The sequence below is a fragment of the Arachis hypogaea genome, chromosome 3, assembly GCF_003086295.3.
Source record: "Arachis hypogaea cultivar Tifrunner chromosome 3, arahy.Tifrunner.gnm2.J5K5, whole genome shotgun sequence".
In the NCBI taxonomy this organism is placed as follows: domain Eukaryota; kingdom Viridiplantae; phylum Streptophyta; class Magnoliopsida; order Fabales; family Fabaceae; genus Arachis; species Arachis hypogaea.
The window spans coordinates 11,639,326-11,766,269 of record NC_092038.1 but is presented as its reverse complement, the minus strand read 5'-3'; the positions used below and the strand labels follow the sequence as shown (position 1 = coordinate 11,766,269).

Below are 126,944 nucleotides of genomic sequence, written 5' to 3'. Positions count from 1 at the left end.
ATGCAACAACCCATTGGCCAGCGGCAAACCCTTAAATGGAGTTCAGTACTGCGGCGGATTAGTCCTTGGCCTGCCGGGCTGAGGGATACCGTGGAAAACCAAAAAAAAAAAATTGTTTTATTCCTTAATTTCATGAAGAACGTATTTTTTGCAGGGATTAGTAGAAGTTGATATTCAACATTATATTAATATTTCAAAGCGTTGATAGTATGTCTTGTGTGATTATTTTGTTTGTTTTTTTAATTATTTTACATATATTCATAAGCTCATTTGTGTGATTATTTTGTTTGTTTTTTTTTTATTATTTTACATATATTCATAAGCTCATTTTTTCTAATATGGTATGTTGGTATTTTGAATAGAAATGAACGTTTTTTGTGTATTTGCATGTGGGTGGACATATTAGATGTGCAACATCAATATGTGGGGGGTGTGCTGACGCAGCACGGGGAGGGCGAGCTGACAACACGTGGGGGACATGTTGCTGACGTGGCAATGTGTGATTTGAGGGAATCTTCAACACGTGGGAGCGTGTTGCTTACATGTCGTTCTGTGATTTGATGGTGATGCAATACATGGTGTACATGTTGAGTGCTCTGCCTATATAAGGCCAAGTTTGATACCATTCCATTGCGAAGAAAAGAGTTGTTTGAGTGTGTTTTTGGTGTGATAGAAGGTACTGCAAATTTAGTAGTGTACCGCAACAGTGAGATTATACGGAATACTCACGAGGGAGTGAGGTTCGTGTGTCAGAATGAGTTTTCGTTTGTGGTTCCATGCACCATAACGTTCATGGAGCTTCAGAACGGTCTCATTCCGTTATAGTTTTTGGTGGTCTAATATAGTTTGATATTATGCCGATCATTGATAAAGAAAGTATGCAGAATATGGTCCAACTTCACCGACAGACTCAGGTGCGACAACCACAGATTGAACTGTATGTTGAGTTTGAAAACGTAGAGGCAGGTGAGATTTAAAATGATTCAGATATAGAGAATGATAGAGCTACAGTGTACGAAAGACTGAACACTGACAGCAAAAACGACTTCAAAACTACTTATGAAGCCGGCGACGAAGACGAAGATGTAATGTAGGAGTTGAGGCAGCAATGGAGAATGTAATGGTTCCTCCTGCAGTTAGTCAACCGATGGACGTTCCACCCTTTATGCGTAACTTGGATCTTGACGTAATGCATGCATCGGAATTCCCGAAATACGCAAATATAGGTACGTGATTAGTGAATAATACGTTTTTCTTAATTTATATTTTGGATGGATTAATGAATGATGATTTCTGCTTTCTGTAGGTGTTACTGATCCTGAGGACGGAGTTCAGGATTGGAATGGAATATAATTTTAGAAAGTCAATCGTTGCAGTAATTAAAAGTTACACTATCTGTAGAGGAGTCAATTACAATTTGTATGAGTCTGAGCCACAGACGTTATATGAAAAATTCAAGACGTATGGGCATGGGTGCGATTGGCTTATCCGAGCCAGCTTAATACAGAAAAAAGGTTGTTGGGAGATACGCAAATACAACGATAAGCATATGTGCATCATAGGAACGATTTCACAAGATCATTCCAAGTTAGACTTGGATACAGTTGCTGAGGCTATAAGGCCATTGGTTAAGACCGACCCGTCCATCAATGTGAAATCTATAATTGCGAAAGTCCAGTCAATGTTCAGCTACACCATTTGCTACCGAAAGGCTTAGTTGATAAAGTAGAAGTCCATAACCAAAATTTTCGGTGGTTGAAAAGATTCTTATCAAGCTTTGCCAACGGGAGTAAGGAGGCGAATAGTGTCAGGATACTTCATCGCGTATTTTGGAGTTTCAACCCATGCATTTGAGCGTTCAAGCATTGCAAGCCTCTGGTTCAGGTTGACGGCACACACCTTTACAAAAAATACAAAGGTGTACTTTTGGTTGCTGTTCAACAAGATGGTAACTAGAACATTGTGCCTATCGCTTTTGTCCTAGTGGAGGGAGAGACCGCTGATGCGTGACAATTTTTTCTCAGTAATTTACGAAGGCATGTTGTTAGAAGAGACAGTGTGAGTATAGTCTCAAACCGACATGAGTCAATCCGAGTAGCAGTAAATCGTTTCGGAGGTGATTGGCAACCTCCAAGAGCATGGTGGGTGTTTTGTATTAGGCACATCGGTGGCAACTTCTTAAGGGCATTCAAAGTTCCGCACTTGCAAAAATTTTTGGTCAACATTAGGTATTCAAGGACGGTGGAGGAGTACAACATCAACTATAAGAGGTTGCAAGAGCGAGGTGAGGTATATGCCTGGTGGTGTGATGCCATTGGACTTAAACACTGGGTATTGGCATTTGACGAGGGACATCGATGGGGCCACATGATGACAAACCTTGTCGAGTGCATTAATTCTGTGCTAAAGGGTGCCTGAAACCTCCTTGTGTTGCCGCTCGTCCGAGCAACATATTATCGGTTAAACGAGCTATTTACGCGGAAGAGTGCCGAGGTTCACGATCGCAAACAGGCTAGATTTACTTTTTCTGCCTTTGCACAACAGCGGATAGAAGCAAATATGCAAGGTGCTGGAAATATAGTTGTACACCGGTTTGATAGACGAAACGAGGTGTTTGAGGTGTGTGAAACGCCTAATTGAAAGGAGTTGGCAGTTGATCTTGCGCAGCAAACGTGTGACTGTGGGCACTTTCCGGTGGAATGACTACAATGTCAATATGTTATTGCTTGTTGTGCCAACCAATGACTCGACTGGTAGTTGTATGTGAATGAGGTGTACAAGATGACAGAGGTTCGTAAGGTCTACAGATTTGAGTTCGTACCACTAGGCAATCCAGAGACATGGCCTGCTTATCCAGGACCGACATTGGTTGCTAACTCCGTCTTGCGATGAACGTCAAAATGTAGCCCCAAATTGACCCAATACCTCGATGAAATGGATTCACGAGAAATGTGTAGTCCTCGAATATGCCGTCTCTGTGGTAGACAGCGTCATAGTTGAAATCGATGTCCTCAGCATGCTTGATCGAGTGGAATTAGGGATGATGCTGGACCGAGTGGCATTGGTGATGATGTTGGACCCTAGATCTTTGTTGGTCATTGTGTTGTAGGTTTAGGGTTAATTTTATCAGTTAATGGTTTTTAGGTTCATCGTGTTCGTATTTTTAAGTTACTTTTATCAGTTAATGTCTGTATGCGTCGTCGTGTTTGTATTATTAAGTTGTATTATTAAGTTACATGATAACTTCTGTGAGTTATTACATTTGACAGTTTCTGAGATGATAATTTTCGATTTCATACAATGGTCTTACAAAAAGTTAATTAAAAATTACATTAACTTAATTCTGAAACTATAATTTAAAGTTCGATAAGGTAAACTTACAAAACATTAAGTAGATTCCTATCAAGTAGATTCCTTTCTGTCCGTAGGTTATACGAATGATCCTGAATTGACTCACCGACATCTTGGGTAGCCGATCCACCTGCCTCTGCCAGAGCAGATGTACCGGGGTATTTAGTAGACTGAGACGAGCTGAGTCAAAAACAATATCCGGAGCAAAGAAACCACTCTGTCAGGAATCACATGACAACCGCCCTGAAGTGTGACCAGAAGCAGACCCTTGTCGACCAGACTCTGCTGGTGTAGGGATAGTGCTGAAATGACCATAATCTGCAAAATGACTGACACCAGTGTCGACCCACTGCTGTATATGATGATCCCCATCCCCATCAACGAGAATCAGCGATAGGATTTGCGGAAAGCCAACCCATTGCTGTCCGGGCGGAATGTGCTATATGGGATGAATGTGGTGGCTGGACTAACTCTGGTGGCTATGCTGGCTAGGCTTGTCGTGGTCACTGGACTGGCCGACGTGACTATGCTGACAGTGTCGGCTGCGACGACTGGGCTTGGCGTGGTCGTTGGACTGGTCGTGCTGACTGTGTTGACCTTGATCTAGTTGCTGTGGGAGATAATAGAAAAATGGTTCAAACACTGCATACTAAGGTGGTCCCTGAGGTATTGGTGGCTAAGGTACTGGTGGCTGAGGTGGATGCTGAGGAACTTGCCCCGACAACATCAGCAGATTCCCGTGCAACCCACACGTACCAATCATAGTACTCAGTCGACGGTCTAAAGTCCCAAGTTGGAAGGGGATGCCCATCCCGCAACCGAGTGTTACGATGGATGTCCCATTTCGCTATCCACCCTGCATGTAAAACGCTTCAGTCATAAAGCTGCACTGCGCGAAGAGTCATACAATGCTCTTCTAATGGAATGACTCTTGCTACTTCTGGGGCGGGTTGTCCATACCCGAACTAATGCATCACTCAGTTCGTAAGGTGCCATTCGACACACTCGAACGACAATAACGGAACAACGGTGTCACACACTTCAAGGTGTCCATGTAGCTCGTCGGGTATGATCACTTCTTCGTATGGCTGCCACACAAATTGCAACATGTTATTAGAAAAATAGAACCCTGATATTAATGTTGGATATTAACACACACAAAGCAAAAACATTTACCTCTTTTTATGTAGTCTATTTCCTACCTAAGTGTCGCCGCGGTCTTCGATAACCACGCGACGGTTCGTTTGAAATGACTCCACTTGAAACATGTAATATTAAAAAGAATTAAAAATTATACCGTCAAACAAATATGCATCGTCAATAGAATACACAACTAAAATAGGAACTGTTACCTCCGAACAACTGATACGTCAGCCGCTGAAAAGTACTATCTTGATACGAACACAATACAAGACATTCACTCCCACACTCAAACTTAACGTTAATATATTATTATTTCTTGAACTGCACCCTTTAATAATTTAATTTAATTTGTGCTAGTAAATTTTGGGATAACTCTGGATAGTTTATGCCTAAGGACTTTAAAATTATCCAAATATAAAAGAATATTTTTATCATGTAAATGGGATTTTTTTATTTTTTCTTATGCAAGTTAAGCCTTTTAGTCTTTTTTCAAGATTAACTTTGAATTTTTGAATTGAAATTTGGATTGTGTGCTGTTTATAGAGTTGGGTTTTTTCTTTCAAATTGAACTATAATTATTGAGCATTTCTGAAACTGTACAAAAAGATTATTACCTTCTCAAGTAAGAACTTGTTTTATGCAGAAATAAATTTAACAAGACAACACAACTCAATAAATCTTAAGAATTTGTTCAGTGTGTTTCAAGTCAATTAACATTTAACTAAGATGCAAAAAAATATATTATGATACTCCAACTGACTTGACTTGTGTGTGACACCTAATTATGCAACCACTGTATTTAAGATCTAAGAAAATATTATTTCAGTAACACTTTTTATAGGTACAAAATAAAAACTCAAACTATTTTAACGGTGATATACTCAAATATTTTTGTATTTTTCTGTGATGTTTTTTATTTGTTATATACCCAAATGGTTTTTTTAATAAAATTTATATAAAAGTACAAACATATTATAGCATCTTTTAAATTTGAGTATTTTAATTTTTTAAATTTTTTGAAAAAATATTGGGACAAAATATATTTTTTTCTTCTAAAATTTAATCAAGCTGTGCGCTTCTGAATATTAAATATATCATTTTTAAAAATAAATTTACTATTAAAAATAAAAAAAATTATAATATTTGAAAAGGTTTTTTAAAAAACTATTTTTATTAAAAATGCATAATCACAATTTAAAAAAAAAAAAAGAATGATTGAACATGTAACCTTAATTTAAGTTTATACCAGTTTCTAGGGCTGGAACGGGGGAAGTGGAGGTGCAGCATAAGGCATGATAAGAATAGAGTTGTGAGGACCGAAGAAGAGAGGGAAAAGCAGTTGATCGAAGGAAATGGAAGACATTGAAGATTTGCTCATTGGAACCGCAACCGGAACTCCACCGGGATTCCGGTTGCCGCTGGCTGCTTCTGTTGCAACAAAGACCAACTCCAATAGAAGGAATCCGAATCAGAAGCAAAGGACGCAACTCGCTACTGCAACTCCGTCTCCAATCCCTGGCACTCAGGTAGCTCACTTCTTCCCTCTTTTCTTTGATTTGGCTTGGTTTCTGTAACTAACTGCCGTTGCAACTTGCTTCCTCAGACTATCTACATCAAGACCTTCGGATGCTCCCACAACCAGGCATCTCTCTCTCTCTTTCTCTCTGCTTTATCAGTGATATGAATTACTTACTAATTGGTGCGTGTTTGCACAGAGCGACAGTGAATACATGGCTGGTCAGCTATCTGCTTTTGGCTATTCCTTCTCTGATAATCCCGATCAAGCAGATCTCTGGCTCATCAACACGTGCGTCTTTCCCTCCTCTCTATGCATTGCCTTTGCTATTATTATGCAAATAACATCAGTTCATGGTTAAATAAATATTTATTAATTCCGGAAGCAGTTGTACGGTAAAGTCTCCAAGCCAATCTGCTATGGATACCATTATAGCCAAAGGAAAATCTTCAAACAAGCCGCTTGTTGTTGCGGGATGTGTCCCTCAGGGAAGTCGAGGCTTGAAAGAGCTTGAGGGGATCAGCATTGTCGGGGTCCAGCAAATTGATCGCGTCGTTGAAGTTGTGGAGGAGACCTTAAAAGGTCATGAAGTCAGGCTCTTGACCCGCAAGACTTTGCCAGCACTTGACCTCCCTAAGGTCTCCTTCCAATTCCAACTTCGTTTATTTATTTTTATAATAATGCCTCTTTACTTTGCATCAAAGTTTATTCACTTTATTTTTTATAACAGGTTAGAAAGAACAAGTTTGTTGAGATTCTTCCTATTAATGTTGGTTGTTTAGGTGCTTGCACTTATTGCAAGACAAAGCATGCTCGGGGTCACCTAGGTAGTTACACTATAGACAGCCTTGTAAGTACTATTAACTGAATTATGTTATGCTTCAGTTTTGAAAATATCTTGGGATTCTTATGCATAATTGTACTACTAAACTAATGCAGGTAGGGCGTGTAAAATCCGTCATAGCTGATGGAGTTCGAGAGATCTGGTTGAGCAGTGAAGACACTGGAGCATATGGTAATTTCTAAAAACTGGGAGATGTTTGCTGAACTGATAATATGAAATTTGTATTTTAACTGATGGATACACCTCAGGCCAAACTTGTTCACGATAGACTGTTATTGAGGTTGGGCTTTATAGCAACGGTTTCTTAGGTCATGATGTTTTACAGGTCGTGACATCGGTGTCAATCTTCCAACTTTATTGAATGCTTTAGTAGCAGAACTCCCACCTGACGCAAGCACAATGTTACGTATTGGAATGACCAATCCACCCTTTATCCTTGAGCACTTGAAAGAGATAGCAGAAACTTTGCGGCATCCATGTGTGTACTCATTTTTGCATGTACCAGTTCAGTCTGGAAGTGATGCTGTTCTGACGGTAAGTCATCAAAATTGTTGCAACAATATGTTAGACAATTTATTGACTACACTAAATGTCTCAGGCAATGAATCGAGAATATACTGTGGGTGAGTTCAGGACTGTTGTAGATACCTTAATGGAGTTGGTGCCAGGGATGCAGATTGCCACTGACATAATATGTGGATTTCCTGGTTAGTGGATGGTCTCTGTTACATGTTCTATTATACACTTAACCTCACCTGGATAATTTTATTCGTGGTAAAATTTGGAGTAAATAACTTACAAGTTGTGAATGATTTTCTTTGAAAAGATGTGACATGGAAGTTGTACTACTAAGATTCTTGTTCACTACTTTAATCACAAAACCCACAACAAGTCTTTGCCAACTAGATGGGATCAGCTAAATAGATCAATGCTGTTGTGGCATATTGTAGAATACACTTGAGATTCTTGTACATTGATTTATTCATGAAGTTATTGATAGAACATTATAGTTAGATCTGATTTCTCCATGGGAAATTATGAAATGATGTCCTAATCTCAAAACTTATAGTGCAAATGATTGAAATGATTTGCCAATTCTTTTTACTAATATAGGCTATATTATTGTTATGAAAGGGGAACCTTAAGTGCATGGGTCTAAAACAAAAATGCTATCTGTATACCAAAATCAGCCACTATATTTGTATATAAATACATGTATAGTTTAACTCATTTTTAATGTGTATTTTGTATTCCAATGTGTGTTCTACTCTGGTGGCTGATTTTGGTATATACTTAACATAGTTGATCTAAAATATAACCCCTTGGGATTTTTTCAGGTGAAACTGATGAAGATTTTGAACAAACTGTTAACCTTGTTAAAGAGTACAAATTCTCTCAAGTTCATATTTCACAATTTTATCCTCGACCAGGTATGTCATTTGGCATATTTATATGCCGCTTTATGATATGCACTTAAGTTAATAGGCCCATTTGTCTGGCATATTTCACACTTTCACACCCATTATAAAGGGCAACACAATGTCACATTGCCCTCATCCTTTTTGGAATGTTACTAAGAAATGGTTACTTGAACTACTGGTTTTTTATTTCCAAAGAATGCTGTCATATTCATATTTTTCTTTTGGTGAATTGTTATGAGCAAACAAAGAAAATGCAGAGATGGATGCTTATAAGCAATACAAAAATCGTGGTCTGTTTATTTCTGTTGGTGAATTGTATATTAGGTGGTTCTTTTTGTTCACTTATGACAAGTTATCATAAGCAACAAACCCTGGCATGTACCCCGAGGCAAACTTATATATAAACATAAAAATTATTGGGAGGGGTTGGGGCTGTTGGAAATTTCATTTACCAATCTGAAGTTGGGTAGTTAGAAAATTAGCTCATCCAGGTTACCTTCCACCCAAAAGCCTGATGATATTAATAATGGATAGTGCTTGTGACTGGGAATCTCCTAATTTCATTTTCTGTTTTCCCCCCTTACCCGTGCCTAATGGTAATAATAAAATAAATAGGGACCCCGGCTGCAAGGATGAAAAAGGTTCCAAGTAATGTGGTGAAGAGTAGAAGCCGTGAACTTACAAATGTCTTTGAAGCCTTCACACCATATACCGGGATGGAAGGCAAAGTGGAGAGAATTTGGATTTCTGACATTGCATCAGATGGAGTTCACTTGGTAAGGCAATGCAAATGATCTTGAATCACGCTTTGATATTTGTTGCCTTTTTTCCCGCATTGAAGTATGCCATTTGTTGCAATCAATTCTAATAGGTATAAGTATGTATGGCTTAAAACCCTTTGATATCTGGCATTATGATGCTTTGTCCCAATGAACCCTCAAAGTACCAAAACAAAGAAGTCCAGGGAGAAGTTCTGTTTCTTTTCTTCTTTTTATCTCATTTCACTTATCAAGATAACATTGAAAAACACAGTGGTCAACGGGAGGAAGAAACATCTGGTTATTCTAGCAAAATTACAATGGTTAAATCTGAGTTCTTTGTAGCTGTGAACTGACTCCTTATGTTGTGCTTGTAACTTGTATAAATCATTTATTTATATTTATGTAGATTAATTTATTCTTGAATGCCCTAGGTTGGTCATACGAAGGGATATATACAAGTTCTTGTAATTGCTCCAGACCATATGCTAGGTACTTCAGCTATTGTTAAGATAACATCCTGTGGAAGGTGGTCAGTTTTTGGGGAAGTAATCGACACGCTCAACCTCAACCAAGTGAGGACTAATAAAGCTTCAAGCAAGGAGACTCCTAATCAAGATGCGCCTTCTCTATGCTGTAGCCCAGCCAGTGTTGGATCCTCCTTGCAAGAACCAGAATCTTGTGCTTGTGGAAACGATAGCTGCTGTGCTAAGAGTACTCACGCGAATAGTGATAACACGAGTAGCGATGTAGTGCCACAAAATCAGAACGGTAGAAATTTCATTGGGTGGGTACTGAGGAAGCGGAAGTATTTGCTCCACAAAAAGTTTGACAGCAGTGAGTTAGGTTCTGTTAAAAAGGAACATGGAAGCTCGAGGAAGTGGGACTTTATTGATAAGGCTCTTTTGGGTGGAATATCGTTTAGCATCTTCATTATTGCTGTAGTAGTAGTTGCCCTTAGTTTTAGGATATGGTCCCAATAAAATTAGTGTTAATTCCCCCTTAATTGAATGTTATTCCAAAATTTTGACTTAAATTGGTCATAGCCTTTTGTATCTGCGGTTCTGCACATGTATGATGTATTCTTCTTTCTTTCAATTTTGCTGCAGTTTTATGATGTGATTCATAGAAAAATCGTTAGTGAGCATCTCTCGAATATGACTTGACTATGCTTATTTTAACTAATTGATACAGCGATACACCATCCTTTTTGTGCAGCTGGCAAAAATAGTAACAGGTACGGCATGCCATAAGCAATTACGCATGGGAGAAAAGTTTTATTTGCATTGCTGAAACTAACAGTTTCGAATATACAACATAAACATAATGAAATGGTTATTCTGCTACCAAAACGGATTGGGGCAGAGCGCATCGGCTTCTTCCCCTTGTTTCCTTTGCTGTTTATTCATATTCATAAAGATATATATAAATATATTTGTGCATAATAATTCAATAATCCCCCATCAAAAGGGGGTAAAAAAGAAATGGAACAGAAAATCAGTATAGCATCATATCTGATTTGGAAGGTAGTCTCTTGAAGAAATTAACAGGAACGGATGGCATCTTGCTCCTAAAGCGTGGATGGCGCAGCATGTAGAGGCCAACAAGAATTGCCACCACTTGGAATGGAGTTACGTAGATGAAAACAGCCCAGATTAGGGAGAAGATTATGAAGATAGCGGTTGCCCTCGAGTCTCGCCAGCTCAAGATTGCCTGCGCTCTTTCCCCCTGAGTGGCCAAATCTCCAACCACAGTCTGCACTCTCCCCGCCACACTCCGCAGCCTGTCATACCTCATTCTCACAATATCTGCAGGCTTTGAGGTTGGGAATGTGTCGAACTCCTCGTCTAGTTCGTCTGGGTGGGCAGTCTCCGCCTGCGAAAGCCTTGCATCCATGTGGGGAGGATGCCTTGGCCTGAACCGGTAATTCCAAATCCCAATCACAAATAGGTAGAGAAATATGGTTGGCAATATCAACTCTGGGTAGCAAACCAGGATCAAGAACAATACATGCACAAGGCAAGTTGTCACTGGGTTTCTCCAAGTGCAGATATCATCAAGCCATTTACACACGGCGGTAACACCCGAGAGGAGTGACATTATGCGGAAAAAATTTGCTTTACTTCTCCTGAGACTCCACATATGGTAATCCACGTCGAGCATGTACTCGACTGCTTCCCGTCTGAGCGGTGGCTCCGCTCTGCTAAGCCGTGCCGCCACAATCTGCATGGCCTGGTGGCGGAGCCAATCAATGTGCCTAACAGGTATCGGTTGGACATAATGCATTTTAGGAAGTAAAGGCCTTCCATATTGGGCTACCATGTTAACCCATGCTGTGCAGGTGAACCTAACTGCCAAGTGAAGCTCTCCATTCTTCTTCAGGCCATTAGGTTGCAGAACCAGCAGAGGGTAATAGTGTGTGTAGACTCTATCAGTTTCTAAGGTTGATAACCGGATTCTTACCTTCCCAATCCTCTGGTCTCTGGCGTCGCCACCACCATTAATATGCCAATTGTCAAAAACCCCTACTGTGATCACAGTGCAGGGATCATATACTTCCCATGTATACTGCTCATTCCATCGAGGGGATAGAGTATCGAGCAGCGTTCTGGTTCGAACCCATTTGTTGCCATACTTAGCCACGCAATAAGCGTCAGTAGTCCTACCCTCCTTGGCCTTCATAGGATGCAAATTCCGGGCACTCAGTATTCCAAGTTCAAGAATTCCAATGTTCTTCTTCCTTAAATGCTTAGAGGATGGCTGAAGGTCGCTGCTGAAAGGTGTGGACTCATCAAGCACATGGTAACCGGCCTCAAGGCACATCCGGAGATGAATCTTGCTGGAAAACTTCTCCTTCTTCTTCTCAGTCTCTTCCTCACCAACAAGAGAAGGCCTATGCAGATTGTGCCAGCGGGAATCCGGGAGCTTGCTAGTCTCGTTCCGAGGCGGAACACTCCTCACTGATATAATCTCCCTACCCAATATTTCCATACTGTTTGGACCTACCCTGTCTTCAACCGTGACAATGATGAAATCCTCAAAAGGCTCTGCTGCCACAAACATAAGCTCATCATTCCAAATTGGGTTAATCCCTCTTGGACCAGTCCTTGTGGCTCTCATCTGATTCCCAAGTTGTACCCTCACAACAGCCTCCGGAGCTCTTCCTTTATCATGAGGCACAAGATCCTGAGCCTCAATTACTTGAAGTCTAAGGTAGTAAAGCTTGGGCGAGAAGTAAACCTTGGAACGCGTGTTGGCAAGGTTCGAGTGGCTTACATTGTGAGCATCAGAGTGCCAGGCCTCCGGAAAAGACTCATCAGCCTGAGTTCCCATCCAAACCGCGAGCATGATCTCGCCATTGTTCACTTTATACCCTTTCTTGTCTTCCAATCTGTACCACTGAGGAGCAAGCGGGCTATCCGGTGGCACCCGAAGAGGAACCTCGGTCAGATCAAACAAAACTCTACCAACAAAATCATCCTTTGCAATATCCTTATCCTTCACAGTCACTTCCAACAAGTTTGATTGCAGTCTTTCCTTGGAGAACGCAAAAATCTGCTTCCAAACAGGGTGCTGGTTCTTCTCCAAATGCTTTGTAACACCTTTGTAGTTTCCAAGCTTGACTTCTACATAAGGATCAAGGCTTCCGGTGATATCCATCACAGGAAGATCTCTCGCCTTAACCACATTGACATACAAATAATGCATCGGTTCCACCAGATCATAGGTGGTTGATATTTTATCACCTACTTTGTACCGCAATCGCGCTGCCAGAGGAGGACTTGTTTCCACCAAGGAATATTCCGGGTTCTGCTTTGGGATCTGCATCAGCATCACGTTCGGTGGACCTGATTTTGCAAAGTCCGCCCTCACCGCCACTCCTGGTGACGGCTGAGGAGGAGGAGCCGGAGCCGGAGCAGCTGTAGGTGTAGGTTTCTCAGCTCCTATGGAGTGAAAAGTCCTCACTTCCTTCTCTTTTTTCTTCTTACTGTTCTTCTTCTTGTCGGCATCACCCGCCATAATTTCCTCGTCCAGTGTATTGGTGTTTATTTCCTGCAACGGAGTCCCTTCATCTGCTTCAGCTTCAAAACCACCACCTCCGTGTTGTTGCGGTTGCGGTTGCGGTTGCGGGGCAGGTGGAGGAGGAGGAGAGGGATCATGAATTGCATAAATTCTAAGAGCGATCTCTCCTTTGATATTGGAGAAGATGCCGCGCTTGTCGAGCGGGTAGCGCTGTACGCCGGCCTCAGACTCCGATAACGGAACAGTGTCGCCGGAAATTCTCACCCTTCCGAGGAACTTCTTGTGGTGGCCGGCTTTCTGATCATTGTAAACGACGGCTTCAATGGTCTTGTTAGGGAGATCTCTTGGATCATTGATATTGAAGAGAAGCTTCTCATTCCATTGAGGATTGAGGTCCTTGTGCTTGGTTTGAGTTTTCTGGTGTTGGTCATCAAAGGATATTTCCACAAAAGGGCTTGCTGAGCCTTCTCCATCTTTGGGCTTAAGGTCACTGGCATCAAGTACTTCCACCACCAGCTTCTCCATCATGTGCGTTTATTATTATGATTATGATATGATAGCAGCAAAGTAGTTGTAATGATAATAATTAACAATGAATTAAAGGAGCTTCTTTTTGAAGCTCAAATGGCTGATGGAAAAGAGTGAAGACTCAATTACGGTGTCCCATAAAGAAAGAAAGGTAAGGGATGATGATGAGCAGGAGTAGACAGGAGTGGGAGTAGGCGGTGGTGGTGGTGAGATGCTTGTTTGGAGTAAGAAAATAGAAACATTTGTTGGAGAGAAAGAGAAAGAGAAAAGGAGAGAGAGAGGATATGCACATAACATACTGTTTGGTGGGTGAGTTGTGAGGTGGCCCCTTTGATTCATTCATATGGCTTTGCTTTCATAGGGAGATAGAGATATTCTAGTGGGTGCTACTCTCTTTTTGCATAGTTGTGGTGGCCCTTACACACACACAGGTTAAAAAAAAAAAAGAGGAGGGGACAAAGTTACATACACTAATTTACTGTTTTACTTACTAATCACTAATTCATTCTTTAATTATTTCATTAAAACTCATTTTTATTAAAATTTAATTTTGATGGATTTATAACATAAAAAAATTATATGCGATTATTCAACAAATAATAAAGTTTTTATTATAAAATAAAATTTTATATATAATTGTTTTTTTATGAAATTAATAATTAAAATCGTTAAATAATTTAATATATTTAATTAAATTATTATATAATAATTTTTAATTATCATTTTATAGGGAGGTAACTGCTTGTCACTTTATTATAACAATTAATGTTCTTACTTATTTTTTGTTATTGAGGGTGTTTTACTGTTTATAGATTTAATTGTGGATTAAGTGGTTGTTTGTTTTCAATTATGGTGATGTGGGGTTGAAGTTAGGGATAATGTTTAGTTGGATGAAACATAAAAAATAATAAATTGCTGAGTAGTGGCGGGCCAGATGGGGACTACGAAAACAATACATGCACTGTTTATTTTATTTGTTTAATTAATAAATATAAAATTGTGAAAGTAAAAAGCAGATTTCACTTTTGATATAGGATCTCTCCCTTTCAAAGGAATTAAAGCAATTCCATTTTTTTTTAAACTGATCTAATCTCACCATACACCATAGTCATTTGTCACCAACACGACATTTTAGCTTTTGCTAAATAATAATATCAGAAACTCTAGGAGTTAGCCATTTTTAATAATTTTAATTATTATTTATTCAATATAAATATCAAATTATTTTTAAAAAATAAATTTTATTACTTTATATATAAATTTTAATAAATATAAATATAAATTATATATTTTTAATGTATAAATATTTATAATATAAATATAAATTATTATTAATTTAAAATAATAATATTTGTTAATTACGTAAAATTTTAAAATAAATAAATGAATAAAATTTAATAATATTAAATAGACAAAAAATAGTTAAAATTTATTTTATTTAATATTTATTAATTATCGTAATAATTAATAAATATTAAATAAAATAAATTATGAGTATTTTTAATTAATTTTTTTAATTACCGAAAATTTTTGACATAATTAATATTGCCGTTTATTTAGATTTTTATCTTCCAAATTGATGATAAATGTTAACATATAAAAACAAAGTATGACGAGAAATAGAAATTGGGGGAAGATTGAGTTGAATTAGAGTCAAAGTCTGATAAGTCATCTGTGTTCTGCGGGGTTTGCGTGCAGCTAAACTTCAATTCTTCGTTGGCTTTGTTGTAGTTGGAAATGGACCCAATCTCGGTTTTCTACTATTCAACTTGGAAAGGTTCTTGTCGGTTTCGCATTTACGGCCTCTGCTTCCCTCATTTTTCTTCCCAAACTTCAGTACTTCTTCTTCTCTTCCCTCACATGTCACTTTGGATCGGTTTAAAAAAGATTCCTGTTTGCCCAATTTTTTATTTCTTCAATTTATTTTTCTCCCTTTGTAAGTATCTTCTGTCTAGTTAAAAATAAGTATATGCGGTTTCTTTTATAATACACAAAAAACTATTAACAGCAACCGCCAACAATATATATCCTATAATATGAGAAAGTATCAACAAAACTACAAGAAGAACAGTATATTATTATGTTATAAAACTACTTTTTAATTGTCTTATTTATTAAAAGAAAAAGTCTAGAGGCCAGTAATTTTATTATATTTTGGCCAGCATATAACCAGTAGAAAAAGGTGAGCCATTAGATAAAATCTTACACTTATCTCACACCATCAAATCATTATTGATGACTAGTTGATGGCTACCAATTACAAATGTTGTTGGCCTCCTAATATTGCTCTTATTAAAATAATTGTTACGAACACATTCGGCAATACCTTATTGGAAAGAAAATTGTTTAGTGAACTATTAAAGTGGTAAGTAAAGGGCTAAAGGCATACTATAATTTTACAAAGAACTCAAATTTTATTCATAAAAGAGAATACTAATTTAGAGGATATACTATTAAAAATTGGACTACTTTACCCTCATGTCAAAATAAAATAAAATAAAGAGTGTGAGCAGTTTTCTTCATAGCTAAGGTAGGTTTGCACGTACATGTCCAATCCAAAGGAAAGGTAGCAATGAACATTCTGTTGCTTCTCTATGTGCCTTCATGTCTTTCTACTTTCTTTCTCCCATTCCCTTAGATTGTTTGTTGCAATGCGTTACTACTTATTAGGAAATTGTATTTGAATTACTAAGATATTCCAAATCGGGCATGGTGACCTTTCGAGCCCAGTGAAAATGGAACTATCCTGACACATGCAATATATGCCATGTGATATTGCGGCATTCACTCTGTGGCTACCAATATATACACAAAGCTTTTTTCTAAAAAAAAAAAAAACTTTTCTTAACAAACAATTTAGGAAATAAAATAATAAATAAATAAAAATTAAAGAAAAAAAAAGAAAAAAAGAAAATAATGATTATTGGTTCAAAAATTTAATTATCAATATTTTCTCACATATAACACACGTGTGTGTCTGGGCATGTGCGTATATGTCCCTGTGCGTGTGCTTTTTTTTTTTAATTTTTTTTTCAGTATTCACTTGTAAATACTCCCAAGAAAGTTGCTCACATTATTTCTCCTCTTTTGGTAAGAATCTGTCTATTTCAAGTTTTTTCAACTACTGTTTTTTTTTTTTTTGTCTTCAAGTTTTTCAACTTAAAATAAACGAGATGACCTAATAAAAATATAAGGATGTTCGGTTTTTGGTTTTGGTCATGAATAAGGATGTTTTATAGATATAAAAAATTATCCTCTCACTGTTTGTTTTTTTGAAAAGGGTGGATTTCATTAAATATGGGTTGTACCCAATATATTCAAAAGGGCCCAATTTGTAACATCCGTTAGAGCCTCTTTTAACCATATCTTGTTTGGTTGGGTTAGTGGCTTAATTTGGCTAAACTATAAAAATCATAGAGTATCCTCCCACTAGTTATTCTTATAAAATACAAACTTTATATAATGACTAAATAATATAATAAAATAGATTTATATTTATAATAAAAATACAAATAAAACTTAAATTAATGACTATTTAATTTTCTGAGTTCATGTTTGATTATAAGAGAAATTAATTATTCTTTTACAAATAATTTGATTATTTTATTATAAAAATTTTTATTATTTAATAATTAATTATTCAATTTCTTTAAAAATGTAAAAAACGGCTATAAATATATAATGTTTGTAAGAGATTTTTAACAAACAAATTAACAAAAAGTTAGTTTGACCTTATCATATCTAAACCAAAATAGTTACAAGAAATTATGTTCTTGTAAATTATAATTTGTGTTCGGTAGCTCGTAGTTTGAAAGGGTCGGATACGGACAGTGACGGACCCAGAAAATTTATGGTAAGGGGGCAAAAATAATTCACATTATTATCAAAAGATATATTAATTTAAATTTAAAAAGAGCTCTTTTATAAAAGCATTACTACTCGCACTATCAGATTTCATAAGATAATAATAGAGATAAAAAACAGCATCTTATGAAATACTATATTCCAATTAATTGCTAAATTCATCAAACCAATCAGCATTAAATTTACCAAAAAAAGTCCCAAAATATGTTTGTAGAAAATTATATTCTCTTGGTTGACAATGATCTTTTCACAAATAAATTTGTCTAATTTCATCTCTGTCATTTATATCATAATTTAAAATTTTGGGTCGTTGTTCAGGATCAACTATGAAACTTTTTACATTGAATTTTAAAAACTTTTTTTTATTAGAAGAGACTAATGAAGTGACTTCAGATTCTAGTGGTAGCTTTCTTTTAAAATATTTTTCCATTATTATTTCTAAAAATAAAAAATATATATTCTAAATTAGTAAATTGATCGATTCACTTTAGAAATTTATATGCAACATAATTATATATAATAGAATAGAATGAAAGATAAACAAATAAATAATAAGGATCACTAAATCAAAAATAAAATAAAATATATAAATTCATGAAGAGAATATAAAAATAGATTAATACCTAAACTATAATTGTTTGAATTAAAATTTGCAATCGAAAATATGAAAAGAGAAACAATAAAATTGAAAAAAAACATAAAATCATAGAGAGCTGTATAAAACAAAATAGAGAATTTAAAATTTACCTGTTGATGAAGACAAGATGACCACTAAACAAGGAATAGAAAAAAAATGTTGAAAATATGAAACTAAGAAGAGAGTTTAAGAGAATAAATGAGTGACGACTAGGATTTGAGAATGAGAGAAGACTAAATTTAATTAGGTTAACTCATAATCAAAATGATAGCAAGATAAAATGGATTCAAGGTTTTAAATAATTAGTTTAATTTATTTGTAATGGGATCATTTAAAATTTAAAATGGGGGCATATTATATATGTATATATTTTTTTTTGTTTAAAAAAATTAAATGAGAGTGGGGGCAAGTGCCCCCCCATGGTTCCATGTAGGTCCGTGCCTGGATACGGAGTTCACCGGGATAGAGAGGTTGCGGAGACTGGTCTTGGATGGATTTTGGTATAGGAGCTCTTCCGGGTCACCGAGTTGAGGAAGTGGTGGGACCACCTGAAAGGACTTCAACGCTCAAGTCAGTGTCCATACAAGAGGCGGCTATTAGGATTAGGTTAGGTGACGTACCTCTAGGGAAGGACTTATAGTCCGTACTCGAGTGAGCTCCTTGCGGCCAGGCCCACTTTTTTGAAAGTTTCTGCTAGCTGTCCAGGTTCCACGTGGATGGGAAAGGGACAGTAGATCCCCTCCTAGCTTGGATCGCGTGACTCGTCGGGTCAGCCGATCGGGCATGGACTTGGGTCGTTGTTGGGCCGGGCCGGGCCAGAACCATTTGCATAAAAAAATTTAAAATTTACTTTAAAAATTAAAAATTAATTTCAAATAAAAGTTAAAAAATAAAAATTGAACAATCATACATTCATACTATATATATGTCAAATTTGATATACATATGCCGTTGTTCTTATATTTGTGTGTTAATGATTTATGATTCTTGTTTGGAGAAAATCGGATGGACAAACATATTGGTGCAGTCATCCAATCCGGAAAGCAACTTTTATATGAGAATGCGAGGTTCATAAAATGTTCAATAGAGTTTTAGGTTACGAAACTCAAACAAACGTGTTACAAATTCATATTTACATTAAATTTCTTTAGATGCATGTGTATGCTGCTGAGGTTGTATATGCAGCAATAAGTAAAATCGGGAAAACGATGTATGGCGTCCCATCGATCGTACCGATTTTGTTTGTTAAAGATTAGCCAACCATGTTGGCAGGGCAATTCCTCAACAATCCATATGCAATGCAAGTGCCTAAAAAGCACATGCCACGTGGGGCACCTTTTTAGTTTCTTCTCCTCATGGCTCATATTTATAGGATATCAAAAATCGATTTACTCTGTTCTGAATTACTTAGTGCCTGTTGTCCCTATGAATAGCACCATTCAACTTCATATGTATAATAGCCCTCTTCTTGTTGATCCTTTCATTTATCAGCTCTTTGTTGGTCATTTGATTTGTAAAAGAATTATTAGAATCAATTAGTATCATTTATATTTATATAGTATATCTGTATATTAATTGTAAAATTTTATACTTTTATTATTTTGATTCTTCTAACAGCTATATATATTCCTTCTATATTGTACTTTTAATACAACTCTGAATTATACACAATTCTTTTTTCCAATTTAGCCTCTTGTTTCTAACATGGTATCAAGAGCATATATTTTTTTTTTAGAAATTCGTCTATAGGCCTTTTGTTTTTTCTATTCCAATAGTATTCTTTGTCCTTGATTTTCGTTTCTTTCTGACGCTTTGGTTCATCACCACCCACACCATCGTCTTCGTCTCATCGTCACGAGTTCAATGAGTTCTAAAACGTCACCGGAAGAATCCTCACGCGCCGCCACGCGCCGTTGGAAGTCCCTGCCGTCACCAGCTTCTTCTCCTCTCCAGATTCATTTCACGCCGTCAGATTGGGCACTTGATCAACGGCCCAGACGCTCCCACGTGTCGCACCTCCACTTGTCCACTCGCGACCGCATCTGCTCCGACCCACTAGACCCACGCAAAGACCCGACCCGATTTGTTAGTTGATCCGTCCGTCCTGTCAGTGCTGACGTAGTTCCTTCCTCAATTCAGGCGTTGCCACGTGGCACCCATTTGCTAACGTGGTAGACACTGGGACCCTTTCTAAGGTTTTTTGGTGAGATCATTTCGATTCTACATTTTCTATTTCACAATTGCATTTTTCTCTCCTCTCTTTGATCTCTATGTCTACTATTATCGAAACATCAGATGTTTTTGCTGTCGCAGATAGAAAGGATAAATTCTGTCGAAATTGTAACTGCTCCAGGAACCTCTTCTCCAATTGTTCTTCTGTTGAATGTCGCACATGCCACCAAAAAGGTCACATTAGCTACCATTATTCACAGCTGTTCTGCCATTATTGCAAGCTTTCGGGACATTTAATTACTGCCTGTCCTACTCGCCCACCACGTCCTGATCAACTCAAGTATCATTCTCATCCCAACTTCTTTAAGAATGTGTTTGCTTCTGCTGTTGATGCTACTACTGAATCTACCTCTGCTCCTCTCAACCCGTCTCCTATCTCTCTATCTGATATTGCGTCTCTTCTTCAGCATTTTCTCTCTCTTTCTGGTAATACCCCTGCTGTTTTTTTTACTCCTCCGGGTAATTCTAAATGGTACTTTGACTCGGGTTGTTTTAATCACATGTCTCCGCTGTGTAATCTCTTCTCATCTTTGTTTACCACTACAATACACCTTCTGTCAATACTGCTAATGGTTTCCTCTTGCACGGACTGATAAACCACTATTTTATGGTTTATATTGTATTTAGTTGAGTGGTTTTATCAAGCTTTTCACCCACTTATTCATATGATTTGCATGATTTTACAATTCCTTCCCAGTTTAGCTCTATGATTGAAAACATGCTTCTTTAGTCTTAATTTAGCTAATCTTAATCCTCTCTTATTACCATTCGATGCCTTGATCTGTGCGTTAAGTGTTTCAGGCTTTATAGGGCAGGAATGGCTTAGAGAATGAAGAGGAAGCATGCAAAAATGGAAGGAATACAAGGAATTGAGGAGACGACCAGCGAGAAGTCACGCGGTCGCATGGCTCACGCGACTGCGCGAAATGGAAGAAATCAGAGTGACGCGTTCGCGTGCCTGACGCGACCGTGCGAATTGGAAGCTGCACGAATGACGCGAAAGCGTGGACGACGCGCACGTGTGGTACGAGAAATGCTAAGTGACGCGAACGCGTGGACGACGTGGACGCATGACGTGCGCGATCTGCAGAATTATAAAAGTCGCTGGCAGAGATTCTGGGCCACATTTCAACCAAGTTTTCGGCCCAGAAACACAGATTAAAGTCAGGGAACATGCAGAGATTCAAGATGCTTTCATAATTTACTTTTCATAGTTTTAGATGTAGTTTTTAGTGAGAGAGGCTCTCTCCTCTCTCTTAGGATTATGATTAGGATTAGAATTTAATTTATAATTAGGATTTTTAGAAATTAGGATTTATCTCATCTTCATATCACGTTCAATATTCCTTTATTTTGACTTCTCTTCTACTTTGAGATACTTTAATGCTTTTACTTGTATTTGATTTATGTTGCCCAATTGGCTTATGAACTTTTCCATGTTAGATTTTACTGCTTTGAATGAATGTTACTTGAGGTATTCCAGGTATTTATGATTTCAATTTAGCTTTCCACATTATTGGCTTTAATTGATTAACTGGAAGCTCTTGAGTTATCAACTATTCATGATTGATTGTATGTCGGCTAATTAACTGGAATTCCACTAACTCTAGTCTTTCCTTAGGATTTGGCTAGGACTTGGAAAATCTAACCAATTGGTTCACTTGACTTTCCCTTGCTTACGCAAAGGTTAACTAAGTGGGATTAACTTCCATTCTCATAGGAGTAACTAGGATAGGACTTCCGAATTTTCATATCTTGCCAAGAGTTTATTTTATAATTAATTATTTATTTTATTTGTCATTTAATTTACTTGTTCCTCACTTTCAAAACCCCAATTTACAAAATCCATAACCAATAATAAGAACATACCTCCCTACAATTCCTTGAGAAGACGACCCGAGGTTTGAATACTCGGTTATCAATTTTAAAAGAGTTTGTTACTTGTGACAACCAAAACGTTTGTAAGAAAGGTTGATTGCTTGGTTTAGTAACTATACTTACAACGAGAGTTTACTATAACTTCTAAACCATCAATCTTCAGTTCTTCAAAATGGCGCCGTTGCCGGGGACTTGCATACGTGTGCCTTATTATTGGTTATTGTAAATATTTTTCTTTTACTTGTTTATTTGTTCCTTCTCTTCCCTCTTATTTCTGATAGCTACTATGAATTCTCACCCCTCTCGCTTTGAGTTTGGTTCTAATTTTGTTGCAAGGAATGGAAGCTATAACAGAACTATGCATCAAGGTCTAAACAATCAAAGATGGATGGAGCCACAAGGATCTGATCACCCCTTTAGGCAACAACATCATCCTAGATATCATGGACAGAGACCATTCTACAATGCATACCAAGCTGATAGATATGGTGGACCGCCTTGTAACTACCAACAAGCCCCACCCTGTGCTCAGAGACCATTCTTTCAACGCAACCTCAATCCACTATACTCACAAGCTCTTGTTCACTATTCGCCACCATATGATCCTTATCCACCCCAACACCAATCCAACTATTCCCCAAAACCACCACCTCAATATACACCATCTCCATATCCTTATCAAGAGAAACCACTTCTGTGTTATGAACCTTTTCTCCCAACAAATGAACCCTCTTATCCACCCCAAACCTCCGTGGAAAGCAAACTTGCCTCTATCATTAGTCTCACCTCTACTCTTCAAGCACTTATATCCCGCATGGGCCAACCCTCTACACCCAATATTCAACCCTCAAGCTCCACTACACTTCCATCTCAACCATAATGATCCACCCATCCCATCACCACCATCCATGGAAGAGCACCAACATCCATCAACCCAAGAGCAACATGATCCCAATGATACTATTGACATGGAACAAGAGAGAAAGGATCATCTTCGCGAATCTATACTTCATAAGGAGCTAGAAGAGGCACTAAAGGTAAAGGTAGTAGAGACCTTTGCAGATGAATGAGTAGTTGAAGGGAGTTATCATAGAAAATAAGCCATCAAGGAGGATTTTGTACTTGAAGGTGAAGAAATAGTTGAACAGGAAATCATCAAGGATGAATATGATTTCATACTTAAATACCTGGATCAAGCAAGAAATCGATTATCTTCCAGACGTTCAGATACTCAACAGACTCTCATGGCTTCATGTAGAGAATCTAATGAAGAACGTAGTGCGAAGAAGACATTAGAAACTCCAGTAGATAGCATAGAGCATAACTTCGTACTAGAACAAATAGAGGACGTTGTCATTGTAGAAGAAGAAGTGTTGGTTGAAGATTTAGGAGATGATGAACCTCCACGGGATTATAGAGCCATGGAAGACCCCATCAAGGATGTTACAACTGACGCTAAAGAGGATGTTGTACAGCCTCCAATGCAGATATCTTATGAAGAACTGGACGGAATCACCCAAGACGCATATTTCCTTGATGATGATAGTCACCAGTCAGGTCCTCCGAGTGATGAACTTGCATCCGCAAGTGAATTCTTTGAGACAGGAGAATCTTCCCCAAGTGAATATGAAGATAATGCAGAGGTCAACTTTTCTCAACCTCCTAATTATGACTCAAGTGATGAGGAAGATATGGAAGACTTTGACCAGGACATGGCTGGAATGGAAAAGGTTTGCAAAGAAGTGGAGGAATTCACTGAAGAACACAAGGGAGTAGAGCTTGCAGAACCACTAAAAACACCGATCTCAAGGCCACTACCAACCAACACAGACTTCAAGTGGGTAAAATCCTTGACTCTTATCTTTATTTTTCCACTTGAATATGGTTTACTTGAAACAGATGGACAACTTAGAGTTCTCTGCGGCTTTAAGAGTAAAAGGGAAATGACTCGCACTCAGAGATGGTATGCAAGATTCAATGAGGTTTCACACTTCAATTTGAGGTGCAAGGATTGGTATCAAGCTCAATTGAAAGGATCTCGAAAGTTGTTTGGTCACTGCAGTGAGAATTCAAATTACTTGTCACCCGACTGGAAAAATGTAGATCAAGATAAAAATGGGTGTAAAAGTAGAGTTTGGGATCCTGGAATCTATCCCGACATTCAACACTTTGGGAGCCTTGAAGCCTTTTTGAACTCACGTAAGGGCTTTGCTTACCTTGTTTGGGACCCTGGAGGCTGTTGAAATTTCAAACATTGGTGGAGATTCCTGGATCAGTACAAGCATAAGTCATCATGACAGGAAGCTCATCAAATATCCAACTTAAGGACTTTAACTAAAAGTGCAAGGTGGGAGACAACCCACCATGGTATGATCGTTCTTTCTCCATTCTACTTTATTTTTGAATTTTGTTTGAACCTGGAATTTTCACATGACATTCATTGCATTTCGCATTCTGCATACTGCATAAAATAAAATCGCACCCAACGCGACAGCGTCGCCGACGCGTCCGTGTCATAGGTGCGTTGGGAAGAAAACAAATTGAACAGAGAGTCACGCGAGAGCGTGGCTGGAGGCGTGCCTTCGGCACAAATTGATCAACTCGACCGCGTAATATGGGAAAAATGTCTCCCACGCATCCGCGTCACCCACGCGAACGCGTGCCTCAAATTCGACGTAAAAAAGTGTGTATGGCCGAAAGTTGCACTAGAATTGGGCTGGACTCATGCTAGCAGCACAAGCCCTGCCATGCGAACGCGTGCCCCACGCGTCCACGTCAATCCCCATAATATGGCCTATCACGCGATCGCGTCACCCACGCGGCCGCGTCACCCAAAATCTTGGCAAAATGAGTTTCAAACAGAAAGTTGCGCGAGCGCGCGGCTGCCCTCGCGCTAGTAGCACAAACTCACTCACGCGACCGCGTGCCCCACGCGGCCGCGTCACTTGACAATAGCGCCAACCGCGCGAACGCGTCACTCACGTGTTCGCGTCGCCCGCGCCGCACAGCTTATCCAGATCTGCCAATATATCTTCTCTTTTCTTCCCCAAATCTAAATCTTTTCTTTCCCTTCTTATTTCTTTCTTCCTTCCTTTCTTTTTCTTTCTTTTTTTTTTCTTTTAATTGGTGTTGGAAATTTATTTGGGTTATTATTTCCCATATTTTGCTTATGGATTATTTGGAATTTGTTTAAACAATTATATATTATTATAAGGGTGCTTGCATGTTCTAATTAATATTTTCCATACCTTATTTACTATGCATGCTTTGTGTTTGTGAAAATGCCCATATGACATTTTGCACTATTTTTAGATTTCTTTTAAATCTACTACTCTAAATGCCTGCTTTTCACATAACCCCTTCTCTATTTTATTATTTAAATATAATTATTTTTACAAACATATTATTAATTTGAGAGACTTGGTAATCTAATTTGGACATTGAATGCTTGACCTATGCTACTCATGCCCTTTGCCGGCATGCCAATAAACACCTTGCATTCAATTTTCCTCACATGCACTTGCTATATTTCTATTGTTGATTTGCCACATGTAGTCATGACCATGTGTTCACATCATTATCCATACCTGTGCATTGATTACCACATGTCCTATTCTTTTCCTTGCTATAACCCTTGAATGCTAATGTCTTTCCTCGTTTTCTTTCAGGATGGCCACCAAGAAAGGTAAAGAGAAAGCTACTTCTATACCACTGGCAAGGAAAGGAACAAAAGAGTACTAGCTGAGGAACCACAACCCCCGCCACTTGCACATCTTTGCATGCACCGAGGACGGTGCAATATTTAAGTGTGTGAAGGTCGATACCGATCTCCACGGGTTAGTTAGTCCCTTCTCAATACCAATTTTTGTTTTTCATTGTTGCATTTGTATGTTTGATTGTATGTTTGTTTTTTTGTGTGCATATTTTACCACTTGGTTAAAGTAATATTTTCTTTTTCAAGAAATTTTTATAGTATTTCACTAATTTGAATAAAACTTTTTGAAAAACTTGTTTGAAGAAATCTTATTTTGGAACATGGTTTAAAGCCCGAACACACAAAACCAGCGAGATTTTGAGCCTATTTGATTGGTTGTATTTTATCAACTAATATTTTATTTTTGGTGTGTTTTTCTCTCTAAAATTGTGATCTTTATCTTGCTTAATTCTATATTTCTATTGTTTGATGTATGCATGCACTGATATGATTGAGGCCTTTGTTTCACTAAGCTTACATACCCATATGGCCTTACCCCTTTCATTATCCTTTGCAAACCAATTTGAGCCTAATATACCCATTTGTTCTTTACTTTAGCACATTACTAACTCTAAGCGAAAAATAATAATATCCTTAATTTGAATCCTTGGTTAGCTTAGACTAGTAAAAGTGCTCATGATTTAAGTGTGGAGAAGTTGGGTCTGAAAATATTTGGTTTGAATAATTGGGTGTTGTATATTTTAGTGAAAATGTACAAAATAATAGTTGAGCACATATTATTGCATTCAATACTTGAATCATATGCATTAAAAAAAAGTGAAAAAGAAAAAGAAAAGAGCAAATAATTAAAAGGGGACAAAATGCCCCAAAGTAAGTGTTGGTATCAATGCATATGTTCTGAACTCAAATTTTGGAATGCATAAATATGTAGTAAACACAGTTAATGGGAAGTTAGATTTTGTATTTTAATTAAATGGATTGTCTTAAGTTAGGTGGAAAGTTTATGTTAATTAAGGATTTAGATTTTAGTCCACTTGGCCAAATACAATCCTACCTTGACCCTAACCCCATTACAACCCTTAAAAGACCTCTTGATTTGTGTATTGGTGCATTAAATTTGTGTTGATTGTTAGATGAAGAGCAAGCTATAGAAAGCAAGATTAGTAGATAATTGAGAGAATTGACCCTAGACACTTGAGAGTTAGAGTGATATGCACTACCAGTAAGGGTTCAGCGCTCAATTTTATGTTCCCTGCTTTCATGAGCTATCTTCTTCTTGCAAGTTATTCATATTGTATTTTGTGATTTGAATTAGGGAAATCCAGTTCATTTTTGTTCTTGAAAGATTTATTTACTTTTTCACCAAGTAGGTAGAATCATCTTTGTATGTAGTTGCATTCACATTCATAGGTTGCATTGCATGAGTCTTGCCTTTCCCTACTTATTTATTTAGTCTCCTTGAGTTTAGCATGAGGACATTCTAATGTTTAAGTGTGGGGAGGTTGATAAACCACTATTTTATGGTTTATATTGTATTTAATTGAGTGGTTTTATCAAGCTTTTCACCCACTTATTCATATGATTTGCATGATTTTACAATTCCTTCCTAATTTAGTTCTATGATTGAAAACACGCTTCTTTGGTCTTAATTTAGCTAATCTTAATCCCCTCTTATTACCATTCGATGCCTTGATCTGTGCGTTAAGTGTTTCAGGCTTCATAGGGCAGGAATGGCTTAGAGAATGAAGAGGAAGCATGCAAAAATGGAAGGAATACAAGGAATTGAGGAAACGACCAGCGAGAAGTCACGTGGTCGCATGGCTCACGCGACCGCGCGAAATGGAAGAAATCAGAGTGACGCGTTCGCGTGCCTGACGCGACCGTGCGGATTGGAAGTTGCACGAACGACGTGAAAGCGTGGACGACGCGTACGCGTGGTACGAGAAATGCTAAGTGAAGTGAATGCGTGGACGACGCGGACGCGTGACCTGCGCGATCTGCAGAATTAAAAAAGTCGCTGGCAGAGATTCTGGGCCGCATTTTAACCCAGTTTTTGGCCCAGAAACACAGATTAAAGTCAAAGAACATGCAGAGATTCAAGATGCTTTCATAATTCACTTTTCATAGTTTTAGATGTAGTTTTTAGTGAGAGAGGCTCTCTCCTCTCTCTTAGGATTAGGATTAGGATTAGAATTTAATTTAGGATTAGGATTTTTAGAAATTAGGATTTATCTCATCTTCATATCAGGTTCAATATTCCTTTATTTTGACTTCTCTTCTACTTTGAGATACTTTAATGCTTTTACTTGTATTTGATTTATGTTGCCCAATTGGCTTATGAACTTTTCCATGTTAGATTTTACTGCTTTGAATGAATATTACTTGAGGTATTCCAGATATTTATGATTTCAATTTAGCTTTCCACATTATTGGCTTTAATTGATTAACTGGAAGCTCTTGAGTTATCAACTATTCATGATTGATTGTTATGTCAGCTAATTAACTGAAATTCCACTAACTCTAGTCTTTCCTTAGGATTTGGCTAGGACTTGGGAAATCTAACCAATTGGTTCACTTGACTTTCCCTTGCTTACGCAAAGGTTAACTAAGTGGGATTAACTTCCATTCTCATAGGAGTAACTGGGATAGGACTTCCGAATTTTCATATCTTGCCAAGAGTTTATTTTATTTGTCATTTAATTTACTTGTTCCTCACTTTCAAAATCCCAATTTACAAAACCCATAACCAATAATAAGAACATACCTCCCTGCGATTCCTTGAGAAGACGACCCGAGGTTTGAATACTCGGTTATCAATTTTAAAAGGGTTTGTTACTTGTGACAACCAAAACGTTTGTAAGAAAGGTTGATTGCTTGGTTTAGTAACTATACTTACAACGAGAGTTTACTATAACTTCTAAACCATCAATCTTCAGTTCTTTAGCGACACACAAGGATTCTATCTCGCAGTCAACTCTTAATCTCCCAGATACTTATTATATTCCCTAATTGAACTTTAATCTTATTTATGTTGGTCAACTTGTTGATCTAGGTTTTGATGTCACCTTTTCTATTTCTGGTTGTCGTGTACAAGATCGTCGAACGGGACAAATCATTGGGACTGGACGTAAGGTCATAAGGTTGTTTGAACTCGAGAATCTTCATATTCCTCCTGTGCCAAATCTTTGTGCTGCTTTTTCACCATCTACCCTTTACTTATGGCATCAACGTCTTGCCCACAGCTCCTTAGAAAAATTGCATTCTCTTGTGTCTCAAGTGTTTTAGGTCAGGTTCCTAATGAGTCTTTTGATTGCATTTCTTGTCAAACTGCCAAACAACCTGCTTTATATTTTCACAATAATTCCTCTCTTGCTTGCTCACCTTTTGATTTTATCCACTCTGATGTTTAGGGCCTCGCTCCCACCGCTTCTATGGGAGGAGTTTGATACTTTGTCATTTTCATTGATGATTATTCACGCTTTACTTGGGTTTATTTGATGGCTAATTGCCATGAGTTATCTCAGATTTATATTAACTGTTCCACTATGATTAAAACTCAATTTTCCAAGGTCATTAAGGTTTTTCGATGCGATAATGCTATGAAATACCATGATTCCAAACTTTTAATCTTTCTTGCAGAACAGGGTTCTTTGTCTGAGTTTTCTTGTCCTGGTACATCTCAACAAAATGGCCGAGCTGACCGCAAACACCGTCACATTCTTGACTCTATTCATGCAATGCTTCTTTCTTCTTTGTGTCCTGAGCATACTTGGGGTGAAACTGTTCTTACTGTTGTTCATGTTATCAATAGACTTCCTTCTTTTATTCTTGGTAACGCTATTCCCTTTGAGTGTCTTTATCATACCTCTCTAGATTACAGTTCTCTTTGAGTTTTTAGTTGTGTCTGTTTCGTTCTTCTTCAGCCTCATGAACATAGTAAACTTGAACCTCGAGCTCGCATGTGTTGTTTTCTTGGTTATGGCACTGAACACAAGGGTTATCGTTGTTGGGATCCTCTCTCTAAACGTATTCGTATATCTCGACATGTTGGCTTCTGGGAGATGTTTTCTCGATTTTTCTCCTTTAAGTCCATTCCTCCTACCCAGTCACCTTTCTTCACTAACCCAAATATTGACCTTTTTTCAAGTGATGATTCTATAGGTTCTGTCTCGAGTCACTCTCTACAGCCTCATGCTCTTCCTCTTTCACCATCTCCCAATGATTCCAAACTGGGCAATGATCCTACTCCTACCGTCATGCCTCCTCCTTCCGCTCGTTCTTCTAGGATAAGAAATCCACCTCCTCATCTTCTTGATTATCATTGCTTTTCTACTATTCTTCATCAACATGAACCTAAATCATTCAGAGAAGTCTCCACAAATTCAAATTGGCCACAAGCAATGCAGGAAGAAATACAAGCACTTGAAAAAGCACACACTTGGGATTTGGTTGATCCTCCTTCTAATAAGGAAGTTGTGGACAGTAGATGAGTATACAAGATCAAGACTTGCTCTGATGGCTCTATTGACCATTATAAGGCACGTTTAGTTGCTCAAGATTGTACGCAAGAGTATGGTATTGACTATGAAAAGACTTTTGCTCCTGTTGCTCATCTCACATCTGTTCGAGCTCTTCTTGCCATTGCTACAGTAAAAAAATGGTCTCTCAGTCAGATGGACGTGAAGAATGCATTTCTTAATGGAGATTTGAAAAAGAAGGTCTATATGAAACTACCTTCAGGTTATCCTTGTCCTTCTAGCAAAGTTTGTCTCCTTTGCAAGGCACTTTATGGTCTTAAGCAAGCTCCTCGTGAATGGTTTGACAAGTTCAGCACAACTATCTGCAATCTTGGTTTCACTTGCAGCCCTCATGAGAATGCACTTTTTATTCATAAAAGTGAACGTGGAGTTATTCTTCTGCTTTTGTATGTTGATGACATGATTATTACTGAAGATGATGTTGATATTATCTCTAATCTCAAAGCCTCCCTTCACCGTACCTTTGAGATGAAAGATCTTGGTTCTCTCAGCTATTTTCTTGGTCTTGAGGTCATATCCACAGATAATGGCATCTATCTCTCTCAGGCTAAGTATGCTTTAGATCTTCTTGCTTGTGCCGGGATTACTGATAGTCGCACTGAGTCTACTCCTCTTGAGCCTAATGTTCGATTCACCCCTATGAATGGCACTGTTTTGGATAATCTTACTCTCTATCGACAGCTAGTTGGAGGTCTCGTCTACTTAACTGTTACCGACCAGAAATTGCCTATCCAGTTCATGTACTTAGCCAGTTCTTGTCAGCTCTTCGTACTACTCACTATGCGGCAATTCTTTGCCTTGTTCGCTACATCAAAGGCACCCTATTTCATGGCCTTTGTTTTTCAGCCCTTTCATCTTTGTCCCTTCAGACATACTCCGATGCTGATTGGGCTGGTGATCCCACTAATTGTCATTCTACTACTGGTTACTATTTATTTCTTGGCGACACTCTCATTTCTTGGCATGCTAAGAAGCAAACGTTCACTGCTCTATCAAGTACAGAAGCTGAGTTCCGTGCTCTCGCTGACACCACTGCTGAGGTTGTCTCGATTCGTTGGCTTCTCAAAGATTTGGGTGCTCCTCAGTCATTCCCTACTGATATTTTTTGTGACAACCATAATACTATTCAAATTGTCCATAATGATGTGTTTCATGAATGCACCAAACACATTGAGATTGGTTGTCACTTTGTTCGGCAACGTATCCTTATTGATGTTATTCGTCTCATCGCTATTGGAACACTGGATCAGACTGCTGATATCTTCACGAAAGCTCATCATCCGACTCGTTTCTGAACTCTATTATACAAACTCAAGATGGTATCTTTAGCTCCCACTTGAGTTTGAGGGGGGATGTTAAAGAATCATTATAATCAATTAGTATCATTTATATTTATATAGCATATTTGTATATTAATTGTAGAATTCTATACTTTTATCACTTTGATTATTTTAATGACTATATATACCCCTTGTACATTGTACTTTCAATACAACTCTGAATTATACACAATATTTTTCTCCAATTTAGTCTCTTATTTCTAACATAATTTACTTCACAATTACTCACTCGGATATTATCAATGTGACACAATAGCTCACCTAATTTATGGTACCCCACTCAAGCTCACTATAAAGATGCTATTCGGGAGCTCAGATGTCTCAAGTAGATCTCAAGAACATCTAAGCAGGGGTCTTTTCTTCCCCAAAAATTTTGCACTTCAAATTAGCGGCTTTCGTGACTCTGATTGGACGAGATATTTAGATATTCATCATTATGGCTTGTTTGTTTACAAGGAGAGGACACTAAGACATGGATATAGAAATACAAAATTGTGTTTGACATATGAAATAGACAAAAATATTGTGTCTTAAGATACTAAATTAATATATTTTGTATTCTTTCTGTTTAGAATTTAGGATTTAGGACATAGAGATTCTGTGCGAAAATAACTTATTTTTTATTTTTTTTATTATCACTATTAAATCTTTTATAATTATATTGTTTATTATTTTATTTTTATTCTAAATTTTGTATAAAGAAAAAATAAGGTAAATTAGTTTTTTTATTGTTTATTCCTTCTTATATTTAGCATATCATCAAACAAAATATAAAAATATTAATTTTTCTTTTTTTACTCTTTGTATCATATTTTCAATGTTTTGTCTTATCCTATTCTCAAAACTAAACTTAGCCTATGGGAATTCTTTGGTATCTTGAAGGTTTCATTACTTTGTTGGTCCTTATAGTTTTGCAAGATTTTTAATTGGGTTTCTATACATTTTTTCTTTTAATTGAGTCCTTGCACCAATTTTTTTTAATTGAGTTCCTACACTTTTTTTTTCTTTTATTTGAGTCCCTATACCAATTTTGTTTAGTTGGGTCCCTATACAATTAAACCAATTACTACCAAGAGGGACCTAATTGAAAAAAATTGGTGCAGGGACCCAATTAAAAGAAAAAAAATAGGGACCTAATTGAAAATTTTGCGAAACTATAAGGACCCATAGTGTAAACCCCGTTAAATTAGTAGATAATTAGTCAATAAATTAGTTTTTAATAAAGAAGATTATAAATGCAAATATAATATTAAATTAGGATAGAGCTCATCGAAACGAGAATTTTGACACCAATTTCGAAGAAAACGCTCCAAGATTGGACCGGACAGAACGAACCGGTTGACCAAGTCCAAACCAAACCGTGGGCCCAACCGGACCAGCCTTTTAAAATGAACCCACATGCTCTTCTTCTTCATTTTCAGCAAAATGCTGACGGCTACGTACAGGGAGAAGAAAAAGGGTCTGAACCCTCGTTCCACATTCAAGTGTCGTAACTTTTCGATTCGGGCTCCGATTGCTGCACCATTTACGGTCACGCGACCACCTTGTCGAGCTCTACGTTTCTACCGGAACAATTTCATAGGTAACTCATTTTTTTGTTCTCAGCCTCTTCTTCCCCAATTTTTGGGAATTTGAGTGGAGGTATTGAATTTCTTTGTTCTTTGATGTTTTAGGATCCAATTAGCTTGAGAAAAACGTTCACTCTTGCTTATATGAAACTTTGGTAAGGTGAGGATACCATAATTCTATTTTAATTTCATTCAATTTGAGTATTAAATTGGGTATATATGTGTTATAAATGTGTATTAGGTAGAGAATAAATAATTAGAGCTTGAAATTGGGAATACTGGAACTTGGAGGAAGCTGTGTAGTTGAGATTTTAGGGCTGTGTTTGATTTTAATTAAATTATCTTCATTATTACGTGGGAATCGGTCAAGATATGGCTTAGGTTTCTTGCATTTAATATGTAAGGTTCTGTGAAAACTTAGGCTAGATGACTATAGGATAAGCTGGAATGCAGGTGTATATTTAATGTTTAGTAATTTAATTGATGAACATGCTTGGTTTGGTTTGGTAATTTGATTATGAGGTAGAGTTTTTTACTAAATGGATTTTTGAAGGAATATATGGTTGATTTATTGATAATATAATTATAAGTAATTTGTAGGAAAGTACGATGGATTTGTTGGGATATGGAATTGTGTAATATCATTGATTGGTGATTAATGAAATGATATAAAGCTTGTTTAGTATTATTGTTGGCATTTGGAGTTGGTGTTGATAGGTTTGGAAATGAATGGAATGGAAATCTTGAATGAAAAATGAGGTTTTGAAGAATTTGTTAAAGTTGGTTTTTGGCCAAATTTTGACGGGTTATAACTTGGCTTCCAGATTCCCAAATTGTTTCCAACTTATTTTAAATGAAAATTAGGTTTGTGAATTTTATGCCGTTCGAAGAATGGAAGAAAAATAATTTTAAACGGTTAAGTTATGCCCGTCGAAAGTTAGGATGTAAGATATGTAATGTTGCAGCTGAATGTTATGCATTTGCAACTCTTTGGTTGATCTGCTCTTTTTTTAGAAAACCGTTCGTCCACGCGTGCGCGTGGGTTGGATTTTTGGTTGCAAATGCGAGTAGCCCTATGCGTACGCGTGATATGAGGTACCCACCTACGCGTACACGTGACGAGAAAACACGCGCGCGAGCTGCTTTTGTACATTCCCACGCGTACGCGTGAGCCACGCGTACGCGTGAACTCTGTTCCAGCAAACATAATTTTTGAGTTTTAAAACCTTATTTTAAATCTCTAAACCTCTATTTTCATTCCTTTAGTCATAAATAGTCGTGTTAAGCCTGACAGTCAGATGAAGCTAGGAAATGGGGATAACTTGGAGGTGAAGTAAAGCCAAAAAAAATGATGAATTGATTATGAAATGTTACGTATGATTATGAATGATTCTTGGCTTGATAATTAAATGAATGATCATATATGATACTTGGCTTGAATGATTAAATGATCTGAGATACGAGATTCCCTGGATAAAGTATCGTGGCTTGCCACCACGTGTACTAGGTTAAAAACTCGATACTCTGTTGACCCTACGACATAAGGGTGACCGGGCACTATAAATTACCGGAAATGTTACCCCATTGAGCAATATTGATTATTTGACAAAAAGCTATACATAGACTCTTGGGGATGCACGTCGAGGGACAGTCTAAGGTTTTTGGACTTGTCGGGTTGGCTGGATAACCGACAGATGAGCCTCATTAGCCATAGGACAGGCATGCATCATATGCATACTGCTTGAATTACTTGTTTGTGCATTAACTGGGTGTGCTTAAGTGTATTTTCCATGTTAAATGTATACTTGTTACCTGCAGTATTTGTAACCTTCTTGTTCTTGCCTTTATCTGTTTATTTGTATGTGAAATACTGACGAAGTTAGAGGTATGGAGGAATGGTAGTATTGAATTTAGATTTAAGTTTAAGTTAAGGTAGGTTTAGATACTCTTAGAAAACCACCTTTTATTACTTCTGTTTAATACTTTAAGCTCTGTAATCTGAGTGTCGGCGTTCTAGGATTGCCTCTGGCATTCACAGGACCTTATCTCTTATGTGTGTGACACCTTTACCATACTGAGAACCTCCGGTTCTCATTCTATACTATGTTGTTATTTTTCAGATGCAGGTTGAGAGGTGTTTCGTTAGGCGTCTGAGCTCCTGAAGCGAAGTGGTGACTGGGTTATTTTGTTGTTCAGTGATGTATATATATGTACTTAGCTTTCTCTCCGCATAACTTATTCTTTTTAATCCTCTTAGAGGTTTATGGAGAGACATGATTTTGTTTATGTACATTTAGGTTGTGGATATACGTGTGTGTGTGTGTAAATAATCTCTCCGCCTAGTCTTGACTTCGCGAGCTGAGTTAGGAGCTTGTTATTTTGTATCATTGGCTCTCTATTCCTACTTTTATCATCTCATGTTTGATAGTTATAGTTTTCTTCACACGCAAGTTATTCCGTTTTCGAAGCGTTGCGCTTATTATTTCGCGATTTTTATTCCCTCCATTCTTCAAGGCTCCTAGCATATTATAATCATTCTGCTATTATATTTACACATTTTATTTTAGAGATCGTAATACCTCGCCACCTCTATTTTACATCCTAGGTGTAAACCTCTGTGTAGTAGGGTATTACACACAGAATAATTAAACCTATCTTAAAAGGCTAAAAAGCAAACTATTATAGCTCATTTTTTTACTGAAGTCGAATATTGCGCTCTTGCTAATACTACCGAAGAGCTCTTATGGATCTTGAACATTTGTAGTTCCTTCATGCGTCCGATGATCGACACTCTTGTTTTGTTATCAAAGTGCGCTGCATATCGCTACCAATCTTGTTTATCATGAGTGCATTAATTATTTAAAGATTGATTGTCACTTTCTACAACAAAAAATTCCATATAGGATAATAAAATTACTTCGAGCCAATTCAATAATTACCAAGACATATTTATCAAGCCTCTTCTTAACTCAATCTTTCTATAACAACTTGTCCAAGCTAAAGATTCTTCACATATACCATCCTTTAATTTACAGTGAACCAACCATCTTTATTGGCTTAAAAAAATCAAATAACAAACAAGTCCACACAAGCAACATTCTTTTTTTTTCTATTCATTTCTTTTGTTATTTTTATCACATTTTATTTTATAATTATTTAAAAGATAAATAATAGAAAACCAATTTTTTTTAATCAAAATCAACCAAGTCAAATTTATATACACGCTTACGTTTTTGTTTTTATTCTCATTCTCGTTCTCTTTTTTATTCTTCTTCTTCTTCTCTCTCCTCCTCTTCCACCACGTCCTCCTTCTCCTCTAATCTTCTTCCTCTTCTTCCTTCTTCCTCTTTTTTCTCTTCCTCTTTCTTCACCATTTTTTTCTTTTCTTATTTGATTTTTTCTCTTTCTTCTTTTTTCTCTTCTACCTCTTTCATTATCATCATTATCACCATCATCTTTATCATCATTTTTATTATCATAATCTTTTTTTAGTTTAACATCACAATTAATTTAATAATAATAAAAATAACACATATTTTAGGTTAATGGCACAAAAAAATTGTTAAAAATAACACCAAAATTTTTAATAAATGACATAAAAAATTTAAAAAAAAATCACAAATCTAAAATCTTAACTCACCCAACTGATACAATACATTTAAATGTGTTTTGAAAAAAAATGAAATTTGTTATAGATGATAAAAAAATGATTCTTAATGATTCTTATGTATGAGTTTAATACCACTCAATTAGTTCAATAATAAGAAAAATTGGTTAAAAAATTGTGTCACAGTTAAAAAATTTTAGTGTCAAAATTAAGAAAACTTTACTTGTCTCAGTTAAAATATTTCAGTGCTATTTTTTTAATAAATTTTACATAATTCAAAACTCTCATTCCTCTTCCTCTTCTTCGTCATCGTCGTCTTTTTCTTCTTCTTTTTTTCTTATTTCACATTCTTATAATTTTTCTTATTTCACCCTCTTAACAAGAACCTCCGTCACGGTTAAAAAATTTTGGTGCTATTTATAATAAATTCTAATTTCATCATCATCATCTAGTTTCACACTCTCATAACGTTTCTTATTTTACTCTCAACAAGAACCACACAGTTAAGAAATTTTGGTGTCAAAATTAAAAAATTTCTTTTGTCATGATAAAAAAATTTCGATATTTTTTTGAATAAATTCATTACAATTCAAAACTCTCCATCCTCCTTTTCATCATCATCATCATCATCATCATCATCATCATCATCATCATCATCATCATCATCATCATCATAATGTTTTTTATTTCACTCTCTTAACAAGAATCATACGGTTAAGAAATTTCAGTGCCCAAATTAAAAAAAAAAGTTGTGTCATAGTTAAAAAACTTTTGGTGCTATTTTTTTGGATAAATTATATATATATAATTCAAAACTCCCCATCCTCTCTTCGTCGTCATCTTTTTCTTGTTTTTTTTTCTTCTTCATTTTCTTCTTCTTATTTTACCTACGAATAAATTTTTTTTTACTCTCTTAACAAGAATAAAAATAAAAAAGTCAAATAAAAAAATAAAGAAATAAAAATACTGCAACAACCAGAAAGAAGAGAAAAAAAATACATGAAAAAAAACACAAAAAAATACATCATTAAATACACGTCATATAAATTATTTTTATTAAATTTGGACCAACTTCATTAAAATGTTGACGCAAACGTTTGAATATGTAGTAAAACCATTTTTAAAATTATTGACTCATTATGTAAATATCATTCTGTTAGAATTTTTATATTTTAAAATATTTGATATACATAATGAGCTGTAGGTAAATTTTTTTTGTATATATATTGTGACAAGAATCACACAATATATCAACGAGAAATAAAAACAATATCACCTCCTTGTGTTTTTGCCTAATCTTTGTTAAATATATATACTTAATAAATATAATAATAATATTAAAGAGACAAAATAAATCAGTTTAAACAATTTAAATTTATTTTATTTAATATTTTTATTATAAAATACATTAACTAAAATAAAAAATAATAAATTTAGACAGTTTTTATTAAAAATGTTTGTTTTTCGAAACTTTTCGTTATAAAAGGCGCGCAGCCCTGCCAGCCCATGCTATAGCATGCTACATTGCTTTTGCTTTATTATTATAGCTTTGCGAGTTTGTGTAACAGAGGATTAGAAGTAATGAGACAAATTAAAGAAGATTAAGATGTAAATTATTAAAGAAAAAAAAAAGGAGATAGCTTAGTAGCGTGAAAATAAAATACAATTTGGTGAGGATGGGCCTATTTATAATGACTGTCAAACTCTAGATTTGACCAATACAAATAAAGGAGGAACCATTTTGTTGAGAATCTTAGACGGTAACTCATGATTATGTTCATTTTATAAGTACTTTAATAATACATAAACGGGTTGGATCTAGAGTAATTTTGTCTATTTTCTTTGATTATTTTGCGTTTTGAACTGGAGTTTGTAATTCTAAATTGAATCCACACTCTCAAATAATGACTACATCATTGATAGATAAAGAAGCAAGGCTAATTTTTTTTGTTATAGAAGTAGAAGTGGTGATATATTTTAATATTATAATTTTCTGTATTTTTAAAATTGTGAAAAATACACAAATTGGAGGGTCCAATTTTTGTACTTCAAATTTTTTAATTTTTTTAACACAAATCAGACGGTTTGATTTGTGTACCTCTCACAAATCGGATGGTCCGATTTGTGTACTTCTAGAAATCGGACAGTCCGATTTCTATACCTCTAACCCTAATAAATCGGATGATCTGATTTCTACTTCTCTAGTTAAACGATTCCACATTTGAGTATAACACCCTAGCAATCTACGTTTTAAAAAAACACTACTATCATTCCAATATTAAAAATAAAAAGTTCAAGAGGCAATGCACTACAAAACTTGGTCTAATAGTAGGGGTGTGCATGGGTCGGGTGAAACCGGGTTTGATGTGACCCAGACCCGACCCGAAATATATATCAGACATATTTATTAGACCCGAACTCGACCCTAGACCCGATGAAACCTATACACTTTCGGGCTACGATTATACCGGGTAAAAATCGGGTGAAAACCGGGTCATTAACATTACATTACCTTGATAACTTCTTATAAATTAGCTTGTGAAAATATCCAAATTTTTAAGACTCCATCCATTATTTGACATGATAAAATTCACTTAGAAAAATATAACAAGAACCAACTCTTCTCTAAAATCAAAACATAACTATAATTAATACTAATTTTGTCTAATAACACCAAATATTTAAATCAATACAAATAACACAATATTATGTATTAATTAGTTTAAAATCTTATGTATTTAAAACATAAAACATTAACTTATAGTCTTATAATAACTAATAACACAAAATATTAACGTTTACAATACTTAAATTCCACATAAGAATGGCCATCATTCATCACTAATACACAAAATATTAATTGTGTATGATGATCGGGCCACTGGGTCAATTTCGGACGACCTGAGCCATGGCCCAAACCTGACCTGAAATAATGACCGGATCTATTTTTGAAACATTTACCGATATTAGATCCGATGAAATCACACCAAATTAACCCCTAAAATATTCGATACCAGATTGAGTCTTCGAATCGAGCTAAACCATACACACCCCTATCTAATAATATTCATAATGTGCCTTGTTCAACAAATAAAAATACACTAAGTTCAAATCTTAACTGTAACTAAAGAGTAGTTACCTGGAATTTACCAAGAACAAAAAGTGTGAATTCCGATATACTTCTAAAAAAATTGAAATGATAAAGGTATTCTTTCGTAAATAATAATATCTTATTAATAAAGAAATAAAAGTAAACAATGTTGCATTGAAAAATTGATTTCATAATATTACTAATATTATTATGTGATGTAACAAACAAGGTCGAAAGATAGGTCTATCTTATAAATAATTTTTATTGTCATATATATATTTGTAATTCTAGAGAAATAGGTGGGTTTAGATTATTTTATCTATTTTTTAATCATCACCAGCTAAAATTATGATTATAAATATAAATTTAATTTTATTATAATAAATATGAATCAAGTTAGATGATATAAATACATCATTATTATTCTGTATCTTTATATGTATCTTTATTATTAAATTTTTGTATCCATATATAATTTTTAAAATACCAGTGAGATTGTGCAATACATTTAATCCTAAAATTTTTTTAATTTTTTTAAAAAACTTATTAGTAATTTAAAAATGTAACTTAGTATGTGTCTGGATTAAAATTTATAAATAAAAATTTGTATAAATTTAATTTCATAAATTTAATTTTGATTAAAAATAATCTAGTGTTAAGGTGAATTATATTTAACCATTTTTACGTTAAAATAAATTATAATAAATTAAATATTGTTTAAATTATATTATTCAAAATTATTTTTAAATAAAAAATATTTAAAATGATATAAATTTAAATAATTATTTTTTATTATTTTATCATCTTATTTTAATTATTTAAATAAATTTTAATATTTTTTAATATTTTTAGTACTCTTTAGTACTCTTTTAGCTATAATTTTTTGTTATTTATAATTTTATATTATTTTTACGTTAATTTTTTATTTAATTTATTGTTTTTTAATATGATTAATAGAATCACAATACAAAATATAATAAAAAAGTTTTATAAAAAAAATAACAAAAATAATAAAAAAAATTTATGTATATGAATAAAATATTAAAAGAATAGCCAAATAAAAAAAATCAAGAAAACTGAAAGTATTTTTTTGATGTTCCAAACATTTAACTCTCATATATACTTTGAAGCATGAGAATAAAATCAGGTTATGAGGTAATGGTCGAATAACTTATGTATGATGTTTACTAAACTTCAGATTTGGCCAATACAAACGGTGGAGACCATCTTAGTGAGAGGCTTGGCGAATGGGCAGTCTAATTCACCTCAATATTGTTTAAGTATTTCTATATTTAGAGGTGCTATTTCCAATGACATTTTAAAACTTTAAATTGAATCTAAATTTTTCTGTATTAATAAATAAGAAGAAGAAACAGCAATATAATCGGTTCAATAGACAAATAATAATTATTTTTTCATTATAATTTTTAATGGTATCTTACAATTTTAAATTGAATCTAAAGTCCAAATTCTCGTATCATTAATAAATAAAGAAGAGATAACGATATAATCTATTCAGTAGACAAATTTTAGTCGGTACAACTTATTAAATTGAATTCAAACTCTCACCGCATTGATAGATAAAAAAATAACGATATAATCTGTTTATCTGATGAGTAGACAAATAATAATTTCAATCGGTGAATAAATAATGACTCAATATAAAAATGGTTGTAGCACAAAAATACAATAGGATATTTTTAATGGCATCTTACAACTTTAAATTGAATCTAAAGTCCAAACTCTCGTACCATTAACAAATAAAGAAGAGATAACGATATAATCTATTCAGTAGACAAATTTTAGTCGGTACAACTTATTAAATTGAATTCAAACTCTCACCGCATTGATAGACAAAAAAAAATAACGATATAATCTGTTTATCTAATGAGTAGACAAATAATAATTTCAATCGGTGAATAGATAACGACTCAATATAAAAATGGTTGTAGCACAAAAATACAATAGGATATTTTTATAAATAAATAAATTAAATTTTTTATTTATAATATATGAGGATGGTTGTAACACAAAAAATTAGTAGTTTACCATTATTTTTTTTGTTTTCTAACATGTCAACTAGTCCATTTTCTACCCCCAAGTGTTGTAGTCAAATTTTTTATTTTTGAATCTCCCAAATTCAACCAAAGAATTTAAGTACACTCAACAATGTTAGAAGCCATTAGAGCAAAAAACCAATTAAAGTAACGTAAAATTAATTTTAAAAATTTAAGGTTAAACAAGTATATTTATTTAGTATTGAATATATATTTATTGATAAACAGTTATTTTTAAAAGCTTCTTATTAAGTAAGAAGTGCTGCGATCCTTATTAATTTATCAAATTTTAATTTTTTATTATTATATTTTATATAAATATTTGAATTTAAAAAAATAATCGATTAATCAGGTTAATTATTTGTTTTGGTAAAATTTGAATATTTTTTTCAGATATTAAATATTGGACTCAAGTCTAAAATAAAAAAGTATATAAGAATGTCTGTCCAAAAATAAAGCAACTAGCTATGAAATTAAAGTAAATAATGGATAAAAATTGAGTTGAAAAAAAAATTATATACCAAATCCAAAAAAATTACAGTCATGCAATCGTCTAAATCTCATCTCACTAAAAAATTTTTATTAAACTTTTTTCAAAAATTTTGCCACCAAAATCGTCTGGTCTTAAAGATGGGATGCCATCTTCAATGAAAGAGACCGAGATAAAAATGAACTGGAGAAGCTTAGAAGCAGCGTCGTGTTGTTTCAGACACGAAGAGAGAAGACACGACAAACAAGGCTTGATGAAGGAGGATATTAAAGACTTTGACTTGGTATCAATGGAGGAGCAACATCACGTGAAAGATAAGAAAAAAGTGGTGATGTTTAAAGATATCAGATCTGTAACAATGGAGTGGTGAAAGAGTTTCATCAAATTCTGTTGAGTGCTTCCTGGTGTAATGGTCATTTTGTGTCAGGTCGTGTTGAATGAGGGGATGAATTTTTTTTCCTTTTTTTTCCGTCTGTCCCAACTTGCTCGTTTAGGTCACGACTCACGAGAAAAGAATAAAAATCCAGAAGAATCATAAATATTAAAAAAAGTATATATATATATATATATATATATATATATGTTCAATTTTGGCATCGTCATCTTAAGATCAGTGGAGTCACAGTGTCTTCGAAGAAAACGCAGTTGTAATATTTTTACTATCTGTATTTTTACTATCTGAATTTGAGGTAGTGTACAATGATTTTATATATTTAATAATAAAATAAGAGTTCTTGATTCGAAATTGTTTTGCTATTTTTTTAAAACAAAAACGGATATACTTTTTAATTAAAAATAAATAAACATATATATATATACAAAATTTCTTATTCAAATAACTTACAAATATTATATATATATATATATATATATATATATATATATATATATTATTATCGTCACGATTTATATTCTTCTTACAAGAATATAATAATAAAAATGAGAAAAAAGTCTATATCATATATATACAAACAAATTAAAGGTGTTATTAAGTCACCAAAAAAAATGAAAAATGTTATTAGTTGTTTTAATATTATCTCTTAATATAATGATAAATTCATATAATTACAATTAATTATTTTAAGACAGTAATTCATTTCATATTTGTAATTGTATAAAAATAAATTATTAACTCAATAAAAAATTAAATAATTAAAATTATATATTTAATAAAAATATAATTTTAAATTCTAAAATATCAAAAATATATTTTAAAAATAGACCAACTAAATATAGTTTTATTATTTTTAACATTTAGAAATGAATTCTCTTCTCATATACCAATTGTGTTTCTTAAGGTGTGAACAGTTAAAAATAAAAATCATTTTTAAGAAACAAAAATAAAAAATACTTTTTAAAATAAAAAAATAAATATTCAAATGCAGTTGTTTTTATATAAAATTAGTTGATAATTAATAATTATTAAATAATTTGATATATTTGACTTAATGGTTATTTAATAATTTTTAACTATCAACTTCCTATAATAAAAAAATTGTATGTGAATGTTTACTAAAAAAATAAAATAAAAATGCAAAAAATTAGTAAACAGTTTTAAATCATGAAATTAGTGTTCTATAAATTTTAAATTTAAACTAATTCAATTATAATAATTTAAATTGGATTGGATTAAAAAAATTTTAAATTAATATTTTTAAATAAATTTGGATTAAATTAAAAATAAAATCAAATTAATATTATTTAAATCATAAAATATTATATTAATTTTATATTTTAAATTGATTTAAAAAATGTGTATTTCGTTATCAGTGTAATAAAAATAATAAGGGTTAAATACTTTTTCTGTTCCTAAGGTATAAGGTTAAAATTAAAATCTTTTTCAACCTTTTTTGTTATTAAAATCATCTTCAACATTACAAAACGTTATAAAATCATTCTTTACTCATAAAATATTAATTATACGACAATTTTGCCCTTATTCTCTTCCACCCACAACTTCTGCACGAAATTCTATCACCCCTAGTGAACCCAAAAACATCTACACCATCTGGATCTCGAAGAAGTGGATTGTTATTCGGATTCAGAACTTCAAAAATTGATCGTCAGAGCCAAACTCAGTCTTAGCGTGATCATCCTGTCCGGATTTGACAATGGCAAAGTGGATAATGTGATTATGGGTTTGTTGATTGGAACTTGGTGGATGCATGTTGCGAGGGGTTTTGAAACTGTGGTGGAGGGAGGCGGAGAAAGGGTATAGAAGTAGCTAGTAGAGGAGAGGGGATCGGTGGTGTCAAGGGAGAGGTTGGGGTTCTGGTCGTCGAAGTCGAGCTTGTCAATGGGGTCGTCGAAGTCGAGCATCGGGGGTAGAATCAGAGAGGGGGGGGGGAGAAGGAGGGGACTTGGTTGTTGGCAATACCAATCTTGGTACTGTTCAAAGCGGCAAGTCTGCATATGACCTATTCGAATCGAAGCTCGAGGTTGAGATAAATCAGAGGACTTCGATCAGGTTTCTTCCGCCACCTACTCTTTCTGCAATTTGTGTGAGTCTTACCGTTGTAGTATTGTTCCTCTTTGTTGTATCCATGAGGAAGATTTATGTGTGCAAAGGTAGGATTCAAAATTAATAAGGAAAATGGCATCACCACCACCACCATCGTCAATAGGAACAATATAATGGTATTGATGGTGAAGTTTTAATAGGTTTAATGTTCAAGTTCTCTGTTTTTTTTTTATTTTTCTGTCTTTTTTGTTCAAGTTGTGGTGCTTGATTTTGATGGATTTCTTTGATTTTAAATGGGGCTAATGAAAATCATGTGAATTAGTTCTTTTATGGTGGTGAGTGGAAAGTAAAATTATGGTAATATAGTTAGCAGTGTATGTGCAGAGGTGGTGGGGGTGAGGTGATTAGTGGAGGAGAAGAGTGAGGAAAAGAGATGATGATGTAGGATATTTTAGTCCAAAAATTAGAAAAAAGATAATTTTATAACATTGAAAATGATTTTAATAACAAAAAAAGGTCGGAGACGATTTTAATTTTGACCTCAAATTTTAGAGATGAAAAAAATACTTAACCCTAAATACAAATATTTCGTTTGAAGAAAGGCTAAATCCAAAAAAAATAACTTTTAAATATGTTCATAATTATATATATTAATAAATAAAATATTAATTTATTTATTTAAAAAAATTATCCAAAAGTAGATGATGCTGTATTATTTTGGGCGAAAGCTAGTGCACTCCAGGTAAAGTAGGGAGTGCAGCACTCTTTAAAAGTTAACCTACTATTAAAAGTGATTAGGTAAATTAAATTTATTTATTATTGTTATTATTTTTTTGTTATGGGGTGAACAAACAAACTGACACTAACAAAAAAAGCTAATTCGCTCGTTTAATATAGGACTATCTTTACACCAAAAAAATACTCAGACAAATTTAATCGAATTTCTCCGTTATTCTGTTATTGTTGATGTGATGTCTTCAAGCATTTTCATTGTTTTGTTTACTAGCAGGTGTTTTTACTATTGTTCTGTCTAGCCACAGATTTTGACGCTCTTGAACCCACTACATTCCACCTCTACCATAAATGGACCTTCAAAGCCGAAAAAATTGCTGCCATAGAAAAGGAAGACGCTGTCTCTGCTGCTAGTTGGCTAACTCCAAACAGATTCTGTAGAAGAACTGGTCTCCATAAAGGCGCTATGATTCTTAGATGATGACGCAGTCAAAGCACAAAATACATGACAGTTATAACAAGTCCATTATCTTTTATTTCAAATTATCCTCAACTTGTACGTAATAGAATGAAAAATTAAAATATAATTTTATTTAAACAATTATTTGTATTATTTTTTATTAATTTATTCAAAAAATAATTAAATTTTGAAGCTAATTGGTATAAAATGTTACAGATATAAAACTAAGAAAAATTTTTATTTGTATAAGAATGAGCCTAATAAATAATTATTCTATTTAAATATAATTAAGAGTATTTCTTTTTTTGTCAACGGGTTATAATTCAAATGACATAGTCCCTATATTCACCTAAAAGTTGGTAAAAAAAGAATACTTCTTTTTTTATTAACTTTTTTAAACATTAATTATTTATTTTATATACTATATAGAAATAAATGAATATAATATTTATTGAATAGACACAGTTACGTAAAAAAATTTTATTGTCATAGTATTTGAATCAAAGAAAAGAAAATATTATTTTAAGAAAAACTAACAATATATTTTTAATAATATTCTTAATATAAAATAATAAATTTTAAATATTTTTTAATTAATATATATTAACTAAAATAATATAATTATCCCAAATAATATATTATAAATATAGTAAAATGACATATTTCAATAAAAAAATTGTTAATAAAAAATTATATGAATTTATGTTTCGCACAAAATAAAATTATTATATGTTTGTTTGCTTTTTATGTTATATATATGGTTTTTTTAATTAAATTAATATAATACAAAATTTTTTATTATTCTATTCATATTTAATATTTTAATTTTGTTTCTCACAAAATAAAATTATATATATATAACACAAAAATTTTTATCATTGTGTTTATATTTAATATTATAATTTTATTTTACATAAAACAAAATTTATTTAAATTTTAATATTATATACATAAAATATATATATAACACAATTTTTTATCATTGTGTTTATATTCAATATTATAATTTTATTTCACACAAAACAAAATTTATTTAAATTTTAATATTATTTAAATTTTTTTCTAGATTTAGTACATGAATTTTTAACTTATTTTTTATGTATTATTTATTTTAATTTTAAAGTCTAATAATTTTTTTTACAGACATGTTATTTTTAATATTTATATACTATTTTTTTATTTTGAACTTCAGCCCAATATCTGACACTTATAAAAAAATTCTAAAACTTGTAAAAAATGATTAACCTGATTAACAGGTTACCTTTTTAAATCCAGATCATTCAAATAAAATATAACAAATGAAGAGTTTAGATTTAACGAATTCACAAGGTGTGCAGCACTCCATACTTAGCAAGGAGCATTTAAGAATGAGCCATTATTTTGTCACGTTAAAATTATGAGAAGAATTGATTTGTTAACATCAACTAATATTATTATATGATGTAACCTATGAAACACGGATATTTCGCTGCAGTTATCATATTCGTGTGTCAGACACATTTTAGACACGATACTTATCGATATTTGTCCGACACGCGTGTTTGCTGTGTCCAACCGTATCTTAATAAAAATAAAAAATTTTTCTTCGGATACACCTAAATACCATCACGTGTCCAGTCTTATTCTTAACATATATTTTTAAAATAAATTTAGATATAGTATATATTATTATTTATTAAAACAAAAAATATTTTAAATATTTGATATAATTAAAATAAAACATTAAAAATAATTAAAAATTTTAATTTATATTTTAATATGAATAAAATATCAAAATATCATTATAATTTATCTAAAAAATACTTTATATTTTATATATATGCGTATCACTATATTATGTAAGATTTTAAAATTCACGTATTAGCGTATTCCGTATCGTGTTCTGTGTCTGTGTGTACGTACATCATAAGATATAACAAATAAACGATGTCTAAAGACATAGATGGATTCATCTTGAAAATAATTTTTTTATAGTAATATATCTGTAATTATAGAGAAAAAACGGGTTTGGACTTTGAATTATTTTACCTCCTTTTTATTCTCACTTGATAAAACTATGACTATAAATATAAATTTAATTTGAGGTGCCTGCTATAGTGTTTATATATAATTGTTTAATTTATTGAAAAAATAAAAATTAATATTTAATTTAAAAATATAAAATCAAATAATTTTTAGAGTTAAATATAATTTTGTTTTTTAAAGTATATATTAATTTTTTTCTAATTTTTTTGTATATAAAATCATTCTTAAGATTTAAAATTAAATTTTAAAATTATTTTTTTATTTAAATATTAAAATTTTAGACCAAATTATTTATAACAAAAAATTTATAAAACTAAAAAAAATAAGAGAAAAAGAGTATTTTTACTCCTGCAAAAGAAGGAAAGAGAAAAAATTTATCCACAATCTACCATTGTCTCTGCTTTTGCCGTCATTTCAGTACGATTTTGGTCCTAAGGTAACATTTTAAAACTAAGTTAAATTTCAGGGACGATTTTGTATGCAAAAAAAAGTGAAAAACGAAAAAAATTTTTGACCTATATCTTAACGACCAAAATTATACTTAATCCTAATTTTTAAATATTTAAAACTTACCCTAGAAAGTCAAGTTCAACAAAATCGACGCTAAATTCATAGGTACAAAGAATTTATCTTAATTTAACTATGATAAATAAGAATCAAGTCAATCAAGTCGGTAATATAAATATATAATTATTCGCTATCTATATATATTTGTCTTTATTATTAAATTTTTTATCTACATAAATTTAATGTATTTATTATGTTTAAATTATGTCTAAATATATTAAGGAAAAGAAAACAGAAAATAACTAAGAATTTCTTAATCTAGAAGGAAGCTCCTGTCCTTCTCTAGCGAACAAATCTGCAACAGTGTTGCTTTTACGCAGATTATGGCTCTGTTCAACATCATGCAATCGTGCAACCAGAATTCTAATATCTTCAATGAGAGTATTGCATGGATGGGAAGTAGAGCATATCCTCCCTTAATGAAGTCAATAACCATATAAGAATCTTATTCCACAACTAGGTGATGGAAACCGTTAGCATTAGCTATTTGGAGGCCATTAATAACACCCCACAATTTCGCATGAATGATGGAGCAGCTCCCTATGTTGCAAGAATAACTAATGATGAACCTGGCAAAGTGGTTTCTGAAAATTTCTCTGCAAGCTGCATTGTTCTTGTGAGAGTAGAATGACCCATCTACATTGAATATGCGGTCAGAGGATCGGAGGTTTGATCTTCAATAATAATGGGTTGATATGCGATGGCCATGATCAAAGAAAAGCTTCCATCATAGAATTAGCCCAAGCAATATGATCTTCAACTTTCCAAGGTAATGGACGTGCCATGGCCATGATCTTCTTCACCGCGGTTTCCAGAAGCCTCTCCTCAAGCTTAGCTTTGTCCTAAAAACCTAAAATGATAAGAAAATCCGATCCATAAGCGATGAATTCAATTCACCATCGGGAATTATCATATTAGCATGTTGATCTAGTATTCCCAAGGATGGCACCCAAATGTTTCCAAAACTTAATTTTTAAGTCATCTCCAATGCGCCATGCCATATAGCATTCTTTTCAACATCACTCCAAAAAGATGTGACTCCTTTCCACAGATTAGACATATTACTTTTCCTGTTTATCTTTGGAAAGATGCCATATAGCTATATTTTGAATTTTTGATCGTAGGACTCTAACCCATAATGAATCTTGCTTCTCGACTAGACCCCAACCTAATTTTATCATGAAGGCATAGTAACGTTCTTGGCATATCTTACTCCTAGGCCCCCGGACTTTTTGGGCTAGCTTGTTAATATTTTTTCAGCTTATGAGATGAATTTTTTGGTCTGCTCTCTTTCTCTCCCAATAAAAGTCCTTACATTTACAATCAATCAAAGTTACAAATAAATAAAGGTATACATAGTATAATTAGAAAAAGAAGAGAAAACAGATTTTATCAAAAAAAAAAAAAGGTTGAGGCTTTTTAATTGTTAAGTCTTGCATTCATCTTATTGATAACCTCTTTTTAGGTCTCTTTGTTGGCTTCGGAATGTATCAAAAAGCACCTCAACGTACTTTTCCAAATCATGATAAACTGTAAAGAGCTTTTAATTTATGCTCTGATATTAATACCCACGTTATTGGAGAAAAAAATCCTAATTTTATCCTAGTTTATTTTTTGTCTCAAGTTCTTAGATAGCATTTGTTTTCAAATATGGAACAGAAACTGAGACTCAGTATTATGTTTGTCCATTCAGAAACTGATATTAAAATTTTTGTCTCTGTTCTTAAAATTTCAGTACTTCTACAAAGTGAGGACACAGGGGATTAAAATTTTTAGAGACAGAGACTGAAACTTTAATAACATTTTATACCTAAAATACTCTCATTTTAATTAATTAATTCCAATTTTACCTTTTATAATTAAATTTTCATTTTTATTTTAATATCTGTCTCTCACTTTGCACCAAACAAAATACTAAAATTTATTTTTATCTTTATCTCTTAATCTCTATCTCTTAATCTCAGTCTTTCAGTCTTTGTCTCTCCAATGCTTTTTTTTTTTAATTATCTCTACTTGTTGCATTGAAGCTTCTTTAAAGAGAATTAAGTTGTTTAGTGAAATATATTGAAAGGAAAATATTTTAATTATATTATTAAAAAAATATTTTTTTTTAAAATATAAAATTAGTGTATTAATATTTTAAATTATATAAATTAGTGTATTAATATTTTAGTACTTTAATTATTGATAATTATATATTTTTAAGATTAATCGTATTTTATAATAATAATAATAATAATAATAATAATAATAATAATAGTTATGTTATGTGTACATAAAAAATAATTATTCATAAAAATATTTATTAAAATATAAAATACACATTAAAAATAAATTAAATAATATATATTTATATATAAATATATAATAAATAATTTAATAACTAATTTTTTATATATATAAAATACTTTTTATAAATATTATTGTCATACTTCGTCTTTACTATTAAAATTTTTTTAATCCGTGATTAACCTTAATAAATTTACTCTATTCAACTTTATAATCAGAGTACATAAAAAATATTAAAGAATACTTAATTAACAAATAAAATATTAACTAAATTTATATAATGATATATTTTAACTCTTATAATAATATTATTAATATATAGCATCAATTATACGTTGAAATCAAATGAGGTATTTTTGTAAAAAAATTCTAACAGAATAAAAATTATGATTAAATAACTTATCAATGTATTAAATTATCTAAAAATAAAAAAAAATAAATACAATTATTCTATAAGAGAATAAAAATAACGTCCTCCTGTAAAGATTTTTTTTATATGAGGAACAAAATTAAGTTAAAAATGCATTGGTCACCCCTTTAGTAAAAATTTAAGATAAGAGGAGTACGATTGATTGTAGAATGTTGTCGTAGTGTACTCTACACTCCTCCAACAAATGGAGCCCTTTGATCTCGACACGACGAGGGTTATGTGGCCACTTCAGGTAGAAATATGATAGGTGTCGCCACCTGATTTCGCTTCTGCATGCAACGTGGCAGTTATTTGCATTGTTGTAAGGTGGATACTACAATGAAGATGGCATAATTGTCTTCATATGAGTATATTTCTTTTTGACCTTTGGATGATGGATTGTATGGTTAGATTTTGATATTTATAAAAGTGTTGTTTTTGTTTAAAGTGTGGCTAAATAAATAAACCACACTTTTAACCAAAGCATCTTCATGAGAAGATATTTTTGCCATCTTCATTGTAGTATCCACCTTGTTGTAAACCACCGACTTTAGCATACTCCAAAAAATCGAAACAAATCTCCAGTCTGAGCGGTGGTATATAAAGCAATACCATCACACCATTTAACCTTCAAATTCCGTTTTTAATTTTCAATGACAAAAATGATGAACGTGTTCGCGACGAGTTTGTTTCTGATTTCTCTTGCAGGTATGTTCTCTCCTACTCCGTCCGCAGATCAGAAGCAAGCAGAAAGCACCATTGTCAAAGAAGGCCATCGGGTTGTCGTCGTTGAATTCGATGGAGATGGTTATCAGAACACCAAAATCTCCATCTCACCGGAGCAGCATGCAGATTCTGACACCGGTGATGTTCTCAACACCGCCAAGGAGAAGATGAAGGAGGTGGCATCTGTTCTCCCTAACGTGGGGCAAGGATTATCCTCCCAAGCACACGATGCTGCCTTCCTCCATGCTTCCAAGGACCTCATCTGTGACGCCTATGGAAAGTGCAAGTATAAGATAGCCAGCGCCGTAGAGAAAGCCAAGGAAAAGGCCCACGACGTTATCGACTTCGAGAGAGAGTCGCTGGCAAAGAAAAAAGAGATGGCGCGTGGTGCAGTTGAGAAGGCCAAAGAAACCGTTTACGATAAAGCTCATGATGCTAAGGAGTATACAAAAGAAGCTGTGGAGAACGTAAAGGAACATGGGGAAACCCTCAAGAATGATGTGGTTATGAACGTCACGGAAGGGAATGATATGCTTTTGGGGGTTCGGGTAGCAATGAGGCGAGTAGCTGCTGTATATTTGGGATCCATGGACAATTTGGATTCATTGATGAGTGTGGCTAATTTGATGGGATTTACAACTGCTTATGGACTGTGTGTTTGGGTTACTTTCTTCTCAAGCTACGTACTATCGATGATTATGCCGAGACAGCAATTTGCGGTGGTACAAAGTAAGATATACCCTGTATATTTCAAAGCTATGGCTTATAGTATTGGGATGGCTTTGGTGGGCCATGTCTTTGGCCATACGACCAAGGTGTTTTCCCATAAAGCTGGGATATTTCAAGCTTATAATCTTCTTGCCGCACTTTTCACTGTTTTTGCCAATTCTATTTACTTGGAACCTCGTGCTACTAAGGTATATACCCGCTACTTCCTTCCTTCATTTAGATCACATACTAGTTCTTCATTCTACTGACAGTTAAAGCCAACTCTTTTTTTTGGAAAAGATTAATTACAATTAATGATTTCATATGAGTACTTCATCATTGATGTTTTTCACCTTCCTCGTTTGGTATTAAAAGCGGTTAAAAACATTTTTAATACACAAACAATTTAAGGTTTATATAGTGTTGAAACAATCATAAAAAAGAAGGTGGAATCGAGTGTCTGTATATTTTTCATACACATATCAAAATTTACCTTGTTGAGATGTAATTGTATTAGAGAAGCTTTTCAAGATATGACATTGGTTCAAGTTTTTTTAATGATCAGCTGATGTTTGAAAGGATGAAACTGGAGAAAGAAGAAGGAAGGGGAAGAGAGGATATGACAGGTGAGCGTCCCATTACAGAAGAGCATCAACATCACAGTACTACTGATCCTAATGAAATCGGTACAAATGCTGCCACCACCCCGGTCTCGGCCTCAGGAGCAGCAACAACCACAGTAGGTGCAGAGCAGGACGCATTCAGATCGAAGATTCTCAAACTTAATGAGAAGCTGAAGAAGTTGAATTCATACTCCTCCATCTTAAACATCCTCACTCTCATGTTTCTTACTTGGCATCTAGTCTATTTGGCTCAGAGTGTTCATGACGGCCCATGTTAAGTTAAAAAATACTTAGCAGTAGTTGTTTTCTATGATGGTACATGCTTGTAAATGTGTGTTTTATGTTTGTGATGACTAGTATAGTTAATCTCTAGATTTATATCTTTCATAGGCACGTAGGCAAAGCATATGTTTGTGAAGTACTCGCATTCTAGTTTTTTTTCCCGCATAATTAATGTGTTATATGATAAATCAACTATCTTTCACAATATGATCATGCTTTAAATAAAGTGATGGTTACATTACCTTCAATTTGTTTTCAATTACGAAAAATCTATAGTTGTTTTATTTTAACAAATAAATACTTTCTAAAAAAATATGTCGCCGTGCATGAACGTAAAAGGATAATCTAGTATTGCAGATATTTCCACATTTTTACTTCCAATCATTTTTTATTTTCTCTTTTATCATCAGATTTTCTCTCGTCATGAGGTTGCCAATTTCTTTAACCTTTTGGCACTGGGTAGGCGCCGGTCTCTATACATAGTGTTACGACTTGGTCACTACCACTCCCTACTTTCGCTGAAAGTATTTATTTTATCGCTCACCGTGACCTAGTCACTACCACTCTATTTTACTCGAAAGTGTCTATTTCGGTCGAAAGTGTCTACTTCTTATATTTATTTGGGATTTGAATCTTTTAAAATTTGAATTTTATTTTAGAGAGAAAAGTCTGATCTTTTATTATTGATTTTATAAGTAGGATCAAAAATAAATGATTTTAAAATTTGAATTTTATTTTAGAGAGAAAAGTCTTGATCTTTTATTATTGATTTTATAAGTAGGATCAAAAATAAATGATATTTTATTTTATAAAGTGAAATTCAAACTTTAGAGAAATCCATTTATTTTATCGCTAAATCAATAATAGTCACAAATTTGGTCAAATGCAAATTAATATAATAAGATGGCAAGAAAATTCTATGCATTAATTAGGTGAATAACTATACAAATAATGCAAAACTACACTAAAACCAACAAAAGGGACTTTTCTGCTAAAATTGATTCATCATGACGCTTCTTTAATAAATTATATACATCAATTATATACATCAGAGTAAAATATTATTTAAATTTATATAATTATGTATTTTAACTTTTATAATAATATTATTAATAATTTAATATATAACTTTAATTACATATCGAGTCAAATGGGATTGTTTTTACATAAAATTTTAACAATTAAGTTAATTTAAATTCAAAAGATATAAAAATTATGATTAAATAACTTATTAATGTATCAATTTGTTTACATATTAAAAAAAAACTACAATTATTCTATAAGAGAATAAAAATAACACGACATCCTCTAAAGATTTGTTTTATGCGAGGAACAAAATAAAATTAAAAATGGGCTGGTCAACTCTCTAGATTTATTTTATATGAGGTACTAACACTCAGTTTTGATAAATAACTTAAATAATTTTTTTTTTTGAAAAAAGGGCTTAAAACATAAGGATTTTTATTAATAGTGGTTTATAAATAAGTTATTTTGTATTTGAATTTTTAGTTAGAAAATTACTTATTTTAAAGTTGTAGCGTTTGGATAAATAACTCAAAAAATAAATTTTTTTTACAAAAGAGAATGAATATTAAAATAACGATGATAACAAATACTTTCTAATATTGAATATTGCTTTTACATAACCTAATCACTAATATTGTGTATGATATGGTAGGTAAAAATAAAAAATAAATATAAAATATGTATTAATGCATATTTTGTTGCTGTTTTTTATTTATTTTTTACTCCTATTAGAACTCTCTTCTCCTTTATTAAGGTCAAGAACTTGCTATAATTAACTATGAATATAATAGCAAGATATAAAATCACATATGAAAAAAATAAAATTAAAACTGAAATTTCATACCACAGTTAAATACAAATTTAATAATAAAAAATAAAATGATAAAATGATAAAAAAATAATTAGAAGAAAAATATGCATTGTTCAAATGCAATATTGTCTGAAAATGATAGTGGAGGATCAATACTTCTATCAGATGAATCATTACGTGAAAATTGTGAAGTTTGGAACATTGCGTGAGAATGACCGGTGAAATGATGGTGGAAGGCCAGTGGTTCTAAGACCTTGCGTGAAAATTGTGGTGAAGGATCAATATTTTTTACAGAGTCAAGAAGGAAAGTATATTTTTTGTTTTAAAATTAATTTTTTTTAAGTAAGTGGTAGAATAACTTATCGACAAGTAGAGAAGTTATATATTTTTACTTTTTCAAAAAACTGCAAATTAACTTTTTAGGAAGTTAAAAGCTTTCTTTAAAATGGTGTCAAACACACAGATGATGACATTTCATAATCCAAAAATAAAAAAATGTAGCTTTTACTACTTTCTATTCGGGCTCTAAGTAAAATTAAAAATTGAGTAGTCAACCCTATAGTAAGCTAGTAAGAACGTAGGAGTAGAAATGATCTCTAGTCGCTTTTTGTTTTGAATTTCATTTTGTCTATAGTATTAATTAATAATAAATTTTTAAATAAAACATAAATTTATGATAAATTAGTCTTTGAATAATATTACATATTTAAATTTTTTTATTAATTAAATCTAATTAATATTAATCTAATATAATAAAAATCAATTATGATTAGTATTATTTTAAATTTTATTATTTAATTTAGTTAAATTTAATTCATAAAATAATTTAAATGTATATAATCACTTTTTGTCTTGACAGATTAAAAGATACTTTGGACAAATAAAAAAATATATTATATTTTAGTATATATTTTATATTGATAATAATTAATTTTAGTATATACTTAATAGGATTATTCACATAAAAATATGTATTTATATAAAATAATTAAAAAATAATAAATAATATAATAAATTTTACCAAATATATGTTAATATTTTAATTATTATATTTGAATAAAATATTTTCATGTGATTAATCATTTTAAAATGATATGTAAAATTTTTTATAATACTTTTTTAAATTTAAACAAAATAGTCTTCGACTATAAAATTATTAAATTAATTCTCAATCATTAGACCGCACTCTAAGAGACATATTAGTAAACGATATGCCATTTGGAGAAAAAGTGATGGTGATGGGAGGAGATTTTCGTCAAGTACTGCCTGTCGTACCGAAAGGTAGTAAGTCACAAATGATTTCAGCTTCTATAGTTAAGTCTTATTTATGGGCTTCCACTAAAATTCTCCATTTGCGATAAAATATGCGATCTTCTAATGATCATGGTTTTGCTGAGTATCTTATGTGTATTGGTGATAGAATTGAGCCCACCATACATAAAGACTTTGTACAAATATAAGAAAATATGACAATTTTGTGAGAGGGTGAAACATCGTTACACAAGTTAATAGAAGAAATATTTTCAAACTTACAATCTCGGGTGGGACGCTTCTTACATAGTAGAAAGGGCAATATTGACGCCAAAAAATCATGATGTGCAACAACTTAATGATATAATTATCAACCAGTTTTCAGGAGAATAACGAAATTTAGTCTCATTTGATGAGGTAGAAGGAGATGCTAATAATTTATATCAACAAGAATACCTTAACTCAGATAAACATATACCCTAAGGCCGGCTTATGCAATGGTACAAAATTACTATGTCGTGGAACTTTTCAAAATATATTGGATGTAAAAATTTTAACCGGCTATCACTGTAGAAGAAGAGCTTTCTTGCCTCGGATAAAACACAAAACCACAGAGAATTCACGACGGCCTTTTATACTTATCCGGAAGTAATTTCCTGTAAAGTTGAATTTTGCAATAATAATAAACAAATTGCAAGGACAGACCATTCCTAAAGTAGGGATCTATCTCCCTAAACATGTGTTTAGTCATGGCCAATTATATGTTGCTCTGTCTCGAAGTATTTCTCAGTCAACAACAAAAATTTTAGTCAAAAAAAATAGATGGAATAAGTGGAGAATTTACTAAAAATATAGTTTTGAAAAAAATATTGTTACCTTCACCACAGATAATTTATGTTCTTAGTAAGTGTGGTGTAGTTACTTCTTAGTACAATTCAGTCTACATATAATTTTAATCTTTAAATCTTTTTCATTGATATAAATATTTTTTTAAACATATTTCAATTTATTGACGACTAACGACTTATGTTTTTTTAATAGATAATTTGATTTCAAAGGAACTCATCAATATATGCCAGGAGATAAAGACAACGAATTTGAACATATATTTTACACAACAGATACGTACTAATTATCATTAACTAAGACATACTAGATATACTAGAAATATATTAACAAATATCAATTACAGGAAGAAGGATTCCAAAGTCTCTGGAGTACATGGAAAGATGAGCAAGCAATTGCATCAATCAAATCAATAGACAATAAAGTAATTTTTTAAATTAATTACCGTCAAAATTGCATTAAATATACATACTTCTATTTCTATGTTAGTAATCATAATCATATGTTATTTAATAGGTTCATTCCCTTCAAATTTATTCTATTGGTTGGGGAGGAACGATTAAAACAGACAAGACCCAATTCTAAAAGATGATAAAAAAGAAAATACTGCTTCAATAACATACAAGGTAATGCAATCATCGTAATCAGAATGTTATTGATATGCCTATTATCTATCACCTTCTATATTCTTCTTTTTCTATTAAATAAAGAAAAAAAGTATATGCCTAAAATATTAAAAAGTTACTCTGAGATTGTAACGGAGATTTATGTTTTCTATGTCGAATAAAGTTACACAAAATAATTTTAAACCGATGATAATAAATTAAACAATTTTCTTTTTCCAGCAACAAACTCGCAGGAACGGAACCAACTGATGTTAGTAAAGAACAACATTGCAGGTACCTATCATTAGTTTAAGAAACCGCACAAAATAGAGGTAATATCGAATAATTATAAATTTAACTGCTCTACAGAGGGATTGATTGCTTCTTTTGTTGTGCATGTGTAGAAAATCCAATCTCAAACAAGAAATTTTAATTTTACAGGTTTTATTTTTTTATTGTTAAATTGTCGTTTAAATATAATGAAATTTGTATTGGCATATGGTATATTTTATTGATTTCTAAATTTTGTAGTTCTTTAAGGCTCAAGAATTTATTGATAAAGAGATATATGAGGAATTGCTAAAGATTTTTACTCGGTATAAATTCACAAATTACATTAGGCTTATCTTAATGTTTTTACTTATAGTTTGATCTATAGTTCCAAAAAAAAAGACATAATTATTTTTCTTCTATAGATCTGATCTTTACACTTTTTGTAGGCACATGAAAGATTTTTCAAATACAGATCCGTATTTTGCCTTACCACTTAAAAAAGTCCCTAAACAAAGAAAAAAAATATGACTTTTGAATATGACTCATCTTTTGTAAATGATCGTATTTTTATATTTATTTTTATGGCTTTGAATTAGATAGAAGAAGATAATATATTATAATAATTACTATTTTATGAATTATGTTATTTGTAGATAAGTGACGTATGTGTTCATTCTAATTAAATCATTTTCATATTGTTATTGTTTACAGATAGGTAATATATATTATTTGTAGATAAGTGACGTATGCGTTTATTATAATTAAATCATTTTCATATTATTATTGTATATAGATAGGTAATATATGATTATTTTAATTTAAATATTTCTATATTATCATATGATATTCTATATTATTATTTTTAGGTTATTCAAATTTAAAATTTTAAAAATCATTAAAATAATCAACTTTAAATCTTATAGAAAAAGCGACTGAATAGTGCCTGTTAAGCTGCTAGTATAAAATAATTGAAAAATAATAAATAATATAATAAATTTTACCAAATATATGTTAATATTTTAATTATTATATTTTAATAAAATATTTTCATGTGATTAATCATTTTAAAATGATATGTAAAAATTTCTATAATACTTTTTTAAATTTAAACAAAATAGTCTTCGACTAAAAAATTATTAAATTAGTTCTCAATCTTTTAAAATATCAACAAGTTGACAAATATATGGACAAAGTAGATGTTATGTAATGTATCCTTGTATCATTTCATCATCAACATCATTATTATTATTATTTAATCTTCTATTAGATTCAAGTAGTCCCAATGTATGTTTTATATAATGTGTACAATGGGATTAAAATAAAATTAGAATTAAATTAGAGGTAATTAACTAATTTTGGATAGTTTTCAATTTAAAAGTTGAATTAAATCATGATTCGTTAGTTATGGCAATTAATTAATTTTGAGTAGTTTCTTATTTAAAATTTAAATCAAATCATGATTTCTGTCAGAATCAAATTAGGATTATCTCCCTCTCTCAATACGGTATAAACTCTTCTCTTATTCTCTTCTCGAAGCAAAAGCCGGTACAGTGACGCCATAGTTATCAGTCGCCGTCGTCCTCATAGGCCACCGTACATAGGGAGGACGCGCATATTGTGTGAGTCGAGCTCGCAGCACCGCAGCAATCCGGACGTCCAGCGCCTCCATCGCAGTCGGTTTGTGTCTTCTTTCTGTCGCCGGATGTTCACTTTCTCTGTGAACGTAGATGGTTATTATTGGGTGATTAGTTGTAGACAATGATTGGTGGTTATGATTTATACACGTTCACATTGGATGTTTGTTTTTGTATGATTTTGGATGTTCATTTTTTCAAATTTTGCGGATGTTCATTCTTCGAGTAATTCAACAAAACCCAGGTAGCAGCGCTGGGATGATACAAGCGCAGGGTTCAAGGCTGCAACTCACATCGATGACGCTGAACAGTTACAGGTCACGGATGTTCGGCTGCGTGAGGAGTGACAGAAGTTCTTTCGGCAAGACGTTAGCGCGAGGAGGCGAAGTGCGACAGTTCCAGTCGGCAGGAACGGAGGCTACACGTATCATAGAAATAAAGCGGTAGGACGCAGTTGCTGCGCACATGGTGGGGCGGCGGAAAAAGGGGATTTTTGAGGTAAATTGAGAGTAGATATCACAAAAAACAACATAAATACTTCATTGTCTCTCTAACGGGACTCATTTATTTTTTATTTCCTCCAAGGCTCCAAACCCCCCCCCCCCCCCCGGTCCTCCCTTTTTCCTGCCGGGACCCCACCCAAAAAAAAAAGAAAAAGAACGATGCCGGGACCCCACCCAAAAAAAAAAGAAAAAGAACGAAAAGAAAGTTACAGTTCCTTGTAACAAGTTACAAACTATCAGTATTTGCATGATTAAAAATATTCATATTATTTTCAACTGTACAGTGTTTTCAATGCTACTAAATACATTGTTTCTACATGAGGATAAAAGTTATGTACAGAAGAATTATAGAACTTACTATTGAATATATTGTTCACTCCTTCCCTCCAAATTTATATATATGCAAGGAAGGTCCATGATTTATAATTCTTCAATCTTCATTAATTAATAAGCTCTCATGTATTATTGCTGAAGATCAGGTTCGCTGCAAAAGGCGTCCGGTTCAAATGATTTTGCAGATTCATCACTGTAAACTCCAGGTATGACCCGATCTCTGATTTCTTTTGATGATTGATAACTTTGGTCCCCATTGATGTTGAAGAGAATAAGAGCAAATACAAGTAACGATGTTCCCAAACTGACTAAGATATTCCAAATCGGGCATGCTGGTGACCTTTGGAGCCCAGTGAAAATGGAACTATCCTGACACATTCAATATATGCCATGTGATATTGCGACGTTCACTCTGGCTACCAATATCTACATAAAGTTTTTTCTAAACAAAAATAACCTTTTTATTGCACAGTTCGCACTTCTTCATCATATCTATCTTCTCTATTTTGAACGGTGTTCATCATGCCAAAGAAGGTACATTCAGGTGAGTTTTTGTGAATTTATTTTCACTATTTTTCTTTTAAGATCTTATATAATCGTTTACATCTACCAAATACACTCTATTGTAAGGCTCTGAACTGGCATATATATAGTGAAACATGACGTATTCCTTGAAATTGTGAATGAATCAGAGTAAAAGATTTTTGATTTTGGTATACCTAGCTTTACTAACCAAAGCTCCCATCGAAGCAGAGAAGAAGAAAGCTAGCGCCTTCTGCGAAATGCAGGCCAAGGTTGAGAAAGAGATGGACGGTGGTTAAGGTTTTTCTTTTTCCCTAAAATTTATATTTTCATTTATTTAAGCTGATTTGTTTCATTTTATCTGTTAATTTTAATTTAATGTTCAATGCTGAGGTTTTGTTCAGGTTGGTAGTAAGTAGTAACCTTCTCTATTATTTTTTCAAGGTTGTTGAAGATAGAAACCTGACTCTTACCCTTCAAGGGGAAAACTGAGACAGTTAATTTCTTTTTCAATTGTGCTTTTGATTTGGAAGGTGTGCAATACTTGATAACTTTTCAGACGTTATAGATAGAATTGAAGGTTAGTTATTTGGTTGCATCTGTTGGATTGTTTACTTGGTATCTTTATGTGCATAAATCATGTGTAGAAACTATAAATTGTTTGGCTTATTAATGTGGAACAATTATTAAATTTATTTTTCAGAAAAGCAGGATGTAGTTGCAGATAATTAACATTTATATTTACATTATTTCATCGTGTTACTTTCCTAAAGTAATTCAAGTAAGCCTATCCATGCTGGGACAAATACAAGAGCTAAATTTAACAGGTTTAAGATGATTTTGTTAGAGAGTAATAGAAATTGGGAATATACAAGATGTATGATATGCTCCATTTTTTGGGAGGGGTTCAAAAAAAATGAAAATGGTTAGTTTGATATTTATAAGTTTGTTGGAATCTTTTTGAGATTTTTTTCATATTGTTATGTGCTTCCCGAGTCTTTTCGTGTGTATTATTGCTTTTTATGAAATTTTCACTTAATGAATTGAAAAAATAAGTCTTTTCAACTGTGTTAGTTTTTAACTCACTTATAACTTAAATTGGCAAAGCTTTTTATTTTGTGTCTTGAATGAATTGAATGTTTAAGCTTTTTATAAGTTTTTTGGTGCATGCATTATAGGCACAATTTCGAAACAGTATTCTAGACTCACAGAAATTCCAAAGCAATGATGCACTCAATAATGTGCAGGATCTTGACATTATGGTAATGAAATGTGATATATATATATATATATATATATATATATATATATATATTTTTTTTTTTTTTTCTATGATACTCAGTTTTAAAAGTTTGCTAGCAGATGCTACACAATACTTTACTATACTTAACTTTCTTTTTGCGGGGACTTCATGCCCGAGCCAGGGCTCAGGAGGAAGAGATCTTCTCCCTTTGGGAACAGGTTGCTGTTACCTGTATGAAGGTATGGAATATACACAGGTATGAAAGATGTATCTAAATTTTTTTAACTCCATGAAATTAAATGAATTTATTTGGATGCAAGAGCTGCAGATGTTGAATGAGAAATGCAATCTGGAGAGGCAATTCTCTGAGCTAAGAAATGGTTAGTTGAAGTCTTTGTTATTTATGGTTTAACTCCAGCAGTTTGTTGAATTACAAGAAATTTAAAATTAGTATAGCTGATCAGTTTTCAATATTTTGAATTGGCTCTTCATTTGGTCAGAATTTGTCTGGAATTCTAAAATATTGGTTAATCTATCATAATTTCTTTTTTCTTTTAAACGAATGAAGTGGCTTTAGAATTAAAGAAATAACTAACGAGAATTTTAAATAATTTAAGGCGGCTTCTCTAGGGATTCAAATGAGGTGTTACTTTATTTGGTTTTAATGTGTATATGTTTGAATTTCTTAAGAGGCTTTGCAGAATAAAAGGATATCTATTTAGTATTTAGGGGCTTTAAAATCTCTTATTGTAAGCTTTAAACTGCATATGTGAATTAAGTGGTTTTGATGGTTTTGAAGTTTAATTCTACAAACTAAGATTTAAGGCGCGAGCCTTAGGGTTTCGCATATTAACGTAGGCAAATGCAGAGTGGGCAAATTGAGCGGAATGGTTGAAGGTGGCAAATTGAGCAGAGTTGAAGGGCACAAAATCAGTGTCTCTAAGGGAGCATAGCTGAAAGGGGAGGTTGAGAGAATGAATGCTAAGCCAAGGATGGAGAAACTAGAGCTGATTTACTCTCCGAGGCAAGCGTTGAGTATGAGCCCAAGGTTAGTGCCTTCATTTACGTCAAAAATTGATGTTATATTACTTTGATTTGCACTCATCTTAGACTACTCATTATTTGGTATGCTTGATTAGCTTATTTTTACTCATCTGTGATTGGCCTTTAGATGAAATAATATAAATGCAACTTATCATCAATTCATAAGTATCATAATAATAACTGCATAATAACCTTTTGAATTTGATCAGGTACTTTTTGTTTTCTGTGAATTTTTGTGAGACAAACAATTATTTGATAATAACATTTTGAATTTTATCAGGTACCTCTTATATGAACACAGCTATAACTCTTGCTGTTTCAAATTAGTGCTTTAAGTAATTTGAATAATCTCCTACAACTTAGTTTCAGGAACTTCAACTCTTAAAACATAGAGAACGAGCTTAAAGTAACTACCATTATAGTACAGAGGAAAACCCCACGAATGAACGACATAAATCCAGAATATAAGAATGGAATTAGAGAAGCACTAAAAAATTGGTTTCCAGTTTCCACCCTCAGTAACTGATAAATTAAGTGCTGTGAAGAGTTATCAATCAACCAAGTATGAACATAAATCCAGAATATATAGAAGTCTACGGAACACATATTGCTAGCATTAGGAACAATATTTTCAATGATTTATTGTGAATCAAATTGATCTCTTATCTTAAAGCATGCTATTGGTACACTTTTGATATTGCAAAAGGAACTTTCTCCAATTCAAGAATCAAGTCACACAGGCAGTTGTTCCACTTCGAATATTGATTTTTGCTTTGTGGTATAGCGTTTGGTTAGTTTTAGACATATTCTTGCTTTTAATCACTTTTGATGTCATTACTTGATCAAATCGGAAAGCCCTTGATTTCTCCTTATTATGAACTATGAAGCTTATTATTGAGGTGAAAAAAATTTCATAACTACATAATTTGCTATATCTACTGGAGATGTTATAAGAATAAAAAATATCTAACACTTTTGATGGTATATGGGCAGAACATCTAGAGAGGAGTAAAAATTTAGTTCCTTTCAATAGATCTCCAAAGTTGAATTATTTTTTAAAAATTATGTATTTATATTTAATCTGCTTCTCTTTTTCTTTTTTTTTCTTCTGATTTTTGCAGGAATCTTCATCTCTTAGAAACATACCAGTGGTGATTTGTTACAAATGAATGTGCCTTCAAGAATTAGCAGGTAAGGGGGAAATTTTTTTCGAACATTTCAATTGACGAATCCGTCAATTACGAAGAAGTATTTCATTGGTTAGCATCCAAATTTCTACTAAAAGATCAGTGCTTTTTTGTTTTAGTGGCATACCTTTTTGGCTTTCTCAACTATAGATCACTGAAAAATATTAGTTGGCAACTATAGTTAAAAAAGATAATAACTTTTGAAAGAAGTTTCTATTTTTTTTATAGTGGAAAAGAAAATGAAATTGAGAAAGAGAATGATCTTGATTTAATCCAAAAAGCATAGTTGATCTGATAATTAATTTTGGCAGGGAATATAAGTGGAGGAGAGAGTGTTCCAGCACCAAAAGCATCTCCTGAGGCTTGGCAAGGATTGTTATGATGTTCTTAGAGGAGAATAAGAATACTGCTGCTTTGACAACTAAAGCTAAGGTCAGGAAGTTGTCAGTTTTGAAAAGGGCTCAAAAATCCTTGAGGAAAGAGGTTTTATAATGTTAGGTATTTACTTACTTCTTTTGTTATTGTGTTTAAGTTTTTAGTAAATTTCAAAAATAACTTATTCCAATAGTATTTATCTGTTTATGTATATGATGGAAAAGCATTGATTTAGTGTGTGTGTATATATGAACTTTTAACAGTATGTACTCAAGGTGCTACGGAGATAGGTTCTTTCATACGCACTGATGCAATATGCTTTTGTTTGTGTGAAGAAGAATTAGTATATGAGTTCATAATAACACTGCTGCTTCAAAAAAAATCATCCTTTCTAAACTAAAGATTTTCATTTGGGTTCTTTACTAAGAACAGATGAGAAACATGTTTTGGAAAATGCAGCTTTTAGAATTCTAATTTCTTTTGCTTGACCCTGTAGGATTAAAAATAATAGTTGAATCCCATCAAACGTAACAGTTAATTCAACATGGTGTTTTAACTATACCATATATTCTTTCCTTTTATCTTTGTTTTTAGAATTTGAATAAATTGAATATTTTAGCTTATTTTTTATGGCTTTCCTATATATATATGTCTTTAGATTGTTGTTGTATACTTTTTTTAAACTTTTCTCATTCTGATCAATATGGAAATGTTACAGCTTTGCTTAGCCATGATTGCAGTACTCAAAGGAGGCACCAACAGGTACGGAAGTTTCCTGTTATCACATAAAATTGCAGGGTAAAAGTAATTAATACACAGGAAATGCTTTCATAGTAGTGTATTGTAATTCTCGGTGGGAATGTTTGAGTAGTCTAGTGTATATAGCTTTAGTGTATATTATCTAGGATGCAGTTACTTTTGTTTTGACAATTTAGTGTAATATAAGATAAGATTATCAAAATTATCTCATCACAATTCAAAAATTTGGTGCATTACGTGCATTAAAGGTATGAAAATTGAATACTAAACCATTTTTGTAAACATGAAAATTGCGTGGATTAAAGGTATGTTCCTTGCATTGTGTTATTTTATTTTTTCTTATTATTATTAGTAATTAGTAACTAAAGTTAGTTTCTAGCTGCCTAGTTTTAATTTGTTGTTGGGTCATAGGCTGTGTAATTTTTTATTTTTTATTTTTTTATTTTTTACCAAAGATAGAAAAACTTGAACTCATGACCTCTTAAATGAGTATGGAGAGATTATGCCATTTGAACTATAACTCATTTGTAATTTGATTTTTGAGTCATCTTAATTTACATTGGTGGAAAATTGTAGTTCATGACATTTATTGGATTTTTTTCCTTTTTTATTGTCAATTTTTTTAGTGCCTCAAATTAATCAGTAGCTTAATATTTTATATCCCTGTCAAGTACTATATATATACGAATAATATTTTTCTTATAGTGACTTGGATGACTTGATAGCATTTACCATCTCCTTAGGCTTCTGTTTTAGTTTATTATTCATTGATAAGCTTTTGGTACATATTTATATGTATTTTTATTTGTCAATTGTTCACTATGCACTATTGGATACGTGTCTTAGTCGTTGAGAGTTTGGAGAGTATTTAAGCCTATGGTGTTAATTAATTGCTTGCTATATATTTGTGTATGTAATAATGTCATGAGTGCTATGTTGAACATATTAATAAAATAATAATATTATAAAGTATAGTTTAAGTATTTTAATATATGTAATAGTATTCTTTTGCTTGCTATATCTTCTGTTGAATACTCAAAGCAAAAGAAGCAAAAAGTTTTTGAAGCGAAGATTGGAATTGATGAGCCAGAAACTTTGGTGCTCACCTCTCTTTTTGCTTTTTCCTCCCTTTTTTTCGGGGTTAAAAAGCTTCCTTAATTCCTCATATACTCTTTTTTGTTAAGAAGCTTTGGCTGTGAAATTATGGCAAGAGTCTAATTTGTTGGGTTAGCAATACAAAAACCTCATATGAGTAATTCTTTTTTCTTTTTGGTGCACCCATTTGCCTTCTTAACATGTGATTATTTCTTAATATTTATAGGTACTACTAAAAAGTATTATAGCCCAAAAGTTTCAAAAGTTCAGAAGCTCTTGGATTAAACAAACTCATATTTGCCAATGAGCCATAGTTCACACGGCATTCCGCCCCTTTTCCATCCCAAAGGTCTCGGGTTCGAATCCTACCAGCTGCAACCGAGAAGAAAAAATTAGTAAGTATGTAAGGAGTGTGTGAATGTGTATTGTGTGCCGAGAATTGGGGGTTGTCCAATTCATTAGGCAACACCATTATTGATTCGAAGAACTAAAAGAAAATAGTTGTTTCTGAGCCATTGACCACTGTAGTAGCCACTGATTTGTGCTTTAAGGCACTACATTTTATTCTATTTTTTGTATGTGTAAGGATGTTAGCATGTGCTTAAATGTTGATTTGTGTTACTTTAATAGATTAGCCAATTATATATGCTTAAGTAGAAGAAAAATGTTAATTATGTTGTTGTATCAACTATTGTGTTAAGTAACTGAACATCTCAACTATTTTTTTTATTGGAATAATTATGCTAATGAAGTTATATAGGAAATGTGTCTAATTTTCTGAGAATAAATTTAGTTTATGTAATTAATAGTTAGAATTTGTTTGAAGTGTTTGAATAATTCTTATTGGGTTATAAATTTGAGGAAACAATTTTTTTTTTCAGTTGTACAGAAGGAAATAAAAGGAGTGAGGAAAAATAGAAAAACTAACAAACTTATATGGGAAGTGAAGAAAAACTATGGAATATAATGTCTTATTGAATGCTCTTGAAAAATTGACAGCAAAACTGTGTGCCTTTAAGAATGTAATTAAGGGTTAGAGCATGTTAAAGTCTGTTAATGCACACTTCAGGTTGGTTCGAGGGTATTAAATGATACACATCAATGCAATTTTTTATATTTATTATTTGATTATTTAATAGTATATTTATTATAAATCGAATTAGTTAGATTTAAATTTAAATATATAATTGAATATCATATGTTTAATAATTATTGTCTGTGTAATTATAATAAAAATTACTTGTATAAATTATTTAATATTTTTTGGTGTATAACAATAACAAAGTGTTGCATAATAATTTTTTCACATATAAATAAAATTTACTAATATAGACTTAAAAAAAGTTTTTTTAGGCTATCAAAAATAGAAGATGAAACATTATATTACTCTCTACAATAAATTTTTATATAAAAAAAAATTATAAAGTAAGAGTAATCACTATTAATATCAATGGATATATATACCTAATATATTTACTAATTTTTATATTAGAACAAACATTTGGCCCGCGTGCGAATTTTATACTATATTATATATATATATATATATATATATATATATATATATATGTATGTATATGTGTGTGTGTGTGTGAAATTGTGAAATGATCTTTTTTCAATAACTAGCTAATATCTTCTTTTTTGCAAATTATTGTTTCTCTTTTCCAGCAACAGTTTATATTATATTTTCCTACACCTCTCCCTCTTTCTCATTGTTGACTAATTGTTAAATAAAAAGAAATTAATTATATGTGTTAGTAACATTTAGAATTCGGCTAATTTTTTAGATATTGGTCAAATTTTAGTATAATACTTAATTATTAAATTTTATATATTTTTTTTTAATTTGGAGGCGAAACAATTCGTAGGGGACATATTATGTTTTTAATATTTAAATTTACAATATATAACGAACATATTGTATATCTTTACGTTAGTATTCACCTGTATATACTCCCAAGAAAGTTACTCACATTTCACTTCTTTTGCTAAGAATCTGTCTATTTCAAGTTTTTCAACTTGAGACGGGTTGAACTAATACAAAAATAAGGATGTTCGATAGATATCGCAAATTATCCTCTCACAATTTTTTTTGTTGAAAGGGGTGAATTTCATTAAATAAGGCTGTGCCCAGTACATCCAAAAAGGCCAAATTTGTAACATGTGTTAGAGCCTCTTTTTGACCACATATTGTTGTGATAAAAAAAATTATTCTCCACCTCTAAGTAAGTTTAGCATCTAAATATATCTAAATAATTTAGAATCAGGTATTTTTTTTTCATTTTTCTTCTCTCCCCACACTTCTTCTTCAATCTTGTACGTCTTTTTCTTCTCCTCACTTTTTACACCACCACCATTTCTTCTTCTTTCTTCTTCTTTTCTCATTTTTTTTATTTATGATTTAATTTTTGTTGGTGTTCTTGTTTTTGAATTAAGTTTGATTGTCACAATCATTTAAATAATTTCGGTTCATCTTAAATTTAAATAAAGTACACTTAGTCTGTACTTATTTTAAAACGAGTTTACATTCTAAATTTAATTTTTGGTTTATTTCTAAATATAATTTCAATTAATTTCTATTTTGCACAATTTAAAACTCTTCCTGATCACCTTCGCTTCCTCACCTTCGCTTCTTCACCACCACAAAAAGAAGAGAAAAAGAAAAGAAAAATACAGTAGCAACAACGCAAAAAAAGAATAAGTATAGAAAGAGGAACGCGAAAAAAAAGATGCTACGTACGTAAATCAGCGTGAGAAAAAAATACGCATGTAAACATGTTCTTTTAATGAGAGTGGATTTTTGTTGGTGTTGAACCTACTTAAATAAACTTAGATAAAAAAAATACTTAAATATATAATAATCTGTATTATTATATGATGTAACAAACCAAGTCTAAAAAAATAGATAGATCTCTCATATAAATAATTTTTACAGTAATATATATTTGTAATTCTAGAGAAATAGATGGATTTGGATGATTTTACCTATTTTTTGATTATCATCCGATAAAATTACGATTATAAATATAAATTTAATTTTTTATAATAAATATAAATCAAGTTCGATGATATAAATATATCATTATTCTACATTTTTATATGTACCTTTATTATTAAATTTTGTATCTATATATAATTTTTAAAATACTAATGAGATTGAGTAATACATTTAATCATAAAACTTTTATTTTTTTAAATTTATTAGTAATTTAAAAGAAGTAGTTTAATGTGTTTGAATTAAAAGTTTATAAATGAAAATTTATATAAAATGAATTTTACAATTTTTTTTATTAAAAACAAATTGGTGTTGGAGGAATTTATGTTTGACAATTTTTATATTAAAATAGATTATAATAAATTAAAGGTTGTTTAAATATATTATTCAAAATTAATTTTAGATAAAAAATTCTTAAAAAATATAAATTTAAATAATTATTTTATTTTAAATATTTAAATAAATTTTAATATTTTTTTATAGTACTCTTAGTATTTTTTTAGTACTTTTTTAATTATAATTTTTATTATTTATAATTTTAATATTATTATGTTAATTTTATTTAATTCATTCTCTTTAGTAGGATTAATAAAATTATAATACAGAATACAAAATAAAATAAAATATAATAAAATAAAATTTTATAAAAAAATAAAAAAAGAGCATTTATATAAATAAAATATTAAAAAATACTCCATTAATCGAATAAAAAATAAAAATAGAGTATTTTTTGGTGTTCTAAATATTAAATCAGATGCACACTTAAAAGCATGAAAATAAAATCAGGTTATGAGATAGTAATTAAGTCTATCTATGTATGATATATGTATCAAACTTTAGATTTAACCAATATAAGTGGGTGACCATTTTGATGAGAGATTCCAAAATTAGAGTGTCATTGAATGTTGTTATACCTATTTTTATGTTCACTTTATCTGCTTTCCCTTGTGTCTGTGTTTTTTTTCTTTAAATTCATTATGATTTTGCAAGGTATCTTGCAACTCTACTAAATTAAATCTAAACTCTCCCATTTATAGATAGAGAAGGAATAAAGACATAATCTCTCCATAAAGAATATCTTGTTAATAAAGAAGTAAAATAATCAGCTTATTAAATAGTCGATGAGTCAGCCTATGTAATATGTAGGATAAATGCCAAATTTAGAATTTGACCAATATAATACAAGCGGTGGGAGACTATCCCAGTGAGAAGTTCGGTGACGGTCTAACTCACGTTTTCGTTGTTATACGCATATGTTTATCTATGCCATTTATGTGCTTTCTTTCGTTATTTTTTTATTATGATTTTAAATGGCATTTTGCAACGTTAAAAGAAAAGATAACGATGTAGTTCACACTGTAAATAAATAATAACTTTATTCAGTAGATACTGATAATTCAATATAACTATATGATTGTAGCACACAAAAATAGGATCTTTTATGAATAAATAAATTTAGTTATTAATTTATATAATTTAGATGGTATTTACATTTTTAAATTGTATTATATATTTGATCTTTGATCAGTTTTAATGCTAATTTGGATTGTTTTTTCAATAAAAAAATATTTTAAAAAAATATGTTTATTTAATTTAAAATTTATTTAAATATGTCTTTAAAAAAGTACTTTTTTTTTAAATTTTACTTTTAAAAAAATATAAATAAAAAATATTTTTAATACTTCAATTTTTTTAAAACATCTATATAAACAAAAATAATTTTTTTATTAAACATTTTTTTATAAAATAAAAAAATAAGCACTTCTTCGAAAATTAATACAAACTAACCTTTAATGTATTGATTTTTTTTAGGAGTGCTACACATACAAGTCTTTTTGACTTATAAGTCTTACAAGTTACTAGGCCTTTTAATGCGTTATTCAACGTTTCCTGTTTCCAAAGCGCTACACTCAAAACGGTTCTTCTTTTTCTTCCTCTTCCTCTTCCTCTTCCTCTTCCTCTTCGTTTTTTTTCGATTTTCATGGTTTCTGAAATCAAGTTTTGAAATCGTTTTGAAGAAGAAGAAGCAGCAGAAGATGAGGAGAAAGAGAAAGAGTTCTAAATTATGCAACGAATTTTGGGTGTATTTCTTAAATATTTTGGGTGTATTTTTCGTAATCCTTTGGGTGTATTTCTGTAATCCTCTTGAAGATAATGGAACTTCATAAATACACCCAAACAATTACAGAAGTACACCCAAAATGATTACAGAAATACACCCAAAGGATTACAGAAATACACCCAAATGGTTACAGGAATTCACCCAAACGATTATAGAAAATACACCCAAAGGATTACAGAAAATACACCCAAAGGATTTAAAGAAATACACCCAAAATTCGTTAAAATACATCTTATGCATAATTCAGAACTCTTTCTCTTTCTCCTCCTCATCTTCTACTGCTTCTTCTTCTTCAAAAATGATTTCACCATGAAAAATCGAAAAAAAAAAGATAAAACAGAGAGAAAAGAACGTAAATGAAGAAGAAGAGGAAGACGATGAAGAAGAACGTGCAGAAACGAAAGAAAAGGAGAAGAAAAAGAGTAAGAGGAAGAAGAACGTGCGGCAAGAAGAAGAAGAAAAAGAAGGAGAAAGAGAAGGCAAGAAACGAAAGAAAAGAAGAAGGAGAAGACGAAGAGGAAGAAGAATGGTTGGAAGCGTGTTTTGAGCGTTAGTTTTAATTGAACTTGTAAGCCTTACAAGTCTTAATCGCTTGTATGTGAAGAATTACTCTTTTTTTTTACCATTAATTTTTTAGTTTTCTAACCGTGTCAACTCTTTCATTTTTTAAACATTGTTGTCAAATCTTTTATTTCCTAACTAACTTGTATAGACATTTTGAAAACATGAAAATAAAATTTTTAATATAGTCTATTTTTTGTAAGAATAAAATTTTATTAATTAATTTTAATAAAAAATAATTTCATGATATGGGTAAAAAAATAAGAAGATTATGTCTTTCAAATTCAGTTAAAGAAGTCAAGTATAATAAATAGTATTAAGAGTAGGTCAATTTAATTCTAAAAATTCAAGATTGGACAATTATATTTATTTAATACTTAATATGTATTTACTGAATTAAAGGCGTTAGTGAATAATAAATTAATTATTCAATTTTTTAATATTATCTCTTAGTGATAAATCAATATAACTATAATTAATTATTTTAAAATAATAATTTATTTTATATTTAATACTATATAAAAATTATTAATTTAATAAAAAATTAAAAAACTAAAATTATATATTTAATAGAAATATAATTTTATATTTTAAAATATTAAAAATATATTTTAAAAAATTAATTAAATATATTTTTATTATTTATAATTTTAATATTATTATGTTAATTTTATTTAATTCATTCTCTTTAGTAGGATTAATAAAATTATAATACAGAATACAAAATAAAATAAAATAAAAAAAATAAAATTTTATAAAAAAATAAAAAAGAGCATTTATATAAATAAAATATTAAAAAATAATCGGTTAATCGAATAAAAAATAAAAACGGAGTATTTTTTGGTGTTCAAATATTAAATCAGATGCACACTTAGAAGCATGAAAATAAAATCAGGTTATGAGATAGTAATTAAGTCTATCTATGTATGATATATCTATCAAACTTTAGATTTAACCAATATAAGTGGGTGACCATTTTGATGAGAGGCTCCAAAATTAGGATGTCATTGAATGTTGTTATACCTATTTTTATGTTCACTTTATCTGCTTTCCCTTGTGTCTGTGTTTTTTTTTTTTTTTAATTCATTATGATTTTGCAAGGTATCTTGCAACTCTACTAAATTAAATCTAAACTATCCCATTTATAGATAGAGAAGGAATAAAGACATAATCTCTCCATAAAGAATATCTTGTTAATAAAGAAGTAAAATAATCAGCTTATTAAATAGTCGATGAGTCAGCCTATGTAATATGTAGGATAAATGCCAAATTTAGAATTTGATCAATATAATACAAGCGGTGGGAGACTATCCCAGTGAGAAGTTCGGTGACGGTCTAACTCACGTTTTCGTTGTTATACGCATATGTTTATCTATGCCATTTATGTGCTTTCTTTCGTTGTTTTTTTATTATGATTTCAAATGGCATTTTGCAACGTTAAAAGAAAAGATAACGATGTAGTTCACACCGTAAATGAATAATAACTTTATTCAGTAGATACTGATAATTCAATATAACTATATGATTGTAGCACACAAAAATAGGATCTTTTATGAATAAATAAATTTAGTTATTAGTTTATATAATTTAGATGGTATTTATATTAATCTCTCCATAAAGAATATCTTGTTAATAAAGAAGTAAAATAATCAGCTTATTAAATAGTCGATGAGTCAGCCTATGTAATATGTAGGATAAATGCCAAATTTAGAATTTGATCAATATAATACAAGCGGTGGGAGACTATCCCAGTGAGAAGTTCGGTGACGGTCTAACTCACGTTTTCGTTGTTATACGCATATGTTTATCTATGCCATTTATGTGCTTTCTTTCGTTGTTTTTTTATTATGATTTCAAATGGCATTTTGCAACGTTAAAAGAAAAGATAACGATGTAGTTCACACCGTAAATAAATAATAACTTTATTCAGTAGATACTGATAATTCAATATAACTATATGATTGTAGCACACAAAAATAGGATCTTTTATGAATAAATAAATTTAGTTATTAGTTTATATAATTTAGATGGTATTTATATTTTTAAATTGTATTATATATTTGATCTTTGATCAGTTTTAATGCTAATTTGGATTGTTTTTTCAATAAAAAAATATTTTAAAAAAATATGTTTATTTAATTTAAAATTTATTTAAATATTTCTTTAAAATAGTACTTTTTTTTAAATTTTACTTTTTCTAAAAATTAACAATATTTTACTTTTAAAAAATATAAATAAAAAATATCTTTAATACTTAAATTTTTTTAAAACATCTATCTAAACAAAAATAATTTTTTTATTAAACATTTTTTTATAAAATAAAAAAATAAGCATTTCTTCGAAAATTAATACAAACTAACCTTTAATGTATTGATTTTTTTTTTACCATTAATTTTTTAGTTTTCTAACCGTGTCAACTCCTTCATTTTTTAAACATTGTTGTCAAATCTTTTATTTTCTAACTAACTTGTATAGACATTTTGAAAACATGAAAATAAAATTTTTAATATAGTCTATTTTTTGTAAGAATAAAATTTTATTAATTAATTTTAATAAAAAAAATAATTTCATGATATGGGTAAAAAAATAAGAAGATTATGTCTTTCAAATTCAGTTAAAGAAGTCAAGTATAATAAATAGTATTAAGAGTAGGTCAATTTAATTCTAAAAATTCAAGATTGGACAATTATATTTATTTAATACTTAATATGTATTTACTGAATTAAAGGCGTTAGTGAATAATAAATTAATTATTCAATTTTTTTAATATTATCTCTTAGTGATAAATCAATATAACTATAATTAATTATTTTAAAATAATAATTTATTTTATATTTAATACTATATAAAAATTATTAATTTAATAAAAAATTAAATAACTAAAATTATATATTTAATAGAAATATAATTTTATATTTTAAAATATTAAAAATATATTTTAAAAAATTAATTAAATATATTTTTATTATTTATAATTTTAATATTATTATGTTAATTTTATTTAATTCATTCTCTTTAGTAGGATTAATAAAATTATAATACAGAATACAAAATAAAATAAAATATAATAAAATAAAATTTTATAAAAAAATAAAAAAGAGCATTTATATAAATAAAATATTAAAAAATAATCGGTTAATCGAATAAAAAATAAAAACGGAGTATTTTTTGGTGTTCTAAATATTAAATCAGATGCACACTTAGAAGCATGAAAATAAAATCAGGTTATGAGATAGTAATTAAGTCTATCTATGTATGATATATCTATCAAACTTTAGATTTAACCAATATAAGTGGGTGACCATTTTGATGAGAGGCTCCAAAATTAGAGTGTCATTGAATGTTGTTATACCTATTTTTATGTTCACTTTATCTGCTTTCCCTTGTGTCTGTGTTTTTTTTTAATTCATTATGATTTTGCAAGGTATCTTGCAACTCTACTAAATTAAATCTAAACTATCCCATTTATAGATAGAGAAGGGATAAAGTCATAATCTCTCCATAAAGAATATCTTGTTAATAAAGAAGTAAAATAATCAGCTTATTAAATAGTCGATGAGTCGGCCTATGTAATATGTAGGATAAATGCCAAATTTAGAATTTGATCAATATAATACAAGCGGTGGGAGACTATCCCAGTGAGAAGTTCGGTGACGGTCTAACTCACGTTTTCGTTGTTATACGCATATGTTTATCTATGCCATTTATGTGCTTTCTTTCGTTGTTTTTTTATTATGATTTCAAATGGCATTTTGCAACGTTAAAAGAAAAGATAACGATGTAGTTCACACCGTAAATAAATAAGAGTAAAGCTAGGGAACCAAAAGCATATTAGCCAAAATTCAGCCAAATACCTTTGGATGAATTCAAAATTTTTACGAGTTAATATATATAGATGTTTCTTCTACTAAGTATTAGAATGTTTTTTTTTCATATTAAATGGATGTTCTTTTATATATTTTTCGAATTTGTGATTGTTAAAAGTGGATAGATTAATGTGAGAAAAAAGAAAAAGGTTTTTATAGGTTTTAATTAGGTTTACTTAATCAATTTAAAATTTTTTAAATTTTGAATTTAAAAAATTTAAAATTAATTAATTATTGATATAAATTAATATAGTTTTGTTTAGTTTTTGGCTGATAAACTTTTGGTTCCTTATACTTTTCCATAAATAATAACTTTATTCAGTAGATACTGATAATTCAATATAACTATATGATTGTAGCACACAAAAATAGGATCTTTTATGAATAAATAAATTTAGTTATTAGTTTATATAATTTAGATGGTATTTATATTTTTAAATTGTATTATATATTTGATCTTTGATAAGTTTTAATGCTAATTTGGATTGTTTTTTCAATAAAAAAATATTTTAAAAAAATATGTTTATTTAATTTAAAATTTATTTAAATATTTCTTTAAAAAAGTACTTTTTTTTAAATTTTACTTTTTCTAAAAATTAACAATATTTTACTTTTAAAAAATATAAATAAAAAATATCTTTAATACTTAAATTTTTTTAAAACATCTATCTAAACAAAAATAATTTTTTTATTAAACATTTTTTTATAAAATAAAAAAATAAGCATTTCTTCGAAAATTAATACAAACTAACCTTTAATGTATTGATTTTTTTTTTACCATTAATTTTTTAGTTTTCTAACCGTGTCAACTCCTTCATTTTTTAAACATTGTTGTCAAATCTTTTATTTTCTAACTAACTTGTATAGACATTTTGAAAACATGAAAATAAAATTTTTAATATAGTCTATTTTTTGTAAGAATAAAATTTTATTAATTAATTTTAATAAAAAAATAATTTCATGATATGGGTAAAAAAATAAGAAGATTATGTCTTTCAAATTCAGTTAAAGAAGTCAAGTATAATAAATAGTATTAAGAGTAGGTCAATTTAATTCTAAAAATTCAAGATTGGACAATTATATTTATTTAATACTTAATATGTATTTACTGAATTAAAGGCGTTAGTGAATAATAAATTAATTATTCAATTTTTTTAATATTATCTCTTAGTAATAAATCAATATAACTATAATTAATTATTTTAAAATAATAATTTATTTTATATTTAATACTATATAAAAATTATTAATTTAATAAAAAATTAAATAACTAAAATTATATATTTAATAGAAATATAATTTTATATTTTAAAATATTAAAAATATATTTTAAAAAATTAATTAAATATATTTTTATTATTTATAATTTTAATATTATTATGTTAATTTTATTTAATTCATTCTCTTTAGTAGGATTAATAAAATTATAATACAGAATACAAAATAAAATAAAATATAATAAAATAAAATTTTATAAAAAAATTAAAAAAGAGCATTTATATAAATAAAATATTAAAAAATAATCGATTAATCGAATAAAAAATAAAAACGGAGTATTTTTTGGTGTTCTAAATATTAAATCAGATGCACACTTAGAAGCATGAAAATAAAATCAGGTCATGAGATAGTAACTAAGTCTATCTATGTATGATATATCTATCAAACTTTAGATTTAACCAATACAAGTGGGTGACCATTTTGATGAGAGGCTCCAAAATTAGAGTGTCATTGAATGTTATTATTCCTATTTTTATGTTCACTTTATCTGTTTTCCCTTGTGTCTGTGTTTTTTTTTTTTAATTCATTATGATTTTGCAAGTGTATCTTGCAACTCTACTAAATTAAATCTAAACTCTCCCATTTATAGATAGAGAAAGGATAAAGACATAATCTCTCCATAAAGAATATCTTATTAATAAAAAAGTAAAATAATCAGCTTATTAAATAGTCGATGAGTCAGCCTATGTAATATGTAGGATAAATGCCAAATTTAGAATTTGACCAATATAATACAAGCGGTGGGAGACTATCCCAGTGAGAAATTCGGTGACGGTCTAACTCACGTTTTTGTTGTTATACGCATATGTTTATCTATGTCATTTATGTGCTTTCTTTCGTTGTTTTTTTATTATGATTTCAAATGGCATTTTACAACATTAAAAGAAAAGATAACGATGTAGTTCACACCGTAAATAAGTAATAACTTTATTCAGTAGATACTGATAATTCAATATAACTAATGATTGTAGCACACAAAAATAGGATCTTTTATGAATAAATAAATTTAGTTATTAATTTATATAATTTAGATGGTATTTACATTTTTAAATTGTATTATATATTTGATCTTTGATCAGTTTTAATGCTAATTTGGATTGTTTTTTCAATAAAAAAATATTTTAAAAAATATGTTTATTTAATTTAAAATTTGTTTAAATATGTCTTTAAAAAAGTACTTTTTTTTAATTTTACTTTTTCTAAAAATTAACAATATTTTATTTTTAAAAAAATATAAATAAAAATTTTTTTAATACTTAAATTTTTTTAAAACATCTATCTAAACAAAAATAATTTTTTTATTAAACATTTTTTTATAAAATAAAAAAATAAGCACTTCTTCGAAAATTAATACAAGCTAACCTTTAATGTATTGATTTTTTTTTTTACCATTAATTTTTTAATTTTCTAACCGTGTCAACTCCTTCATTTTTTAAACATTGTTGTCAAATCTTTTATTTCCTAACTAACTTGTATAGACATTTTGAAAACATGAAAATAAAATTTTTAATATAGTCTATTTTTTGTAAGAATAAAATTTTATTAATTAATTTTAATAAAAAAAATAATTTCATGATATGGGTAAAAAAATAAGAAGATTATGTCTTTCAAATTCAGTTAAAGAAATCAAGTATAATAAACAGTATTAAGAGTAGGTCAATTTAATTCTAAAAATTCAAGATTGGACAATTATATTTATTTAATACTTAATATGTATTTACTGAATTAAAGGCGTTAGTGAATAATAAATTAATTATTCAATTTTTTTAATATTATCTCTTAGTGATAAATCAATATAACTATAATTAATTATTTTAAAATAATAATTTATTTTATATTTAATACTATATAAAAATTATTAATTTAATAAAAAATTAAATAACTAAAATTATATATTTAATAGAAATATAATTTTATATTTTAAAATATTAAAAATATATTTTAAAAAATTAATTAAATATATTTTTATTATTTTTAACGTTTAAAAATGGATTATTCAACTCTCTAGTAAAAATATAAGATAAGAGTTAAGAGATTGATTCATCTAAGAAAACAGTAGAATGTTGTCATAGTGCACTCACACTCGTCCAGCAAACAGACTCCTTTGATCTCGACACGCTAAGGGTTACGTGGCCACTTCAGGTAGAGCTATGACACGTGTTTCCACCTGATTCCATTCCTGCATACAACGTGTCAGTTACATTGCAGTGTTGCAAACCACCGACTTCTGCATATTCCAAAAACCGAAACAAATCTCCAATCTATGCCATCGTATATACAACAATACTATCACATCGTTCAACCTTCAAACTCCATTTTTTTATTTCCAATAGTAACAATGATGAACGTATTAGCTTTGAGTCTGTTTCTAACTTCTCTTGCAGGAGCAGGCCTGTTCTCTCCCACTCCGTCCGCAGATCAAAAGCAAGCAGAAAGCACCATTGTCAAAGAAGGCCATCGGGTTGTCGTCATTGAATTCGATGGAGATGGTCATCAGAACACCAAAATCTCCATCTCACCGGAGCAGCACGCAGATTCCGACCCCAGTGGTGTTCTTCTCAACACCGCCAAGGAGAAGATGAAGGAGGCGGCATCCATTCTCCCTAACGTCGGACAAGGATTATCCTCCCAAGCACATGATGCCGCTTTCGTCCACGCTTCCAAGGACCTCATTTGTGATGCCTACGGAAAGTGCAAGCATAAGATAGCCAGTGCCGTGGAGAAAGCCAAGGACAAAGCCCATGACGTTATCGACCTAGAGAGAGAGTCGTTGGCGAGGAAGAAAGAGGCGGCGCGTGGTGCAGTTGAGAAGGCCAAAGAAACCATTTACGATAAAGCTCATGATGCGAAGGAGTATACAAAAGAAGCTGTGGAAAAGGTAAAGGAACACGGGCAAACCGCCACGGATCATGTGGTTATGAACATCACGGAAGGAAATGATATGCTTTTGGGGGTTCGGGTAGCCATGAGGCGAGTTGCTGCTGAATATTTAGGATCCATGGACTATTTGGATTCATTGATGGGTGTGGCAGATTTGATGGGGTTTGCAACTGCTTATGGACTGTGTATTTGGGTTACTTTCTTCTCAAGCTACGTGCTGTCGAGGGTTATGCCGAGACAACAATTTGCGGTGGTACAAAGTAAGATATACCCTGTATATTTTAAAGCTATGGCTTATAGTATTGGGATGGCTTTGGTGGGCCATGTCTTTGGCCATAGGACCAAGGTACTCTCTCGTAAAGCTGAGATATTTCAAGCTTATAACCTTCTTGCTGCGGTTTTCACTGTTTTTGCCAATTCTGTTTACTTGGAACCTCGCGCTACTAAGGTATATAACCGTACTTCCTTCCTTCATTCATTTAGATTACAGACTAGTTCTCTGCTGACACTTAAAACCAACTCTCTTTCTTGGAAATATCAATGACAATTAATGATTTCATATGAGAACTTCAGGATTGATGTTTTCCACCTTCGTCTTTTGGTATTGAAAGCCATTAAAAACATTTTAAATACACAAACAATTTAAGGTTTATATGGTGTTGAAGTAAATCATAAAAGAGAATGTGGAATCATGTCTCTGCTTATTTTTCATATACATATCAAGATTTACCTCGTTGAGATTATAATGGTATATCAGGGAAGCTTTTTAAGATATGATATTAATTCAATTTTTCTTTTTAATGATTAGCTGATGTTCGAAAGGATGAAACTGGAGAAAGAAGAAGGAAGGGGAAGAGAGGATATGACTGGTGAACATAGCAGAACAGAAGAGCATCAACATCAGCACAGTACTGCTGATCCTAATGAAACCGGCACCCCAGCCTCGGCCTCAGGAGCAGCAACGGCCTCAGGAGCAGCAACACCCACACGAGGTGCAGAGCAAGATGCATTCAGATCGAAAATTCTCAAGCTTAACGAGAAGCTGAAGAAGTTGAATTCATACTCCTCCATCTTAAACATCCTCACTCTCATTTTTCTTACCTGGCATCTCATCTATTTGGCTCAGCGTGTTCATCACGGCCCATGTTGAGCTAAAAAATATTAGCAGTAATGTTCCTGCGAAGATACATGTTTGTAAATGTGTGCTTTATGTTTGTGATGACTAGTGTAGTAAATCCGTAGATTTATATCTTTCATAGTTCATAGTTTATAGTATGTTTATGTTTACAAAGTACGTTGTAATGTTTTTTTTCCTCATGATTAATGTGTTATATCAATGAGTTTCATAGTATGGATCATGCTTTGAATAAAGTGACGGTTACATTACCTTCAATCTTTGGTCGGAACTTGGAAGTGACCCATTTGGTTTGCATTTTCTTCACTGTTCCTACATCTATTTGTTTGAAATTAATTAAATGATAAACAGAGCTGCTTTCAGAATTAATTCGCCTTTGATGGCTAAGTAAGTGTCACAAATTTGGTCGGATGAAAATATGCAAATGACGCAAAACTACACTGAGCAACGAAAGGGACTTCTCTACTGAAGTTAATTCATCAAGGAACTCGTTGGGGCAGTCAAATGTAAAAAACTTGCAAGGTATTTTCAGGTCTTAAAAGAATTAAGAACCACTCAACATGATCTTATGTCTAATCTGTTGATTCTCATTGTATGCGAATGCAAACACAAAGCAATCTACTTATATCTATCTACTCCTTTGAACCACACAATTACATCTCCCTACTCCTTTGAACCACACAATTACATCTCCGTTGCTGCTCTGATAGTTCCTGCAATATATATTACAAGTTCATCAATGTAAAATCACTACTCTACTCACAAGGATAAAAGATTTAATAAAAAATAAAATAAGATGTACCTCAATTTGCTTTTGGAGAGACTTGACATAAGCTACTGCCTCATCTAACATGTCTGCAGTGTTAGTTTGCTACAAGAACCAAGCCATCATCAAATCAATATAACCAAAGATTATCACATATCATCTACAAGTAAACCCAAAAGTCCAAGATTTATATTATATAACTTATCTTTAATGTTATTTAGATTTTTTTCATTAGTAATAATGTAGACTCAATTACAATTAATCTTGTAGTATGAGTACATAAAGAGTACATAAAATGTAATCATCTTCAAAAAATAATTTGTTGAGGTGGTTACACCTTATATACTACTTATGTAGTCCTAATATAAAATTAATTCAATTGAGTCAAAGATTGTTGCTAATAAAAAATAATCTAAATAATATTTTACAACATAAATTAATACATATATACCTGTGAACTCTTGTTTATATTTGAATAAAGGAAAATTAACTAAACGGCAGGATCGAGATGAGAGTTAAAAGACAATAATAGATAGAAACTCCAAAGAAAAACAGAGCAGAGAAAAACAAATACAAAACAACAATGAGACCTATAACAGGAATGTATATTTGTTGGAGCTGATGTTTCAAGAATTTAGTAGCATAGTACTCTAACAAAATTTCTAGTCTTTACAGAACAAGTTTATTTGTTCCAGAATTCGCAAGCCATTTCACAGTGTAAAAAGGTAAGTGGCTGACACACAAATATAGAGCCATTTGTATCCATAAAAAATCCTTTGTACCCCATTCCATACATTATCCTTATCTTTTTTTTACACCAAAAGCACAATTTTGCTTGGAATTTTTCTTAATTACCAGATTGAATCGAATCAGTAAATGAGTAAGAGTTAAATATTTTATTTATATTGTATGTACCGAAAAATATTAACAGATTGTTTGTTGTAAAAAGTTGGTTCACATGCAATTTTTTTTTTCAAATCCTAACTTGTCATTCTATTTTATACATTTATTTGACTGAAATCTTCTCTGCATTTCATTATTTCATGTACAAACAATAATATTTACTAAATTCTATTCGGACATACTCTGCAACATTATTAATCACATATGGTAATGTAATAAATGCCACTAGAAAAAATCTTCCCTTCAAATTATATAATTGAAATGAAATGATTACAAATCCATAAAGTAATATTATTCCAAATAAACTGCACACGAGAATTCACTTGAAAATGAAGTGAAGTCATGCATTTTATTTGACATTCCAAAAGAATAGTTTTAGTCTCCACCTATGACTAATCTCAATATAATCATGGCAGTCGCAAAAGCATAAAATCTGAAGTTAACAGCTGTGGAAGTAAATTACTAAGCAAGAAGAGTAGTTTAAGATGAAAAGTACACTAACCTTATCCATGTTTGGCACAAGTTCCTGCAGCTTCCTGATACGATCACTGATACGAGTCCTCCTAACCTGCACCATGAGAGTCCGAAAAAGAAGCAACAAGAACGTGAATTCTAAGTAAAGGCCTCTTTAGAAAGAGAATTTGATAAATGTGATGCTGCAACTGCACATGTATGGCAAGATTGGACTTACCCTTTCAGCAATACTCCTAGGATGAGTAGCACAGCCACGCTTTGCTCGAACTTTCCAAGGCACAGAATCCTTCATAATCTTATTCTCCACTTTCACCCCTCTCTGCTTAATTTCCTAATACATCACCAAAATATTTGAGATAAGTTAAAAGACATCAAGTTAATAGCATGAAATAAGTAAGTAATAAAAAGAAAGAGTAATAACTGATTTGAACCTGCGGGATTGGATTATTCGCGCTGCTGTTATCCGGAGAAGCATAGGCGTAGTCGTAGTCGTAGTTGGAGGATACGTATTGTTGAGAGTAGTCGAATACAAAATCGGCGGGAGAACTATTGTGGCGGAAAACCCCGCTTGTGTCACCGGAAAGAAGCTGAGTGAATCCCTGGTGGATGCTGCTGCTGCTGCTATTCAACGCCGGAGGATCAGCTTCTTCTTCTCCTTCTCCTTCCACTTCTTCCTTGACAAAAATTGATTCTAACCAGCTCGCTGGAGTTGAACGGAACCTGGCAACACCACCGCTGCTACCACCACCGCCACTGCCACTACTACTGGGCTGCATCGTCAGAGCCTCAATCCTCAACTTTAGCCTCAGGAGTTGCTGTGTTGCTGGTAAGTTAATGAATAAGGAAGGATTCTAGGTTTTAAGTTAATGATGTGTTGTTGTTGGTGGTGTTCCCTGAGGTTGGAGTAACGGAATTGAAATTGAAGAGGGTGGTGGCCTTTTTGTTTTCAACATATATTCTGCACCTACTAATTTTAGCCCTTTTTAACACTAAATCGGTAAATCCACAAGCATTAAGCATGCAACATAAATTTTTATTACAATAAAAATGAGATTAGAATGAATACAAACAGGAACTCTAGGTTTTTGTTTAATCTGTGTTCGAGTGATGTTACGCAAAAGCGGACGCTAGAGTGCTACACTGTTCGCTTTAATCTTGCCTGGTCTCTTCATGTTCTTCATTTCCATTTATGGACCATCTAATGTGTGGCATATTTGCATGATGAACGGTGGTGGATGCAGTATGTAGGGTCCAACAGCCGCAAAGTTATACACTGCAACTTGTGAAGGAAAGGATAGGATGGGGCATTCGCTCTTCTACTCGCTCACTATCTCTCACGCGCCTTCGTTTCACGCTTGTCTCTGCCCGCTTTGGTGCATGTACTGAAAAGAGTTTGCTGCTTATTATGCATCTTTATAAACCTCTATTACCTTAATTTATTAGCCAAATAAACGCTACCTACGAACTAGTTGTATTGTTTTGTTTTCATGTGTTGGAAATATGGCTGCTTGCAAATTGCAATATTGTTGTCATTTTCTGCAATTCCTTCCATGACCAGCTACCCCTTCGTTTTTATTCTTGGGGCAAAACTTCTTTATTAATAGACAAACCTGGATCCGCAAGCCAACAGACATTTGATACTATTTATGATAGAGTGGTTCAAACTTCAAAGATGACTATTTTAATTTGAGAAAGTTTAGGGACAGTAATTTTTGTATTTTGTGGTCAGTATTTAATCATTAAAAAAAAGTGAGTGATCTCTTACTATGGGATATAATCTCACACCATTAAAAATACTATTGATGGTTAATTGATGGTTATAAAACACAAAAATTATTGGTCTTCTAACACTCTTCTTTTAATTTAATTAACAATTTTGTTAGATAACTATCAGTGATCTAGCCAATTTTAAACAACTATAATTAATAATTATTAATTTTATATTTTAAAAAAATAAAATTTAAATAATTATTAATTAATAATAACTAATTAATATAAAATATAATTCAAAAATATTTATTAATTTGTTGTTGGCTAAATCTTTATCAAACAAAATTAAGTATCAAAATATACATGAGTCAAATTATCAAATTGGGCCAAACTTTATATAATATATATAATTATTAGTCTTTAAATTAATAACATCACCTTTGGTTTGGGAGTAAGTTAAGACTTGCGTTTTTCTCCCAGTTTTGAATCTTAAAATTTTGGAATTAATTCCAACATTTTCAGCATTATTGCATCGTGGACTAGAACGCATGATGAACCAATTCGATGATTTGAGACATTTTGCAGGCGCAACATGCAAAGTAATAAGAGGGCCTGAAATAGCAATTGGCTCATTTTGGACCTTCTTTTAGACCATAGATATTTATTTGGGATACTATGGTAAAGTTGTTAATTTCATCTTTTTGTAAAGATGTTTTTCATTTTGTGGTTATTATTGACTTAAAAGCGTATTATTAAAATTGTTGTTTAAAGAGAAAGTGTTAACCTTAATCGTTAACTTGGTTCTGATACCAATTTTTTTAATTTCGACTTTTCTTGTAATTCTTCTTTCGAAATTTCTACTAACTCTTCATATTTTGCTTCGAATAATTTCTTAAATCCTCAAAAACTTCTTTTACACTTTCTCTTATTTCTAACTATCTTTCTAATTTTTATCAACAGTTTTAATTCTTTTAAATTGTAATATGGTTTTCCAAGCATTTATAAATTTCCTAGATTTAATTCTAATTTGTTTATATTTATTCTTATTTCTATCCTTTTTATTATAAGATCATCAATTTCGATATGAAGATTGTTTAATTTTCTTTTATACTCCTCTATTTTATTTTTTAATTTTTTTCGCTCTTTTCCTTTTTATTTTATTTTTTGGTTTTTCAATCTTTTTATGCCTCATAAATTAGGTAATCTTATTATAATTCCTAAAATAGTTTTGTTTATCATTATTTATTTTAGAATTTCTGCAAACTCTATCATTGATTCATCACTATTTTCTAGAAATTCTATTAATTTTTCTAGCTCTTCAACTTCTCTTTTTAACTTGTTATAGATTATTTTTAGAGCTTTAAATGCTCTTTGATTTATTTCAGAAAATTGCAAATAATTCAAACGATTTTCTCTTTCAAAGAGCTCTTGTTTCTTATCTTGATAAGTTACATATATTTTTTCCTTATTTATTGTCATAATTTAGTATTTAGGGTTTCATTTAATTTTTCGACCTTTTTGGTTAATTCTTTTATTTTAGAGTTTTCTTCTTTAATTTTTAATTTAGATAAACTTAAAGGACTATTGATTTTAGATTCTCTTATTTGAAAATTTGTTGAAACCGATCTTTTTGATGGTTCTTTTAATAATAGAACTGGGTTTTCAATAGCTTTATATTTTGGTATTTCTGTTTTTACAATTTTCTAAAATAATTCATCAACATAAATTCTTTCTCTATTTTTAAATATTATACTATGATGGCTATTTGTTAAAGCATAATTTATTGCATATGTAATTGAAAATAGTTCATCATCTTGTTCCATTAAACTTTTTCTATGAAATTTATAAGCTAAACTTATAAATCTACCAAGATTTTCAGTTGATAAAGGTATGGCATATCCAAGATGGGCATTAAATTTAACATTTACATTTGCCAAGTTTCCATGAACAATTCCAATTATTTGATTTATTGGGTCATCAGTAATTCTTTTGTCACAGATTGCTAAACTTATTGGTGAATTAATTCCTTTCATATATGTAGATTTGATTAAAACTTGTATGGTGCTAATATGAATCCATCCAATTTTAGATCTTTTCTGTTGATCCTTAATTTTCTCAATCTGTTTACTTAATTCTTCATCATTTATCAAGGCTATTTCAAGTTCTCCATTAGCAGATTTTATTTTTACAGGGGCTTCAAGTTGAATTTTTCCGTAGTATATTATATTTTTCCTATTAAAAACTTCTTTTAAAAGACTTTGTTTATTAAAATTTTCATTTGATTTGAGATTTAGTTCTGTTTTTAGAACAGCCTGTTTTTCATTATCTAATAAAGCAGTTAATCTATAATAATCAGATTCTTCCGTTAATTCTAAGCTTTCTAAATAATTCATAACTAAGAGATTAGGACAAAGACATACCTTTCTGGAGAAAAACTTCCTTTATTTAGTATATTTTACATAAGGTGTTTTTATCTCCAGAGGAGAGATTGTAGATATTAACTCCAGAGGGGAGTTTAAAACTATTTTTTCCTAAGGGAATTCTTTTGTCAGATTACAAAATCGCCTCGGCAGCTTCCTCCTTGCTCTCCTAGCATATGAGTACTCTTAGCCTTCTGCTTTCTGTTTTCTGATGTCTTCTACAATTGCCTAAGCAATCTATTTATAATGGTTGGGTCTAATGGACAATTCCCATCCTTACCCTTCTTATGACGTCATTGCTTACGTCATTGTGTATTATCTTGCACCAGCTACATTGTTGGTGCTCTATGACCTAAACGCTTACGTCATTATGCAATAATGTTGAGGGATGCTTCAGATGCACTGTTCTCTTCTTTTATCATGTAGGTGGATGCACTGTCCTCTTCTTTTATCATGTGGGTGGATTCCATTTCATTATTGCTTCCTTCAGATATTTTCGAGGCACATAGCTGGCACTTGTGGTCTTCTCTGTCTTTTATCAAATAGCAGAGATTCCTTTTTATCTCTTCAGGGAGCTTTTCTAAGAGTCCGGATAGATTGTAGAATGCAGATTCAAATTCCACCAAGAGTCTCATCTCTCTTTCTTCAATTTCATTTCTTTTATTGGACACAAGTAGAGTATTTCTGCTTTTATAATTAATTCTTGTGTGAGATTTTCTTGTTATTTTTTTAGTTCTTTCAAAGACCCTTGCTAATGTGCTGGCTAGTCTTCCTTCATGACTGTAGATTGTTAAATCTTGAATTTGATCAATTGGTTGAAAGTTTCCTGAGAAGACGGACATGAATATTACTTGGTGTGCTGGAACTAAGCATTCTTCTTCTTCATTAAAAATAGGTTGACTATTTGTAAATTTTAGGGATATATCCCTTAGATTTACATTATCAATCATATTTTTAAATCTCTTTACTGCATCAACGAATCCTGCAGGAAACTCACTAATAATTTTTAGATCATTAAAAATTAAAATTGTATCAATTAATCCATACTAGAAAAATTGATAAGTGTCAGATGGGGAAGCCTCTGAAAAAAATAACCAGCTTTGTTAGCTGTTCTTTGGTAATAGAATAGTATCCCAAACTTGCCCTTTTTTCTTCAGTCCAATTCAGGACTATATTAAGGGTTTCTCTGAGATTTGATCTACAGACCCTTTTCTTTTCCTTGATTCCAGCCCTTGTAGGAATGTTTATCATTATTCCTGTTCTCTGGGCTTGAATTGGAGCTTTATCTGCTCTTTTTAGGGTTTGCTCTGGATGAAGAGCTTCATATTTCCTGAAGGATTCCTTTACCTCTTCTAGTGTTGAAAATCCTCCTTTATGAACTATCTTTGATTGATGTGTGAATGGTGCTGCTTTTTCCCAGGCATCATATACTCCTTTCATGGGGCCATTATAAATTACATAATATTTCTTGTCTTGTGTGGATTTTTTAATAATTTCAGCAATTATTTTATTTTCTGAATTTTTTTCACCTGGTTTGTCCACCATGCTTAGCTGGCTGAACTCTGATGGTTTTGCCTGCTGTGTTGATTTCATTGTTTCAATGACCTTCTTGAGGGATTGGATTTGTGTCCTTATTTGCTGACAATGCTTGTATTCTTCGAGTTCTTGCTGATACTTTTGTATTTCTTGATTTAATGCGTTGTACACGAACTCCATTCTCTTGTTAATGTATCTGCAATAATATTTTTGTCACCCTTAATATATTCAATTTTTATTGGATATTGTAACAAAAATAATTGACATCTTACCAATCGCCCATGATTATAATCAACTTTTAAATTGTATCGAATGAAACCTGTTAGGTAACTTGAATCTGTCTTTAATGTAAATTCTTTGGGTAGTAAATTAATTTTCCATTTTTTAAGAGATTTAATTGCTGCTAGAGTTTTCTTTTCCTGAGTAGTGTATTTCTGTTCTGTTGGAGTAAAAGTTCCTGAAATATACTTACAAAGTAATTCCTTTGGGGAATATTTAAAATCTAGTAATTCTTTTTCTTGTTCCAAACTTTTTATAGCTTTCTTAGCTTTTAGACATCCTGACCAGGTTATGTCTGAAGCATCTGTTTCTACTATTAAGTAGTCATTTTCTACTGGAATATAAAGTTCCGGAAGCTTTTCACATAATACTTTGATTTTTTGAATTTGCATACTATCTTTTTCTTCCCATTTCTATTCTTTTTTAGTACTTATTTTTGGAAATAAGTTTTTAGTGTATTCTGTTATATTCTTTAAAAATCCTTGATCAGAAATATAATTTATACACCCTAAAAATCTTTGTAATTATTTTCTATCTTCTATTTTATTAGGAAATAAACTTACCTTTTCTAACATATTTAGTTGAAGTTTTAGCTTTTCTTGAGTGGATAAAATTAACCCAAGAAACTCTATTTCTTGTCTTGCAATTTTTGCTTTCTTTTTGCTAAGAATTAATCTTTTTTCTTTACATCTTTCTAAAACTATTAATAATTTTTGAAGATGATCTTCTTTATCCTGTTTTGTAAAAATTAATATATCATCAATGTAAACTAAAATAAATTCATTTAACTCTTTTATATTTTCTTCCATAAATCTTTGATAGATACCTGGGGCTTGTTTTAATTCGAATGGTAAAACATTCCATTCATAGAGTAACACACTTGTTGATTCTTTTGTTGGACAAGTAAAAACAGCTAATTTCTTTGTTTTTTCGTCTAAACGAAGTTGCCAATATCCTGATTTTGCGTCAAGAGATGAAAACCAAGTTGCTCCTTTGATTTTTTCTAAAATAGAATCTTTTCTTGGAAGTTTATGAACATCACCAACAGTTGCTTCATTCATTTTCTTATAATTAATTACCATTCTTCGTTTTTCCCTTTTAATTTCATTATTGTTTTTGACATAAAAGGCTGGAGCCGCATGAGGACTTTTGCTTAATCTTATAATTCCTTTTTCCAAAAGATCTTTACATTTTAATGAGAACTCTTCTCTATCTCTTGCGGAATAAGGAATTTTATTTGGAACATTTATTTCTTTTGTAGGATCTTTTAATTTAATGCTTACTAATTCTTTATTTGTATTTTAATATCTAAAGGATTTTCAGCGCAAATTTTATCCAAAAGTTCTTCTATTTTTATTTCAAGATTATTTTTTGGGATATTTATTTGAAAATATAAATTTAAATAACATGTTTCTAATATAGAAAATATTTTAAATTTTAAAATCTTATCTACGGTAGTAGTTGGTATCTTTATACGTTTTGATTTTTGATTTATTGAAGAATCGTGTGGAGCTTTTAAAACTATATATGTTAATTCTTGAATGAATGGATGATATAACTTTAAGAAGTTATTTCCTATGATAAAATCCATTCCAGAATCTATCATATATATAGATGGAACAATAAACCTGTAATTTTGAATAAATATTTCAACCATTTCTGTTTTTTGGTCAATTTTATGTATTGATTTGTCAGCTATTCTAACTCTTAATGGTTTCTTTAATTTTTTCCAATCAAGTTTTATATTTGTACTAGCAAAGCATTGTGTTGCTCCAATATCTATGAAAGCATTTATAAACTTTTCTGTTATTTTTATAGTAATAAATGTGGCATTATTGCTCAATCTCTGAGTCTGTTTGTGAGACATATTCAAAAATATAACCTAAGTTATCATCTGATTCTTCTAATGGTTCCATGAAACAAGACTTAGCAATTTCTAATTGTTTGGTAAGGTCTTTTTTATCCTTCTTTTTTGAACATTCATTTGCATAGTGTCATTTTTCTTGGCAATACCAACACTTACAATTTTCTTTTTTATTTGGGCAATAATCATTTTTTTGTTTTTTGTTTTTATTGTTATTTCTTTTTCTAAAATACATTTTTTTTCTCCAGTTTGGATAGTATTTTCTTTTTCTAAATTGATATTTTCTTTTTCTTTGAAAATTTTTATTAAGACCATATTTTTGAGGTATTTCTTCATTATCCTGACAGCAAATTCTAATTATATTTTCAAATCTTTTTTGAATTGCTTCTTGTATACAACGTTCTTTTATTTCCTCTCTTATTGCAGAGGTTGCTCTGCCAAAATTATTTTCAATTGTTCCTCTATTTATTTCTCTTATAAATCTTCCCATTATAAATTCATTAGCAGGGTATGAAAGTTTTGCTATATACATACTAAGATAATGGTTTTTTTCTTCTTCTTTTAATTTATAATAATGTATTCTATATTCACATATATAAGATTCCACATTACATAAATCATATATTTGAATATTAGCTAAATGATTTTTTGCTTCTTGATATTCTTTATTATAGACTTCTTGTCTATGTTCTATAATATTTTTTCCAAAAAATTCTTTATACAGAATCATCATTATATGTAATATCTTATCGTAAACTGTTGTTTTTGTTGCTAATTCTTCTATTATTTGGTTTTCTATTCATGTCATATAATCTCTTACAGTTCTTTTAGTATGAAACCCTATATAATTCCAAATATCTCCTCCAGACAATTCACTAAGTTTTGGATTAGCAAAGGCTTCTAATAAGAAGGAATTCAACAAGTTCTCGAAGATTTCTTTTTCATTCTTTTTACAGTCTAAATCGAGCATTCTTTCTCCTTCCGTTTCCTAGATTTTAGGAACGTACTTTGATGGTATTTTTGTATACTTTGAATTTTTATTTATAAATCCCTTTTTAAAAGCATAATTTTCAAAACCTGTTTTCCATTTAAATTGAGATTGATTATCCTTAGATGTTCCAGCTTCATTTTTTACTTGTATTAGAATTGCTGGTTCTTCATCACTTGAATAATCTAGAATGTGTTCTTCATTTTCTATATTTTCAGAATTTACTAATTCTTCTTCTATTTGAAATTCTTGTTCCATAATATTATTTTGAGCCATTTTTAATTGTTTAAAAAGCATTGTAACTTCTTCTAATTTTTCTTCAATATTCATAATTTCAATGGTGGTTTTACTTTTAGTTTTGTTATGTTGGCTATATTTTAAATTTTTTCTTCTTTGGGATTCTCTTTCTAAAAATATTTATTTAATATCTGTTTAATTTCGTTTATATTAGGTTCCTCTTTTTCCTTATTTCTTTGAAATTTTATGGATACTAATATTTCTTCAAGTATATCTACTATAGAATTTAATTGTGGGTTAAAAGTATGATAGAGATGTGGGGAATCATTTCCATGGTAGCATTTTTTAGAAATTTCATGTGAAATATAAGTTTTTTCAGGTTTTTGAAGTCCTTCAATAAAACTTATAGTAAAATAAAGATTTTGAGAAAAATCATTTTGTATTGATTTTAAGAATTCAGTATCACTACAATTAACATTAGTTAAAATTATTAGTTTTTGATTTATTAATTTTGATAATTTAATTATTTATTCTCTTAAATCTTTTAATTTACTTTTTTTTATTAGGTGATATTTTTCTCATAAAATACTATGGTTTTAAGTGTTATGTAGTTAACAGTGTAGTTTTTAGAATGTATGATTTAGATTTTGCTATGTAGGTGTTTTTAGAAAAAGTTGTTTTTGAAATCTTTATTTGAGTGGTGCCTTATATTTTTTGAAAATCAATTAATTTTTTATTTATTTAAATAAAAAACTTAGCTATCTAGAATTGGCTTAGTGATAAGTTTAGTAATCCTTTTAAGAGGATTGTTGTGCACGTGATTTGCAAAATAATTGGAAAGCAAACCTTGACTGTATTACTCCGGCAAGTATGCGTATGTCTGACTTTCCTATGTTTTATTCCTATGTGACTAATTGCCTTGATAATGAATGAGTACAGTACGTTTCAGTCCTCCATTCCAAACTATCGATGGCCATATCCGAGGAGGCTTCCTCAGCATTGGAAGCTCCTCTGCTTCTTGACACTGATGATACCGTAAACGGCGCCATTGACTACAAGGGACGACCTTCCATCAGATCCCAATCTGGCTCTTGGAGATCTGCTCGCTTTATCATAGGTATGTATCTACGTATTTTCCTTCTTCCTCTCTCTTGAATTCTCGTTCCTACAAGTTAACGATTCAGTTCAATTAATTGTTCTTCAGGTGTGGAAGTGGCAGAGAGGGTGGGATTCTATGGAATTCAGGGGAACCTGATATCGTATCTTACAGGGCCGCTGCAGCAGAGCACGGCGGCCGCAGCCGAAAATGTAAACATATGGTCGGGAGCATCCTCCCTGCTTTCCCTCTTTGGAGCAATCGTCGCTGATTCCTATCTTGGACGCTACCGCACTATCATTCTCGCCTCCCTCGTTACATTTGGTCAGTCTCACCGCTATTCTCCTTTCTCCCCTCCTCTGACCTTACTCCATCTACATACACTAATCACAATTAGTAAGTAATTAAGCGATTAGCAAATGCTGTGAGTGCACCTTTAGTAATTTGTAGTATGCCCCTGTCTTCAAGCTTTTAATCTATCCATGCATGTCACTATTGTGTTGTTAACTTGTTGTCATCTAACACATTTTCATTGCTTCTCAAAATGTGTTCGTACCTATGGAAGGTTACGAGCTGATGAGTTTTCGGGGACCTGACGTGAGCTGTGTGGACATCAGGCCGGGAGGGCAGTCAGTAGTGCGCTTAGGATGATTGTAGATTTGTAGTGATCCAAAAATGTAGCTTACCTCGAGGTTCTCCTCACTCTGTATTATACTGCTGCTATGTAACCGTCAGGCATTTCAGAGAGTCAGAACCTGAAAAAGAAGGATCAATTTTGGGTTATTATGTAACTTTTTACGCTAATCTTTATAATAATTATCAGATATAAATGACAGGGGATAGGATCGTTAACAATATCAGCTATGCTTCCTTCTCTCAACAATCCGGAGTGCCAAGTTGGCAGCAAACTGGGATCATGCGCAACTGAAACTCAAGTAATCTTGTTCTTTATCTCACTTTATCTGGTGGCCATTGCACAAGGTGGACATAAGTCCTGTGTTCAGGCATTTGGAGCCGATCAATTTGATGAACAGCATCCAAAGGAGTTCAAGGATAGAAGCTCGTTCTTTAACTGGTGGTATTTCACAATGTGTGCAGGTAGTATGGGAACTCTTTGGATTTTGAACTATATACAGGACAACCTTAGTTGGGTCGTTGGATTTGGAATCCCTTGTGCGGTGATGATCATTGCATTGCTTGTTTTCATTCTTGGAACATGGACCTATAGGCAAGGGCCATGGCAAGAGCCCTTTTCTCAGAATTGGTCGTGTCTTTGTTACAGCTGCGAGAAATCGGCAAGCAGAAACCATCCAAGAGGAAACTAGTGGAACACTCCCTCCTCAAATTTCCCAACAGTTCAAGTAAGGATTAAAGCATGCTAATTTCGTAGTCCTTTATTTTATTAAAAATTTTAAGTAGTCTTGAAGCAGCAACTACCATCACAATGAAATACTTGAGTTTTGCTTCTACATTAAGCGTTGGAGGCTTGGAGCATTAAATTGTTATTGAACCGTCATCTTGCTCATATCCGAATGTTTTATTTGCTTCTAGTTTTAACTATATGCCATGCCATCTGAAGCTGCCTGAATCTATCCTAGTGTAATTGTGTACATAGAGTAACATTATTAGAACAAATCTTTGTTTTTTCTACTCTGATATTTCACTACATATATAGCCTCATTTCTTTGGATATGAAATATCATAACTCCATTGATGAATTTTTCAATACTGGCAGCTTCCTCAACAAAGCATTATTAGCACCAGACTGTTCCATCAAAGAAGGGAACGTCACGTGTAGTGTCGTGGAGGTGGAAGAAGCAAAGGCAGTACTAAGGCTGGTTCCTATTTGGGCAACAACTCTGCCGTTTGCTACTGTGTTTGCTCAAGCCCCTACCTTCTTCACGAAGCAAGGATTTACATTGGATCGCACCATATTGTGTTTGCTATTGTGTTTGCTCAAGCCCCTACCTGCTGCTTCTCTTCAAACGCTTATTGCACTTGCCATTGTTGTCATCAGTCCCATCTATGACCGCATATTTGTGCCAATAGCTAGAGCCATCACCAGGCAAATCCTCCGGCATCACAATGCTACAAAGAATTGGGATTGGGATTTTTATATCGATATTTAATGTAATATTTGCGGCTCTTGTTGAGATGAAAAGACTGCAAACAGCACAAGAGTTTGGTCTTGTTGATGAACCGGATGCAACCATTCCCATGAGTATGTGGTGGTTGATTCCCCAGTACCTCTTGCTTGGAGCTGCAGAAGTTTTCACCATGGTTGGTCTGCAGGAGTTTTTCTATGATCAGGTTCCGGATGAACTGCGAAGCATGGGTCTTTCTCTGTACTTGAGCATCTTTGGTGTGGGAAACTTTCTAAGCGGCTTTCTGATTTCGGTTATTGAAGGAGTGACGGGCAGAGATGGACATGACAGTTGGTTTGCTGATAATCTGAATAAGGCGCATCTTGATTACTTCTACTGGCTACTTGCTGAACTTAAGTGTCATCGGATTTACTCTCTTCATTTGCTTTGCAAAATCCTACGTTTATAATCACAAATGGATTTCTCGAGGATAACCCCCTTATTGTTTTTTTACTTTTTTCTCGTTTTGCTAGGAGGAATAATTATTTGATTTATTTCTACTACTGAAGCGACTAAGGTTTACCCAACCCCTAATCCCCTATATCACCAACTATAATTTTTGCCAAAGGTAGTAACAGGAGGGGTAGAATAAACACAATTCAAACTCGAGTGAGATTTACAGGAGACTTCATGGTTGAACTGTATGTTCACTGCACAAACGATAGACATTTTATGTAAAAGAAAATTGCAATTAGATTAAATTTGGATTCATTGTCCATGTATCCAATTTCCACATGCGTATGGCATTGGACATGCGTCAGTACAAAATTAACCCAAATAATTAGGCATGGGACCTACATATATTGCCGATATTTATTAAAGTTGAAAGGGACAATTTCATAGAAAGGCTTATCATGTGGACGTGGTTGGTGTATTTCAACTTTTCAAGCAACCATATAATAAAGGAAGGGGATAAAATAAAAGGGAAAAACAAAGTTATGTCCCAATGTGCATAGGTTTTAGAATACTTTATATGGGACTTTTATACTAATTTTTACAATGCAAATTTAAACGTAATAAATATGCTTTTTAAAAAGGTGATGTTTTCTAATTTGTAGATAACTGGTTTTTTAAATAAAAAATAATAATAATAAAACCGTTAGCGACTAGACTCCCTACTCCTACTTGGTCTTAGAGTTGTCGTTTCGAGTTTCCAAAAATAAGAAATAAAGAACTGTATCATACATGATTTGCAAAAGAATTGGAAAGCAAACTTTGACTGTATTACTCCAGCAACTATGCCTTTGTCTGACTTTCCTAACCTTTTATTCTAACTGTGACTCTACGATTTTTAGTATGCCATGATGATGAGAGTACAACACACCGGCACCAATTAATTCTTCAGCTTCAGTCCTCCATTCCAAACCAACGATGGCCATATCCGGGGAGGTTTCCTCAGAATTGGAAGCTCCTCTGGTTGCTGACACTGATAATACCGTGAACGGCGCCGTTGACAACAAGGGACGACCTTCCATCAGATCCAAATCTGGCTCGTGGAGATCTGCTCGCTTTATCATAGGTATGTATCTACGTATTCTCCTTCTTCCTCTCTCTTGAATTCTCGTTCCTGAAAGTTACCGATTCAGTTCAATTAATTGTTCTTCAGGTGTGGAAGTGGCAGAGAGGGTGGCGTTCTATGGAATTGAGGCGAACCTGATATCGTATCTTACGGGCCCGCTGAAGCAGAGCACGGCGGCCGCAGCCGAAAATGTCAACATATGGTCGGGAGCATCCTCCCTGCTTCCCCTCTTTGGAGCATTCATCGCCGATTCCTACCTTGGACGTTACCGCACTATCATTCTCGCCTCCATCATCTATATTTTGGTCAGTTCTCATCGCTAACCTGGCCCCCTTTCTCCCCTCCTCTAACCTAAATACTCTCTATTTGACTATCTACATACATTAATCTTTATTTATCAATCCCTTCGTCCCTTTCTTTTTTTTCAAAGTCACGTAATTTTATTCATGTTCATAAAATAAAAAAATTATATAGGTGTCCATATATCAAATCTTTCGTCCCTTAATTAAGCTATTTTTAAAATAAGATATAGCTAATATTTGTCTTCAAACAGGTCACATGATAAGTTTGATTTTAAATTTTTTTTATTCAATAAATATAAAATAATATATTAAAAATTTAATTTTTTATATATTAATAAAAAAATTTTAATTTATAATTTTAATATATCTCTTTAAAATACAGAATACAGAATAAATAAATTTTTAAAAATATGTAAATATTAATATGTTATATTTTTAAAAATCTATTAATATTTTTTATAACATCTTTAATTTTTATATAATAAAAGTTATCGATTTATAAAAAATATCATATTTAATGTGCATATAATTATTAGCCTCGTTTTAAATGCATCTCTTTTAATATATAATTATGTTACATGTATACTAAATCAGCTATTAAAATAAATTATTAATATAAAATATATATTAAACTATAAAATATATATTAAAAATAAATTAAATAATATATATTTATTTATAAAAATATTAAAATATTATTAAAATTTATTATTTTTAATTATTAATTAATTATTAATATTTAAAAATATAAAATAAAATATATTATTAAATTTTTAAATTAAAAATATTAAATTAATAATTAAATAATAATAAAAATAATAAATTCTAATAATTTTTAATATTTTTATTTATAAATATATAATAATTAATTTTAATATACAAATAATATTTTTTTTCATTCGGTTGTTTTCGCATCTAATACATTTTTATTGCGTCTTAAACTGGTAAGCTAAGTCACCAAAAAAAAAACTGGTAAGCTAAGATGGATGGGATTGGATTATGGGAAGATATTATGAAAAAAAGTAAAATTTTATTGATAGGACTAATTATCGAATTATTTTAATTATGAATTTATTAATTTATTAATTTAATCGATTTAATTATAGTTTCATCAGAAAAAAATATTTTATAATAAAATAATAAATAAAATATAAATAAACATATTAAAATATAATTATAATTTAATATAAAATTTAACATATTATCTAAAATTAAAACGCAAAAAAGATCAACAAGAGCTGGTCTCTTATCACGTAAATTATTAAACTTAAAAAAGAATTTAGAAGGATTTTTATTTTATTACTCAACTCGAAAATGCACTTCAATATGCATAATAATAATAATTGAGAAATCATATGCACTGAAAGTAAATAAATATTCTTGCTCTGATTAATTAATTATTTTTTACATTAGTATTGTAGATTTTTTATTCTTTTTAATTTAAATTTTAAAAATATTCGTAAAATAAAATCTTAATTTTAAATATTAAACTATAATTCTATAATAAAAACTATCATTAAATTGACAAAATAAATGACTAAGAAGCAAGAATATTCATTAGATGTTAACGGTTGTTATTCCATGTCGAATTCTATTCTATCTAAATTGAAATAATTTAACTCAAAACAACGAAAAAATGAAATTGTGTTTCATTCTTCAAATTTTCCTTGGTGTGTGGTCTTTGGTTTTTACACAACAATGGAAGTAAATAAGATGTTAAATTCGAATTATCTAAAGTATGATTTACATTTTCTGATAAATATTAAAATGTGAATTATGCACATTCATGGGTCTGGTCTCTGGAAAAGTAGGCGTTGACACTATCGTTTTGGTCGCAGAAGTAGGCATTAACAACGATGCTGACATATTTTCGACCCAGGACCATATACAAATTATCACTATTGGCCTATAATATCCAATTATTTGAAGGGCTTAGTAGCCCTTTCACTTTGGGGGCTGAGCCCATTAGAAATATTACCAATTCATAGTTAATGACTTGTTTCACTATGTCGACAAAAAAAAAAACGTTTCAATTGTTTAGATATAAATTCGGATTTAGGGTTATAGAACCCATAATAATAGTAGTGCGTATGGATTTGAATTTTCTAACCATTTATTTCAGAGGTAAAATTAAGAGAATAGGTGTGATAAAAAAAATATATAAAAAAATAATTTTAAGATAAAAAATTATATTTTATTTTTTAAAATAAAAATTTAAAATTTAAAAGATTAAAATTCATATGTATGAATGTGTGGTATAAAAGACTAATATATATATATTTGGGTAATTCTCCATAATACTGTAATAGCCAACGGAATTCACAGTTTATGTGGCAATCATGTGCCACACTGGAGCTAATTTGGTTTCTATTTATATCTTTGTCACCCTTCTTTTTTTTTATCTTTTCTTTTCAGCGCAGGTTCTTATTGTCATTTTCTTTTCCTCTTCTTTCATCATTAACTCTTTCCATGTCTCTCTCCCTCTCTTTTAACCTAATTTGGTTCATGTTGTCACTCTCCTCTTTATTTCCTTTCTTTTCATCACAGGTTCTTCTTATCATCTCCCTCCTTTTTTCTCTCATCTTCAACTTTTTTTATGTCTCTTTTTCTCTCTTTCAATCTACTTTCTCCCACCCTTGGCTAGGGATGCACATGGAGCCGGGTGAAAACTGGATTCGTCTTAACTCAGACCTAATTCTAAGTAATGATTGGATTTATTTTTGATATCCTTATTTAATCCTAAATCCAATGAAATCATATTACTTTTGGACGACACTAAAATCGAGTCTCAACTGAGTAAAGTACGAGTCTTGATAAATTTCATGTCAAAAATTATGATGCACTTGTTTATAAAAAAAGAAAAAAAATATCTGTTATAGAAAAGTTAATAACCATACTTGAATTTGAATTTGTTTATAAATTCTAATTTTATATTTTTTTGATCTATTTTCGAATTCAACAAATATAATTAAAAACAAAATAATAAACTTATAATTAATATAACATAATATTAGAATTAATTTATAACATATATAACTTTTTTAATCCTCCCTAAAATGCACATGGGCCGGATGAAGTTGGGTGAAGTCTTGATTCGGATCCGATCCTAAATGATGACCGAGTCTATTTTTGAGATTCTTACTCAGTTTTAGACCCGATAAAATCATATCAAATTAGCCCCAAAGTATTTGAGTCCAGGTCGGGTTTTCGGGTCGGATTAAGTCATATAGGTCCCTACCCTCGACGGAATTATGCAGTTGTGCAAGATGGACCGTGAAGAGAGAGATGAGAGGATGTAGGAGCTGGCGGAAGGTAAGAGAAAGTAGGTCAAAGGAATGAGAAAGAAGAATGAAGAGTTGAGGATAAAAAGAGAGGAGAGAGGGATGATAAGAAGAGACTAAAAAAAAAGAGTACAATGGAGAGGGAGGAGAATGAGAGGAAGGTGGCAGAAGTGTAAGATGTAGGGTCAAAGAAGGACTAAATTGGGTTCAGCGTGGCACATGATAGTCACATAAGCACTGAAACAGTGAGTTATTACCGAAAATGAATTCAGGGACCACCATGATGTCCCAAGCTCAATCTGGAAGACCAATACAGGGAAATTGAAAATTTTCAAGTACCAAATTGGATAATCCGGTAATTTCAAGATTATTATAGGAATTTACTCTATAAATTTAATAGATTTTGATAAAATTTAAATAAAATAGAAAGAAAAAAGTATAGGTAGATAATGAAAATACTAAACAATGTGAACAATAGATATATATTGGATGTTTAATTCACTAAATATGCAAATAATTATCTTAATATTAAGATTTAGGTGAATAATTTGGAGGTGTAGTGTATTTTTACTTTATTGAGTCAATTTTAGAATCTATTGTTCATATTATTTATAAAAGCCATTGTTTACCTAATAAAGTTCAATAGAAAAAACTTGCCTAATTAATAATTATCTATTTTTCTAAGACTGGGCATATACAATCTTAGAATGCAATTTCCGAATATCCTAAGGGGTGTGTGGTTCAAGTATTACTTTGTTATAAAGATTCTATTCCCATGAGAATTAAAGATACCAAAGGGAAATGTGGGAATTAAAATGATTGTATTTTAATTTTCTGGAATCAAACTTGTTTAGAAATAACTTTTCAAACTTTAAACCAAACATAGGAATATGATATTCCCATCCTTGAAATTATTTATAATTCTTCCGACCACACACCCTTAAACATATTTTCCAGATCAAGGGTTAATGTGTAAAAAATCAATTATGTTATAACTATTTAAAAAGTTTAACTATTTAAATAGAATACATCTAAAAATATAAAGTATTTTTTGTATACAAAGTATTTTTGGCAAAAATAATATACCCGCAACAATTTAATTTCACATAGTCGGAACCGGAAAAATGACTTAAGAAAACCTGAAAGAGAAGGATCAATTTTGGGTTAATCATGCAAGTTTTTATGCTAATGATTATCATGATTATCTAATATGAATGACAGGGGCTAGGATTGTTAACACTATCAGCGTTGCTTCCTTCTCTCATCAATTCGGAGTGCCAGGCTGGCAGCAAATTGGGATCATGCTCTACGGAATCTCAAGTAATCTTGTTCTTCATCTCACTTTATCTGGTGGCCATTGGGCAAGGTGGACATAAGCCCTGTGTTCAGGCATTCGGAGCAGACCAATTTGATGAACAGCATCCGAAGGAGCTCAAGGATAGAAGCACATTCTTTAACTGGTGGTATTTCACAATGTGTGCAGGTTGCATGGGAACTCTTTGGATTTTGAACTATATACAGGACAACCTTAGTTGGGTCGTTGGATTTGGAATCCCTTGTGCTGTGATGATCATTGCATTGCTTGTTTTCTATATGGGAACATGGACCTACAGGTTTAACATCAAGGGCCATGGCAAGAGCCCCTTTCTCAGAATTGGTCGTGTCTTTATTACAGCCGCAAGAAATCGCCAAGCAACAGCCATCCAAGAGGAAACTGGGGGAACACTCCCTCCAAAAAGTTCCCAACAGTTCAAGTAAGGATTTAAACATACCAATTTTTAAGTCCTTATTACAATACTCATAGGTTTTCTTGAAGCAGCCACTACCGCTACTACCATGAAATACATGCATTAAGACCATCTTGCTCATGTCCGAAGGATTAATTTGCTTCTAGCTTTGACAATATTCCATCTGAAGATGCCTGAATCTGTCGTAGTGTAACTGTACATAGAGTAACATTATTTGAACAAATCTCTGTTTTTCCGACTTTTCTATTTTACTACATATAGAGCCTCATTTCTTTGGATATGAAATATTATAATTCCATTGATGAAGTTGTTACTCTTTTTTAACATTGGCAGCTTCCTCAACAAAGCATTAATAGCACCAGACTGTTCCACCAAAGAAGGGGAGGTCACATGTAGTGTCGTGGAGGTGGAAGAAGCAAAGGCTGTACTAAGGCTGGTTCCTATTTGGGCAACAACTCTGCCGTTTGCTATTGTGTTTGCTCAAGCCCCTACCTTCTTCACGAAGCAAGGATTTACGCTGGACCGCAACATATTTCCAGGCTTTGACATACCTGCAGCTTCTCTGCAAACCCTTATCACACTTGCCATTATTGTCATCAGTCCCATCTATGACCGCATATTTGTGCCAATAGCAAGAGGAATCACTGGGCGACCCTCCGGCATCACAATGCTGCAAAGAATTGGGATTGGGATTTTTATATCGATATTTACTGTCATAATTGCGGCCCTTGTTGAGATGAAAAGACTGCAAACAGCACTAGAGTTTGGACTTGTTGATGAACCGGATGTAACCATTCCCATGAGCATGTGGTGGTTGATTCCCCAGTACTTCTTGCTTGGAGCTGCACAAGTCTTCACCATGGTTGGTCTGCAGGAATTTTTCTATGATCAGGTCCCGAACGAACTGCGAAGCATGGGACTTGCTCTGTACTTGAGCATCTTTGGTGTGGGAAGCTTTCTAAGTGGCTTTCTGATTTCAGTTCTCGAAGGAGTGACAGGCAGAGATGGACATGAAAGTTGGTTTGCTAATAATCTGAATAAGGCGCATCTTGATTACTTCTACTGGCTACTTGCTGCCCTTAGTGTTATCGGATTCAGTCTCTTCATTTGCTTTGCAAAATCCTACATTTATAATCACAAAGGAATTTCTCGAGGATAACCCACTTCATATATATTTTTGTCGTTCTGCAAGGATTAATGCTTATTTCTGCTACTCAGGCAACCAAGGTTTACCAAATCCCTATGCCACGAACTATAAATTTTACCGAAGTTAGTAAGAGGAGGGTGAGAATAGACCCACACTTGAAGCTCAAGTGAGATTTACAGGAGACTTCATCATTAAATTGTATGTTCAGCTGCACAAACCATAGACATGTAAAAGCAAATTGCAATTCGATTAAATTTCATGAAGATCATATATATTAACAAATGAAAAATTATTGTAGTTGAGAATATTATTGTTTGATGCGTCTTGAATTGTTAAACTATATTATTGTTTTGGGTGGAAATCTTTTTGGCATATAACTCATTAAGGATGTGCTTCACTGTCTAAGCTTTTCTAGTAGAACTCGTAGTTAAAATGGAGGTGGTAACTCCAAACTATAATTCGGTTGGGAGTATTATTTGTAGAAAACTCTTCCTTAACTATAGTTGGAGTTGCACAAAAAATAGGTGAAAGTGTGAAACTATATTTGCAAAAGATATTTCAAGTCGGTAAGTATTACAAACATATAATATATAATTCTATAGATATAGAACCTTACAAAATAGCAGATATCATATACATGAAATTATAAGCTATAGGATATATGCTGAGTTCACAATAGAACTTATAGAGATTAGATATTCGATCCTTAGTTGAGATGGAGCGCCTTGTAATTTGCAGGCATTTGGTTATTGTCGTTGTTGAGCTATTCTTCGTACTATGTGTTTTTGGGTGGTAAGTCTCGGATGGTGTATAATTTATCCTATTTAAAATTGAGCTTGTCTTTCTCAAAAACCGATGAGGTATACGTCGACTTCAAGAGGAATGGCGGCAACAGGCACCTAAAAAGGCACTTCGACACTTAAAATAGTAAGAGTAGAAATGAGTATAATGCAATTCAGAATGAATAACTACCTTTTACATAATTAGAGTTTTGTATTTATAGAGTGTTACATCTTAAAAGAGATTAAGATATTTGTCTAAGATATTTGTTTGATCTTTTGGTAACCACCTTAGTTTGTTTCTAAGTGGATTGTCAAGGAAGAGATTCTCTCTAACTCAAAATGACTCACGTTTATTATTGTATTTGAATTTCGATTTAGGCATAATTGGGTCGGAATCACAGTTTCCAAACTTGTTCTGTGGTATTTTTCAATTCAACAAGTTGAGCTTTTAACTTTTGTAAACCTATACATCAGGATAGTAATAATAATAGTAGTAGCCCCAAGCTCAACTTGTTGTACTTTGAATGATAATAGTCATGTTTGGGAATAATTTAAAGTAAATAATAAAGTAAAAAAAAATTGAAAGTGATTATGGATAATGATTAAATAATGAGATAATGATTAACTCCGTTTTCTGATCTGATGGAAGTATATGAAAAAAATTTGATGAAGTAAAGGAAAGAATAATTAATTTGTGTAAAATAAATTAAATAAAAAAATGTGAAGTGTAGGGGTGTTTATGGATCGGATCCGATTTATATATTCTCGGTGTTTATTCGAATATGATCCGATTCGATCCGTACACTAATAGGATCAAATTGCAGATTTTGTGTAGGTATCCGCATATTCGCGTATTCGCAAAAATAAAGAAATAAATAAGTAAATATTTTTTTATGTTTTATTTCAACTAATAATTATCATATATGTTGTATTATTTTAATTTATTATTTAAGAAAAGTATGTTTAATATTATTTTAAGAGTAAACGTATTTAAAAAATAAATAAATAAATTTTATTGATATTTTTTAATAAAAATAACCTTTTAAAATTATTTTTGTGTTTTGCGGATATATCCGATATCTGATTTGATCCGATCCGCACAACTTTAAAACTGCAGATATTAAATCCGATCCGATCTGATTCGCGTTCACTCCTAGCAAAATACCTTCAATAAAATAAAAATAATATTTAAAATAAGTAATAAATGAGATGATAAAGGTAATTATGATCTGCGGTTACTTTTTAGTTTACCAAGGTCATCAAGACCATTTATCAAGAGTTGGATTTTGAGGAATATGATCAACAGATGACATGTTAGTGGGAAAGATCCATGGTAATGAGCTATTAAGAAGTGGAATGGTTGCTCATCTTAGTCGTTCATGTTTTAACTTTTGTGAGACACTTGCTTGAAGTTGGTCTTATTGCTGGAGAGTTTGCTACCAGGTTCGAGAGAACCGTAGAGCAAATCAAGTTTAAGGCGCCAGACATTGATATTTCTGTTCTGGACCCCTACAAAGTGATTGTGAATGGAGAACTTTTTTATGATAACCAGATTAATAGGGTGAAGATGACAATATGGTTGTGTAATAACCCAACTTCTAGCACGTCATGATCAATGCTAGCTGCCAGGCACTACTGCATGGCTTTTTCTAGAGACTCTAGACCTTATATTATATATATACATATGAGCCTATAGCGCTAATTGAGATCGCGTGTCAGATATATAGATATAACGAAATAGGTGATAGAATAATAGATAATATATACATAAAGCATAGAAAACATAGCAATCTCATACATATATGCCCAAAAGCTCATTTGGTACATCATAATTCATATTGGATTACGTCGTTGCTTATTCATAAAAATATTTACAAATTCTATATTTATATTAACATGCCTTGACTCACAAGAGTCACTCTAGTTTGGGACCCATTCTAACTTGTTTATATATGTATTTACAAAAGCACCTAACCCTCTAAAAATCTATACAAAGCGAGGGCAAAAACAACTACTAATACTGCTACTATTATAACTACTGTTGGTCATCAAACCCTGGCAGTTGAAGAAACACGGAAGTAATGTGTGGAAGTAAGAAAAGTTGCTCTGATCCTCAGGTAATGCTACTGCTGCTTGCTAGTCCCAAGATTGGAAACTCAAAGAAGATCTCGCCAGTTTGCATCTGCGAAATAGGGAAGTAAGGGGTGAGAACCTAAGGTTCCCAGCAAGGTACTGCACAGGAATCCTAAGGGGTTCCGCAGCCTAAGTCTAAGACTTTGCACAGTTAGGTCGGTAACTCACAAAAAGAAGTACAAGAACAAAAATATAGCAAAATAGTAACCAAGCACGGAATACAAGAAGCAAAAACAAAAATAAAATCATAGGTACAAGTAAGCAATCACAAACATAGAGAATCCAGCAACCAAGTATGATGCATGCCTGGTCCTATACAAGCCATGAGCTCATGCGTCGGTTGGCTACCCGCAGCCCGACGTTACCCGGCCCAAGTCCGGATATGGCTACTCCACTGGGTCGGTCGCGCATCGGTGCCCGAAATACAATCGTGGCACTAATAAACAATGGTCCAAAAATACAAGGTGCTCTCAGTGAGTAACAGTCTATATGGCGGGCGTCCCCACGTGCATATAGTCTCTGGCCAGACGGGATGGAAGTCCGCTCTGCCAGGTTCTTCTTAGCACCTTGGGGTTTACAGTTTCTTCTTCCGTGGCACATCTCAACAGAATTTATTTCTAAGGGACTTATCCTCCCTTCCTTTGTAAAAACTTGTGCCCATATTTTTCTTAAAATATCTCAACATTGTCATAATTTACCATTTTTTCCCTTTTATTTAACTTTTTTTTTTACCGTTTTCTTTAAGCTTTTAGTGACGCTTTCACCTCTGATATTATTTTACCATTGTATCTTCATATTTTTTCTAATATACTTTTTCTCCTTGATTAAGTTAATTATTTATTTTTAATTTGACTTTATGCCTGAAGTTACTAATATGCCCGTGAGTACTCTAATTTTACCGTTTAACCTGATTTATTCATCAAAATGTTACCAGGTTAATCCTAATATTTTTTTATGACTAATTATCCATTATATTTTTAGTTAATGCCAATTTTACCTTTAAGGACCTAAAAGATCATTTTATCCTTTATTAATTTATTTACTTTTCTTGTTAGTGCTTTTTGCTGTTTTACTTCTAATTTTTACTAAAATTTTTATTTCGGCCCGACACTTTATTGTAATTATAATTATGACCGAATTAATTTATATAATTACTATTTTACTCCTAATGACACTAAATTCAGAATTTTATTTTTTTTTTCGTTTAAATTACATCTTTAACCCTCTTTTTACCCAAAAATGACCAGAACACCCTTTTTACTTTTCCACCTTTGTTCCATAGAATCAAAACTATTTTTATAAATACTTTTAACTCCTTTCTATCATAATTTTCGTGCTCTTAGTGACTGAAAATTTCAGAAGTACATTTTTATATTTTTCTATACTTTTTGTGACGTTTAAAACTTGAAACTTAAACCCCAAGTGCTTCCATGTTTCCGGCTGCTTTCACACAAAATCCAGAGACAATATAACAGTATATCACACATATTTAGCAATCCAAAACAGTGCTGACATCACAAAATTTTCAGAAATTCAAAATAAGCACAAATTCACCACAAAGTGGCTCATATAAGCACCGAAAACAAGCACAACCATACTCTAACTAATCCTAAACTTTACCTCTTATGTAATTCAGTTAGCAAACCTTTCACACACTAGAAAACGTGCACACAAGGGCAGAAATACAGCTGGTGGTGGTGAGTTTTGTTTTTGGCCTAAAGTGTCGCAAAAACGTCAAAATTCAACCTCTCTGAGATCAAATCTCTCTAACTCCTTAGGCGTGATTCACGAGTGCTTCAAGAGGAGTTCTCTATACATGGAGGAGAGTAAGAATTCATCATACTACTATTTTTAAAAAAGAAAAGAAAATGAGAAAGAACAAGAGTTTACCTAGCCAAAATTTCGATATAAACGCAAGGATTAGCGAAAACGGGAAATAGTTTGTGCTTGTATGGTTTGAGTCCTTGAAGAACACATGAAAAAAATGGAAGAAGAGTTGAAATATGGGCTGGGACGCAGATAACAAGTGCAAGAATTTTCTCTCTTTATCTCTCGAGAATTTGGTCAAAAGAGTGTAAAAATGTGTAATGTGTTTTGTGAATTTTGTGACAAATGCTTCTTTAAATAAACATAAAAGTCTTGCTAAATTTATGAAGATAAAAGGGGCTGGAATTTTCGTGGTTAAGGGCTGGGATTTAATGAAGAAGGGGCATGAAAATTAGGAAGTTTGGTCAGCACTTACGTGTCGAGCTTATCCACAGTTAACCGCAGTTAGTTACTCGAGATTAAAAACACAGTAGAAAAGGGTTAAAGGCTGAGATAGTCTCATCCAAAGGCTAAGAAGGAGATACAAGTTACTTGGATTCCAAATAAGAAGATTTGGGGTCTCTAGGAGTCGTTTGCAGAATACTAGTCAAAAATTTAGTTCGAACAACTTTTACCGTGCGGTAAAATAATTAATGGCTAATATGTATTCTTAAAAGAGTAAATCATGAATTGATGGCTAATATAAATCTTGAGGCACATTTAGTTGGGTAGAAATTATTTTGACCACTGATTCTGAAATTTTTGGTTACTAAAGTTTTTCTCGACGCATGCAAAACCGTCAGTAAAACTGAATTCCGGCTTAAAAAGTCTTTAGTGAGGAAAATAAACCATTGATAAGCTAATATTTATTATTTACTAGTCAAACTTGACTTAGGGGGATTAATTACCCTCATAAAGTCAATTTTGACCATATTAATGGCCTTTTTTTTACCATTGGGCCAGCCTCACTTTCTTATTGGGCCATGGTTTAAAATTTTGTAAAAGAAATTTTAAAATAGTCATAAAAGTCTATTTACAAAGAATCAAATTCTTACAAGTTGCACTATGACACCTGCTTTTTATTTAAGAAAAATTGCCTTTTGTTTTTATTTGGATAGGAGTTGTTTTGATAACTTTAATTGTAAGAGTTTGGTAATTGATAACCTAAGTACAGCTCAGTCAAGTATGAGGTCTTTGTGTGTTGGGAACAATTTCAATTCGAAAAGTATTTGAATGAACATAAGTTAAGTAGGTTTGCATGATTTGGTTGTTTGGATGGGTATATTTGATTGTTATGTTTGTATTGAATAATCAGTTGATTCTTTTCGAAATAAATTGCAAAAAGGCATTTGAAGTTTCGACTTTTGATATGTGTTAGAATAAAATAGATCTGTTGTAAATATCTTGGAATTGGAATTGTTCATATTAGACGTATAGATCTATTAAATAGGTATTCAGTTTGGTGTATTGTTTGATGTGTGATAGTAGATAAGTTTATTCATAAGTCGGTATGAGTTTTGCTTTGTTGTGAAAGAGAGAAAAGGATTTGCTAGGAATGTGAAGGTAGAGGAAGAGGCGGAATGTATTGAGTTGTTTATTATGTTATAATGAGACTGTAAAAGTAGTTAATTTTTCTTTGTAGGTTATGGGAGCTCGATTGTTGTCTATTGGTCAAACTCAAAAATTGAGATATGCAAGAGATGCTTTTGACAACGAGAGTATGGAACAACTTACGCGCAAGAATTTAAAGAAAGAAAAGAAATTTCGGGTTGATTTGGAGCAGATAATGTTAAAAGATGAGGAAATAAAAGGTTTGAAGGAGAAGGTGTTACTACTAGAGGAAATGGAGAAAAAGCTAGAAGATAAAGTCTATTTGTAGACAAAGGTGATGGAGTTGGGTATAGAGAAGAAGGATTTGGAGACTGGCAAGGATAACTAAAAATTGGAGATGTTTATCTCTGGGTTTGATAGAACTTTGGAGCAGCGAGGTTTATTGCACTAATTATGGACTTTTCCACCATGGACCCATGCAAGGTGGCCATAAATAGTCAATTGGTTGATGATGATCACGACTAAGAGGGTAGGGATGAAAATGTGGCAGCCCCCCGATTGTTTGTTCTATGTGAAAGAATATGTCGTTTGTTTCTATTTAAGTAGATGTTATTAGACGACTTTTGATTGTAGTATTTTAGTAGATTAATTATCTGATTTCAACTCGATCGAATGTGGCATATTTGTTGTTTTGGGAACAATTTTAGTATTTAAAATTGTTAGATCAACATAATTGAAGTATGTTTTTTTATTATTTGCATGATTGCTGTTTTGAAGTATGTTCGCGAGTTACCTTGAATAATGGAATCCACGATCCAACAGGGTGATGAGCTTCACGATGTCCAATTCGGTGGTGTGTAAGGAGGAGGGAGACATGCAAAGACACTCCGATACTCAAGTCATAATAGATATAAGAGGTGGGATTTTAGGGTTTATGTGTCATACCTAGGGAAAATCCGTGACTCCCCTTATATGGGCGCTTTTCCGATCCTAAAAATCTTCTAAATGGGGAAAGATTAGATTCGTATCTAAGCATGAATCACGACAAACGAGTTGAAGTGATCCGAAAGTTTCTAGATTCATGGGCCGAGGAGGCCAAATTGGGTTTGACAGTGGTATTCGTTGTTGGGCAGCTAGGGCTAAAACCTGAGTCTGCAAACAGTGTCCCTAAACGTGGCACGTCAAACCCTGGCTGGGATGCCACGTTTTCATGGACTCGGGTTAGAGTTGACTCCTGACAAGTCGGTTAGAATTGAACGGTCTCTGGAAAGTTTTTGATCTTAGAGACCGTGCGTGCGGTTCTCGAGGCATCACATCAATTGATGTGAAGGGGCTCACTTGTAATCGCGCTTTTTGAAATGCATTCATTTGAAAACTGCTTCAGTTACATTTGTAACTTTAATTTCTAACTTCCTTCCCATCATTTCCATGCGAGTTTCGTCTTTGCCCTTTTTCCTCTGATTTTTCACTGGAGGAGTTACTTCAACTGCTTCTGGGATTGCTCTTGTTTGGAGGCATTTTTCTACACTTTGTTATTCATTTTTTAGCTATTGTCTAATCAACTAAGATTCTTCTCCATCTTCATTTTTTGTGTTTTTGTTTACTATTATGGCGATGCAGTGGATTATGTTGCTCCACCGTGAAGGGGGTTTTAGGAGGTTTTAGAGGGAGTGCCACAGCCTATTCGTTTAGGGCTTAGGATAGCTTTTCCTTGAGTTTTTCTGGTATTTTAACCTTTTTCTGTAGCTCGTAGGCTTACATTGGTGGTGCTGCCCCCAATTTGTAAGTATGGTATGGAGGAGAGCCGAACCTCAACGGGGGCTTATTTTTTCGGTTGGAGGAATTCCCCAAACGTATTTCTAGTGCAATACTGATGTAGTGGGGTCCCTTTCGCATCTTGTGGAGGAAGATTTACAGGAGCTTCGTGATGCCGGCACAATCTGTGGTGGGGGCACTACAGAGGAGCATTACGAGCTCTCCCTCCCCAACCCTAAAGAGCGTGTTTGTTATGTGAACATGGAAGTCCTCCTCGAAGAATATGTCATACTCACAGTTACATGTTCAACACGTGGCGTGCACCCCACAATTCACCCTGTGCGCATGTCAATGCGTTCCCAGCGCTTTGTTCATGATTGGACGAAAATAGGGGTGGCAACATGCACCATACTCACAGGTATACAACTCGAGCCAACCCAATCGGATAAGGTTGCCAATCCAATCCACAACGAGTATAGTAGGATAAGGTATGGATAGGATTCTCGTGCAGGTTGGGTAAGGTGCTGGTTGAGCCTCAACCCTACCTGACCAACTCTCACCCTATATATATATATATATATATATATATATATATATATATATATATATATATATATATATATATGTGTTTCAAGTAGATGTTGAAGTAAAAATCTCTCACTAAATGCAAACGCTCCATAGTCACTAAGAGAAGATCATTAATTGATAATTTAATACATTTTTTTTACATAAAAGTCCATCAAGTTATATAAAAAATCTTTTTTGTAACATGCGGGTAGGATCAAGTACTCACGAGTTAAGAATGAGTAGGGTTAGGGTTGAGATTCACGAGTAAGGTAGATTTGAGTTTATATAAAAATCTTAACGTGCATATATGATTATAATTAGATCCAAACCCTATCCTATCTTACCCATTGCCACCCCTAGACGAAAATTTCCATCATCTTAATTTTTACTTCCAATTCCAATGTTGCCCTATTTTTTGTGCAAATTACCAATTCACCCCATATCATTTGGGCTTATTGACTGAATCCGATAACCCACGTGTCATTACCTCGGCTCATCCTGAATAAATGCATTTTTCTTTTTTTTCTTTTTTTGTCGGTGGATTGGACAACCCCCAATCTTAGGTACCCTAATGGATTGGACAACTCCCAATCCTAGGTACACAATACACACCCACACATTTCTCATATACTTACCAATTTTTCTTCTCGGTTGCAGCTGGTAGGACTCAAACCCGAGACCTTCGAGATGAAGAAGGGGCGGAATGCCGTGTGAGCTACGGCTCATTGGCCATTTTCCTTTTCAACAACCACGTTTCACCAGTCTTAATTTTCATTAATTCATCCAATCCAATTATCCTATTGACTATTGACCATTCAAACATTACTCCTCAAAGTCTTCTTCCGCCTTTGCACGGTGCCTCTCTTTGTTGACTTTGGCGTGCTCCCCTTTGTCTTCGCCTTCACCTCTCTCTGTTCCACGGGCGTAAATCTCTTTGTATTTTGCTACTTCTCCACATCGTTCCCTCTCTTTTGCCATTTCTGAGGTCCATGCCATGTCTCTTTCTGTCCATTCTGATTTCTTGGTAACATAGAACAATACCTCCTTTTCCAAAAATTCTTTCTTTTTCGAATACAACAAAAACAACACAAGCATTCTCCCAGCTTTTCTCATTCCTCCATTCCGTTCAAAATGGTAACTTTAATTGCTCTTTGATTCTTCGTAAACCAAAAGTTTATTGTTTTGTTTTTTTTTTATCTTTTTTGATTGAAATGTGAAAATTTTCTGTCTTCAATTGCGCCTGGATTGTTATAAGTGATTCTGATTTTTTCTTTTTTTTTCTATGATGGGTTTTCTCTATTTTGTGTTTCAGAAAGGATCCAATTCTTTTGGGTTTTTTTTCTATTCATGTGAAGGTTCCTTTAGAGCTGGAAAGTTTAAGGTATGCCCTCTCCTTCTGAAATTATGATTGAAGTATATAGACAGACATGTTTCATCCCCTATCAAATATACATAAAAAAACTTGATTTTTTCTTATAATTTTGTAGATAATATTTTTCTTAAATAAAATATTATATACATTTTCCTTCGTACTACTTTCTCATTTACATTTTTTATCACTGATGCTGGTCACTTCTTGGTAATTTTGCAGGGCTACAATAGAAACTGGCCATAATTTTTCTTTGTATGTAGAAGCAGGGAACTCATCTTCTTTATTGTCAATATGTCTAATCATTAGGCGTTGGTCACTTCTTCTCCACATTATTTTTCTTTGTATGTAGAAACAAGTTACTTATTTTTATTATTTTAAGTTTCTTCATTATTGCAGGGGTTACATTAGAAATTGTCCATTTTTTCTTTTTATATAGAAGCAAGGTTGATCTCACTTTGAGTTTTACATTCATACTTTGAATTTTTCTAATCTAAAGGGATATTAAATGTTCAAATATATTGGTGGATGCACACGGATTTGTCAATCTTGCTGATTTTGAACTGACAAAGGTGAATATCTTGCTCAATTTATACATCAATGTAGAATCGTTTGTTAGTTTCTCTTATACTTTAATTTTAGCTATCAATATCTAAATATTGCTCAACTGATTAACATTTTAATTTTCTTATATTGCTTTATTATTTCAGTCAACCAAATTGAATGATGACATTAAATTATGCAAGGGGATTTGTTTTGCTGCCTTGCTTTCATATGCTTTGGGTTGTTTTCATTAGGTGTTTTTGCTATTTGAAGTTCCAATGCTTTAGTTTTATATATTGTTATCACAGTATTATGTTGTTGTTATTGGTGATTACATGTGATGTCTAATGCTTTTCTTTGTGTCGTGCAAGAAGGTCAGGGTGTTGTTCCAAAGGTTGCACCATGAGGTCGCTGTTTTGAAATTGAAAAAAGGGGTATTAACTGGCTTGGTTAAATTGTAACCTATGCTGCTGTTGGGTTTGGTGACTGATGAAGCTTTAATTTGTATGAAGAAGTTTTTTCATTCACTTTCTCTCTGGGTTAATTATTTATTATTTACATTGTTTATTGTTCTGGAGTTTCATAGTTACAATGGCAAGAAATAGCCATCTTATTTAGAGCTTACAAGATGCTAGATTTACATATCTGTGTCATGCATTATATCCTTCAATAATTATTTGCTTGCAATATGTTTTCTAAATTGACTCACGAAACATTTGCATCAAACCTTTATCGAAAAAAGGTACTCTTCAACTATCTTTTCAATAAATAATTATAACTTTCTTGATTTCGTTTGTAGTATTCTTCCATTTTGTTTCAAAATATATTTCAACAATCAATTTTGGTTTTCTGTTTGTAATAACATGTTGAAAGAATTGTTGATCATTTGATAGGAGACAATAAAAACAAGTTATTTTTCTGTTGGGTAAGTATTGATAAGTAATAAGTGTGAATGATAGTTAGTCTTATATTAAATGAAATAATGTGTGAGAGTTTATGAAATGAGAAATTTATCTATTTAGTGCGTTAAACTTTTTAAGTTGGTGTGGTATATTCTCTCACTTGATTCTTATACACTATTGACTATTTTTTTCTTTTGTTGGTATTGTATTACTATTGCTAAAATATTACTCTTTTATTATTTTTTTTAATTTAAAGCTTTTCTCTGTGGCCATAGGAAAATAACTTGGTGATATTGATTATTGGAGTAAACCATGTTCTTCGTGTCTTTGATCTATATTTATTTATATTCAAAACGAGTATCATTGCACCAAAATAAGTTTCAGTACTTTCAAAGTAAACTCCAAGTTTGTCAAATGTAAGGATTTGAGAATGAATGAAAGATGAAGTTGCAATTTTGATCAGCAAGGCACTGGAAGAGAGTCATGGCACTTGAAGTTGTTGTACAAAAACCAAGAGAACTTGAAGGATATATTTAAAAATTCATCTGATATGTTGAATATGTACTTTGGATGAGATCTTGAAGGAGAAGACATTGATGAGGATTTCTAAGAAAATGCTGACCCCAATGAACTGGAATCAAAACTCAAGGGACTTGATATTTAGGAAGATTTATAGGATATAGGCATCCATCTTTTATATTAAATTAATTTGTAGTCATCATCTATTGTATTTTAAAATTCTGAATTCCATATTTCCATGTCTCAATTTTTAAAGCTTACCAGTTATATGCATATGTCTAGCGGGACAAGAAATGGTATTAGTTTTAGGCCAATACTACGGTGTTGAAATGAAAATTTTTCAGCACCTACTGAAATGACGAGGACACATGTTACTAACGACGCGTGTTAGTGTGGATGTGATGGGAGAAAAGATGAACTCAGTGGAAGCAGCAGTTGATAGGAATTTGTCGGAGACACGAGATAATTATGTGAGTTTTTAATTGAGTGAATTGGGTGATTAATTATTTTTTAATTTTTAAAAGAATTGGTCCTTTTTTTTTGTGAAGGTTGTGTATGGGCTTTCTTTAAAAGAAAAGTATAAAGACCTCTATATAGTTCAAACATAGCTTAACTGTTGACAAAAAAAAAAAGCATAGCCCAACTTATATATATATATATATATATATATATATATATATATGTTGTCTCAACACAATCTCTCCTAATACGTGTTAGTCACGTGACACATAAATAACCAAGTCTAATTGTAATAAAATGATTTAATATCTAATTACAAATTAATTATTTGATTACTATAAAATTCACAGAAAATCCCACTGTACAAAATAAATTTAACATAATTTGTTTTTTAATATTTTACCATAATAATTTAAACATTATTTAATCCAAATTACTTAATTAGTATTTCTAAATACTGAAAGAATATATTTTTTTAATTATAATGACTTCAGACCATATCAATTTTATAATTGGTTATAGACAGAAAAAATCCAAAAATTTTAATATGGAGGACTGAATTTTAGATGAAATATTTTATTATTTTTATTATATTTTTTCTTCTATAAAAATAATTAACATATAATTATTGAGTTAATTTTTTAAAAGATTTATCAATATATACATATAAAAAGTTATAAATTCTTTTTCACATCAACAGTATAAATATAATAACTTCAATAATATATTATAAAATTATAAAATACAATAATTGATAGTGTATTTAGTTAAAAAATTATCACGTATCTTATTAATTAAAATTATAAATTATTAATTATTTGAAAGATACGATATTCTTATAGAATATAAGATATATTTTCTTTTAACAATATAAATTTTTAAAAAAATGAGTATTTTTTATAAGAAAAGATTATCTAAAATATACAATGTGATTATCAAAACATAACTACGTAAGTTATTATTAATATTCTATATAATAATATAAATATTAAATATGTTAATATAAAAAAATAGATATAGAAATTATTATATAAAAACTAATTTAAAAAATATAAAAACTTAAAAGTATGATATTAAATTATTTAAATAAAAAATATTAGTGAGAGACATAAATTCATCATATAGTAAAAAATAATATATATATATATATATATATACTAAATTATACAATATTTTTTATTTCTTTAAACAAATATCTTATATATAAATATAATTTTTTAAAATTTTGAAAAAAAAAACCTCTAAATCCGTTTCTAGTTATAGTACTTATTTAAATATTATTAAGTTATTAAAAAATTATTTTTTATTGAATTTTTTTATTTTTTAGTGTGTTTGACAAAATTTAAATAGTAAAAATAAAAATACTAAAAAAATTAAAAAAAATTTGCCTAAAAATTTTTTTAAACATCATAAATAAATAATCATTAAGGACTCTTTGAAGAGCAGCTACATATAAGTTAGTGGAGAGGGTTTCATGGGCTATGCTCAAACCATATAAAAGTCATCTTGAGATACCTTTCCTTCAATGAAAGCCCACACATAACCTTAAAAACAAAAAAAAAAAACAATTCTTTTAAAAATTAAAAGATAATTAATCACCTAATTGGCTAATTCACTCAATTAATCACTCAGGTAACTAGCTTACGTGTTCCCCCGACAAATTCTTAGCAACTGCTGTTGTCACTCAATTCATTTTTCTTTCTATCACATCAACACTAACACGCGTCATTTATAATATGTATACACATCGTTTCAGCATGTGCTGAAAATTTTTTATTTCAGCACCATAGCATGACCCTTAGTTTTATACTTTTATAATCTTTTGGGCTTAATTATATTTTTTTGTGCGTGTTCTTTATTTTTAGTTGGTTGATCTATTATCTTTCTGTTGTCATGATTTGACCAAGTATATACTTAATACGTATTATTATAAATTTGATTAAAATTTCGTCATATTTACTTAAAAAATCAAGAAATCTGTAATACCCTTAATATGTAAAACAATATTTTTGTATTGTATATAATTCCTTAATAAATAATGTTATATAGTTATAGTTATTATGATTTAACTTTTTCGTGCTTGGCACGAACAATTAGGCTAGTATTGAAAAAAATCGGTTTCTATCACGTTGAGGGTAAGAATTAAATTTACGCTCTTCAGAATAAAATTGTGAATTTCAAAAATAATTTGAAGCCACTTGCACACGAGTCAAACCATGGGGAAAAGCAGGTACACCAACTGTCATAGTAATTCAATCAAGAAATTTAAGAATCAAGTTAAGAAAGGAAGAAACATTCGGGGCATATAAAACAAGAGAGAAGCAGCCTAGCCATAAATAAAGACAATGAACATCGAATGCTGTTTTATTTTATTGAATCACTCTTAACATGACTAATTAATTCCATATCTATTTATGGTTCTACTAAAAACAATACAACTAGGCGTGACCAATTGGACGCTTATAAAGTCCAACATGAAATAGCTTGTTTGAAAATTGAAAGCACTCTAGAAATATTTAGTCCCTGGCACGTAACCTCAGTGCGTGGATTAAAAAATAGAAAATGTTATTTTCTTAGTCGTTTCACCTAAAATAAGAAAAACAAATAGTAGAGGAAATGTGTAATAATATTGAAAAACTTTTAAGTATATCCATATATTAACTTTTTAGTAATTTTGATATAATTAAAATTAATAGTTAAAATTTATTAAAATATCGATGTACTAATAAATTTAAAAATTTTCAAATAATATTATCCATTGAAATTCAGTTGAGACAGCGAAGAAGAAGGAGCCAGCAGGTTTGGCTTGCTTGGAAGAAGAAGAAGAAAGAGAAGGAATAACGAATAAGTATGAAGTATGTGGGACCAGATAGCCATCCAACCTACGAAAAGACAAGAAAGGCCTCCTTTTTGTTTTGTTTTGTTTTGACAGAGAGACAGGCACCGATAAACACTTCTTTTTTCCTGAAATATAATAATGTCGTCTCTTGTTGCCGGCTAGGGTCTGTTTTTTGGTGTTTCATTTGCATTATGTAACGATAATGTCAACATTGGGATCCCATGACAGCCTGTTCCGCCAAGGCATTTCGAGATTGGGGTTGGCCGCTTGGGCTCTGTATCCCAAGAATGTGCACTTTCACTCTTTCTTTCACTTTCACTTTCACTTTTTAGATTTGTGTCACTAAAATTATTTGGACAAAATATAAGCTTATTTATTTTATATAGAACAAATTTTGGTATAACATTTAATTATTAAATTTTATGATATTTTTTAAAATTTGAGAATTTAAAATATATAATACATAAAAACGTATTGTCAATGCCTAGAAATAATATTTCGTCTCCAAAATTTTAAAATATATTAAAAATCTAATAATTAAATATTATATTAAAATTTTATCATTACCTAAAAAAATAAATACAAAATATGATCTTTTTAGTTTATAAGTTACAATTATACCATTATATCATTTATACATTAAAATTAATTATTAAAATTAATTATTAATATAAAATATAAATTAAAATATTAAATATATATTAAAAATAAAATAAATTATATATATTTAATATTTATATATAAATACATAATAACTGATTTTGATAATTAATTTTAATATGTAAATAGTATTTTTGAATAATTTATTTGATAAATAAATTAATTTGAATTGATTAGTTATTAGTTCAATTATCCACTTAAATAAATATTGAATTCGAATATTATTTTGCGCATGTAATAATCCATTAATAAGTAATAAACTTTTAAATAAAAATTTGATCCGCAACAAATAATTTATTCAGACTAGTAGTTCTGAATTCAAAAGTTGATAGGATCTCAATTCAAATTACATTGAAATCAAATTCAAAAAATAACTTGCAAAACATTCCAATATTTAAGTGAGTAAAATTCTCAAGTAATAATTAATAGTATATGTATCTTTTTGGTGTTGTCTTTTTTCTTTATAAAGTTTAGAGACGCTATGTATATCTGATGTGACCAGTAAGATCGGTTACGAGTTATAGCTCGGTAACGTATCAACCGACCATTGGCAATAATTGACATTTATTTCCATAACGTCGGATACACGATTAATGCTCTTCCCGAGCGTTACACCTCAGAGAAGCAGCCCGAACAAGCATAAAAGCGGAAGACCAGAATGAAGAAGGTACGCAATCTTTCCAAGAAATCTCTCCATACACACAAATTCTCTCACTGACTTGAGCGTCGGAGTGCCTTTGCAGGTACCTCCCCCTCCTGGTCATCCTTTGCAGAAGAGGTTGGAATCGCATCTCCGGAGCTTACCGATCTCCTCAAAAGGACGACCTATATCTCGGCTCAAGCCGGTAAGAACATTGGCGCTAAACCCTAAAGATCCTTACACACTCCATGGCTGACGTTCCCCCGCCCTCCCCATCCGAACTTTTGAGGATGGTGACCGAGCTTCAACAGGCGAACCAAAGAATGGCGGAGGACAACCAGAGAATGCAAAATCAAATTGCACAATTAGTACAAGCCCGCTTGGAACACAATGATAACAATCACGAGAATAATGAACGAACCCATGTTTCCGAGACACCACAAACTAACAATGAAGGAGATCATCACGATGAAGAGGGCCAGCCGGACAATGAGGATGAACGACTTGATAATTCAACAGGGCCATTCACAGCAGATATAATGAATTTCCAACTTCCTAGACAATTCACCCTCCCGTCAACCCTAACCCCATATGATGGGCTGGGCGATCCAAAGCAACATGTTAAGAAATTCCGATCTATCATGATCGTTAACGGTGCATCTGATCCAATTCTTTGTCGATGTTTTCCATCTTTTTTAGACGGACCTGCACTTGACTGGTTTTGTTCTTTGCCTGCAGATTCGATATCTCGCTTTCAGGAGTTAGCTGCCCAATTCGAAGATCATTTTGCAGCATCCGCAATATACCTCCATGACTCCGACTATTTGACGACTATTAAACAGGGACCTCAAGAAAGCCTGAAGGATTACATCACCCGTTTTACAAAGATAGCCATGAGGATCCCGGATCTCCACCCAGAAGTTCATCTCCACGCCATTAAAAGCGGCCTTCGTCCCGGAAAATTTCAGGAAACTATCGCTGTAATAAAGCCCAAGACTTTGGCCGAGTTTCGTGAAAAGGCCAAAGGTCAAATCGACGTTGAAGAGCTCAGGCTAGCAAGGAGATCAGAAAAATCGGCCATAAACAAGGAAGATGATAAAAACAGAGACAGCAAAAAGCCATTCAAGCCGATCCCACGCTATGACTCATACACTCAGTTCAACACAAAAAGAGATGATATTATCAAGGAGATTCTCAATTCTAAATTAATAAAGCCTCCTCGCAAAGCAGGCAATTACCCAGAGCCAAAAGGCCTCGATAGATCCAAGTATTGCACTTTTCATCAAAAGCATGGACACACGACCGATGAGTGCGTCATTGCTAAAGATCTCCTCGAGCGACTAGCAAGGCAAGGGCATCTGGACAAATTTATTTCAGGGCATATCCAGAAGAGCACTACTCCTGCACCTGACAAGTCGACAGCAGCCACGTCCTCCAAAGGGAAAGAAAAAGCACCAACCCAACCTAGAGGGGTAATAAATTGCATTTCAGGGGGTTATGCAGGAGGCGGCCACACAAGCTCGGCCCGAAAACGCACGTACCGAGCCATGCTGACAGTCGCAGATGGACTAAACGATCCCCAGCCGTTGGCAAACGTCCCGGAGGTGACTTTTCGACCGGACGACTTTAATGGTATCAACGGCAACTTAGATGATCCAGTCGTAATCTCCATTCAGTTGGGAGACCTAATAGTAAGAAAAGTTCTACTCGATCCAGGAAGCAGTGCGGATGTCTTATTCCATACGACCTTCGAAAAGATGAAGCTGAGCAATAATATACTACAACCATATTTCGGAGACCTGGTTGGATTTTCAGGAGAACGAGTTCCAGTACTGGGATCAGTGTGGTTACAAACCACACTCGGTGAGCAACCATTACATAAGACACAAGATATCCAATATCTCGTGGTCGATTGTTTTAGCCCTTATAATGTCATTCTGGGTAGACCTTTTTTAAATAAATTTGCTGCAATCGTATCTACTATTCACCTTTGTGTCAAGTTTCCTGTGCAGGACAATCTCATAGGTACAGTTCACGGCGACCTTCAGGAAGCCCGTCAATGTTACAATATGAGCTTAAAGCCACCCAAAAAGATCGGACGGTTACAAGTCAATTCCATAAATTCAGAGCCGATAACATCAGCCGAGTTAGACCCCCGAGCCGACTTCGAAGATCGGCCTATGCCAAACGAAGACTTGACAAAGATAACATTAGGTAACGATCCGATGAAGTTCACCTTTGTCGGCACTTCCCTCAGCCCAGAAGACAAGGAAGGCCTTGAAAATTTCCTCCGAGAAAATTCCAACCTATTTGCATGGACCTCTGCCGACATGCCAGGAATAGATCCGTCGGTTATAACACACAAATTGGCATTAAACCCAGCGGCCCGACCAATCTCCCAGAAAAAAAGAAACCTCGGCACCGAAAAGCGAGAAGCATCAGTAGCCGAGGTAAAGAAGCTAATAGATGCCAACTTCATCAGGGAAATCAGATTCACAACATGGCTGGCCAATGTGGTTATGGTAAGAAAAAATAATGGTAAGTGGCGCATGTGCGTCGACTTTACTGATTTAAACAAAGCGTGTCCCAAGGACGCTTACCCTTTACCCTGTATTGATACTCTGGTTGATAACTCTTGTGGTTACGGCACCTTAAGTTTCATGGATGCATATTCTGGTTATAACCAGATTCTCATGCACCCAAAAGATCAAGAAAAAACGGCTTTCATAACCGAGAATGGTAATTACTGCTATAACGTTATGCCTTTTGGTTTAAAGAATGCAGGGGCAACATATCAACGGTTAATGAACAAGATCTTCGAACAGCAGATAGGGCGGAACATAGAGGTTTATGTTGACGACATGGTCGCCAAAACCAAACCCGGAGACTCTCACATTCAGGACCTGGCCGAAATCTTCGGCCAAATACGGCGATATAATATGAGGTTAAATCCAGAGAAGTGCGCCTTCGGAGTCCGAGGAGGGAAATTCCTCGGATTCATCCTCACAAGCCGAGGAATTGAAGCAAACCCAGAAAAGTGTCGCGCAATACTCGACATGCACACTCCATCCACAATCAAGGAAGTTCAGAGGCTAACAGGACGATTAGCCGCTCTATCTAGATTTTTACCATGTTTGGCCCCTAAATCTTCGAAATTTTTCCAGTGTTTAAAAAAGAACGCAAAATATTTTGAATGGAATCAAGAGTGTGAAATAGCTTTCAAAAATATAAAAGAATTTCTTTCGAAACCCCCTATACTGCGAAAACCAAAGTATGGTGAACCGTTATATATATATTTGTCTATCACTGATTTTGCCATTAGCTCTGCTCTTGTAACAGAAACAGATAAGAAGCAACAGCCAGTCTACTTTGTGAGCAAGACCTTGCAGAATGCCGAGCTTCGTTATCCAAAGCTGGAAAAGCTCGCCCTAGCTCTAGTATTCTCATCTAGGCGTCTTCGACCATATTTTCAGAGCCACACGATCATTGTCCGAACTGAATAGCCTCTACGACAAGTTCTTTCAAAGCCCGAGCTGGCAGGAAGATTAATCAAATGGGCTATTGAGTTGTCAGAATTTGACATTCAATACCAGCCAAGAGGGTCGATCAAGTCCCAATACCTCGTCGACTTTGTCGCCGAGCTCACCGAACAAAGCTCCGACGTGTCAAGTTCAGGATGGACCTTGTTTGTAGACGGAGCTTCCAACCCTCAAGGCGCTGGCGCCGGAATACTACTCGAAAGCTCGGATGGCATAGTTCTCGAGCATTCCCTCAGATTCTCATTCAAGGCCAGCAATAACCAATCTGAATACGAGGCCCTCATAGCAGGGCTCAGGTTAGCCAGAGATTTACATATCACTGATTTAAAGGTTTACTGCGATTCATTGTTAGTAGTTCAACAAGTAAACCACAGTTTTCAAACAAAGGACCCGATTTTATTGAAATATTTAGATATTGTCCAACAACTACTGAAAAATTTTTCAAAAATCAACATTACTCACATACCTAGAGAGCAGAACCATAGGGCAGATATTTTGTCAAAATTAGCAACTACACAAGCGCACACTGCCACTCTATTACAGTCAACTCTAGATAAGCCGAGCATTGATGTATTTACTGTTTTAAACACAACTAATAATGACAATTGGCAACATCCTTATATTCAATATCTTCGCTCTGGTCTCATACCAGAAGAGATCCAAAATAAAAATAAGTTCAGAAGACAGGCCTCCTATTATACATTGTTAAATAACAATCTTTATAGGCGAGGATTCTCTCGACCTTTGTTAAAATGTTTGAACAGGGCAGACGCCGACCTTGTGTTATCCGAAGCCCATGAGGGCATCTGTGGAATACATTCTGGAGCGCGAAGCCTGTCACAAAAAATTCTTCGGGCAGGTTTTTATTGGCCAACAATCCAGGAGGATAGCAAACACAAAGTACGAACTTGCGATAATTGTCAGAAGCATGCACCGATCATTCATCTACCAGCCGAACATCTTCACAATTCGACGATAAGCTGGCCATTTGATAAATGGGGAATTGATATTCTAGGTCCATTCCCCACTGCCCCGAGACAGGTAAAATATTTGGTAGTCGCGATAGATTATTTTTCCAAATGGATAGAAGCACAACCTTTGGCTAAAATAACATCGGCACAAATGATAAACTTTGTTTGGAAAAGCATAATCTGCAGATTTGGCATACCTAATCACATTACAACTGACAATGGTCGTCAGTTTATCGACCAAAGTTTTAAGAATTTTTTGCAGAATCTGAAAATCAAACAATACTTCTCCTCTGTCGAACATCCGCAATCCAACGGATTAGCAGAAGCCGCCAATAAGGTCGTCCTCCAGGCCCTACGCAAAAAGCTCGAGACGGCAAAAGGCCTATGGGCCGAACTCATCCCAGAAATACTATGGGCATATAATACTACAGCCCATTCGGCAACAAAGGAAACCCCATTCCGTTTGGTATATGGGTCCGAAGCTATGATCCCTATAGAGGTATCACTAGGCTCACTGCGGACATTAGCAGAAGAACATACTCAGGCCAGGCAACAACTTAGCCGACGATATGGACAGAAAGTGAACCAAAGATTCTTCACTAAGCACGATTTAGTGCTCAGAAAGACCGAGCAGGCTCGCCGACCCCCCTCCCATGGAAAGCTCGCGGCAACATGGGATGGCCCATACAGAATACATGAAGTCCTCGGGAGAGGAGCATACAAATTGGAAGAATTAGATGGCACTATACTCCCCAACACATGGAACGTCGGTTCCCTGAAACGATATTACAGCTACGCAGCATGCCAGTACTCTTTTTCCTACCATAAGAATTTTTCCCAAAGGGTTTTTTGGCTTATGGAGGTTTTAATGAGGCTGGCTTACCTTGAAAACTTAATGTCACAGGTACTGCTGTTAATAAAATGTAACTTTCATTTTATTTTATATTATATGCATCCTTTAAACAGATTACAGCATCACCCGAAAGGGAATTTCGTACAGATAACGACTAAAACTCCCCCAAGGGGAGAAACCGATCATACCTAAAGTCGCATTACTATAAGACGAATGCGCAAGCAACATAACTTAAACTGTCATTAATGCCAACTAAAGGCAACAGAATACATGATTAGGAAAACATACAATCCTAATCAAATCAGTTTTCAAACAAACAGTCCTTATGATCAAAAGTATCGAAATTTAACAAAAGCCAAACTATTACTTCGCAAATTCAAGCGTACAACAAAAAACAAAACTACTTAAAGAAAAT

The 126,944-nt window shown here is 32.1% G+C and overlaps 5 protein-coding genes, 3 long non-coding RNA genes and 1 pseudogene across 11 annotated transcripts; 7 read left to right on the top strand and 2 right to left on the bottom strand.

Annotated features, from left to right (window-relative positions):
• Nucleotides 1-5,680: 5,680 nt before the first annotated feature.
• LOC112789509 (uncharacterized) lies at nt 5,681-10,167 on the top strand. The gene is made up of 11 exons (XM_025831436.3): nt 5,681-6,020; nt 6,098-6,136; nt 6,210-6,301; nt 6,399-6,648; nt 6,741-6,860; nt 6,950-7,025; nt 7,180-7,388; nt 7,453-7,561; nt 8,192-8,284; nt 8,891-9,051; nt 9,468-10,167. The coding sequence occupies exons 1-11, from the start codon at nt 5,847-5,849 to the stop codon at nt 10,014-10,016; spliced, it is 1,872 nt and encodes a 623-aa protein (XP_025687221.1). The 5' UTR covers nt 5,681-5,846; the 3' UTR covers nt 10,017-10,167.
• Nucleotides 10,168-10,290: 123 nt separating this feature from the next.
• LOC112789508 (multiple C2 domain and transmembrane region protein 6) lies at nt 10,291-13,945 on the bottom strand. The gene has a single exon (XM_025831435.3). It carries the CDS (start codon nt 13,582-13,584, stop codon nt 10,531-10,533), a length of 3,054 nt encoding a protein of 1,017 aa, XP_025687220.1. The 5' UTR covers nt 13,585-13,945; the 3' UTR covers nt 10,291-10,530.
• Nucleotides 13,946-33,205: 19,260 nt separating this feature from the next.
• On the top strand, nt 33,206-35,771 carry LOC112769570 (uncharacterized). Its single transcript, XR_003186546.3, has 3 exons — nt 33,206-33,370; nt 33,462-33,516; nt 35,477-35,771. It is a non-coding gene; the product is annotated as an uncharacterized lncRNA (long non-coding RNA).
• Nucleotides 35,772-44,518: 8,747 nt separating this feature from the next.
• On the top strand, nt 44,519-46,451 carry LOC112789506 (uncharacterized). Its single transcript, XR_003196275.3, has 2 exons — nt 44,519-45,068; nt 46,072-46,451. It is a non-coding gene; the product is annotated as an uncharacterized lncRNA (long non-coding RNA).
• A 5,719-nt stretch (nt 46,452-52,170) lies between these two features.
• Nucleotides 52,171-54,131, top strand: LOC112789505 (uncharacterized). Its single transcript, XM_025831434.2, has 2 exons — nt 52,171-53,187; nt 53,544-54,131. The coding sequence occupies exons 1-2, from the start codon at nt 52,198-52,200 to the stop codon at nt 53,877-53,879; spliced, it is 1,326 nt and encodes a 441-aa protein (XP_025687219.1). The 5' UTR covers nt 52,171-52,197; the 3' UTR covers nt 53,880-54,131.
• A 7,033-nt stretch (nt 54,132-61,164) lies between these two features.
• LOC112789504 (uncharacterized) lies at nt 61,165-68,043 on the top strand. Of its 3 annotated transcripts, none has more exons than XR_003196266.3 (12): nt 61,165-61,371; nt 61,638-61,709; nt 61,919-61,987; nt 62,132-62,267; nt 62,866-62,949; nt 63,050-63,169; nt 63,251-63,310; nt 63,799-63,978; nt 65,096-65,165; nt 65,473-65,659; nt 66,255-66,298; nt 67,617-68,043. It is a non-coding gene; the product is annotated as an uncharacterized lncRNA (long non-coding RNA). The 3 variants fall into 3 exon arrangements; XR_003196268.3 differs by having other exon boundaries at nt 61,224-61,371; nt 63,789-63,978; XR_003196267.3 differs by having other exon boundaries at nt 61,224-61,371; nt 63,769-63,978.
• A 12,368-nt stretch (nt 68,044-80,411) lies between these two features.
• Nucleotides 80,412-82,485, top strand: LOC112789502 (uncharacterized). Of its 2 annotated transcripts, none has more exons than XM_025831430.2 (2): nt 80,412-81,540; nt 81,901-82,485. In XM_025831430.2, the coding sequence occupies exons 1-2, from the start codon at nt 80,476-80,478 to the stop codon at nt 82,240-82,242; spliced, it is 1,407 nt and encodes a 468-aa protein (XP_025687215.2). In that variant the 5' UTR covers nt 80,412-80,475; the 3' UTR covers nt 82,243-82,485. The 2 variants fall into 2 exon arrangements, with proteins under 2 accessions (XP_025687215.2, XP_025687217.2); XM_025831432.3 differs by having other exon boundaries at nt 80,447-81,438.
• A 99-nt stretch (nt 82,486-82,584) lies between these two features.
• Nucleotides 82,585-85,779, bottom strand: LOC112789503 (transcription factor bHLH80). The gene is made up of 5 exons (XM_025831433.3): nt 84,802-85,779; nt 84,588-84,701; nt 84,399-84,464; nt 83,030-83,098; nt 82,585-82,940 (listed from the first exon to the last, which is right to left on the bottom strand). Exons 1-5 carry the CDS (start codon nt 85,144-85,146, stop codon nt 82,881-82,883), a joined length of 654 nt encoding a protein of 217 aa, XP_025687218.1. The 5' UTR covers nt 85,147-85,779; the 3' UTR covers nt 82,585-82,880.
• An 8,480-nt stretch (nt 85,780-94,259) lies between these two features.
• Nucleotides 94,260-105,002, top strand: LOC112789501 (uncharacterized; annotated as a pseudogene).
• The last annotated feature ends 21,942 nt before the right edge of the window (nt 105,003-126,944 follow it).

Bases quoted from the DNA above. Each gene is read 5' to 3' on its own strand.
- LOC112789509 (XM_025831436.3), top strand. From the start codon at position 5,847: ATGGAAGACATTGAAGATTTGCTCATTGGAACCGCAACCGGAACTCCA. The intron at 6,021-6,097 runs GTAGCTCACTTC...TTGCTTCCTCAG, and splicing joins CTCCAATCCCTGGCACTCAG to ACTATCTACATCAAGACCTT. The intron at 7,389-7,452 runs GTAAGTCATCAA...TAAATGTCTCAG, and splicing joins GAAGTGATGCTGTTCTGACG to GCAATGAATCGAGAATATAC.
- LOC112789508 (XM_025831435.3), bottom strand. From the start codon at position 13,584: ATGATGGAGAAGCTGGTGGTGGAAGTACTTGATGCCAGTGACCTTAAG.
- LOC112789505 (XM_025831434.2), top strand. From the start codon at position 52,198: ATGACAAAAATGATGAACGTGTTCGCGACGAGTTTGTTTCTGATTTCT. The intron at 53,188-53,543 runs GTATATACCCGC...TTTAATGATCAG, and splicing joins TGGAACCTCGTGCTACTAAG to CTGATGTTTGAAAGGATGAA.
- LOC112789502 (XM_025831430.2), top strand. From the start codon at position 80,476: ATGCCATCGTATATACAACAATACTATCACATCGTTCAACCTTCAAAC. The intron at 81,541-81,900 runs GTATATAACCGT...TTTAATGATTAG, and splicing joins TGGAACCTCGCGCTACTAAG to CTGATGTTCGAAAGGATGAA.
- LOC112789503 (XM_025831433.3), bottom strand. From the start codon at position 85,146: ATGCAGCCCAGTAGTAGTGGCAGTGGCGGTGGTGGTAGCAGCGGTGGT. The intron at 83,099-84,398 runs GTTAGTGTACTT...TGGTTCTTGTAG, and splicing joins TTGTGCCAAACATGGATAAG to CAAACTAACACTGCAGACAT. The intron at 82,941-83,029 runs GTACATCTTATT...TATATATTGCAG, and splicing joins CTCTCCAAAAGCAAATTGAG to GAACTATCAGAGCAGCAACG.